The sequence below is a fragment of the Balaenoptera ricei genome, chromosome 13 (assembly GCF_028023285.1).
Source record: "Balaenoptera ricei isolate mBalRic1 chromosome 13, mBalRic1.hap2, whole genome shotgun sequence".
Classification (NCBI taxonomy): domain Eukaryota; kingdom Metazoa; phylum Chordata; class Mammalia; order Artiodactyla; family Balaenopteridae; genus Balaenoptera; species Balaenoptera ricei.
In genome coordinates, this window is record NC_082651.1 from 15736993 (window position 1) to 15858194 (window position 121202).

At 47.9% G+C, this 121202-nt stretch overlaps 7 protein-coding genes across 22 annotated transcripts; 3 read left to right on the forward strand and 4 right to left on the reverse strand.

The window, feature by feature from the left end:
- Positions 1-28933: 28933 nt before the first annotated feature.
- SFTPB (surfactant protein B) lies at positions 28934-37838 on the forward strand. 4 transcript variants are annotated; one of them, XM_059942471.1, is made up of 11 exons: positions 28934-29154; positions 29501-29631; positions 29948-30019; positions 30381-30506; positions 31096-31248; positions 31460-31555; positions 34609-34792; positions 34950-35110; positions 35953-36033; positions 36571-36655; positions 36782-37838. In XM_059942471.1, exons 1-10 carry the CDS (start codon positions 29091-29093, stop codon positions 36631-36633), a joined length of 1131 nt encoding a protein of 376 aa, XP_059798454.1. In that variant the 5' UTR covers positions 28934-29090; the 3' UTR covers positions 36634-36655; positions 36782-37838. The 4 variants fall into 4 exon arrangements, with proteins under 4 accessions (XP_059798454.1, XP_059798456.1, XP_059798455.1 ...); XM_059942473.1 differs by having other exon boundaries at positions 34678-34792; XM_059942472.1 differs by having other exon boundaries at positions 29504-29631.
- Positions 37839-53647: 15809 nt separating this feature from the next.
- On the reverse strand, positions 53648-83237 carry USP39 (ubiquitin specific peptidase 39). 9 transcript variants are annotated; one of them, XM_059942786.1, is made up of 13 exons: positions 82927-83237; positions 79955-80024; positions 78590-78684; positions 77249-77385; positions 75868-76020; positions 71104-71329; positions 69404-69481; positions 68444-68511; positions 67134-67322; positions 61649-61791; positions 55955-56090; positions 55003-55089; positions 53648-54156 (listed from the first exon to the last, which is right to left on the reverse strand). In XM_059942786.1, the coding sequence occupies exons 1-13, from the start codon at positions 83192-83194 to the stop codon at positions 54109-54111; spliced, it is 1698 nt and encodes a 565-aa protein (XP_059798769.1). In that variant the 5' UTR covers positions 83195-83237; the 3' UTR covers positions 53648-54108. The 9 variants fall into 9 exon arrangements, with proteins under 9 accessions (XP_059798769.1, XP_059798772.1, XP_059798775.1 ...); XM_059942789.1 differs by having other exon boundaries at positions 82934-83021; XM_059942792.1 differs by lacking the exon at positions 78590-78684 and adding an exon at positions 82442-82493 and having other exon boundaries at positions 82934-83008.
- A 1709-nt stretch (positions 83238-84946) lies between these two features.
- Positions 84947-90522, forward strand: C13H2orf68 (chromosome 13 C2orf68 homolog). The gene is made up of 4 exons (XM_059893504.1): positions 84947-85100; positions 85184-85302; positions 86194-86345; positions 86712-90522. The coding sequence occupies exons 1-4, from the start codon at positions 84994-84996 to the stop codon at positions 86832-86834; spliced, it is 501 nt and encodes a 166-aa protein (XP_059749487.1). The 5' UTR covers positions 84947-84993; the 3' UTR covers positions 86835-90522.
- Positions 90523-93462: 2940 nt separating this feature from the next.
- On the forward strand, positions 93463-97698 carry TMEM150A (transmembrane protein 150A). Of its 3 annotated transcripts, XM_059893502.1 has the most exons (8): positions 93463-93568; positions 94092-94271; positions 94713-94760; positions 95101-95187; positions 95827-95894; positions 96174-96301; positions 96518-96695; positions 96918-97698. In XM_059893502.1, exons 2-8 carry the CDS (start codon positions 94105-94107, stop codon positions 97157-97159), a joined length of 918 nt encoding a protein of 305 aa, XP_059749485.1. In that variant the 5' UTR covers positions 93463-93568; positions 94092-94104; the 3' UTR covers positions 97160-97698. The 3 variants fall into 3 exon arrangements, with proteins under 3 accessions (XP_059749485.1, XP_059749486.1, XP_059749484.1); XM_059893503.1 differs by lacking the exon at positions 94713-94760; XM_059893501.1 differs by lacking the exons at positions 93463-93568; positions 94092-94271; positions 94713-94760 and having other exon boundaries at positions 94763-95187.
- A 686-nt stretch (positions 97699-98384) lies between these two features.
- On the reverse strand, positions 98385-100603 carry RNF181 (ring finger protein 181). Of its 2 annotated transcripts, XM_059893507.1 has the most exons (5): positions 100462-100602; positions 99345-99475; positions 99052-99161; positions 98796-98870; positions 98385-98527 (listed from the first exon to the last, which is right to left on the reverse strand). In XM_059893507.1, exons 1-5 carry the CDS (start codon positions 100545-100547, stop codon positions 98468-98470), a joined length of 462 nt encoding a protein of 153 aa, XP_059749490.1. In that variant the 5' UTR covers positions 100548-100602; the 3' UTR covers positions 98385-98467. The 2 variants fall into 2 exon arrangements, with proteins under 2 accessions (XP_059749490.1, XP_059749491.1); XM_059893508.1 differs by lacking the exon at positions 98796-98870 and having other exon boundaries at positions 100462-100603.
- Positions 100604-102519: 1916 nt separating this feature from the next.
- On the reverse strand, positions 102520-109519 carry VAMP5 (vesicle associated membrane protein 5). Its single transcript, XM_059893510.1, has 3 exons — positions 109283-109519; positions 103443-103580; positions 102520-102966 (listed from the first exon to the last, which is right to left on the reverse strand). Exons 1-3 carry the CDS (start codon positions 109283-109285, stop codon positions 102757-102759), a joined length of 351 nt encoding a protein of 116 aa, XP_059749493.1. The 5' UTR covers positions 109286-109519; the 3' UTR covers positions 102520-102756.
- Positions 109520-111470: 1951 nt separating this feature from the next.
- Positions 111471-115620, reverse strand: VAMP8 (vesicle associated membrane protein 8). Of its 2 annotated transcripts, none has more exons than XM_059893505.1 (3): positions 115428-115620; positions 113192-113350; positions 111471-111922 (listed from the first exon to the last, which is right to left on the reverse strand). In XM_059893505.1, exons 1-3 carry the CDS (start codon positions 115590-115592, stop codon positions 111782-111784), a joined length of 465 nt encoding a protein of 154 aa, XP_059749488.1. In that variant the 5' UTR covers positions 115593-115620; the 3' UTR covers positions 111471-111781. The 2 variants fall into 2 exon arrangements, with proteins under 2 accessions (XP_059749488.1, XP_059749489.1); XM_059893506.1 differs by lacking the exon at positions 115428-115620 and adding an exon at positions 114673-114786.
- Between the last annotated feature and the right edge of the window lie 5582 nt (positions 115621-121202).

Genomic DNA, 121202 nt, shown 5'->3' on the forward strand with positions numbered 1-121202 from the left:
TAACGGCTGGTTGTAGAGTATGATTTATTATAGTTGTATACTATGATTTATTAAATTAGTCCTCTATTTTTAGACATCTAGGTTATATAAATTTTCTGCTATTAGAAACCATGTGGTAAATACTCTTACATGTGCATTTTCATGTGTTTTTAAGATTTTAAAAGACTACTTGTCCCTAAAGTTCTCTAGTTATCTGTTTCAAGGGGAAAAAACATACATACTGACTATTCCATGTGGATATTATATTTCTTGAAGTTTTCCTCTATTTCCTGCATTGACTTTATTTCCCTTTGTAGGCCTGTTCTGCTTTTGTTTGCCTTGGTTTTTCTTTCGTATTCATACAGAGCATTTCCTCAATCACTAGCTGATCTTTGGCTGTTCATGTATAAACGGGTGATATTAGAAAGCTGATTGGAAGCTTCCAGGTTAAGAGACCAGGTTAAGCACACACACGCACTGTTTCTCCCTCCTGAACCCCACCAACATTATAGTAAAGAGATTAAAGGGGGTGGGAGAGAGAGACATCAAAACGCATAGAAAACAGGAGAGGGGACCACGGCAGCCAAACTTTGGAAGTTGGAAACCAAATGGGTAAGGAGGGATTGATCAGACAGAGCACAGGAGGAGCTGATGCCAGAGGTGGGGAAAACTAAGAACCACTGCATCTCGGCTACGAGATTTTCAAGAAATCAGGAGATGGCAGCCCCCAGAAACTCTCGGATGGAGGGCTCAGGGGCCTGAACTGAGGAGGATGAGGGGGAAGTTGTGTGAGAGTCAGCTGCTCCTTCCTCCCCTCCCCTGCAACACTGGGCACCTCCTTCCCCTACCCGTTCAAGCCCGAAAGTGTCTTCTCTGGAAAGGGGGATACTGAGGGTCTCAGGCCAGACAGAGGTCACTGGCACAGGCGAGGGTGTGAGCTGCAGGAGAGAAAAAAGTGGGTTTGCTGTGTGCTGAAAGCTGAGGCCCCCTGGCTCTCCTTCCCCACCGGCCCCGAGAACAACCCAGCTAGATCTTTACCTCCAGGCGAGAGATTTGAGAAGACTTCTCCAGGGAATCTGAGATCCCACAAGGAAAGACCCAAAGCCCTTCACACACACACACACACACACACAGAACAGTAAACAGCCCAGGAACAGACAATATGTGTGTGTGTCAAGAGAGGACTATTACTAATGTTAATATAGTAACATCTTTGGAGAGTTGAGAAAAGCTACTGTATCCATCGAATATTCTATCAATAGGAACAGGATGTTTTTTTTTTCAAAGTGCATTAAGAGAATTTTTTTAAAGCTTTTAAAGGTGAAAATTGATAGCAGCATTGAAAAACTCAACAGAAAGAAAAAAACTGAGGAAATTTCCCAGAAGTAGAGCAAAAAGAGAAAATTGGAGAACCCAGAATAGGAAGTCCAACATCCAAATCACTCTGAGTTCCAGAAGGAGAGATCAGGAAAAAACAAAAGGAAGGAACCAACAAAGAAACAAATTAAGAAAATTACTCAGAACTAAAGGATGTACATTTCCAGATTGAAAGGGCTGGTATATACCCAGACAAACAGATTAAAATGGACCTACACCAAGGTATACTGTTGTGACATTTGAGAGCACGGGGGAATGAGGGGAGATCTGACAAGTTTCAGAGAGAAAAAACAGAACATGTGAAAAAGGCTCAGAATCAGAATGGCTTCTGACTGCTTCATAGCTACCTTAAAAGCAAGAATACATTGAAGCAATTTTACAAGGAAAATTATTTCCAATCTAGATGTTTAAACCTAGAAGAATCTCAGTCAAGTAGGGAGAGGAAAAAAGACATTTTCAGACATGGAAAGTCCCAAAAAATTTACCTAGAATACAGCCTTTCTCCAAAAGCTTCTGGAGGATATGCTGGACCACAGCAAGAAAGTCCAGAAGGAAGGAGGCAGGAAACCAGGAAACAAGTGTTCAAGGCAGGAGGAGGAAGGCACCCAGGATGACTCGAAGGGAGAGCGGGGAGGGAGCTGGGCACTTGATGTGGAGGGTGATGGGCACCAATGGGAGACGGGCACAGTGAAGGCTGCCATCCCCAAGGTGCCCACTTCCTTACACCATCTGAGGACAGAAGGATGCCCAGGGAGTCTGGCCCAGGCTCAGCTGCTCATCTGGACTTGGCTGATGAAGTAAGTTCCTGTTCTCCACTCCAGGAGGGAGGTTCAGCTTCACCGCACAGGTGTTCTGCTCTGACCTGCTCCTGAGAGCGGGGGATGTGAGCGGCTGTCCTCTGACCGCATCTCTGCTGGAGATCCACCCTGGCCCACACGAAGGCCCAGCCAAATCCCCCGCTCTGTGATGGCCCTGATCTTTCAAGGTTCACTTGTGACCTCACCCAATGACTTCTGCAAAGGGTCTCTGGGAAACTCCCAGGGAGGCTGAAGACAGACTTTGTTCAGCTTCTCCTCTCCTAGAAGCTTGTGGTGCAAACTGCGCTTTCCTCACACAGAGAGCTCTGAGCTTGTCACTCTGCGATTCATAACTAAACAATACACTGCTTAGATAGGAAGAGATTTACTGGGGGTAAAACTATAGAGAAACGCAAGAGGATGATCAAGACAAAGGTCCAGATAGTGGTAGGGGGTGAGGGGATGGGATGCCACACCAAGGGGACCAGGGGTCTCGCAGGTACCGGGTAATGTTCTATCCTTCTACCTGCTGCTGGGTCCCTGGTAGACTGGTGGTGCATCTTATTGTCACTCTTTTTTTTTTTTTTGGCCGAGCGGCTTGCGGGATCTCAGTTCCCCGACCAGAGACTGAACCCAGGCCACGGCAGTGAAAGCCTGGAATCCTAACCACTAGGCCACCAGGGAACTCTTGTCACTCTTGAAACTGTACCTATACATTTTGTGCTCTCCTCTGTATATATGACATGTGACAATTTTAACAATTTAAAGCCAGCTGGAAGCTCTGTGTAGGGCAGCAGAGCTTGTCGACGCCACACTTCATTCCAGGGTTATTCAGCGGGACTCAGCCATTTCCTTCATTAATTTAATCATCCCGCTTTCAAGTTCTTGCCTCGCCCCTGCCTCTGCTGTGCCCGGTGTCCTCAAGTCCAGTATCCCTTGGCTCAGTTTCTCCAGAGAAGAAATGCCTTGCCTTCTGCTGGCGTCAGTACAGGGGTCTGCAGGATCAAATACAGACTTTTAGCCAATCCACTTGTATTCAGCCCTACCCCTGCCCCAACCCTACTTTTCACATTTAGAAAACCCAGGGCCTCTGATCCCTGAACTAGTCAGCAGCTCTATGGAGTGAATCAGCTTGCTTTTTTTTAAATTGAAGTATAATTGACATATAATATTGTGTAAGTTTAAGATGCACAAATGTTAAGGTGATACACATATATTGCAGTATGGTTACCTCCTGCGGTGTTAGCTAACACCTCTAGCACCTTACAAAAGTATTATTTCTTTTTTGTGGTGGGAACAACTATGATCTAGTGTCTTAGCAATTTTGAAGTTTATAATACAGTATTGTTGACTATAATCACTATTCTGGGCAATAGAATTCATCTGTTCTTCCTCTGAAGGCAGTTGGGTTTTTGCATTCCCCCATCACTGAGTTTTGTTTCATCCATCAACACCCCATCTTCTGAATTTGCTGACATCTCTCACCTATGTTGTCTTTGCCTGTCTTCTCTTTGGCCGGCCGCTCATCCTCCCCCAACCTCATGGCGACAGAGTTCCCGGGCTCATCCCCGCACCCTCTTATTTGTCTATAGCTGTTCCTGAGGTAAGCCCATCTCTCCCAAGGTATTAATCTGTCCCCATGGGGACCTGATACAAGCTGAGTCCATCAGATTCTCCTTCCAAGAATTTGGAATACTGACCTGAGTGGCAAAGACTGGGGATCCTTGGAAGTAAATGTGTTTTAGCAGCTCTCTAGAGCAAGCAGTGATACCCAAAGTATTGTCTCAGGCCAGAGGAGGTCTGTCCATTGTTCTCAGGCCTCAACAAGGTAAGCACAGAAACTGAGTAAGCATTGAAAAACTTTTATGGCAATTTAACAAAGTAACTTTATGTGTGTTAAATCCAAGAATTTAAAATGGGGTTAGTATTATGTATATCTTTTAAAATTTCATTTTTCTAGTCATTTGTTTTTATTGCGTTTTCAAAAGCATTGGAACGTGACGTTTGGAATTTTTAAAAACATGATCCTTCAACCACAGAGAGTTTGAGCAATCCTTTTCTAAAAGGAAAGTTCGCAAACCCATTGCTAGCCATCCTGGACCTGGCTTTATCTGGCCTTGCCTGAGGTCAAGTGCTCCAGCTCTGCCCAGAAGCCCTGAGCCACTCCCAGTCTAACGAGTAAATTACCTATCAACTTAAGCTAACCAGAGGCAATTCTGATATTTGCTGCAAAAAGAGACTGTAATTAGTACAATCATTATCCCACTCTGCAGATATGAAAAACAAGTCTCAGAGATGTTAAATAACTCACCCACAGGCCCCAAACTAGTAACTAGCAGAAGCTAGGATTCCAACTGAAGTCAGCCTGCTTCCAAGACTCAGCCTTTCCACTGCTACACTGAAACTTTGAAAGAGCCACAAGGATTCAGATACATTTGGTATTGGTGAGAGATGGGGAAGCAGGAGTCCTAAGTATCAATGGTGAAAATGTCGACTGGTAAAAAGAAAAAAAATTTTGGAAGGGAATCCTGGCAACCCCTATGAAAATTTTAAATGCACATACTCTTTGACTTTTTGAAGGAATTTATCCTACATACATACTTGCACTTGTCTGCAAAGGCACCTGATCTAGGATAATCATTACAGGTTTGTTTTTCCAGCACAGAATTGGAAACAACCAATTTAATAGAGAACCAGTTAAAATAAATTATTGTACATTCATACAATAAAGTAATGCGGCCATTAAATACAATAAGGCAACTATATTTGTACTGAGATCGAACAATCACCAAGTAATATTAAGTAGAAACAAACAAGTACTGTACAGAACAGTATATATAGAATACACTCATTTTGTTAAAAAAAAATAGACAGAGAGAGGCAGGGGACATGCACTAAAAATGAGGAGCGGGCAGCCAGTCCCAGCAGGGAAGCAGCCAGCTGCTGCCGTCATAGAGAGCATTGGCCTGGCCAGCTCTCTAGAAATTGCCAAGGTCAAGGTCGGGTGCTTCCATCCGCTACAGATTGAGAAATCTGGGGACAGGCCAGTCCAGTATTTCTTTCCACCCCACTACTGGGATCACTGACCCTGGTCTGGAGCTCCCCGATTTCCAGCCACCCAACCCATAGGCCCCTCCATGCATCACTGCTTTCAAAGGACCCTTAGGCCTCCAAACCCCTCTCCTCCCAACACATTTCTGAGTTGGGCAGGGCGGGCCTTATCCTGTGTCAAAGACAAGGGCACTGTGGCTCAGGAAGTCAAGGGTCTCTTCCAATTCAGCATGTGAGTTGACCAATGAAGTGGATGCCAACGTAGAGCCCCATCCCAGAGTCAGTGCCTTATCCCAGTGGAACCTTCCTCACGAGCGACATACTTGGCAGGGTCCATAGCCTCTGCCCTGGCATTGATCACATCTAAGTGTCAATTGCTCTCGGGGACCCTTTGCCCTGTGAACTCTGACCTCGTTCCCTGGTGTTGGGAGCAATTTAGCCTCTTCAGCTGATTTCCCTGGGACCCAGCTCTTTCCTGCCTGAATCCATGGAGGTCATTTTCACGTCGGGTCTTGGATACGCTCCCTGCAGGTCCAGCTCACTCACCAGACCTCACAGATGGCCTGACCAAGCAAACCACTGTCCTCACACCCACAAAACACCCCTCGTCCTCCAACAAGGAAGGCTGAGGTCCTGGGGGGTCCAGCCACAAGCTTCATCAGCCACTTGTGGCAAGCAGGGCTCCAGATTCCCTTCTCTTAGAGGTTCCCACAGGCCTGGGATAGAATGGGGAGGTACCTCAGGGAGACCAGAAGGACGGTCTGGAGCAGATGCAGGAAGGGGGGCTGCCCGAGGAGCCTGGGCAGGGCCGGTGACGGGGGGAGGGTGGGGAGGAGTCCACAGAGGGGGTGGCTCTTCCCTTTGAATAGGACAGGACAAGGTGGGCACCTGGTAGGTTTCTGCTAATTAGATTACAGCAGGCAGAGGAGACTCAGGAAGTAGGAGAGAATGAAAGCTGGGATCTTCTTTTTTTTTTTTTTTTGAGAAATACAACATTTGTTTTTAAAGGACATTCAATAGGTGCAAGTGAAAGCTGGCAGAATGTCCTTTGAAACCTGAACGACCTGTACCTGTGAGCACACCAGGGTACCATGTGCAAAGGCCCAGCAAGTGCACTGCACAACCCTAGGGCCCCCTTCACATTGCACTGATTGTGAACCTGAATACTTACTACAGTTCTCTGGCAGGTAGCAGTCAGGTGTCTTAAGGAAGGAAAGAAGGGCGCCTTTTCTGATCCTCTAAGGCTAGTCGTAGGGCTTCAAGTAAGTACTTCCAGGAGGCTTGAAATGAACTTTTCCTCTTCAGAGGTTAAAATCTCTCTAGTGTAAACGTGCCTACTCTACTCATTTGCATGACAGCCCTTTCTTCCTGGAGTATGCAAAGGTAGCAATTAATTAGCATCCATTCTTAATTACAGAGGCCCGAATTCAGGAAGACAGATTTTTTCTTACATGCTTTGGGGGTGTGGGGGTCGGGTAGGGAGCGTATTCAACAACTTTGTGCGGTCAATAGCGCCAATAATTCCTAGGCCTTATTTTAGGCAATACTTGAATTTGGGAATTATATGACAATTCACATTTTTGCATGCCTTCACATGGAGAGTGTTCACAAACTTTTCTGGAGTTGTTTTCTTAATTTATTTGTGTATTTATTTATTTTTGGCTGCCTTTGGTCTTCGTCGCTGCGCACGGGCTTTCTCTAGTTGTGTCGAGCGGGGGCTACTATTCGTTGCGGTGTGCTGGCTTCTCATTGCGGTGGCTTCTCTCGTTGCGGAGCACGGGCTCTAGAGCACAGGCTCAGTAGTTGTGGCGCACGGGCTTAGTTGCTCCGCGGCATGTGGGATCTTCCCAGACCAGGGCTCGAACTTGTGTCCCCTGCATTGGCAGGCAGATTCTTAACCACTGCGCCACCAGGGAAGTCCCTGGAGTTGTTTTCTTCACTGGCTGCCCTCAGGAATCTTTATTCCCGTTCTCCACACATTCCAAACCAGCATCCCTATTTCTCCAATTTAATGGAGCATTGACTACTCAGACCCCGTTCGCATCTAACACCACAGGCCATTAACAGACACGCTCTGAAAAGAGTGTTCTCAGAGTCATGAATACACTTGTGTGCTCTGAGAATCACCAAAAGCAGACCTAGCAGGCAATGTTTCCCCAACAAAGATAAGGGTCTCCAATGAGCTGAAGAGACGCTTTCCACATAGACCAGACATCAAAGCATTAAATGAAGACATGATCGAGGAAGAATTGTGGGCAGAGGCCAGTTGTCTACAGGCTGTCACCAGGGAGCCCTGTGTCACCAGCCACGGTGACCATCCACTTATTTCCTGAGCAACAGTTTCTGGTCGACATAAAGACCTCTCTCTGGATATTTCTTGAAGATAACATTTGGCAAGTAAATAGCAAATAGGACTGTTTGCTTTCTTTATACTAAGTAAGAGGGAACATCCCCCGGTGACCCAGCCCTCAGTGGTAGCTCCCCAAGGGCTTGTCCATTGGGAAGTCCAGTGCTGACCCCAATGTGTCACCTCGTCACCTGGGCTGGAAGCTGCTTCCCACAGTCCCCTTCCTCGTGTGCTCCCAGGTTAGACTTTGTCGATGAGGGACTCTTGCCCTGGACTTAGAATGCAGGAGTGAAGCAGAAACCATTTTTCTCAGAGGCTTGGTCAGATGCAAGTGCATCACAGAACTTCAAGAGCTCCCACTTCCTGCCACTTTCTCCCCTCACACTCCAGGGCTGCAAGCTGAGGTCCCCAAGACGCAGACGGCTTCTGTTTTCCTGATGGCCTGACCGATGCCATGGCCCTCAAGATCTCTCTGCTCCCTGGCTCAACCGTCAGCTTCACGCGGGCCCTCTCCTGACTCCCTTCCCACCCCTGCTCAGCACTGACCCATGCAGAGAGCTCAGAGCCCTTCCTCAAGCTCCTGGGGCCTCTGTGTGTGCAGCGAACCTCACAGGACGCTTAGAGTTTACCTCACATCAGCACCAACGATACGATGAAATGTCAGACACCATGATTCTTATAAGTTGCTCCATCCTTTTTTTCCACCCCTATGCAGTTTCAGGCCTGCTTCGTAAGCCCTGTTAAAACAGAAGTCACCAACTCTAGGTTGTAAGCTTCAACAGACTGAAGAGCTGCCAGACACCTTGAGGCTTCCACCTTTCCTTTCTCCAGCCTCTATCAATAGAAAGGATGAGTATACAGAGTGATTTTCCTACCACCCCAACCTCATCTTCCCTTAGAAGGAAAATGTTGCTATACTTCCTGTTCCTTTCATTCATTTTCTCCTACTGCACTAGAGTTCATCCTCAAAATTGGATATTACTGACTCTGAAAGATTATATTTTAGGTTGGTGTGTGTGTTTGCTATAATTGCTGTGTAACAAATAACCCCAAAACTTAGCTGCTTAAAACTTTTATTATCTCACCATTTCTGTGGGTCAGGAGTTAAGGAGTGGCTTAGTTGGATGGTTCTGCCTCAGCGATTCCCAGGAGGTGGCAGACAAAAGGTCAGTCAGGACCCCAGTCACCTGAGAGCTTGCCTGGAGCCAGAGGGTCTGCTTCCAAGATGGCACCTGCACAAAGCTGTTGGCAGGAGGCTTCAGATCTTCAACACATGGCCTTTTCATAAGGCTGCTTGAGTGTCTTCATGGGCATGTCAGCTAACTTTCCGCAGAGCCAGTGATCCAAGAGATAGAGCTTTCACAATCTAGTCTCAAAAGTCACAAACCATCAGTTCCTCCATATTCTGTTCATTAGAAATGAGTTACTAAGTCAGCCCACACTCAAAGGGAAGGGAATTAAGCTTCACTTTTTTTTTTAAACATCTTTATTGGAGTATAATTGCTTCACAATGGTGTGCTAGTTTCTGCTCTATAACAAAGTGAATGAGCTATACATGCACATATATCCCCATATCCCCTCCTTCTTGTGTCTCCCTCCCACCCTCCCTATCCCACCCCTCTAGGTGGTCACAAAGCACCGAGCTGATCTCCCTGTGCTATGCGGCTGCTTCCCACTAGCTATCTATTTTACATTTGGTAGCGTATATATGTCTAAGCTTCACTTTTCAAAGAGCAGAATTTCAAGGAATTTGTGGGCATATCTTAAAACCACCAAAGTGTGAAAAGAATACAAGGATAAGGCGTTAAAATACCTATGTTCTAATTTTACATCTAATTGCTAAATGACTTGGACACATCCCTTCATCTCTCTAGATCTAGTTCCCCAAAATGAGAAGACTGACTTCAATGACTGCTAAGGTTTTGTTTCCGGTTAGTCTGTGTCTCAGTGTTCCAGCACTCAAGACCCTAGGCCTTGAACCCAGACCTCAGGCAACCTCCTCCTCCCCTGCCCCTCTCTTGCCGCAAGCTCTTGGCCCCAGGTGGAGCCTCCACTCATCGGCACCCAGGCCGAGTTCATCAGCATTTCTGGGTGGTACCCAAGCATCAGTAGGTTTTAGGGCTCCCCAGTGGTTCCAGCGTGCTGCCATGATTGGGGAAGCACCCCTCTAACTCTCAGTGGGAACCCCTACATAGGTATCTTTTCAACAAATAAAATAACACTGCATGTGACAAATTACTGATTTGTCTTTTTCTTTTGGTGTACATGTACAGGTATTCAATGTCCAGTTAATTACTCTTGGGGTCTGATTTTTCTAAGAGAACATTTTGCTCCATGTTACCTCAGAGAAATACTTACAAAAGTTTTAGAAAATTAAAGAAGTTTTGTTCAGGGCCGGGATAGAACTTTTTATAGAAGTTTTCCTTGCTCAGGGTTTCTCATCATGGTACTGCTTCTGTGGGAAAATTGATCCAATTTTTATCTTTTTGACTTACACCACCTTTTCCTAGAATATAAACTGCTATAAGTTTAAACAATGCCTTCCTTTTTTTTTTTTTTTTTGCTTGTGTATGTGCACGTGTGAGAAAAGTCAACATTCTCCAAGACGGCAGAGCCCGGTGCTGGGCTTTTCTGACGCTGAATTAGTATCTTTCCCAAGTGTGCTCCATCTCAGTAAGTCACTGGGCCAGCTTGCCCAGGCCTGAGGCGTTTCCTGGGATGCAGGACTTTCAGTGTTAAAACTGAGAAAGTTCCAGAAAACTGTTAAAACTGAGAAAGTTCCAGAAAACTAAGACAGTCAGCCCCCCTACAAGTGTTGGGGTCTTTAAGCACTGTCTCTATCTTTCAATAGTTCTAGAAACTTCTCATGGACAGGATGTTTACAGCCTCCTGAGCGTGGTGAATGCCCGCTGACTGCCTGAACACCTTGTGGAGAAGGAATCAGAGCTGCCTTGCTAAGAGGCAGGGCAGGGGCAGGGGCTTCGCTGACAGAAACAGGGGTATCAAAAGCACCCTTCTGCACCATGAGGCTCTTAGAGGTCAGCTGGCAGAGCCCAAGGCCTAGGAAATGGAGCGAGCTGACTTCTATCAGCCATCTCCAAATATCTGGGTGCCTATCATGGAGAAAAGGAGCATGACCTGTTGTCTGTCCGAGACCAGCGAATGACACCCCTGGGTGCACATGGGAAACACAGGGGGGACTCAACATCCTGCCTCCCAGAGATTCTGATTGCCTTGGTCTGGGGTGGGGCTCAGATTTGCACACACATATACATTTCTTGACCTTTCCCCTTTCTAGGCAGGAAATTTGTCCCCTGGCTATAAAAAAATTTGTGTCTTCTAAACTCCTCTACTTCTCTCTCTGAGGTTACCTTGAGCAAAAATGACCTCGATAAATCAGACCCTTTGGCTGTATCAGTGGCAATCAGGTTATAGATTATCTTCATAGGAGGTTCTAACACAAAAAGTTCAAACCACTCTTAATATCCTGGGATAAACCATAATGGAAAAGAATATTAAAAAAAAAAAAGAATGTCTCTATGCGTATAACTGAGTCACTGTGCTGTACAGCAGAGATGGGCACAGCACCGTAAATCAACTCTCCTTCAATTAAAAAAAATACATTAAAAAAAAAGTTCAAACCACTCTTCACCATCTGTGAATACATTGTCCGGGTCACGGATGTGGAAGCATGTCCTGGATTCCCCTGCCCTCCCAGCTCTCTCCTGGGCTTCTCCTCACCTGGAGCCCTAGCGTCAGGAGGTTTTCTTGGCTCCACTCCCGGCCTCCTGGTCCCTCTCCCCCCCTTGTTTCTGTCATTTCTGGGATGCAAGAATTTCCCACACACACACCTAAGCCGAAGTGGAGGCTCCCACGCTATCCTTGTGGACCTGCCTCACCTGGCAAGCCCATTAGACGGCAGTGAATCCTGGCCAGGCTGGGCTGATCATTCTCTCTCCCTCTCTCTCTCTCAAATCTAGGGCTCAGCCCCAGGGCCTCTGGTCAGTTGTATCTGGAAGGTTACAAATCTCAAGGCCTGTGGTTGCCATGTAGGGAAAGACCATTTGAGGCCACGAGCAACAATGGTCCAACTGGGAGACCAAGTCTGCGGACGGATAACCAAGACAGGTGACCAGGCAGCCCGGGGGCGGGGGGCTGAGACAGTGACTTAGCCCCCACTCTGTTCCACAAGCTTCCCGGTGCCTGATCTCATCCCCCCGCTACCCTCAGGTCCTGCGGGATCCTTGCCCTAATTTCCTCTTTAGCTGAGCCAGCTTCACAGGTGTCTGTCGCTTGCCACCCACCAACCCCTGGGAGAGTCACCAACGTCCATTGCCCCCCACAGGTCCCTTCTTGGAACATAAATCTGGGCCTTTCCTGCTCCAACAAGATCCCCTGAGCCCGTTTTTTTTCCGGCTCGCTTTCAACTCCGAAGAGGGCCTGCACCCCGTTCCCCGTGGGTCTGCTCCCCGGGAGTTAGAGGAGAGGTGGCCTCCTCGCTGTGGCTTCTGCAGAGCCCAGGGTCCTCGCCCACATCTCCGCTTCCTGGAGCTCGGGCCTCGCCCCCCTCATCGTCCTCCCCCAGAGACATTTTAGAACACATTTTGGTGGAACACTTGAAAAGAGTAAACAGTGGTTTCCTCGCATTTCTGTCAGGCTTTGTTTCTCGAGACTGAAGAGTCTTGAATCGGAGTGCTGCCCACTCCCCACGCAGCAATCCCTGGCTCCGGCCTGAACCTTTGCGGGTGGGCTGAGGACTGCTCAGGGTTGCTGGGCTTGGACAGCAGTTTCATGTCGTCCATTACTAGGCTTTCAGTGTCCACGTCCATCGTCCCCTCTCAAACCCCCTCTGGCCCTGGAGTGAGAACCCAAGTCCAGCAACAGGGCAGGGCACTCAGCACTCAGGCCCGGGCAGCCTTGACCACTGCACCGCCCTGCCTCGTCCTGGCCGCAGTCCCAGATGGCCCCCCTGGACCTCATCCTCAGCAATGCCTCGGCTTTGTCCCAAACTTGTTAGGGCCCAGGGACCTGGCTTCTCCTCTTCTAGGATGTGGTGTGGGCCTCAGGGGAGACTGAGAACAATGCTGGGCCCTTATCAACAGCTAATCCCATCCTGGCTGGCTCCTGGACTTCCCTTCTCAGAAATGCCAACTCTTATTTTAACACATGGCGTGTTCCCTTCTGAGTCACCTCAGCCCTAATTGTGTGCGGCCAGAGCAGCGACAGTCCCTCCCTAACTAACACCTCGGCCAAGCTCTTCTGCAAGAGCACAGAGCAAACACCTTCGAGTCCATCCGGAACAGGCCTGGCTTCCTCCTGCCCTGTCACGAGCTCCTGGCGCCACAAAACGCAGGAGCTGGAAGAGACCCTAGAAATCACCAGATCCCACCCCCTCATTTGCAGCTAAGTTCACCAAAGCCCAGAGAGGGCAGGACTCTACTCAAGGTCACACAGCAAGGTCAGGATTCCTGGTCCAGACCCTTGCTTTCTATGTATGTTACTTCTCAGAGGACATGACGTGGCGGGAGAAAAACTGGGGGGGAGTTTGTGGCTGTTCAGGTTTGTTCCTATTTAGGTTTCCATCCTGCACTGGCCCAGAAGGGGTGCTTGTCCTACCTCAGGGGTCAGCACTGGGGCTTCATTCAGCAGCAGGAACAGTCTCAGGCACCCCAAGTATCAGAAAGGACTTTGACAAGAAGGGGGAGTATCAGGAACCCCCATGAATCAGAACGTCCAAGCATCCCGACTGTGGTACTTAACAGGAGAAAGTGCTAAGTGGTCGGGTAAACAGCTAATAATACAAGAGTTGGTGTCATGGGGAAGTCCACACACCAGCCCTTTGCAGGCACATCCACAGCTCTGGCAAATGAGAGCGGGTCCAGGACGACCTCCCAGAGGCCCTGCCGGTGCTTTACCATCACTGATCCCGTTCTGTTCTGACACTCAGTGAGAAGGAGTTCTATCAAAGCCAAAAGGGGTTGGGGGCTAACGCCCAGTTACCTTGCATTCAGCCCTGCGCCCCCTTCTAACGCATCAGCATGTGGGCTCTGGAGGCGCTCTGCCTGGGCTCAGATCCTGGCTCCACCAGCTACTGGCTGTGCATGAAAGAGAAAAGGACCCTGGTCAAGTCCGTCACCCTCTCCCTATAGTGTGTATAGTAATTGACCCTTCCTCCCAGGGTTGGTTTAAGCATTAAAGCATTTGGATCACTGCCTGGCATGTGGATCACTGCCTGGCATCATCATTATTATTATTTTAAGCCTCAGCAGATATGATCTCTTTGCTTTAGCCCCCTTACGTGTGTCACCCAAGGGCCAAGAAATGTAAGTCCTGGGAAAGCAAGAAATGTAAGTCCTGGGAGACCTCTCTGGCGGTCCTGTGGGTGAGACTCCACGATTCCACTGCAGAGGGCATGGGTTCGATCCCTGCTTGGGGTACTAAGATCCTGCTGCGTGCAGCTCTGGGGATGTCTGTGAAACATAGGAACATAAACCAGAAGCTGCAGTCAGAACATTCCAAAACTGGAATAGAGGATTTGGTCAATCTGATGTGTGTTCTACAATTCAACTAAAACCTCTCAGGAACATTTACGTGTGTCTTGCTCAATATGTGCCCAAATACTTCCCTTCTTTCTACTTCTGTGTTGTGATAAACGTAGAGGTTTTTCTCCGACAGGTGAAGAGACCGAAGACCAAAGAGTTTGGACTCTGGCCTGGGGGAGGTTTCAAATTTTGGATAATCAGAAACCTGATACATTTTGCAATACCCTTTTTTTTTTAACTGCAGTATAGTTGATTTACAATGTTGTGTTAATTTCTGCTGTTCAGAAAAGTGATTCAGTTATACACATATATACATTTTTTTATATTCTTTTCCATTATGGTTTAGCACAGGACAGTGAATATAGTTCCCTGTGCTATAGAGTAGGACCTTGCTGTTTATCCACTCTATCTAAAATAGTTTGTGTAATGCCTTTCTAAAAGCATTGTTTACCTACGTATATTTCATTACAAGCTTGTTTTTAATTTGTTTACTTTTCATTTTGAAATAATTTTAGACGTAAGAAACATTGCAAAAATAGTAGAAAAAAATTTCTGAGTCCCCTTCACCTAGCTTTCCCAAATGTTAACATTTTCTATAACCTCAGCATAATTATCAAGACCAGGAGATGAACACTGATACAACACTACTAACTTATCTCCAGACGTTATTCCAACTTTGTCAATTGCCCCACTGGGGTTCTCCTTCTGCCCAGGGTCCAATGCAGCCTCACACACGGCACTGAGTGGTCACATCCCCTTAATCTCCTCCAGTCTGGAACAGTTCCCTCAAGCTTTGTCTTTCCTGATCATAACATTTTGGAAGAGCAGTGGCCAGTTGTTTTGTAGAATGTTTCTCACTCTGGGCGTGCCTGGTGCTTTCCCACGATTAGACTGAGCTTCTGCGTTTTTGGCACAAACACCACAGAGGAGATGTTGTGTCCTTCCCAGCGCATCACACCAGGAGCCACGTGAAGCTGATACATCTCATTCCTGCTAATAGGAACTTTCACCCCTTGGATGTGGTGGTGCCTATCAGATTTATCCACTGGAAAGTTACTCTCTTTCCCTTTGTAATTTATAAGTATTTTGTGGGGACATATCTTGAGACTATGACCGTAAGTCTGGTTTCTCATTATACTTTCCCCCACTAATTTTAGCATTCATCGATGATTCTTTGTTATTTTTATTTTTATTTTTTAATTTTTTATAGAAGTATAGTTGACTCACAATGTTGTGTTAGTTTCAGGTGTACAGCACAGTGAATATATATATGTATGTATATATATATATTCTTTTTCAGCTTCTTTTCCCTTATAGGTTATTACAAAATATTGAATATAGTTTCCTGTGCTATACAGTAGGTCCTTGTTGGTTATCTATTTTATATATAGTAGTGTGTACATGTTAATCCCATCCTCCTAAATTATCCCTCCCCCCTCTTCCCCTTCAGTAATCATAAGATTGTTTTCTGTGTCTGTGGGTCTATTCATCAATGATTCTTGCCTGCAACAATTACTGTGTTGTTAGCCGAATGGTGATTTCCTATTTCCATCATTCCTTCTGCATTTATTCATTGGAATTCTTTTGTAAGGAAGAGCTTTCTCTTCTTCTTCATTTATTTATTTATGCAATTATTTATATCGATGTGGAGTCATGGATATTTGCTTTATTCTAGGAGTTATAATATATTACTATCATTATTTTGTTACTAAAATTGTCTCAGGGCTTCCCTGGTGGCGCAGTGGTTGGGAATCCGCCTGCCAATGCAGCGGACACGGGTTCGTGCCCCGGTCTGGGAAGATCCCACATGCCGCGGAGCGGCTAGGCCTGTGAGCCACAACTACTGAGCCTGCGCGTCTGGAGCCTGTGCTCCGCAACGGGAGAGGCCGCGGCGGTGAGAGGCCCGCGCACCGCGATGAAGAGTGGCCCCCGCTTGCCACAGCTAGAGAAAGCCCTCGCACAGAAACGAAGACCCAACACAGCCAAAAATAAAAATAAATAAATTAAAAAAAAAAAATTGTCTCAGATATGGCCATTGGGAGCCCCTTCAATGTGGCCCCTACGTCCTTTAGTAATAGCCTCATCATTTCTGAGCACTTTTTCTAGCACAGCAAAATCCTCCAAGTTCATTTATAGTTTCCCTGCTCCAGCCCTAGAATCAGCCATTTCTTCAAGGATCCCTGAATTTTTTTTTTTTTCTCATTAGTGAATGGTACTTGGAAACCAAGATCTAGAGGCCAGTATATGCATAGCTACTGTGGTATCATTATTGTTAGTCCCTTCCAGAGGACAAACTTAGGGAATATACGTCTGTATGCACCCACACATACATATACACCTACATCTATTTCTATTTCTATATCTAACCATCTATGTGTATAAAAGCGTGAGTTCACACCAATTCCCCTGATTCCAATCCAACACCACAGGGTGCATTCTAACCCTCCCCCTTTCCATTTTTGTTACTCCTCTTTCAACAGTAAAAGACCTGGTTCTCACTATCTATAATATATTTACTTATTTTCTTAATCATGGAATACACTTGAAATATTTTCAGGATTTGTGATGCTTTTTGTTTAAGTTTGTGTGATTTTAGTCAAATAATGAAATGCTAGTGCTACACTGTTACTGTTAAAGGTGAGGCAAGACAGCCCAGTGTTTAATTGGGTGGACTCTGGAAGCAAGCAGTCATTTAGTGTTTCCAAATCTCACCTTCCTTATATATAAAACAGGGATAATAACAATATCTAGCTCATAGGATTGTGGTGAGAATAACAGAGATAATGCATGTAAAGTGCTCAGCACATAGGAAATCCTGGATAAACAGCACACATTTTTATTAGCTATTTATTAGGAAATAGAGGAAATTTTTCTATTGGAATCTAATTGTTTTTATGAAAAGTTGACCCAGAATAGTTAGAGTTAATCTGCGGAAAATAAGAAAGAGGTTGGGAGCTTTGAGGCTTGTGCAAAATTTTGTCATAAAGTTGTGATGAAACTGTTAATTTTCGTCCAGTAGGTGGCAGCACTTGTGCCCTCGCCTTTGAGTGGGTTCCTAATGTGTCTAGATAATAGTGTCATCATAGCAGATCACCCAAGACTGCTGGAGACAGGAAGCAATTTCAGGATTAATATACTCATACGAACCACAACTTTAAAAAAGAAAAGAAAAAAAAAAAGCTCACATCTAAGCAAGTCTGGTAAAGGAATTCAAGCAAGTCCCCCCAAACCCTGCCCAGGCCATAGGGCATCTGCTCCCCCTAGGTGGGCACAGCTCAGGTCCCCCAGCCTCAGACCATCATCCCTGGGTGAGACTGGGGGTGGAGGGCAAGCTGGACCAGACTTATTGAAGGTCCCAGCAAGGAGCTGGAGCAGGTTCTCAGGGCCCTGCCCCTTCATACTCTAGGCTCCCCAGAGACTTATAAAGGGACGTGAATCCTCATGTGCACCCTCACTGCCTCGGGTTACAGGTTAGAGTCTCCCTCTGAGGCAAGAAACAGAGACGCAGTCGACATGGTTAAAGAAGAGTTGAAGGAAGAGGATGGGGCCCCACGGGGGAATCCTGTGGCAATCCAACCACAGATCAAGACATTGACTCAGGGGACTTCCCTGGTGGCGCAGTGGTTAAGAATCCTCCTGCCAATGCAGGGGAAACGGGTTCGAGCCCTGGTCTGGGAAGATCCTACATGCCTTGGAGTAACAAAGCCCGTGCGTCACAACTACTGAGCCCACGCGACACAACTACTGAAGCCCGCATGCTCTAGAGCCCATGCTCCGCAACAAGAGACGCCACCCCAATGAGAAGCCCACGCACCGCAACGAAGAGTAGCCCCCGCTCACTGCAACTAGAGAAAGCCCACGCACAGCAACAAAGACCCAACGCAGCCAAAAATAAATAAAATTTTTAAAAAAGACATTGCCTCAGGAAATCAAGGTGGCTACACAGAGTCGCTGTCTCCCTTCACCGCCATAGGGCTACCAGTTCTGCTCCCTGGAGTGGCAGGAGAGGGCAAGAGGTGGCCTGGGCTCTAATCCCAGATCTGCCACCTCCTAGGTGTAGGCCTTGACCAAGTTATTTACCCTTTCTGAACTTTAATTTCCCCATCTGGAAATTCCGTATGGCTTTGGAGTTTTCATGAGGACTGCGCGAGATTATACTATAAAGTACTTAGAACTGAGCTGGGCATAAAGAAAATGCTCAACAAAACTTAGCTTTTATTTTTATTACCACAAATATTATTATTGTTATTTAATTTTCAAAATGAAAATGAAATGAAGAGAAATCATGAACTGCTTCATTATGCTTTCTGGTCCCCCTGTTTGCAGCCACTAGAGCTGCCCAAGACTGTAACCTTCACCAGCCTCCTCCCTCCCGGTGTGTTAGTTCTAATTCTAGATCGAGGCCTCTGATTGGCCCAGCGCATCTCTGTGCACCAGGCCATAGGCTAGGCTCCACCCCTATGGACATCTCCTTGGTCCAATCAGATTAGGCTGGTGGGGATGGAGGTCGAAAGACCACTGAGGGCAGCCAGCACCTTGGAAAGACATTCCTTCCAAAAGGTGGACAGCCAAAAATAGACGGGTAAAAGTCAACCCACACGTAAAACATTTTTCAAAGATATGCACATGCTGTTGTGAACAAAATATAAATGTATTTAAAGGTGTCATTGAACATAGTAACTTTCTTAATTTTTCATATTATTAATAATAGCATTATATGTATATATTATTATATTAATATTTTATATTAATATATATTAATGATCATCATTAACTTTCTCAGTCAATATAACTTAAGGTTCAAATTTTACCATGTTGGTTTCTGTAAAATGTCTTGATGGTAAAGTGTCTTCATCCTCAAAAATTTGGGATACAAACCCTCAGTACTACATTGGGCTGCTTCATCAGGTCCACCTTCAAAGTAGCTGACTGAAACTTAAATCTCTGGACCAGCCCTCACTCCTACCTGGTCCCCTCACCTGGGGCTGCACAGAGGCGCTGGGGTCCCACTGGCCTGGGACCCATGCCCCTCCCCACCCTAGGTCTCTGCCCGTGAGCGTGCAGCCTGCAGTGCCTGGGTCCTGTGATTTTTAAGAGCACCTACAGGTGCTCTCCAGATCATCATCCCCACTCCCAGAAAAACATCTCCTTGGGTGGGAATGACCTGGGCAGTAAGGGAGGGGCATCCAACAACGATTCTGAGGATACAGTGATTCTCTGGTCCTCAGCAGGACACTAAGGAGGGATTGTAGCATCTAAGACAGAAACATAAGGCAGGCGTGTGGGATGTGTCTTGTGCCTCAGGATAGGAGCCCACCTCCAGGCTCCGGGTTCCAGGGATGGGGCAGCTGCCCAACTGCTGGAACAGGGGCTGAGTCTGCAGCAAGGCAAGTTGATGACTCCAACTTCTCCCTAGGGTACAGCCTGCAGAGGAGAATTATCTCATTAACTATGGACAACTGCAATTCTGATCACCTCATCCTCTCCCTAAAATGTTTCACTGGCTCCCCAGCGCCTTCCAGGTAACTCCCCCAACCTCTCAGCACAGCTTACACCATGCTAGGCACACACATGAGTTAGCTTAACAAACATTGCAGGAGTCTTGCAAGTATTTTTGGTCCCATGTCAGATAAGGAAACCAAAGAGGCAAAGCGGCGGCCAAGATCAACTTCATCTGAATGAAACCCATGCCTGTCTGGGCCCCTGGCCTGTGCCCACAGGCAGTACTCTGGAAGTCTGTTGAGTAAACGCCAAGGTTCTCAGCCTGAGTATATGGGAAAGCACATCCTACTTTGGGTCAGGCAAGCCCCTAGAACCAGGAATCCACAGTTCCTGATTCCCATCAGAGAAATGTCCTCATATTCTGAAGTACCTCAGAGACAGTACTTACCATCATTACAAGCTGGGTTGGATGTTTGACATTGTTTGGCCACACAGCATCTCCTCCTTCCTAATAATCACTCTAATTTCCTTTGGGGAATGATCTGACAGCTACTGTGTACAGTCTTGGTGGACAGTAATCCATCCAGGAATCCACCCTCCACTTCATAAGCCAAAAGAGTCACCCAAGTCTCCTGGGGCCAGACTTCCCTCTCACCATCTTAGAATAACCAAAGGCAAGCATCTGATCTAAGCTTGGCCAGTTGAACTTGCTTTCCTAGGAATCTGGCTTTGAAGCAAGAGACACAAAGACAGAGGAATGGTGGAAGTTCATTCATCCCAGTGACTGCACCTGGGCCAGACTGAAGTGCCATCCCTGCTTCGAAGACCCTCTGAGCTGCCTGGTTCCTGTCCAAGCTCTGTTCTAGGTCTTCCCTTCCACCCTGAGGCATCCATGGACATCCAATCACTTCCCTTTTCTTACTTTAGCCTGAGTCAGTTTCTGTTGCTTGCCATCAGTGAATCTGGCTGATACACTAGCTCATGCTAAGGAAGAAAGAATTCCCCATTTCCCTACCACATTTGGGATCCAAAGGCCAAATGTGACCCTTGTACCCCTGGGTAATGAACTTCCTGAGATTCTTAACCAAAAAAGGAAAGAAGTTTATAAAATTTGCTAGCCCTAACCATCCACCAACTGGCAACTTCTGATCAGAACATAGTAAACTTGAGTTCACTTGACAAATTAGGTCACCTGGATGAAAAGGGAAGGGGGTTGGAATTTCAAGTGTTTATTCAACTCACAGGAAAAGCCCAGTGATTACCTACTCTCTATTGCAACATTCCTCAGATTTGTGATGGGAACGTAGCAGGGTCAAGCTCACTGAATCATAGGATGGAGGAAATGGTCAACATGGTCAATTTATTTGTTTCCCTATCCCTAACCATTTCCAGTTTTATGCAGAGCATTCTGTCCCTGCAGTACCTCAGGGACGTGTGCCCAGGTTATTTACTATGATGGACATTTATCCCAAGTTATAAGGGAACCCAAACCTCCAACCCTTGGAGAAAGGCAGCATTTGGAAAAGAAGAAGTAAAACTGTCACTCTTTGCACATGACATGATACTGTACATAGAGAATCCTAAAGATGCCAACAGAAAACTACTAGAGCTAATCAATGAATTTGGTAAAGTTGCAGGATACAAAATTAATGCACAGAAATCTCTTGCATTCCTATACACTAATGATGAAAAATCTGAAAGAGAAATTATGGAAACAACCCCATTTACCATTGCAACAAAAAGAATAAAATACCTAGGAATAAACCTACCTAGGGAGACAAAAAACCTGTATGCAGAAAACTACAAGGCACTGATGAAAGAAATTAAAGATGATACAAACAGATGGAGAGATATACCATATTCTTGGATTGGAAGAATCAATATTGTGAAAATGACTATACTATCCAAAGCAATCTACAGATTCAGTGCAATCCCTATCAAATTACCAATGGCATTTTTTACAGAACTAGAACAAATCATCTTAAAATTTGTATGGAGGGGGCTTCCCTGGTGGCACAGTGGTTGAGAGTCTGCCTGCCAATGCAGGGGACACGGGTTCGAGCCCTGGTCTGGGAAGATCCCACATGCTGCGGAGCAGCTGGGCCCGTGAGCCACAATTACTGAGCCTGCGCGTCTGGAGCCTGTGCTCCGCAACAAGAGAGGCCGCGATAGTGAGAGGCCCGCGCACCGCAATGAAGAGTGGCCCCCACTTGCTACAACTAGAGGAAGCCCTCGCACAGAAATGAAGACCCAACACAGCCATAAATTAATTAATTAATTAATTAATTAATTAAAAAAAAAATTTGTATGGAGACACAAAAGACCCCGAATAGCCAAAGCAGTCTTGAGGGAAAAAAACGGAGCTGGAGGAATCAGACTCCCTGACTTCAAACTATACTACAAAGCTACAGTAATCAAGACAATAAGGTACTGGCACAAAAACAGAAACATAGATCAATGGAACAAGACAGAAAACCCAGAGATAAACCCACGCATAGATTAGTCTGTCAACTAACCTATGACAAAGTAGGCAAAGATATACAATGGAGAAAAGACAGTCTCTTTCTCCATTGTATATCTTTGTATATAAGTGGTGCTGGGAAAACTGGACAGCTACATGTAAAAGAATGAAATTAGAACACTCCCTAACACCATACCCAAAAATAAACTCAAAATGAATTCGAGACCTAAATGTAAGACCGGACACTATAAAACTCTTAGAGGAAAACATAGGAAGAACACTCTTTGACATAAATCACAGCAAGAACTTTTTTGATCCACCTCCTAGAGTAATGGAAATAAAAACAAAAGTAAACAAATGGGACCTAATGAAACTTAAAAGTTTTTGCACAGCAAAGGAACCATAAACAAGATGAAAAGACAACCCTCAGAATGGGAGAAAATACTTGCAAACGAATCAACGGACAAAGGATTAATCTCCAAAATATATAAACAGCTCATGCAGCTCAATATCAAGGAAACAAACAACCCAATCCAAAAATAGGCAGAAGACCTAAATAGACATTTCTCCAAAGAAGACATACAGATGGCCAAGAAGCACATGAAAAGCTGCTCAACATCACTAACTATTAGAGAAATGCAAATCAAAACTACAATGAGGTATCACCTAACACCAGTTAGAATAGGCATCATCAGAAAATCTACAAACAACAAATGCTGGAGAGGGTGCGGAGAAAAGGGAACCCTCTTGCACTGTTGGTGGGAATGTAAATTGATACAGCCACTATGAAGAACAGTAAGGAGGTTCCTTAAAAAACTAAAAATAGAATTACCATATGCTCCAGCATTCCCACTACTGGGCATATACCCAGAGAAAACCATAGTTTAAAAAGACACATGCACCCCAATGTTCATTGCAGCACTATTTACAATAGCCAGGTCATGGAAGCAACCTAAATGCCCATCGACAGACGAATGGCTAAAGAAGTTGTGGTACATATATACAATGGAATATTACTCGGCCATAAAAAGGAACGAAATTGAGTCATTTGCTGAGACATGGATGGATCTAGAGACTGTCATACAGAGTGAAGTAAGTGGATGGATCTAGAGACTGTCATACAGAGTGAAGTAAGTCAGAAAGAGAAAAACAAATATCGTATATTAACGCATGTATGTGGAACCTAGAAAAATGGTACAGATGAACTGGTTTGCAGGGCAGAAGTTGAGACACAGATGTAGAGAACAAACGTATGGACACCAAGGGGGGAAAACCACCGTGGCATGGGGATGGTGGTGTGCTGAATTGGGCGATTGGGATTGACATGTATACACTGATGTGTATAAAATTGATGACTAATAAGAACCTGCAGTATAAAACAAACAAGCAAACAAAAAAAACAACTAATACTAAACTTTCTTTGGGTTATTTGTATGGAAATATGTTAATATAAATGTTTCAGACATTACATGAAATTTCTAAAAATCTTATATGTTCTGGTATAATGTTATAAGTCATAATTCTAGTTATTACTTTAAAATGTATATCTCAGAAATAACTAAATTTCCTTGTCAATTGCATTATTATGAACTTTCATCAAATCTTTAACCGTGGTCATTTTTCAGTCTTTTGTCATTTACAGACAGTTCTGGGTGTACTCTGATGCTTTTGCAAATATGTTCCTATAAAAGGGTTTCATCTTCAAGGAATTCATGGAAAAGACTCTGACAAGTACACGTTTCTGGTAACTGACTATACTGCTGAACTGAATCAATAAGCATTTTCAGAACTCTAATGGAAAACTGATGAATTCATAAAAGTGCTAACAAAAGATCAAGATAAAAAAAAAATTAATTACATGGGACTGAGTGAACTGATGAGGATGATTATAATTTTTGTGACTTTCTGTTTGAATAGAAAAAAAAATCCCACAAGGACTCAGAGGCAAAAAATATACAAATCAATTTTCACTGCAAAGTAAAGGAGCTGTTACAGTGGAGGATTATTGGACTGAATGTCAATATTATGACATAGTATGAGTGTTTCGTGTTTGGTAATTGCAATCGTTGTTGCTTTTGTTGTGGTCATCCATTTACAATGCTTGGTGTCAGTTTATTTATCTCTTGTAAAAATAAAATACAGTGTGTGTGTGTGTGTGTGAAAAAAAAAAAAAAAAGGCCTGTGATTTTAGTTCCTCCTTTGCCCTCAGATATTTCTAGTTCCTGGATATAACAAAAGTGCCATGTTGGGAGAGGTTCACGTGTTAAGCTGTTAACATCCTGAGCAGGATTAATCCATAAGGACCACTCCATTCAGGAAGTATGTTTGCGCACCCACTGTGGATAAAGCCCCATCAAGGGTGCTGTGAAAGCACAGATAAGAATTAGATGAGATTCCTGTTCCCAGGGCCCATGGTTCAATGAGAGAGACACAGATACCTGGCTCCCTAAACAGCACCCATGAGGAGGAAAGCTCCCTGAAGGCAAGACCATTATTGAGTTTGTTCAATGCTGCATCTCCAGTGCCTGGAATAGTGCCTGGCACATTGCCAATTTTATATATATATATATATATATATTTCTTAATTGAGTGAAATAAATAGAGCCATTATTTCTTCAAGTCATCCCAACACGGGCTTAAAAATGTAATCAATGCCAGAATAATAACTTGAACTTCCCAGGGTCCCTCCCTTCCAGCTACCGCAAGAATCTCAGCCCTTACAAAGTCTCCTCCACTCCCAATGTCTCCGGGAGTTCCTGGGCTCATCCTGGTGTCCACGAAGGCTGTGAGCACTGTGGTCCCAGCTCCCACATCATTAACTGCTATTTGGTCAAATGAATGAATGAGTGAAAGTTGTTTCTAAATTCTAAGTTGCCCTCCCTCCTCCTCCCCCAAATAAATTCCTTTGCAGTGTGGCATGCAGGATCTTAGTTCCCCGACCAGGGATGGAACCCATGCCCCCTGAAGTGGAAGCGCAGAACCCTAACCACTGGACCGCCAGGGAAGTCCCTAAATTCCTTCTTTTGAAAGAAAGTAAAACGTAAGAAAGGACTGTGCTGGGAAAGGTGGTATTTGCCTTGTTTTCCTCATGGGTTCTACCCCAAACTCCGAAGCTATATTCAAATACACTCCAATAAAAGAGTGGGGGTGGGAGAGGGGAGGAAAGTCACAGGCCCTGATGAGTCAGTCTCAGAGCACTGTCAGGGAAATGCAGCCCCAAACAAGAGGAATTAATAGGAATTCTGCTCTTCACTTTCATTTCCCAAAGGATATAAACGTGGTTTTAATATACAACCTGTAACAACATTTTGCTGAACCCTTTGGGTCTCAGCCCCCAGTTCTCTCAAGTCCCACACTTTGGAACCTCACGTTTCCCACAATCAAAAGAAAAACAAACTTTCTTTCACTTCCAGCTTCACTTCTCTCTCTCTCTCTTCTCGCCTGCCCACCCCGCTTCTTTTAACTTGTGGTAAAACATACATAACATTAATTTACCATGTTAACAATCTTAAGTGTATAGTTCAGTGGCATTAAGTACATTCACGATATTGTATAACCATCACCACCATCCACCTCTAGTACTTTCTCATCTAGCAAAACTGAAACTGTGTCCCCATTAAACACTAACTCCCCATTCCTCCTCTGCCCAGCCCCTGGCAACCACCATTCTACTCTCTGTCTCTATGAATTTGACTGCTCTAGGGACCTCATATAAATAGAATCATGCAGTATTTGTCCTTTTGTGTCTGACTTGTTTCACTGAGCATCATGTTTTTAAGGTTCATCTATGTTGTAGCATATGTCAGAATTTCATTCCTTTTTTATGGCCACGTAATATTCCACTGTGTAGATATGCCGCATTTTGTTTACCCATTCATCAGTTGATGGCACTTGGGTTGTTTCCACCTTTTGGCTGGTATGAGTAATGCTGCTATGAACATGGGCGTGCAAGTATCTGTTGCAGTCCCTGCTTTCCATTCTCTTGGACATACACTTAGGAGTGGACTTGCTGGGTCATAAGGTAATTAATTCTACGTTCAACGTTTTGAAGAACTGTTTTGCAGAACTATTTTGCACAAACCGCTTTCCACAGCAACTACACCCTTTTACACTGCCATCAGTAATGCACTAGGTTTCCAGTCTCTCCAGATACTCATCAACTTGTTATAGTCGACCTTCAGTATCTGCAAGGGATTGGTTCTAGGACCCGTCACTGATACCAAAATCCTAGGATGCTCAGGTTCCATAGCCAGCCCTCCATGTCGTGTAGGATCCAAGGTTGGTTGAATGTATGGATTCAGAACCTGCAGACACAGAGGCCCAGCTATATTTTCTGTTTTTTAATAATAGCCATGCTAGGAAGTGTAAAGTGCGGTTTTGATTTGCTCCAGGCCACTTTACAGTAAGTAGTCAAGGACGCTCTTTTAATCCACCATTAATGTGGCTTTGGCTCTTCACACATTTGCTTCTCTCCTGTCTCACTACCAACTGACTCACCTCTTATCTCCCAGTTCAAAATCCAGTTGGCTCAGCCAGGCCAATGGATTGATTCTCTTTGGGTCAGGTGTCTACTCCCGGCCCAAAAGACTCCAGACAGGGGGATGGAGGGAAGGGGTCCATGGGGCTTCCCTTTCCAGAAGTGTGGTGAGGGCACTTTCTAGACAGGGTGACTGGGGACAGGCAAGAGTAGGCTTGTGCAGTGTAGACTGTGGTGGGCTGTGGGCACGGTACTAGGCAGGAAGCGTGAACTGTGTAGCTTGGTCACCAGGAACTGGCCCTCAGAAATGTCAAATTGTCCACAAGCCAGGAGGGGACCCACTTCTTATTGACAAACTCAAGTTAATAAACTCTCAGATCTTGGGGTGGCTAACAGAATGTTTCTTTTTCTTTCTCTTCAGGATTATTCTTTATTCATTTACAGTGGGAAATAGATGGGTCAGGAGGACAGCTGGCTGTACAACAAATCTGTGCAGGCTCTCTCTGTAGCTATGCCCCGTGACAAGAGCCAAATTTTATTGTCTTTCTTTTCCTTTTTTTTAAATGTATTTTTTATTGAAGTATAGTTGATTTACTATGTTTTGTAAATTTCTGCTGTACTGTAAAGTGACTCAGTTATACACATATATACATTCTTTTTTATATTTTTTCCCTTATCGTTTATCCCAGGATATTGAATATATTTCCCTATTCTATACAGTAGGACCTTGTTGTTTATCCATCCTATATGTAATAGTTTGCATCTACTAACCCCAAACTGCCTGTCCATCTTTCTCCCACCTCACTAAGAAGCCAAATTTTAATCAGAGAATGTGGTGCCACTCACGTCAGAACAAGAAGAACCAGGGACCCATCCCAGGGACCACGAGGCACACATCCTCATCCCTGCCCCAGGCCAGGGCAGCTTGGTCAACGGCTGGCTTTTTGTGTTTTCTTTATTTTTTCCTCTTGGATGGCAGCTCTCAAGGGTGTGGAGACACTGACCCCTCTTTGAGGATTTGATAGGAGCCATGGACCCATTATCCAGAAAACCCCACGGAACACACAGTTTTGTGTTCAGTGTGGTGGATCTGAGACAATGCCATGTGTCCAACTCCATGTCGCTTTCCCCTGGGCACACGGGCACATGATGTCCCCCAGCCCTCGCGTGGTTAAGTGGGACAGTGTGATGGAATCCTGGCCCAAAAACTGGAGGCAGAAATGAAGGCCACTCCCAGGCCTGACCCCCAACTCTCCCCTCCTTATCTCCCCCTCTTTCTCTCTGTGCCCTGCTGGCCAGATGCAGAGCGTCCAGGGGAGGACCCCGAGCCCTGGGGGACAGAAGAGCAGGCAGAGGGAGGGGACTGGGCTCCTGAGTGACAGCGCGGACCAGAGCCTCACCTCCTGAACCAGCCTGCTCTGCGCTGTGAGAAGGAAGCAGGGGCCGTGGGAAGCCCCCGTGACAGCAGTTAGACACCCTGACCGACACCCCCAGAGGCAGCCATCCCCAGACCCCGCCCCCTGCAGCTCGGGCAGCCCTGAGTGTGCCCTGCGCGGCTCCTTTGTTTAACACTCACTAAACTACAAGCACCTCCTGTCCCACCTTCTTGGGCGGAATACAAGTCATGGGGTCCCCATCTTTGTCACACGTTTACACACCACACTCTTGGTCATACCAGCGAGGGCTTGAGGCCAACAGAAACTGCCCGAGTCCTTGTGTGACCTTGAGGGAGTCACTGGACCATCCCGAGTCCATTGGCGCTGATTCCCGCCCTGCCCGCGCCCGTGAGCTTCCGCTGGAGAGGGCGCCCCAGGCCTCAGCCACGCTGGTGGCCACGAGCCAACGCCCGACTGCCTGCTCTCGCCCCTCGTGTCCGCCCCTCGGGGGTGGTGAGCTTGTCCTTGGGTGTGCGCTGCCTCGGGGGGGCCTGACCTGGCAGCTGCAGAGGTTTCTTCCTCCTGAATAAGCTGTGCCCCTTGGCTCAGACTCTTGGGGCACTTCGGCTTTTTTTCTTTGGTTCATGTAAATGCTCTTCTGACTAATGCCAGCCGTGTTCTCATAGAACCAGAGGAGTTTTCTGGAGGAAAGGATAGGGAGGGAGTGGGGCGGGGTAGGTGGCCTTGGAGGGTTCCCAGTCTGCCCCTCCGGTGCTTGCCCTGGGTCAAGAGCCAGGCAGGAAGCTCTTAAGAGCAATTGCTCAAGAGCAGAGGAGGGCTGAGAGGCCTGGGGTAGAGATGGGAGTTGGGGGGAGTCACTCTGGCTGCCCCGGTCCTGCCTCAGTTTCGCTTCCATAACCCAGAGAGATGGGACCCGATGTGAAGGCTCAAGAGCCCCCTGGTTAGAGGGAGTCCAGGCCCATGAGGAATAGGATGTGGCTGTGCAGGGGTTGGGGGACCAGGGGAGCAGGATGGGCATCAGGCAGGAGCTGGGGGGGGGCGGCTGGCAGGAGTGTCACTGCTGGGAAGAGGAGGGGATCAAATCAAAGCACCTGGAGGGCCCTCCAGGGCAAAGGCAAACACTGAGGTCACGGCTGCTCCCGCAGAGCTCTGCTCCCACACCCCAGCCCCCAGCTATAAGGGCACCACCCCAGGCAGGGCGTCCAGGCTGTGGAGGAGTCATGGCCAAGTCACACCTGCTGCCGTGGCTGCTCCTGCTGGCCGCACTCTGTGGTCCAGGCACTGGTGAGTCTCCCCAGCCTCTCCTCACCCCACTCGCCACCCCGGGGCCAGGTGTGGAGGGGGCATCACGACCTCCTCCACCCCTTACCGAGCCCTGGCTCTGTCCCAGGCATTATCCTCAGGCTGTACCTTGTCCTCGTTTTAAAGATGAGGGAGTTTTGACTCAGAGAAACTCCAGGGCTTGTCCAAGGTCGCATAGCTGGCGGGCACTATAGCAGGTAGAACCAAGAGCCGTCCGACTCCAGCATGTTTAACGGTCACGCGTCCCAGTAAAATTGGGTTTGGAGGTTGGGTGAGGCCAGGGTGCCAGGTGTGGCTTGGACCCCAAGGTTGCTCTGGCCCCAAACAGCAGCTGTCTTGACCACCCCATCCCTGGCCTGCGCCCAGGGCCCCGAGTTCTGGTGCCAAAGCCTGGAACAAGCATTGCAGTGCAGAGCCCTAGGGCACTGCCTGAAGGAAGTCTGGGGACATGTGGAAGCTGTGAGTACCACCCAAGGATGCACCGAGACCAAAGGTCTTGGGATAGAGGGTCCTGGGTAGGCTCTGGATGGGCCTGAGGGATTGGAGCCCCTGTAGGGGATGGGATGGGATGGGATAGGATGGGATGTGATGGGATGGGTTGGGGTGGAAGGGATGGGATTGATGGGATGGGTTGGGATGGGATGGGAGGGATGGGATGGGATGGGATGGGATCGTGGGCAGTTGCCAGTGTCTTGGAGCACCCTATCAGCCTCAGCCACCTGAGCTGGGAGCATGGCCTCCACTCATGTGCCCCAAACTGGGGCCCTCTCTTCAGGATGACCTGTGCCAGGAATGTGAGGACATCACCTACGTTCTCACCAAGATGGCCAAGGAGGTCATTTCCCAGGTAATGAGGCCCAGACCCTGGACTGAAGCTTGGGGATTAAGAGATAGGGAAGAGGTTAGCCCCTTAAAGGAGCCAGCTCCAGCTCGGGGGTGATGCCTGGGTTCCCCCGGGGGACTCCAGGCGCCTCCCGGCCGGGAGAGGGCTCTGGAAGCGAGCTCAGTGGCACAGCCAGAGACGGTCTTTCCTGAGGGGAGCAGTCACCCCTGTGCCCAAGTATGTGGCGCCTTAGCACCCTCCCAACTCCAGGGCCCTGGGTGAAGGTGGCCAGTCAGGTGGGCAATGGCCTCATGTCCAGGGGCTCAGGCAGGGGCAGACCTCAGAGAGGCCAGGCTGACGGCCCCGTCTCCCGCCTGCCTCCCAGGGCACGATACGGGAATTGCTGGAGCACGAGTGCGACATCTTCCCGCTGAAGCTGCTGGGGTCCCAGTGCCACCGCATGCTGGACACCTACTTCCCACTGGTCATCCACCACTTCCAGAACCAGATGGTGAGGCCCTCTTGCCTCGCCTGCACCCTGCCTCCTGCACGGCCTTCACGCCCACCCTCTCCCTGAGTTACCCCCCCACCGTGGCAGCCCACCCCCTGCCCACACGGGGTGCAGGAAACTCAGTGCCCCTCGGCCTGTACCCAGGTGACAGCGGCCCCCACTCAGCCGTACACGGTGGGCCTGCGCGCTCTCAGGCACCGGCACGCACCCTCACACCCTTCGCACAGACAAACGCTCAGTCACACACTCACTGCGCACAGTCTCACGCGACACCTACGCCGTCTACACGCTCACACGACGAACACACTCTCACATACTTACACTCACTCATTCTCACAAACATCCGCGTTCACACTCGTTCACACACATTCCCAGACACGTGCCCCAAAGTCCCCACTTGACCCCCTCTCTACCTTTGGTCTCCTCTCCCACCCCGACAGAGTCCTAAACCACAGCCCCAAACCAGCCTGCTCCCCGCATTCCAGGCCTAAAGGCAGTGGCCTGGTGCCTGAGTCCTTGAGCCAGACGGAGGGGGAGTGGGGTCCCCTCCCCCGCCCCAATCACCTTCTCACCCTGCGTTGTGCCCTAGAGCCCAAAGGCCACCTGCGAGCACTTGGGCCTGTGCAAACGCACGCATCCAGAGCCACGGCAGGAGCCAGAGCCGTCAGGCCCCCTGCAGGACAAGCTGGTCCTCTCCGTGCTGCCTGGGGCCCTCCAGGCGAGGCCCGGGCCGCAGACACAGGTGAGATGGAGATCCAGAGAGCGAGGGCCATGGCCGAGGCCCTGGATCACTTGGCCTGGGAGGGGCAGCGTTGGGAAGGGGACCAGCAGCTCCAGACAGGGCCTACGGCAGGAGCAGGAGGAGGGGACACGGAAGTGGAGGCGAGTCGGGCGAGGCAGAGCCCGGAGGAGCCTTCTGTCCAGCTTGCCTCCAGCGCGATTCTCTCCCCCAGGATCTCTCCGAGCAGCGGTTCCCCCTCCCCATCCCCCTCCCTGTCTGCTGGCTCTGCAGGACTTTGATCAAGCGGATCCAAGCTGTGATTCCCAAGGTGAGGCGTCCAGGGCCACGAGGCCGCCCACACCTCCACTTCCCCCCACCTCTCCCCATACGCCCACCAGGGGCCAGCTGGCTGCATTGTCCCCACCCAAGGGACCCTGGCACTCAGGCTGGGCCTGGTAGGTGCCAGACCTAGAGCCTGTTCAACGACTGTGGGGAATTCCTTGGCGGTCCAGTGGTTAGGACTCGGCACTTTCACTGCCGTGACCCAGGTTCAATCCCTGGTCCGGGAAACTAAGCTCCCTCAAGCCATGGGGGAGAAAAAAACAAACAGAAACAAAACCACTGTGAAGCCCCGACTGTGTGCCAGGCACTATGCCAGGTGTCAAAGTACAGAAAAAAATCTCAGTCGTCTTTGTAGAAAAGGTTCTTTCATTTCACAAAAGGAGAATTTCCGCAGATGGACACTCCATCCCTGCCTGCCCCAAACGTGGGGTCTTCCAGACCTGTAGTGACCATCACCCAACGGCCCTGCCCTGAAATGGGGCCCAAGTGAGGACAGGCCCTGCCCCGTCGGCCCTTCCAGATGAGGGCCTGCACGGCCGCCTGGTCACTGAGGGCGTCCCCACCTTCCTGAGTTTGCATTGTGGTGGGAGAGATTTTTTTCAGGTAGTGGTTACTTCAGAGCAGAGAATGAAAACAGATAAGGGGAGGGACAGTGATGGGGGAGGGGGGTTAGGATGGTCGTCAGGAGGCGTCTCTGAGGAGGTGATGGCTGAGCTGAGGCCTGGAGGATGACAAAGCAGAACGAGCTTGGTCAGCTGTGTGGCTGACTCAGGTGGGCTCGGGGAGGGTGGTCGGGGAGGGGGCAGAGCGTAGGTCGGCGGGCCCGGGAGAAACACCGGAGCCAAGCGAGAGAACGCTGGGCCTTCTTCTGCACGCAGTTCACAGCTGTGGAAGGGTTTCAGGCAGGGGGAGGCCATGACTGGATTTACACTTCAGCAAGATCGAGCTCCTGCGGTTTGAAGAATGAATTGGGCAGATGGGAGAGAAAAAATGAGAGCAAGGAGATGATTGCAGAAATGGGGGGTGGAGCTAGGAGGGGGACTGGGGACGTGTCTGGGACGGGGGCTCTGCAGGACTCAGCGATGGACGGGACCTGGGGAGTGGGGACGAGAGAGGAATCGGCAATGACTCCACGGACTTTGGCTTGAGCAATGGGTTCTCTGGAATGCCCCCAGCTGAGGTGAGTAGATTTGAGAAGAAACAGGTCTGGGCAGAAAAATCATGAGTTCTCTCCTGGCCATGCTGAGTTCAAGACTCTTGTGCAACATGCAAGAGGAGGCGACAAGCAGGCAGCCGGATCCCCCAGCCAGGTCCAGAGACATCAGTCTGAGAGTCGAGGCTACAGACAAGATTTAAATCCCAGGGAACGGTTGGGATCATCCAGGGACGTGGTGTGGACCAGGTCGAGGAGAAGGAGGCCCGGTCCAAGCAAAGGGAAACACCAGCGAAAGAACCTGAGGAGGGACAGCCAGGGAGGTGGGGACACCACGGCATGAGGGTCACAGAGGCTGAGAGAAGAAGGCATTTGAGCAAGGAGGGAGCAGTCATCAGGCCCCAAAGCTGCTGAGGGATCGACAACACATGTCCAGGGGGATGCTGTGACCTTGAGAGCTGTTTTGGAGGAGTTACGGGGACCAAAGCGTAGCATTAAGTACTGACAACTCTTTCATGAAGTTTTTCTGGGAAGGGGAGTGGAGATGGGTGAGGCTCTTTTAAAAAAATATTAATTAATTAATTAATTAATTAACTAATTTGGCTGCTCTGGGTCTTAGTTGCGGCTCACGGGATCTTCGTTGCCGCATGCAGGATCTTCGTTGCGGTATGCAGGAAATTTAGTTGTGGCATGCGAACTCTTAGTTGCAGCACGTGGGATCTAGTTCCCTGACCAGGGATGGAACCCAGGTCCCCTGCATTGGGAGCACGGAGTCTTAGCCACTGGGCCACCAGGGAAGTCCCGGGGTGAGGCTTTTTAATGAGAGAAGCTATTTTAACGTGTTCACATGCTAAGAGACCAATGGGCAGGAGGGAATAGCAATGAGGCAGGACAGAGAGGGGGATGCAGAGGTGAAGCACGTGTGCAGGTGGGGGCAGGGTGGACCCAATGCACAAGGAGATGGGCCAGCTTTTGACAGAGCAGGGATACCTCATCATAGCAGGAGAGGAGGCCGAGTGTGGGATCTGTTGCGAGCAAATGGGTACATTTGGTGAGATGTACCATTTGGAATGTGTTACATCCCAGAGAGGTACACGTCCCTCTGCCCTACTGCTTCCTCGGCCTTTCTGGTGCTAGGGGACAGGGGAGGGTTGCAAGCAGGAGCAGGGCCCAGGCCAGCCTGCCGCATATAGGTTCTTTTTTTTTTAATTGAAGTATAGTTGATGTACAGTATTATATGTTACAGGTGTACAGTATAGTGATTCACAAAACTTTGAAAGGTTATATGCCATTTATAGTTATTATAAAATATTGGCTATATTCCCTGTGATGTGCAATATGTCCTTGTAGCTTATTTCATGCATGTAAGTTCTTGGCTGAATGAATAAAGGAGCGGAGGGATGAGCGTGCCTGCCGCCTCTCTCCTTGCCCCTCAGCTGGGAGGTTGTGTTTGGAATCAAGGGTGGGGTGGGGAAACTCCTGGCTTTCCCCAGGGACTCCCGAAACCGCAGGCTCTGGAGCACAGACAGGAGCGGGAAAGCACAGCACGCCCGGGTCAGGAGGGAGAAGACTCAGGTCTGGTTCTGCCTCTGCCCCAGGCTGCCATGTGGCCTTGGCAATGACCACTTCTCTGGGCAACTCTGAAATTTCAGCAATTCCAGACTCTTTGAAGTCAAAGGTGGGTCCATGGCCTGATTCTTGCACCAGTTCAGTGATTCTGGGCAAGTCCCCTGGACTCTGTGATGCTCAGGGTCCTTATCTGTAAACAGTATAATAATTCTCCAAGGGAACAAAGTAAGGTCTACAAAGTACCCAGCTAGTGCTAGGCACTGACTAGGTCTTTCAAGAGAAGGTCCGACCCTGCCCTCTCTCGGCCCCCGCCCCAGGGTACGCTGGCCACGACTGTGGCCCAAGTGTGCCACGTGGTACCCCTGGTGGTGGGCGGCATCTGCCAGTGCCTTGCCGAGCGCTACGTCTCCATCCTGCTAAACACACTGCTGGACCACATGCTGCCCCAGCTGGTCTGCGGCCTCATCCTCCGGTGCTCCAGCGAGGACGGCGCTGGCCCAGGTGAGCCTGCAGTCCCAGCCCCTGCCCATCGCCCACTCTCATCCCTCCCCACCCCGGCCCTGCACGACCCTCTCCTTCCCAGGTGCCCCTGCACTGCGCCAGTGAGGACAGGAACTGAATACTCTGCAGGGCATCTTTGACTGTTTTTTCTCTCTAGCCCTCACCGCTCTGGGGTCCCTGCCAGGAGAATGGCTACCGCAAGACACTGAGTGCCAGCTCTGCGTGTCTGTGACCACCCAGGCAGGGAAGAGCAGCGAGCAGGCCATGCCACAGGCAATGCGCCAGGCCTGCCTGGGCTCCTGGCTGGATAGGCAAAAGGTGAGGGGCAGGCACAGCAGAGGCTTGGGACCCAGGGGCTGCCGGTGGTGGAGGGTGGAGCCCAGGAGAGACTTCCCAGCCAGAGATACACTGAGATACTTCCCCCCCACCGCCGTTAAGGAGCTCAGACAGGCAGACAGGATGTGGGCCAAACAGTGGTGGTGCTGTAACTTAGGGCAAACCCCGCTAAGGTCAGGAGTCGTCTCTGGACAAAGGGCGTGGGCTCTGGAGGACCAGCAGGCCTCTCTCATGGACCAGGAGGGAGGCCCAGTCATCTACCAGGAGATGAGTAATGTCAGGGCCGGCTGGAGCCCGAGAGGGCCTGGCCATCTCTCCAGGGTCCCAGTCCTGTCCCAGCGCCAACCCTCCTTCCGGTGCGACTCAGTGGGGACCAACCCCCCTGCAGGAGAGGGCTGGGCCTGAAGTCCTGGGGTCCCTGTACTCAGAGTGGGCGACAAGCCCGCTGACTCCCGTCCCAGGAGGCTGCTTTCCACATGGTACTCCCTACTGCCCATCACATCAGGTTTCCAAGACCAGATGAGCTTTAAGATGCCTTCCAGAACTGAAATTTAGGGGGAGGGGGAAAAGGGGGATGAGATTCTGCCCCTGTGCCTCCACCTCCAATGTCCCTGGCTTTCCTGGCAGAAAACCCCATTTCAGCCCACGGCGGCTTGCTCAGAGTGTTACAGCCGGAGCTGCTCAGTGGGGACTGAGGGCTGGACCTACACGAGGTCCGGGGGAGCCCTGGAGTGATCCATCTAAGTGGGGAGGCCTGCAGCCAGGCAGGAGAGCCCTGCCCTGGGCCTGGGCCCACCCCACCCTGTGTCTGTCTCCTTCCTCAGTGTGAGCAGTTTGTGACGCAGCACGCACCCCAGCTGCAGACCCTAGTGTCCGGGGGCTGGGACGCCCACACCGCCTGCCAGGTACACCCACGCTTCCCAGCTGATCCGGGACTTTCCTCAGCTCCCAGGACCCCCACCCTCTCCGGTCCACGGTCCTCAAGGGCCCCATTCCCCCGGGGTGCAGGGCGGCCCCAGGAGCGCAGGCCCCCAACTGGGACATGCCCTCGCATGTTTTACGATAGAAAAGGCAGTCTCAGAGAAGTCAAGAGAAAGCCACGACAGAATGAAAAAGAGGAGTATGGGAAGGGAGAGGGCAGCTTTAAGGAGTGTGGTTTGAGGTGCATTCTGGGATGGGGGGGTGTTCACTGAGCAGTGTGTGCTTGATGGGGGGCTACAAAGTGAGAGTCTTGGGGCGAGCATCCCACCTCCTCCAGCTCTAAACCCAGAAGGCCTGTGGCTCAGGGAGTGGCCCAAGGAGTCCACGAGGTCACCTCAAGAGCTCCCACCAGGTGGCAGGTGGAGTGAGAGCCGCCCCTTCTAGGAGGAGATTCCCTAACATCCTCAGAGTTGGGAATGGGGGGTGCAAGGCCTCAGGCCCTAATGCTATCCGTGTGGCAGGCCCTGGGGATGTGCATGACCCCGTTCAGTCCTCTTCAGCGCGTCCACAGACCCCACTTCTGATGAGAACTCAACGTCATGCCAGGTGAGTCCAGGCCCCCAACTGACGGGAGTGTGGGCAGGTCCTCCTCCCATCAGGAGGGGAGCCCCTCTGTCCCCAAGCAGGAGAAGACAGCCACTGATTCTGGCTGCTCCATCCTCTTCTTCACAGGCCAAACTCGAGGCTCCTGAGGGCCCCTGGCAGCACCTTCACCAGAATGACCTCTCTCGAACCCGCTCACCCCTCTGCCCAGGATCCCTGTGGCGCTCAGTGCCAGGCCCAGCTCCCAGCTCCCTTGCTCTGGCCCAGCCCTCAGGGGAGCTTCTGCGCCTGCCTGAGGCTTCCCCCTTACAGCTCACCCTCTGCACTCTTCAGTCTTGGACGTGTTTAGACCAAGGCCAGCCTTTCCTGAAACTCAGGGGAAATCAGACTTTGCTGCCCGAAGATGACACCCCCTCAGAGGCCAGGAACTCCGCCATCACCTGTCTCCCCACTCCTGAGACACATCCCTCTCTCCCTCCCTGTCATTCGGTCAGAGGCCGCACCTTAGGATGGAGGGGTGGGTCAGATGCAGCCTCTGTGCCAGGTGCCTCCGGGCAGGGAAGTGCCCCTGAGAACAAACCTGGTCAACTTTACAATTCTCCCCAGAGCAAGACCCCAACACAAAGGTCATTTATTCATTTCTTCGCTCATTTTTTAAAAATGCAGTGAGTGCCTGTGGCCAGGCCACATTCTAGGGGCAAGGGCCAGAGCTGGGAATAAAAGAGTGAGCCCGCTGCCCTCCTGGAGCTCACACCCCGGGGCCAGCCTCTTCCATCTGCAGGTCAGGGGGAAGCCCGGCCTGCTCCCCAAATCCTCAGCCTGGTCTGTCCTATCTCTAACCACAGCCTGAAACCAGAGCCACTTCCGTCCACTCTGGGTGTGAGGCACAGCCAAGCTGCATCTTCTGGAGGGGGTCTGCAGAGGAGGTTTCTGGGCCGGGGCCACCTTCACACACTACCTGAGCCATCCCTGCTCTCACAGGGTAGAGATCTCCCCAGGGCTGGGCCGAGGGGATCTCGTTGTGGGCCCTCAGTGCTTCTCCAAGTCCTGGCTGCAAGAGGACAGCAGGGGAAAAGCTGGGCCCTGCCTCACTCCGATCTGCACGTGCACAAGATCCTAGCTTTTATAATTATTCTGCTAACACTTTCACAATATTCAAGATTCAGAAGAATAAAAAATGGGAACATAAAGTACCAGAAAAAATAGACATGTGAAATCCTTAAACTTTTTTTAAACATCAGGAAACCCCTGGCGTGGTCAAAGGTGAGCACGGCAGTGCTCTAAGCCTGGCGGAAGGTGATTGGGCACTTTCAATATTTGAACGTTTTCCTGCTTAAGAGCTGTTGTTGCTTTTTGTAAGGTTGAACTCCCAACTTTTGTTTGAAATGCCAGGGTGACTCGATTCCTGCTGTGATGTATCTCCTCAAAGTTCACTTGGGGCTGGTCACGCTGGGGATCAGTTCCCAGGTAATGCAGCAACCATAAGGATACTAACAAAGTGCCATCTCCTTGTCCTAAAAGAAAAGACACTGCCCTTTAAGATGCTGCAGAAGCTGCAGCCTCACCCTGAAGGTAGCCGGGCGGGGGCAGGGAGGCCTGCCCCACCCTCCTTCATGATGGAGAAATATACGCCTATGTCACCTCTCCCTCCTGTAACTGCTTCCAGGCTGGCCCCCACCTGTTACCCTCCCCCCTCCCAAAGAGCCCACCCACTGTGATGAAGTGAGGTCGTCAGGGTACCCCAAACTCAAAATATACCAAAAAAAAAAAAACAACCAACCAAATTAATTAACCTTTAGCATTAAAGACCTAAATGCCTGGAAGTGTCCCTTCACTTCATAAAAGAACTTTTATTATGTTTCCTATTATAAAAGAAATACATGTTTATTATAGAAAATTCAGAAATTGCAGACCAAGAAACAGTTGAAATCACCCACAATCCTACCAATCCCAGGAGAGAGCTATATTGGATGTAGACTCTGACCCTGAACTAGACTTTTTCAATCCATTTGCCCACCCTTTGGCTCCACCCTGAATGGTTCCACCATTCAAGCACCAGGAAGAGCTTTTTATACAACCTGCGCTTGGGGTAGGGAAGATTGACACAAACCCTTGGCCTCTGAATTTGAACTTTTAAGTAAATCTTTTTGTAAATCTATAGCAGACTATTGTCTTGAAAGCCATTATTTCAATTACAAGACTAAGGTCCCTGAGAGAAAAGAGTGTTTTACATTTTGAAAAAAAGCTTGGTTGGGAAGATGAAGCGCATGGACAGCCTGAAGGACGGGAGGCATTAACAGTTTATCCCAAAAGCAAGCGTGGGAATGAGCTCCTGATAATGGAAGAGGAGGCTTCACTCAAAAGGTCAGGAGTCAACCAGCTATGGAAGGAGAGAAGTGGCTACAGCTGAGACTCAGGGTGGGGGTCCCTGAGACATTCCCAGCACCCTGCACCCCAGAGGAAGGTAAGAAGGAAAAGCCCCAAGAGGGGTTAGTGTCCCAGAGCAGTAGAGGGGCTCGTTCTTCAGTTGCCAGGGTGCAGCCTGGGGAGGACACATCAGAAAGAGTGAAGAGAATGGCCTCAGGGAGGGGCCTGGGGACTGCCCCAGGGGGAGCCCACCCACATGTTGCAGGAGAGCAAGCACACCTCACAGCCCAGAGGCCATCAGGATGGGCTCTGGACAAGATGGTGGGCCCACAAGAGCCCATGGTTGGCGACAAAGCAGTGACAGTTGCATGGACCTTGAGAGGATGAGAAGTCAGACATGTGTAGCCAACACAAGATGGTGAAGATCAGGCAAGATGAGTGACGCTTGGGTGGAGACCTGGAGTGCCCGGGAGAGCACAGTCACCAACATCTCTCCTCACAACAGGGTAATGTGTAAATCAATCCCAGGGGTAAGGGAAGGAGGGTTCAGTGGTTAGTTGCCCAAGATGGGCTGGCTGTGCATTAAACAAGAAGGGACTGAGTTATTTTCAGATGGAAATATTAAGTATGGGGGGCTTATGAGCCAAAATGAGTTCAGTTATAGACAAATACAATTATATTTATGTCCCGCAATTAATGACTGAAGTTTTAAATCCACTACACAATCAATATAACATTTATAACATATATAACATTATTCCAAACCTTCCTCTGCACGTGTACAAAAATAGATATAACAGATTTACAAAAATGGGAACACCCTATACATGCTGTTTCGTAAACTGCTTTGTTCATTTAAAATAATCTTTCCTATAAAATAGATAAACAAGAACCTACTATATAGCACAGGGAACTATACTCAGTATCTTGTAATAACCTATAATGGAAAAGAAACTGAAAAAGAATATTTATATATATATAAATAACTATATATATTTATATATGTATATAACTGAATCACTTTGCTGTACACCTGAAACTAACACAACATTGTAAATCAACTATACATCAACCAAGGAAAGAAAAAATTAAAAAAAACTTTTTTTAACTTTTCCATGTCAATAAATATAGATACCTATCATCACTGCTAATTGCCGCATGCTTTTTTTCTTGATAAAAACTCTTTACTTTTTTTTTTAAAGATTGACTGATGGGTTGATTGATTTTGGCTGCACTGGGTCCTAGTTGCAGCATGCGGGATCTTCGTTGCAGCATGTGGGATCTTTTAGTTGCAGTATGCAGACTCCTAGTTGCAGCATGTGAACTCTTAGTTGCAGCATGCGTGTGAGATCTAGTTCCCCGACGAGGGATCGAACCCAGGCCCCCTGCATTGGGAGCGTGGAGTCTTACCCACTGACAACCAGGGAAGTCCCAGAACTCTTTACTTTTTAAAACAACTATTATCAACAATGTTGTGAAGAATAAAAATCCTGGCAGTAACATCTTTGCTTACTAGTCTGATTATTTCCTTAGAATCAATTCTAAGACACGAAATTTTGGGGACAAAAACCATGTACATCTTTACTTCTAACATAGTCTGTATTATCAAACTGGCCCTCTACCAGCCGTACCAATTTCTATCTCAGTAGTAAACAAGTGCCTCTTTTTCACTCTCTCCAACCCTGGATATTCGCAATGTTTCAAATCTTTGCTAAACTATAAAATGACCTCCGGTTATTCTCATTTGCATTTCTTTGGTTACTAAGTAAACTTTTTTTAACATGTTTATTGGCCATTTATATTTCATTTTTCATGAAATGCCTATTTGGGTTTTTTGCCTGATTATCCGCTGGGGTGTGCTTTTTATTGTCTTACCAGTAAAAATATATCAGGTATATTTATTTATTTACTGTCCTATATGGTGCAGATTTTCCCCTAGCATAAGTCTCTCAAATTTAGGATATGTTTTCCACATATCTATCTTTTCCTTTGTGACATCCAGCTAAGAAAGCATGAATTTCACTTCTTTCCCATCTGTGATTCAGACTGGCCAGAGCCTGATGTCTCCAAAGAGAAAGCATATGCTGGAATCACAGCTGTAAAGACACGTGGGCCAGGCCCCCAGCTCAGACAGCAGTGGTGGAAGCCACCCACATGTCACCCACAAAGGACCTCAAGCTACACACACAGGACATGACAGTCAGCCTGAGCAGTGGTCCCCAACCTTTGGTGGAAGCCACCCACATGTCACCCACAAAGGACCTCAAGCTACACACACAGGACATAACAGTCAGCCTGAGCAGTGGTCCCCAACCTTTCAGGCAACTGCATCTATCGTCAACACCTTGGGAGGGTGTAAGGAGACAAAGTCATCTCTGCAAAAGAAGGATACAGAGAACACAGACTCAGCACTATGCCATTTGCTTAACGAACATTATTAGTCACTGACTCCTAAGTGCCAAGCATTTCCCTAGGGCTGGGCACAAAAGAAACAGTTGCTGTCTGCCCTTCTGGAACTTAGAGTCTAGTTGAGAAGATGGACATTAATCAGAGAATCACAGAAAAAAATGGCATACTTCAGGTGGGGTAAGTGCCATCAATTAGACCAATGCATGGTGCTGACTGAGCAGATACGAGAGTCAGAGAGGTGAAAGAAGAGCAAGGTAAAAGAAAAAGAGCACCCCAAGGAAAGGAAGTGGATGGCACAAAGGCCAGGTGCCTTGTGGCATATTTGAGCAACAGAATAAAAGCCAGTGAGTCTGGAAATCAGGATCAGTAGAAACATCGCGAGAGGTGAGACTAGAGAGGCTAATTTCAGGCTTTATTCTAAGAGCCAATGAAGGGTCTTAAGCGGGAGATCAGGGTGTGGGGGAGAAATGATTTGGTTAGATTTGTGCCTTAAAAGATTACTCTGGCTGGGACTTCCTTGGTGGTCCAGTGGTTAAGACTCCACCCTCCTGCCTCCCATCAGGAAGCTTGCACAAGCCTCTTAGATAGCCTCATCCACCAGCAAGAACTACAGTTCTGCAGCCTGTGGAAGGAAAACCACATTCACAGAAAGATAGACAAAATGAAAAGGCAGAGGACTTTGTACCAGATGAAGGAACAAGATAAAACCCCAGAAAAACAACTGAATGAAGTGGAGATAGGCAACCTTCCAGAAAAAGAATTCAGAATAATGATAGTGAAGATGATCCAGGACCTCGGAAAACGAATGGAGGCAAAGAACGAGAAGATGCAAGAATTGTTTAACAAAGACCTAGAAGAATTAAAGAACAAACACCTAGAAGAATTAAAGAACAAACAAACAGAGATGAACAATACAGTAACTGAAATGAAAAATACACTAGAAGGAATCAATAGCAGAATAACTGAGACAGAAGAACGGATAAGTGACCTGGAAGACAGAATGGTGGAATTCACTGCCACCAAACAGAATAAAGAAAAAAGAATGAAAAGAAATGAAGACAGCCTAAGAGACCTCTGGGACAACATTAAACGCAACAACATTTGCATTATAGGGGTCCCAGAAGGAGAAGAGAGAAAGGACCCGAGAAAGTATTTGAAGAGATTATAGTCGAAAACTTCCCTAACATGGGAAAGGAAATAGCCATCCAAGTTCAGGAAGCACAGAGAGTCCCAGGCAGGATAAACCAAAGGAGAAACATGCCAAGACACATAGTAATCAAATTGACAAAAATTAAAGACAAAGAAAAATTATTGAAAGCAGCAAGGGAAAAATGACAAATAACATACAAGGGAACTTCCATAAGGTTAACAGCTGATTTCTCAGCAGAAACTCTACAAGCCAGAGGGAGTGGCACAATATATTTAAAGTGATGAAAGGGAAGAACCTACAACCAAGATTACTCTACCTGGCAAGGATCTCATTCAGATTCGACGGAGAAATCAAAAGTTTTACAGACAAGCAAAAGCTAAGAGAATTCAGCACCACCAAACCAGCTCTACAACAAATGCTAAAGGAACTTCTCTAAGTGGGAAACACAAGAGAAGAAAAGAACCTACAAAAACAAACCCATAACAATTAAGAAAATGGTCATAGGAACATACATATCGATAATTACCTTAAACGTGAATGGATTAAATGCTCCAACCAAAAGACACAGGCTGGCTGAATGGATACAAAAACAAGACCCATATATATGCTGTCTACAAGAGACCCACTTCAGACCTAGGGACACACACAGACTGAAAGTGAGGGGATAGAAAAAGATATTCCATGCAAATGGAAATCAAAAGAAAGCTGGAGTAGCAATACTCATAGCAGATAAAATAGACTTTAAAATAAAGAATGTTACAAGAGACAAGGAAGGACAGTAGATAATGATCAAGGGATCAATCCAAGAAGAAGATATAACAATTATAAATATATATGCACCCAACATAGGAGCACCTCAATACATAAGGCAACTGCTAAGAGCTATAAAAGAGGAAATCGACAGTAACACAGTAATAGTGGGGGACCTTAACACCTCACTTACACCAATGGACAGATCATCCAGACAGAAAATTAATAAGGAAACACAAGCTTTAAATGACACAATAGACCAGATAGATTTAATTGATATTTATAGGACATTCCATCCAAAAACAGCAGATTACACTTTCTTCCCAAGTGCACATGGAACATTCTCCAGGATACATCACATCTTGGGTCACAAATCAAGGCTCAGTAAACTTAAGAAAATTGAAATCATATCAAGTATCTTTTCCGACCACAACGCTATGAGATTAGAAATGAATTACAGGGAAAAAAACGTAAAAAACACAAATACATGGAGGCTAAACAATACGTTACTAAATAACCAAGAAATCACTGAAGAAATCAGAGAGGAAATCAAAAAATACCTAGAGACAAATGACAATGAAAACATGACGATCCAAAACCTATGGGATGCAGCAAAAGCAGTTCTAAGAGGGAAGTTTATAGCTATACAAACCTACCTCAAGAAACAAGAAAAATCTCAAATAAACGATCCAACCTTACACCTAAATGAACTAGAGAAAGAAGAAAAAACAAAACCCTAAGTTAGTAGAAGGAAAGAAATCATAAAGACTAGAGCAGAAAAAAATGAAATGGAAACAAAGAAAACATAGCAAAGATCAATAAAAACTAAAAACTGGTTCTTTGAGAAGATAAACAAAATTGATAAACCTTTACCCAGACTCATCAAGAAAAAGAGGGAGAGGACTCAAATCAATAAAATTAGAAATGAAAAAGGAGAAGTTACAACAGACACTGCAGAAATACAAAGCATCATAAGACACTACTACAAGCAACTCTATGCCAATAAAATGGACAACCTGGAAGAAATGGACAAATTCTTAGAAAGGTATAACCTTCCAAGACTGAACCAGAAAGAAATAGAAAATATGAACAGACCAATCACAAAGTAATGAAACTTAAACTGTGATTAAAAATCTTCCAACAAACGAAAATCCAGGACCCAGTGGCTTCACGGGTGAATTCTATCAAACATTTAGAGAAGTACTAACACCCATCCTTCTCAAACCCTTCCAAAAAATTGCAGAGGAAGGAACACTCCCAAACTCATTCTATGAGGCCACCATCACCCTGATACCAAAACCAGACAAAGATACTACAAAAAAAGAAAATTACAGACCAATATCACTGATGAATATAGATACAAAAATCTTCAACAAAATACTAGCAAACAGAATCCAACAGCACATTAAAAGGATCATACACCATGATCCAGTGGGGTTTATCCCAGGGATGTAAGGATTCTTCCATATATGCAAATCAATCAATGTGATACACCATATTAACAAATAGAAGAATAAAAACCCTTTGATCATCTCAATAGATGCAGAAAAAGCTTTGGACAAAATTCAACACCCATTTATAATAAAAACTCTCCAGAAAGTGGGCATACAGGGAAACTACCTCAACATAATAAAGGCCATATATGACAAACCCACAGCAAACATCATTCTCAATGGTGAAAAACTAAAAACATTTCCTCTAAGATCAGGAACAAGACAAGGATGTCCACTCTCACCACTATTATTCAACATAATTTTGGAAGTCTTAGCCACGGCAATCAGAGAAGAAAAAGAAAGAAAATGAACACAAATTGGAAAAGAAGAAGTAAAACTGTCACTGTTTGCAGATGACATGATACTATACATAGAGAATCCTAAAGATGCCACCAGAAAACTATGAGAGCTAATCAATGAATTTAGTAAAGTTGCAGGATACAAAATTAATGCACAGAAATCTCTTGCATTCCTATACACTAACAATGAAAGATCAGAAGGAGAAATTAAGGAAACAATCCCATTCACCATTGCAACAAAAAGAATAAAATACCTAGGAATAAACCTACCTAGGGAGACAAAAGACCTGTATGCAGAAAACCATAAGACACTGATGAAAGAAATCAAAGATGTTGCAAACAGATGGAGACATGTACCATTATCTTGGATTGGAAGAATCAATATTGTGAAAATGACTATACTACCCAAAGCAATTTACAGATTCAATGCAATCCCTATCAAATTACCAATGCCATTTTTTACAGAACTAGAACAAAAAATCTTAAAATTTGTATGGAGACAAAAAAGACCTCGAATAGCCAAAGCAATCTTTAGGGAAAAAAACAGAGCTGGAGGAATCAGGCTCCCTGACTTCAGACTATACTACAAAGCTACAGTAATCAAGACAATATGGTACTGGCACAAAAACACAAATACAGATCAATGGAACAGGATAGAAAGCCCAGAGATAAACCCATGCACCTATGGTCAACTAATCTCTGACAAAGGAGGCAAGGATATACAATGGAGAAAAGACAGTCTCTTCAATAAGTGGTGCTGGAAAAACTGGACAGCTACATGTAAAAGAATGAAATTAGAACTCTCCCTAACACCATACACAAAAATAAACTGAAAATGGATTAGAGACCTAAATGTAAGACTGGACACCATAAAACTCTTAGAGGAAAACATAGGAAGAACCCTCTTTGACATAAATCACAGCAAGATCTTTTTTGATCCACCTCCTAGAGTAATGGAAATAAAAGCAAAAATAAACAAATGGGACCTAATGAAACTTAAAGCTTTTGCAAAGCAAAGGAAACTACAAACAAGATGAAAAGACAACCCTCAGAATGGGAGAAAATATTTGCAAATGAATCAACGGACAAAGGATTAATCTCCAAAATATATAAACAGCTCATGCAGCTCAATATTAGAAAAACAAACAACCCAATCAAAAAATGGGCAGAAGTCCTAAATAGACATTTCTCTAAAGAAGACATACAGATGGCCAAGAAGCACATGAAAAGCTGCTCAACATCCCTAATTATTAGAGAAATGCAAATCAAAACTACAATGAGGTATCACCTCACACCAGTTAAAATAGGCATCATCAGAAAATCTGCAAACAACAAATGCTGGAGAGGGTGCGGAGAAAAGGGAACCCTCTTTCACTGTTGGTGGGAATGTAAATTGATACAGTCACTATGGAGAACAGTAGGGAGGGTCCTTAAAAAACTAAAAATAGAATTGCCATATGCTCCAGCAATCCTACTACTGGGCACATACCCAGAGAAAACCATAGTTCAAAAAGACACATGCACCCCAATGTTCATTGCAGCACTATTTACAATAGCCAGGTCATGGAAGCAACCTAAATGCCCATCAACAGACGAATGGCTAAAGAAGTTGTGGTACATATATACAATGGAATATTACTCAGCCATAAAAAGGACCGAAATTGAGTCATTTGCTGAGATGTGGATGGATCTAGAGACTGTCATACAGAGTGAAGTAAGTCAGAAAGAGAAAAACAAATATCGTATATTAATGCATATATGTGGAACGTAGAAGACTGGTACAGATGAACCGGTTTGCAGGGCAGAAATAGAGACACAGATGTAGAGAACAAAAGTATGGACACCAAGGGGGGAAAGTGGCAGGGGGAGTGGTGGTGGTGTGATGAATTGGGAGATTGGGATTGACATGTATACACTGATGTGTATAAAATTGATGACTAATAAGGACCTGCTGTATAAAAAAATAAATAAAATAAAATTCAAAAATTCAAAAAAAAGACTCTGGCCTCCCAATGCAGGGGGCCCAGGTTCAATCCCTGGTCAGGGAACTAGATCGCGCATGCCACAACTAAAAGACCCCGCACACCACAACAAAGATCCCGCACGCAGCAACGAAGATCCCACGTGCTGCAACTAAGACCTGGTGCAGCCAAATAAATAAATATTAAAAAAAAAAAAAAAAGATTACTCTGGCTAAAGTGTGAATGAATTGGGGGGAGGGGACAAGGGAATGTGGGGATAAACTGTCAGTAGCGTAGACTAGAATGACAGTGGCAGAGGGCCTGTGCAGAAGTCACATGGATCTTGGAGAGTGACTTCAGACAATCATAAACTTAGATGCTGACTCCGATGGAAGCTGTTGTCCCAGTCGTAGCATCTTTACTGATACAGCACAGCCTCTGGCACTTTGTATGCCTCGTTCTCCACGCCAATTTATAAAGGTCACCAGAAGTCGTTTGCTTTTACCTGGCAGGGCCAACAGTATACCTTCACATTTTTGCATGAAGACAACGTCAATTCTTCCACTCTCTACCGTCACAGTCCACAGCCATCTTGATCATCTTGACATTCCACAAAACATAACAGTAGTCCTCTATATTGATGACACTGGATGTCATCAATGTCCAATAAGCAGGGAGTACCAAGTATTTTAAATGTCTTAGTAAGACATACACAAACAAGAGGGTGGGATTTAACCCCAATACAATTCAGGGGCCAGTCACCTCAGTGAAGTTTCTCAGGGTCAATGGTCGAAAGTATGTCAAAGCATCGCTGCCAAGTTGCTGTACCTCATGTCACCACACACACACACACACACACACACACACAGAGCCAGTACAATAGGCTTTTTTGACTTTTTAAGACAACATAGATCACATTTGAGTGTGCTATTTTGACCTATCTAGAGAGTCACTTACAGTTGTATAACTACTAGTTTTATGGAGACCAGAATAAGAGAAGATTCTGCAGCGAGTTTAGGTTGCACAACGGACTGTTCTACTACTTGGGCCTTATGCTCCAGGAGAGCCAACGATATTTCGAAGTGACCAGGGCAAACGGGAATGCTGTATGGAGCCTCCAGCAAGGACCAGTGGGAGAATCACAGTGCAGAACTCCAGGATTTTCGAGCAAGGCTATGCCCTCTTCTGCAAATACCTATTCTCCTTTTTTTTTTTTTATAAATTTATTTATTTATTTATTTATTTATTTATTTATTTATTTATTTATTTATTTATTTTTGGCTGTGTTGGGTCTTCGTTTCTGTGCAAGGGCTTTCTCTAGTTGCGGCAAGCGGGGGCCACTCTTCATTGCGGTGTGCGGGCTTCTCACTGTCACGGCCTCTCTGTTGCGGAGCACAGGCTCCAGACGCGCAGGCTCAGTAGTTGCGGCTCACGGGCCTAGTTGCTCCGCGGCATGTGGGATCTTCCCAGACCAGGGCTCAAACCCGTGTCCCCTGCATTGGCAGGCAGATTCTCAACCACTGCGCCACCAGGGAAGCCCCCTATTCTCCTTTTGAGAAACAGCTTGTGGCTAGCTATGGGGCCACGGCAGAGACAGAGCACCTAACAATGGGACATCAGGTGATCATGCAGCCTGATCCTGCTCTCATGAACTGGTTGTCGTCTGACACCTTGCCATGTTGGGCAGGTACAGCTGCAACCTACCATTAAATGGAATGCCAAGCTCAGGCAGGTCCAAAAGGCACAAGTTAACATGAGCAGATTCCTTTGACACAACTCCTGTTGCATTGCCTCCTGGGGTGTTCCTTCAGACCAGCTGACCAAAAAAGACAAAACTCAAGCCCAGTTTATAGATGGATTTGTATAATATGCTGGCACCACCAGCAAGTGGACAGTTGCACTTCATCCCCACTCAGGGTGACACTGAAAGACAGAAGTAAAGGAAAATCCTCTAGTGGCCACAGCTTCAAGCAGTATTATTTGGTTGTTCACCATTTGGAGTGTGAGATGGCCAGAAGTACAGATCTAGACTAATTCAGGGGCAGTTGCCAATCATTTGACTGGATGGTTAGGGGCTCAGGAGGAACAGGATTGTAACATTGGTGAAAAAGAAGTTTGGGGAAGAGGTATGTGGGTGGACAACTTGAATAAGACTATACTATGAAAATAGTTGTGCTCCATATGAATGCCCACCAAAAGGTATCCACCGCATTAGAGACCCTTAATAGTCAGGGGTACACAAACGACATGCTCTGTGGATGTAGTCAGCAGCCTCTTCCTCCAGCCTCCCCCAGCGCTTGCTCAATGAGCTCATGAGCCATGGTGGCAGGGATGGAGGTTATGCACGGGCTCAACAACAGACTTCCCCTGACCTGAGTAGTACTTCTGCTGACTTATCTAATTTGCAAATGCAGGGATTTACATTGAGTCCCCAGTATGGACACTATTCCTTGTGGGGGTTGGCCAGCCACCTAGTGCCAGGCTGATTACTTTCTTCTGTTATGGAAGGAACATAGATCCAACCTCAGAGGACTAGAAACGTGTTCTGGATATGGATTTGCCTTCCCTGCCCACAATGTTTCTACCAGCACCACCATCCATGGACTCTCAGAATGCCTTATCAATCATCACGACATTCCACACAGCATTGCATCTGATCAAGGAATTCTTCACAGCAAAGCAAGTGCAGCAATGGGCTCATGCCCATAGGATGAACTGGACTTACCACATACACACACCATCATCTGGAAGTGGGTAGCCTAACTGAAAGGTGGAATGGCTTACTGAAAACACAGTTACAGGGAAGTCCCTGGCGGTCCAGTGGTTAGGACTCGGTGCATTCACTGCCGAGGGTCTGGGTTCAATCCCTGGTCAGGGACCTAAGATCCCGCAAGCTGCGCAGCACAGCCAATTATAAATAAATAAGTACATGTGTCTTAAAACAAACAAACAAAAAAACAGTTGCAGTACCATTTGGTGCTCTTGTTTTACAGGATGTAGTACATGCTTTGAATCAGAGACCATTGTATGGTGCTCTCTTCAAAATATATGGGTCTAGATAACAGGTGGATGTCAGAGTGACTCCCCTATTACTAATAGACTTCTCGCAGAATTTTTGCTTCCCGTCCCAGCAATTTTAAGCCCTGCTGGTTTGGAGACTTTAGTTCCCAAAGAAGGAATGCTTCCACCAAAGCACACAACAATGGTTCCACTAAATTGTAAGATGAGACAGCCACCTGGACATTTTGGGCTCCTTATGCTAGTGAACCAACAGGTGTGGAGGAGGGCAGTATGGTGGAGGAGTGTAATGTATTATACGTGCCTGAGTGACTGATCCTGACTACCAAAGGCCAATTGGGTTGGCTTCTACACAACGGAGGCAAGTATGTCCAATAGCAAAGGTTAATGAAAAACTACAGCAACCAAAAAAGGGGGGGGTGGGGGCAGGATGATTAAGGAGCCAGGGTCGGGCTTCCCTGGTGGCGCAGTGGTTAAGAATCTGCCTGCCAATGCAGGGGACACCGGTTCGAGCCCTGGTCTGGGAAGATCCCACATGCCACGGAGCAGCTGGGCCCGTGAGCCACAGTCACTGAGCCTGCGCGTCTGGAGCCTGTGCTCCGCGACAAGAGAGGCCGCGATAGTGAGAGGCCTGCGCACTGCGATGAAGAGTGGCCCCCACTTGCCACAAATGGAGAGAGCCCTTGCACAGAGACGAAGACCCAAGACAGCCATAAATGGATAAATAAATAAAATTTAAAAAAAAAAAAAAAAAAAAAATCCCTTTAAAAAAAAAAAAAAAAAAAAAAAAAGGAGCCAGGGTCTTAGAGACTGAAGATTTGGGTCACTGTACCAGGTAAAGAACCCCGAACAGCTGTGGTTTGAGCTAAGGGCAGAGAACACAGGGAGGGGTAGCAGAAGAAACAAGCACAGGTATCAATCACAGTATGGTGACCAGTTACAGAAATGAGGACTCTTAAGTAGCTTTGCTCATATTTTCTATTTGCTTGTTACATGTACATGATAATTTGTCTATGCTAACCATTTTTTCTTCTTCCCATTTTTAGGTTAACTTGTTGGAAGTTAACCTTGCAACCTAATCTTTTTAGGTAACATAATATTCAGTGTGGCTATGACTGGATTTGAGGAGTAATACATATAACTATCAGAGGATACATGACTCTTGGGACTGCATCTCATTTTGAGAAAGGTTGAAAACTTGTTTTCTCGTAGGAAGGGCAGCTGTTTCTGTTAGGCATAAGGAGTTGTCTTCTTCGTTGTGGTGGCCGCTGTATGGGAGTCTGTGTGTGTGAAACAGCACATAAGGCATGGGATTTCCCTGGCGGTCCAGGGGTTAAGACTTCACCTTCCAGTGCAGGGGGTGCAGGTTCGATCCCTGGTCCGGGAGCTAAGATCGCACATGCCTCTTGGCCAAAAAACCAAAACATAAAACAAAAGCAATACTGTAACAAATTCAAAAGACATTAAAAAAAAAAAAAAAAAAAAAGAGCACACAGGGCAGCTGAGTCATCAAAGGGGTGGACTGGGCAGGTTATCAATTTAGTGCCCCTCAGCTCCAAATTCAGCCCTTTTGCCTGTTCTCTGAATGGATTGGAGCCCTTTAGATTTTTCCTGCCAGCTGCCACTGAGGCTTGGCAGAAGAGGGTGCTGGAGACACACCACAGGGAGAAAGGGCTTTGCTTCCCGGTTCCCGGGGGCTCCCTTGAAGGCAACGTGTGCAGCTTTCTCAGCATCAGGCTCTTGCCGCGCCCGAAGATTCTGCAGCGCACGGCCTCCAGCAGCAGCCAGCAGCTTCACCAGGCACTTCCCGCCTCCCCAGGCAGTCTCGTAGCAGAGTGAGAAGCCTCCCCGTAAACAGCTTTCCTTAGTGCACTAGAGAGCAGATTTCTGACAGGTTCCAGCGGGACAGATTTTCAGCAAGGTCTAGACTTCAGCCTTGGACACTCTATGTCACCCCAAGGAGCAGTGGCTGCTCCTTCTAGCTGCTATTCTCACACTCTCTCATTACTAGCCATTTCCTCATTACTCCAGTCCTATTACAGCTATTAATTCCTGAAGTTAAACTTTCCCCGATCATATTTTTGTATGGTTTCTCTCTCCTGATTGGACCTGGATTAAGCTGGCACTAGCGTAGACTAGACAGTGGCAGAGAACAAAAGGAAGTGGGGACATTCAAAAGACACAAAGTAAAAGACAGGACTTGGTAACAGATTAGACAAGGGAAGTAGGGGTGAGGGGAGGATGACACCTGGAAAACTGTCCAGTCTATATAACTAGATGAACAGGGGAACCCTTCACCTACACAGAAACTTCCAGAAAGGGGTCACGATTGAGGAGAAAACTCACAAGCTCAGTTTTGAACAATGTTGAGCTTGAGTTGACTTTAAGACACCCAAACCATATCGAGTGGGCAGTTGGCTCTAAAGTTCAAGAATTTAGAGGAGTCTGGGATTAAGACTGGAGTCATCTCCCTTAAACTGGTAAGTAAAGCCACAGGCATAGTTGAAATGGCCTAGGGAAAAAGTAAACAGTGAGAAGACAGTGCCTGGCACTGAGTCTTGAGGGATCCCAACTCTTAATGGCTGGATAGAGGAAGATGAGCCCGCAAAGGAATGCTGAAGCTGTAAGAGAGGCAGAGGAAAATAAGGACAGTATGGTCAGCCCTCCACATCTGCAGGTTTTGCAACCACAGATTCAACCAACCTCAGATTGAAAATATTCCGGAAAAAAAATTCCAGAAAATTCCAAAAAGCAAAACTTGAACTTGCCACATGGCTGGCGACTATTTACATAGCATTTACATTGTATTAGGCATCGTAAGTAATCTAGAGATGATTTAAAGTATATGCGAGGATGTGTGTAGGTTACATGCAAACACTATGCCATTTTATATAAGGGACTTGAGCCTCCTCAGAATTTGGTGTCCACGGGGGTCCTGGAACCAATCCCCTGAGGATACCGAGGGATGACTGTATTGTGTCCCAGAAGGAAAGGGTGGCAGCCAGAGGTGCACAGCTCCTACCTCCCATTAAGAGAACTCGCTTCAGCTGACTGACGGCCACCAATGGCTGTATCTTCAGATCTCCCACATCTCCAGGTCTGCCACAGTGCCCAGGCCAAAGCCACCCTTCCTCCAGGCAGCTCCTAATCAATGAGCTCGCCGAAAACCACTTCTGCTCGATTCTTCCGTGCTCCAGGCTTCCCACCGGCCTGGCTGAGAGGTTCTCAGAATTGCACTGCAGTCAGATGCTCTTCCTACCTCCTCCCCTCCCTCTTTCCTCACACAGCCCTGCACCGCAGGTTGAAACCACCCACCTCCAGACTTCTAGTTAAGCCCAATAATAATTTATCTCTTTCAGTCAGATATTTTGTTACTTAGAGATAAATGCATCCTAAACTGACACACCACCCACAGGCTGACAGGAAGAGACAAGCATGATGTCCACCGGATGACAGACTATAAGGTAGACAGTTTGTGAGGATTTTTTTTTTTTTAAATCCTCCCCTTAGGCAGCAGCCTAAGGGAAGGATATGAAACAAGAGGCTGGTTTAAAAACAGGAAAATATTTAATCCATACCAAAATGCACACCAAGAAATGAAGAGAACTATAAGAAAACTATCTACCTATGATGGAAGAAGGGTGTTACTGGTTGCAAGCTCTAATTCCTATAATCTTGAGGCTTTGATGCTTAGAAGAAAACTATCTTGTCCTTCAGCTACTCCCAGCTATTCAGAAATAAATTACATACATCTGTAAAAGAGTCCTGGCCTGCTAGAAGGGAGACAGACAGGAAGGAGAAAGGAGCATCCATCTACAATAAATTGATCAAAGACCAGCTGAGTGACAGCACAGAGCCATCCTAGGCAGAAGGACCGGGGATGCTCTGGTGTGAACCAGGACACATAAAACCTGGGCTGGCTCAGGGGCTGGGCCATCAGCCTGTGCTCAGTATTCGTATTTCCATCTTCAGCCAAAGCCCCCTGGGAGCAAAGCTCTAGATGCCTGCTTCAAGCCCCCTGCTGGTTGGTTTCATCGTTATCTCGCCTCTTCCAAATCTGTAAGAAATGAATACAATAGATATTTAGGAGCCGGCATTCAGTCCACAAATATTTATCAAGTACCTAAATCTGCGCTAGGCAATGGACAAACTATCACCCCACTTGTGTATTTGCTAAGTCCCCTGAAACTAACTCATAATCTTTCAGAAAATTCCCTTTCATTCAACTGTCACTTTTCTACCCATCCTTCTCTTCCCATTCCAAACTCCTTTGCTAAAAAGTGACTCATAGTCAGACCTGCAACTTTAGACAAAGTCCCCAAGGAAAGAGTGATCTCTGGAACGAGCAGTGTCTCCCTCCTTTTTTACAAAGCTATAGCATCTTCTTAGCCTCAGTCTTCCTTCTCTGCAGGTACTAGGACAGTTAGAAAAAGAAGACAGAGATACTCTACTCCACGACCTCCCAACCCAGCGGAGAGGACAGTTAAACCAGTCCAGCTGGTGCTCCACGAAGACAGGAGACAGTGCGGTGGGGTCACGAAGAGTGCTGACTTTGCCCGGGGGGCTGGGGAAGCTTCAGAGACAACTCCTAGCTGGCGGCCCGGATGGTTCTGGGCTCTTCCTCCTTGAAACCAGACCCCACACTTGCAAAACTAACCTGGCTCACCGTAAGCAGAACCTCCTTGCTCACTCATCACTCTTCCATGCTTCTCCACCCTTCTCTTCCCTGAAGATCACTCCTGGGCTTTAAGGGCCATATAATCTGGTCCCACCACACTCCCCGGTGCACGTCAAAAGGCGCCCAACCTAACTCAATCCCATTCCGTGCCTTCGCCCAAATCATTGCTCTCACTGGACCTACACTCTATATCCTCCGTGCTCGTGGTGTCTGCGGCCAACCCACCTGAATGTAAGCCTCCGACAGTGTGATCATCTGCGGAAGGATGTCAGTCACCTGGAGGTCTTGTAATTCATACCATTTGCCTGTCCCCTGCAGAGAGTACGAAGGGCTGGGTTAGTCTGCTCTCTGAAACTGAAAGGGTATAAGAGGGAAGGGATCACAGCTGAAAGCTAGAAAAATCAGAATAGTCACTAGACCATCACCCAGCAAGAGCTGAACGTAAAAGGGTGCATGGCCTCTGCTGGGCATCATTCAATTTAAAGACTTTTTAGGATGTTCACCTTGGCAAACTCAATTCCTGCTGAGGACTCCTTGAAGTACAACGGAGTCTCAAACACTGTTCGCCTTTTAAGGACAATAAAGAGAAAGAAGAGGAAGTCCTCTACTCCTCACCTAAGATGTATCCCTGCTGCTCAGAAGTGACGGAATAGACACACTGACTTAGGAGGTGCAGTGTTAACCACAAGTGGACATTCCCACCCCCCGTCCCAGAGGACACAGCAAGTTAGTCAAGAAAAAGTGTCCTTGGTGGACACTGTCCACCATACTAACCTGTTTCCTTTGGCCTAAAAAAACAGTGCTACAAATACGCAAAACCTACCTTACTTCATGCTTCCATAAACAAGGGGGAAAAGAGGTTTCTGGATTATGGCAGAGGCACTTCTGGAAACTCACCAGCCTCACCCATCCAAACTTCTAAGAAATGCCAAAGACAGATATATTCCAGATATTCTGGATATTCCAGTAGTTTAGAGTCTAAAATCTGCCCACAGGGGAGTCCCATGTGCAGCCAGAATTGAGAACCATTGCCTTAAACTGACCACTGTCAGCTCTATTACTTGCAGAATCCCAAAGTCAAGGATAAGAAGAGCAAACTGAAAGGAGCGCCCTCTGAAATGCCAAAGGAACCCCACCTGCTCCTGCCACTGCACCATGAGAAGTCAGCCCCACTCACATGATGAAGCACATGAATCCGGTAGGAGCCCTCAGAGGGCTTGCCGTCGTGTACAATGTTGGCGATGAGGTCGTAGGTGGTATTCTTGTGCACTGCCTGTACTTCTTCAGACAAGTACTCTCTCAGATCCACATTTCTGATGATGATGAAAATAAAGTGAAGATCAGACAAAGCCTACTAGGTTAGCCCTGTAGAGGTTAACTGTCTTACCCAAATGGGCCGTGAAGCTGTGGAACCCTGTTTCAGGACCCTGGATCTAGGTGGGCTTGAAGAGCCATGGGAGCCCAGGTTTGTGGAAATTCATATAATCTGCCATAAAAATGAGTCAAACTGGAAAGACTGGCTCTATGGGAAAAGCACACTTTAAAAGCATGCTTAGGACAGGGAGATCAGCTCGGTGCTTTGTGACCACCTAGAAGGGTGGGATAGGGAGGGTGGGAGGGAGATGCAAGAGGGAGGAGATATGCGGATATATGTATGTGTACAGCTGATTCACTTTGTTGTAAGGCAGAAACTAACACACCATTGTAAAGCAATCATACTCCAATAAAGATGTTAAAAAAATAAATAAATAAAAAGTAAAACATAAAAGCATGCTTAGGGACTTCTCTGGTGGTCCAGTGGGAAAGACTCCATGCTCCCAATGCAGGGGGCCTGGGTTTGATCCCTGGTTGGGGAACTAGATCCTGCATGCATGCTGCAACTAAGAGTCCACATGGGGCTTCCCTGATAGTGCAGTGGTTAAGAATCCGCCTGCCAATGCAGGGGACACGGGTTCGAGCCCTGGTCCGGGAAGATCCCACATGCCACAGAGCAACTAAGCCTGTGCACCACAACTACTGAGCCTGCACTCTAGAGCCCGTGAGCCACAACTACTAAGCCCGTGCGCCACAACTACTGAGACTGCGCTCTAGAGCCCACGAGCCACAACTACTAAGCCTGTGTGCCACAACTACTGAAGCCCGTGCGCCTAGAGCCTGAGCTCCACAACAAGAGAAGCCACCGCAATGAGAAGCCCACGCACCGCAACAAAGAGTAGCCCCCGCTCGCCGCAACTAGAGAAAGCCCGCGTGCAGCAATGAAGACCCAGCGCAGCCATAAATAAATAAATAAATAAATTTTAAAAAGGAAAAAAAAATAAAAAAGAGTCCGCACGCAGCAAAAAAGATCCCATGTGCCGCAATTAAGACCCGGCGCAGCCAAAATAAATAAATAAACCAATCAATAAATAATAAATGGGCTTCCCTGGTGGCGCAGTGGTTGAGAATCTGCCTGCCAATGCAGGGGACACGGGTTCGAGCCCTGGTCTGGGAAGATCCCACATGCCGCGGAGCAACTGGGCCCATGAGCCACAATTACTGAGCCTGCGCGTCTGGAGCTTGTGCTCCGCAACAAGAGAGGCCGCGATAGTGAGAGGCCCGCGCACCGTGATGAAGAGTGGCCCCCGCTTGCCACAACTAGAGAAAGCCCTCGCACAGAAACGAAGACCCAACACAGCCATAAATAAAATAAATAAATAAATTTTTTTAAAAAAATAAATAAAATAAATAAATAAATAATAAATTTTTTAAAAATCTAAAAAAAAGCATTCCTAGCCGTCAAAAGTGCAGGGCCTGGAGTCATTCAGATCTGATCTGGAATCGGGGCTCTGCCACCTCAGAGCTGTGTTTGAGTTTAAAGCAGGTGACATAACCTAGGGCTCCTCTATGAGAATGAGAGTCACCTTCTCCTCTGAGATGAGAACAAGTGTAACCGCCTCACCCTCTGCCCTATCTGGGAATCAGCTGTAGCTGCAGTGTCAAGGGGACACCTGGTCTCTGGCCTTAGGCTATGAAAGTCTGATCACATGATCATGTGGGCTGTCACTGTATATAATCACTGTAACAATTTCAATATGGCAAATCAGGCAGATCAATCCGATTTATTTTTTTCTTTGATCTTCTGGAACCTTGCTTCTTTATTTGATTGTTTTTCTTTTAGTTAAATAAGCAAAAGGTTACAAGTAACAAAAATCCACCCTAGGTAGCTTAAGCACAAAAGGGGTATTAATTCAAGGGTTTCAGACTAGGAAATGCAGCTGAAACCACGCACTGGAGAGGCAGCAAGATCCGAGAGCTACCTGCCCTCTTTTCTGCTTTGACATCAGCTTTACTCTTTTCCCACCCAGCTTTCTTTCTTTATGGAACCCACACAGGCTACCCCACAGCTTCCAAATTTCTCAGTTCTGGTTGCCAAAAGAAACTACTGACTAGGTTCCTTCAACTGGGACTTAGAAATATAAAATTTATTTTTAATACCTGGACATTCATTTTTTAAAATATAGAGAAGCATTCTTGATGTACTTAGAATAAAACCTGCTTTTGTGTTTTATTTGTTGAATTCTGTCAGTTGAAGTATATACATGTACACCAGTTATTACGAAGTCAAGAGCTATATAATAAATGCTTACTGTGAAGACTACATGACAATTACTAAGATCTTTCAAATAGCTAAATAGGGAAGTAGATTGACAGTTAACATGAATATTAAGAGAATGCTAACTATACTATTTTCAGGAAAAATACAACCTTCTGTAGCCTACAAATATTTATAAAAATTTAAATACAATGTAGAATAAGAGAGATTATATCCTATTTCTAATCTCTGTAGAACTGTCTGATGTGCTACCACTCAAAACACAAAACACAGTAATGTCATCTCTAGAAGGATTTACAATAAATGCTAATAGTGGTCACATCCAGTGGTCACTTCCAGATATGTATCTCCTTTTGAATTTTAGACTATGAATATATTATCTCTCCAAAAATACAAAAAGTTTTCAATGCAAACCATGTATTAATAAACAACTTTGTTCTAACTATATTATGTAACTTTCTGTGTGTTCAAGATAGCTATTTATTTCTACAGACTGACAGTGTCCCATACAGATCAAACATTCGTTGTTGCTTTTTGTTGGATGTTTTGTTTTGTTTTGGCAGCCGCGCCACGCAGCTTGAGGGGATGCTGGCTCCCCCACCAGGGGTCAAACCCGGACCCTGGCAGTGAGAGCGCTGAGTCCTAACCACTGGACCACCACGGAATTCCCTAAACAGTCACTGATAAAAGAAAATTTAGATATGAGTCCGAGGAAACCCATGTGAGCTCTATAAATGCCTCCTGGCTGCCAAAAACTGACTTCTTGTATTGTCTTCTCAGCTTTAACAACGGCTGTTCAGACTTCTCTGAATGAGTCCTAGAGAAATCTTCAGAAGTATTTATACTCAAGTTTCCATGACTGAACCGAAACTGTTTAAGTGACAAAAGGGAATAAATACATGTTAAATCATTTTGTTTTAGAAAACAGTCAACGGAGCAAACCATACTCATCCGCCAATCAAAACAGTCCTATTTTGAGACCACCTAACTGGCTGGAAGTGAAACTTGAAACCTGTGCTCCAGAAATCCTATCTCCAAATGAGCAAAGGGTCCCTAATCCCTGCAAGTCTGATCAATCTCTGGTAAAAAGAAGATGTGTTATGAATAAAACACAGGAGAAGAATTAGGTCTGATAAGGGTCCTCTTCAAGAAGCAGGGACCTTGGCTAACCTAGAACCGTATTAGTCTAAAAGTAATGACAGTGCACAAAGTAATTAAAGTACAGGTTTCCAGAATCAGTCGCACAGTTTGATGTTCTCTAAAAGGCTGACTGGTTGAGATGTAATCTTTTTCTCAACTTCTCCAAAGCTTTCTGAAAGACAAACTACCGAAGTCACAGTTACCAAAAATCCAAATGCAACTGGTGGCAAAATAAACATACTCCAGGTCCAATATAAAAGAAACTGCCGGAGTAAGGAAATTTCTGTGGTGACTGAGCAGGAACTACCACCAACACATAGTTCTTCCTCTGGAGCTGCCCTGGAGTCAAGGGCGCTCCTTCCTTCCAGGAACAAACTGGTGACTGTGGCAATTCACAAAAGCCCAGTTCTGAACTAAAACTCTGATCCACAGACTTTCAAGGAAAGCCTCTCTGTGGTCCTACGCAAGTTGGCAGAGAGCTGGCCTTCATGTCCCCCGATTTCATTCTACTTGTCACACAAACACGATACTAGAGAAGAACAGGATGAAAAGTGTGTGAAAAGAGAAAAAGAAGTTCTCCTGTAATCCTAACTACAAAGCTTTTCTCTCCTCACCTCTCACTGTTCTCAGAGTCCTGGTGATGATGGAACCAGAAACAATAAAATGTTACACCTGGAAGGACCCCTAGGGCTCATCTAGTCCAAGCTTCTCATTTAATCCAGGAGAGAATATGCAAATGACCTGCCCAAGGCCACATGGCTAGGACGGCACAGAACTCAGACTTCTTTAATTTTAGTTGCTACCCTCTTAAACACTACACAGAATTAAGAACCGGTACTGGGACTTCGCTAGTGGCGCAATGGTTAAGAATCCGCCTGTCAATGAAGGGGACACGGGTTCGATCCCTGGTCCGGGAAGATTCCACATGCCGCGGAGCAACTAAGCCCAAGCACCACAACTACTGAAGCCTGCGCACCTAGAGACCATACTCCACAACAAGAGAAGCCACTGCAATGAGAAGCCCGCGACCGCAAAGAAGAATAGCCCCTGCTCACTGCAACTGGAGAAAGCCTGCGCGCAGCAACGAAGACCCAAGGCAGCCAAAAATAAATAAATAAAATAAATAAATTTATTAAAAAAAAAAAAAACCGGTACTATTTTCAAAGGAGAACACTGGCAGTCCTGGAACAGTCTGGGCATCTGGAAAATGGAGGCGATGGAGGTAGAAAGACAAGAGAAGAAGATGAACATTTGCCCATTACAGCTCCCAAACTACTTTCTAAGGTTTAAAAACACCACACTCCTGAGCTATTACAGCATGGTAATCCTATCATCCAGCCATCCAAATCGTTCTCAGTAAGAAACCACCTTAGTGCTCCGCTCTTACCTTATCTAAACGCCCACACACAGACCCACATTTCTCCCTGCCAGCCCTGCCACCAGGCTTCTCCGGGTTCTCAGAGAGATCATCTTCAGAGTGTGAAAAACCATGTCTCTTGAGAACTGGAAACCAACTGTCTACCCCCAACAGGGTCTTGCAGGAGGCTTCTGCGACTCCTCCAAGTTTCCCATTAGAACACTCATAAATGTTTGCAAAAGGACAACTGCATGGTCAATTAAAAATAAGACTATACATCAAAATGTATACCTTCCTCATCAATAGGGAGAAACTGAACACATTTCAGACTTTATCCTCTAGGGAAGAAATAAGGTAGTAGGGCCCCAAGAAAGCAAGCCAAATCTAGTCATCCCCACTGTCCCTCCTTAACTACAGCATACAAGATGCAATGACCAGCAAACAGATGGACTAACTAACTGCTCAGGATTATCTTCAAAGCCAGGAGAATCCTACCTGTCCTACCCTACTTTTACCAACTGTTCTTCCCTTTACTGAAAGACTACAATTCCCAGCAAGCAACAGGAGAGAAGATAAAAGAGGAATTGCCTCCAGGGAAACATCCATCTTTGAGGCCCCTGAAATATCTCTATCCTTCCAATAAAAACCCTTAACTTATGTAGTGTAGGTAGGTGCCTTGCAATCTCCAACTAAGACAGTCCAAAACTAAGAGTGGCACAAAGATATAAAAAGAAATTCAAGCTCATGCCCCCTAAGAGGAAGTGAAGGAGGGGAACACTCACGTAATAGGGAAGTTGACAATAGTCGGATTCTTCTCCACAAAGAAATTGTTCTTAGTGAATCGCTTAATACAAAAGATTAAATATGGAGGCAGCTTGGTGAGCTGGAAGCGCTTCAGAAAGTTCTCCTTGTAAGTCTTATATTCCTAGAGAGAGAAAAGAAAATTATCAAATTAGAGCAGGGACATGAGTTTTGTCTTGGCTTGTTTGGGGTTTTTTAATATAATTTTGCCTTACATGTAGAATTCAGAAGACACCTGATCCCAGAAACCACCTACAAGGCTGAGGAATAGCTGTTTAGCTACGGCTAAAATACCTCAACTGTGGGCCGCATTTCAGCCAGCACACAATCATACTGTTGAACTCCAACCATAGTAACATGGATATTCCTTTCTATAAGGAAAACAAAAATGTCAAGTGAAAAAGAGGGTTTGCTAAAAGCTCAGAATTTAAAAACCATGAGAGTCTCACTTAATTCAAAATAAAGGAGAGCTTCCTGACCATTAGACGCATGCACTGTGGAACAGGCACTTATGAGGCGGCGAGGAGCCCCTCATCACTGAGGGTTTTCCAGCACAGCTGTCAACTGACATCCCACGTTCCTTCCTCCTCAAAGGCCCCGAGACTGGTGGGTCAGGTGCGATCTGGTGGGCAACACTTACTGAGTGAGGCCTCACTCAGCACGTTTGAGGGGATGGAGTGGTGGGGGCCCAGGACATTCTCCTCAGCCCAAGAGGCTTAAAAGCTAGTGAACATATATTTACTTTTCCTTAACACAAACACAATGTAGCACAGTAAAAACTAAGAGATAGGAATGAAAGACTAATCATAATCAGAGAGGAAATACCAATGACACCATCACTCTCTGGAGCGTCACATCACAAAAAAAGACAACTATAGATCAATATTTCTATGAATATGGATGCCAAAATCCTCAACAAAATACTAGCAAACCAATTCCAACATAAACAACAGAGAATTATACACCAATTATACATGACCAAGTATGATTTATCCAGGAATACAAAGGTAGCTTAACATCCAAAAATCAATTAATGTAATGTACCATTTCATATTAATAAAATAATAAGGCAATAAATAGCAATAACCGAAAACTATACAATCATCTCATTAGACACAAAAAAGCATTTGACAAAATCCAACACCTTATCATGAGAAAAACACTCAGTAAACTACAGATAGAAAGAACTTCCTCAACCTGATAAAGGGTATCTATGAAAAATCCACAGCTAACATCATACTTGCTGGTGAAAGCCTGGGTGTGCTCCCTTAAGATCAGGTACGACATAAGGATGTCTGCATTTACCACTTCTATTCAACACCGTACTAGAGGTTCCAGCCAGAGCAATTAGGCAATAAAACTTAAATAAGCAAATAAGAAGCATCCAGATTGGAAAGGAAGAAATAAAACTATCTCTGTTTGCAGATGACATGATCTTGTATGTGGAAGATCCTAAGAAATCCACTTTAAAAGTTTGGCAAGGTTGTAGGTTACAAAATAATATACAAAAATCAACTGTATCTCTACACACATGCAATTAACAATCCAAAACTAAACTTAAGAAAACAACTCCATTTACAATGGCATCAAAAAGAATAAAATATTTAGGAATAAACTTAAAAGAAGTTCAAAACATACTCTGAAAATTATAAAACATTGTTGAAAGAAATTAAAGAAGATAAATAAATAGAAAAACATCCCATGTTTATGAATCAGAAGACTTCTATTATTAAGATGGCAATAATCGCCAAACTAATCTACAGATTCAACACAATCCCTGTCAGAATACCAGCTAGTTTCTTTGTAGAAATCCAGAAGCTGATCCTCAAATTTGAACGTGCAAGGAATTGCAAGGAACCCAAAATAGCCAGAACTATCTTGAAAAAGAACAAAGTCGGAGGATTCAGTTTCTGATTTCAAAACTAACTACAAAGCAGTAATAACCAAGACTGTGGTCTTGACATATACGTCAATGGAATAGAATTGAGAGTCCGGAAATAAACCCATGTGTCTATGGTCAAATGATTTTTCAACAAGGGTGCCAATACCATTCAATGCGAAAAGAATAGTCTTTTCAACAAATAGTACTAGGACAACCAGACAGTCAGTCATATGCAAAAGAATAAAGTTGTACCTTGTACTTTATACCATATACTAAAATTTACTTTAAATGAATTAAAGGCCTGAAATGTAAGAGCTAAAACTACAAAAGTCTTAGATGAAAACACAAGAGTAAATCTTCATGACCTAGGATTTAACAATGGATTCTTACATATGACAACAAAAGCACACGCTATAAAGGAAAAACTAGACAGTATTTCAACAAAATTAAAACTTTTATGCCTCAAATGATACTATCAAGAGGGTGAAAATGCAAGCCACAGAATGGGAGAAAATATTTGCAAATCATACATTTGATAAGGGACTGGTATCTAGATTATATACAGAATTCTTACAACTCAATAATAATAAATAGATAAATAACCTAATCTTAAAAATGCACAAAGTATCTAAATAAACATTTCTCCAAAGATGATATGCAAATGTCCAATGAGCACATGAAAAAATGGTTAACATCATTAGTCATCATGGAAATACAAATCAAAACCATACTGAGATACCACTTCACACCTACTAGGATTCCTATAATCTAGAAGATGAACAATAACGAACATTGGTGAAGATGTAGAGAAACTGGAACACTCATACACTGGTGGTAGGAATATAACATAGTGCAGCCACTTTGGAAAACAGTCTGGCAGTTCTTCAAATGGCTAACCATAAGAGTTACCATATGACTTAGCAATTCCACTCCCCAATACCCACCCAAGAGAAATGAAAACATGTCCACACAAAAACTTGTAGACTGGTATTTATAGTAGCATTATTCATAACAGCAGAAAGGTGAAAACAACTCCAAATGTCCATCAGCTGATGAATGAATAAACAAAATGTGGTGTATTCATACAATAGGATATTATTTGGCTGCAAGAAGGAATGAAGTACTGATAGATGCTACAACATGAATGAACCCTGAAAACGCTATACTAAGTGAAAGAAGCAAATCACAAAAGACCACATATTATATGAAATGTCCAGAAGAGGTAAATCTATAAAGGCAGAAAGTAGATTAGCAGTTGTCTAGGGCTGGGGGAGACAAGAGGGTTGGAATGATAACTAAAGGGCGATAAAAAACATCGATGATGAAAATGTTCTAAAGCTGACTCTGGTGGTGGCTGCAAAGATCTGTGAATGTAGGAAAAAACCACTGAACTGTAAACTTTAAATAGCTTAATTATATGGTGCTGTGAACTGTATCTCCATAGAACTGCTACTTTTTGTGTGTGTGGTTTTTTTTTTGTTTTTTTTTTTTAATTTTTGGCTGTGTTGGGTCTTCGTTTCTGTGCGAGGGCTTTCTCTAGTTGCGGCAAGCGGGGGCCACTCTTCATCGCGGTGCGCGGGCCTCTCACTATCGCGGCCTCTCTTCTTGCGGAGCACAGGTTCCAGACGCGCAGGCTCAGTAGTTGTGGCTCATGGGCCTAGTTGCGCCGTGGCATGTGGGATCTTCCCAGACCAGGGCTTGAACCCGTGTCCCCTGCATTGGCAGGCAGATTCTTAACCACTGTGCCACCAGGGAAGCCCAGAACTGCTACTTTTTAAAAAACTAAGTTCCCTTGCCATATGATGAGTAACCTGACAGCGCTGGAGAAATAAAAACTTTCCAGCTCTAGCACACATACCACAGCCACACCTTCTTTTAAGTAAACTTCTGATCATTTAAGGGTATAAGCACTATTGGAAAAAAATGTCTTTTTGGTGATATGAAGTAACTCATCTCTGCGTGACTGAAATAAAATACTGTGCTAAAAGCAAAGAAAAATTTTTAATCAAGTAAATGCCAAGAGATTTCACTGCCCACATCTGTGTCTATGAACAAGTTGACATCAAGAGGCACTATTTTTAATTATCTCAGAGTAGTGAAGGATAGACAGATTTAACACCTAAATGATGTCATAGCCTAACTTGAAAAGGTTTCTCTGGAATTTATGAGAAAATACTGGGGGGAAGGATTTCACCCTGGACATCAGTACCACATTCACACAGCAAGGTTTTAGCTAAACTCACATTACAAGAGCACTATTAACCAATTGTATTGGTTTCAAAGTTTTGTTTGTATAAAAGTTTGTTATAATTTAATACGTGCCTAAAAGCTGTAGGTATAAAAAGCTTATACCAACATTGATGTTTATACTAATTTAAGTAATATTATAATAACAATAAACTTAAATCAATACTGAAGGTCCACGGGAATCTTAATATTACTTAAATTTGAACACACAGTAATAATAGGGACCATGCGGCATAGTTGAAAAAGTCAGATGAAAAAATCCCCAGCTCTGTCATTTAAAACCAATATAAACTAAAACCAAATAAAATAAACTGAACTAGATGAGCCCCAAGGTCTCTTGCCTCCCCAAAATGAAATGAGCCTAAGAAACAGGCTAGAGGGCTTCCCTGGTGGCGCAGTGGTTGGGAGTCTGCCTGCCAGTGCAGGGGACACGGGTTCGAGCCCTGGTCTGGGAGGATCCCACATGCCGCGGAGCAACTGGGCCCGTGAGCCACAACTACTGAGCCTGCGCATCTGGAGCTTGTGCTCTGCAACAAGAGAGGCCGTGACAGTGAGAGGTCCACGCACCGTGATGAAGAGTGGACCCCGCTTGCTGCAACTGGAGAAAGCCCTCGCACAGAAACAAAGACCCAACACAGCCAAAAATAAATAAATAAATAAATAAATTTATAAAAAAAAAAAGAAAGAAAGAAACAGGCTAGATATTTTAGGTTACCTATCTCTATGCGTGTGCGTGTGCGTGTGTGAGAGAGAGCGAGAGGAGGGGATGGGAGTGGGGGGGAGAAATGGGCATTTACTATCTGAAAACCAATGAACCTTAACTAAAAAAGAGAGCAGAAAGGGTTTGGAATGAGGCATCAAGTTAAAAAAAAAGAACCAAAGTTAAAAAGTTTAGAAGAATCAAAAAGGATTAAATTTGTCTAGGATGAAGAAGGGAATTAAACCAAGAAACAGTTAACTCAGCAGATAAAAAGAAACCTTTAACTTGATGCAGAGCGATGGTAGAATAAGAATAAATTTTTTCATTGTATCTGTATTTTAGTTCTGTTCTTTTTCCACTTTAATACTGATGTCCTGTTTTTTAAAAGACGGGAGTCTTTTGTACTTTCGTGAGTTTCTACTATCCTAAATACCCCCTTCCTTTCTCCATACTACCCAGAGGCACTGTAACTCAAGTTAAGAGGTGGAGGTGAACACCAGGAAGTCTGGGAGGCTCAATAAACACAATACACTTTAAAATAAACGCATTACATACATGTGGCAATTTCCAAGTATAAAAAGAAAAACGTCAAGAGAGAGAAAGGGGTATCAGCAGGGCAGGTGTGCTAATGGGCTACCTTCTCAGTGATGCCGTTGAACTTGGCCAAGATGTTGAAGAGCGGCACCTGGGGGATAATCAGCTGTTCCTTCTCGTCCTTGTAGAGCGGGGCAGTAGGAAGGTCCAGCGTCAGGTACATAAACGTGGACTCCACCATCGTCTCTTGGTATTCATCATTATGGAGCAGCTGCTCTTTTTCTTCTGCTGGCTAGCAGTGAGGGAGAAGGAAAAGGGGGGAAGGAGTGTGAGCAGAGTGGAGAACACCACAGGTAGAAAGAAACGATGTTTCTGTTACATTTACTTCATTTAATATTGAAGTGAACCAAGAGGGGTGCCCAATAGACTGGGCACTTTCACGTGCAGTTGTACCTGTTTAGATTAATACAAAAACCGGGCTTCCATCTTCAGAGAGATTTTATTTAAATACCAGACTCTTTACCAGACTCTTTTAAAAACTCATCTAGTTTTGGGCTTCCCTGGTGGCGCAGTGGTTGAGAATCTGCCTGCCAATGCAGGGAACACGGGTTCGAGCCCTGGTCTGGGAAGATCCCACATGCCACGGAGCAACTGGGCCCGTGAGCCACAACTACTGAGCCTGCGCGTCTGGAGCCTGTGCTCCGCAACAAGAGAGGCCGCGACAGTGAGAGGCCCGCGCACTGCGATGAAGAGTGGCCCCCACTCGCCGCAACTAGAGAAAGCCCTCGCACAGAAACGAAGACCCAACACAGCAAAAATAAATTAATTAATTAAAAAAAAAAAAAAAAAAAAAACTACCGAGTTTGAATTTCCCTCTACTGTTTAAAAAAAAAAAAAAAAAAAAAAAAAAACTCATCTAGTTTTTAGATGATCTAGAAAGCTTATCTGAGCTTTCTGGAAAAAACACGCCAGCACCACCCAGTGGCCAGAACACTGAAATCAGTCATCCCTCGGTATCTATGGTTGGTTCCAGGAGCTGCCTTGGATACCAAAATCCACGGATGCTCAAGTCCTATAGTTGGCCCTCCATATCCACAGATTCCACATCCTCGGATTCAACCAACTGCTAAACGTAAATGTAGTAGTTTTATGTATTGAAAAAAATCCATGTATAAGTGAACCAGTGCAGTTCAAACCTGTGTTGTTCAAAGGTCAACTGTATATCCAACCACTACCTCCCAAACTTAAGCACACTGGTGCAACAGGAACCTAGGGGAAGTGCCACTTGGCAGGTGTACTGTAGAACCTCTTCCTGGAGCAAAAGGCTGTACCAATTATCTAAGCATCTCTCTGTCAACCCTAAATCCCCTCAGGTGATATAAATCGGTCCAAAACTCGGTTCAAGCCACTCACCAAATCAGGATGAGGAAGCTTTTTAGTGAAGATCCTCATGGAACCCTGGAAAACATCAGTCACAATAGCTGTACAAACAGAAATCAAAATGCAAATTCTGTCAGTTTGGAAAGCATTTCCAAAATACAGTCCTAACTCCTAAATTTCTGAAATAAACCAGCATCTTCCAGCATAAGACCCAAAGCTCTCACTAAGCACAGAAGAACCTTTGTAACATATACCACTAAATTATACCTTTATAAGTATTTGTGTAAATAATTATTTTAGGTCTATCTTCTTCCCAAGAGAGATGGGGCACACAGGCTGAAGATACCTGAAGAGGTGGCAGGGCTATGTGATAGAAAAAGCAGGAGGCCACAATCCCGCATGAAGAAACCAACACCATCAGAACACAGAAAGAAGAAAACTGCATTAGGTCTCCAAAATTATTCACCTGGTTCAGCAGTCTCTAAGCTAAGAGTTATTTTTGGCATTCATGAAAAATGTCTAGCTAGTGCTAAGCCAACCTGGATGCTAAGAAACACAGAGACTCAAGGTCTGCGAATCTATAGAGCGGCCAGCCTCATCTCCCCAAGTACATGCTCAGGGCGAGGGACGAGCTTTTAGTTTGTTCCACCAAATTACAAGCCAGGCAATCTGCCCACCAAGCCCTCACTCTGGCACCACTAGCATGTCTACAACATGCTGCCCGGCCCCCCAGTTTGAAACTGGGTCAGGATTTCTAGAGCACAATTATATAGCCATTTCCACTTATTAAAAATGCCATGAGATATAACCATATTCTAATAAAGAAAAATGGAGAGGAAACCATTCAGGAACAAGATTTAGCCCATATATACAGAGACACTACCCTAACACAAAAAGATAAACAGGTAAGAAGAAAAGGATGGGAAGCTGCAAAGCGTTCTTTAAAAGAAGCAAACAAAAAAGTGCTCCCTTTCACAAAATAACATGACTTACTCTTTTTTCTCTTCTTTGTGCCCCCCAGAGCTGAGTGTAGAGCATTCAAAAACCAGGAGAGAAAGTCGACTCCATCCCCTGGAAAAGAAAGAAAGATGGTACGTCAAAGCTGGGAGACAGTACGATAGTCCAAACCACACGCGGGTTGGCATGACTCCACATTCTCAGTGTTTCTCCTTCCTCTCCGGCCACGCCACCCGTCCCCTGGGCGTCCTCCTCTACCTGGCCACTACACGCTGGCACTCCAGCCTTCTGATCTTTACTCTTCCCCTTGGCTCTCTGGTTCAACCAAAATCTTCGATCATCATCTCTATTCCAAACCTGAGTCTCATCACCCATCAAGAGCCATGACTGGGAGTTCCCGGTAGTCTAGTGCAGGGGTCCCCAACCCCTGGGCCGAGGACCACCGTGGGGAAGCGGGCTGCAGAGCGGGGGGCGAGCGGGGGGCGAGCGAGGAAAGTTTCATCCGCTGCTCCCCATCGCTCCCACTACAGCCTGAACCACCACCCACCACCCTCCCGCCCCCCGTCCGTGGAAAAACTGCCTTCCACGAAACCGTTCCCTGGTGCCAAAAAGGTTGGGGACTGACTGCTGGTCTAGTGGTTAGGACTTGACGCTTTCACTGCTGTGGCCCTGGTTCAATCCCTGGTCGGGTAACTGAGATCCCGCAAGCCATGCGGCATGGCCAAATATTAAAAAAAAAAAAAAAAAAAAAATTAAATAAAAAATTTAAAAGCCATTACTGAACTTCCCTTTTAAGTCACTCCTCAGCCAGAATGCTTTCAAAACAAACATGTGAAGGCATATCTTTACTTAAAAGCCTTCACTGACTCCCCACTGTTGTCAGGATGTAATCCAGCCTCCTTATAGTGGCATATAAACCCAACACCTGGTCCACCTCGGCTCTCATCATTGGATCCAAGGGTCCAGCCACATGCAGTCTTCTCTCTGCACCAGGCACCTCCATGCTCCTGTCCAGTGTCTTCCCTACCTGGAATGCCCAACCCCACCCTGTCTCCCCACTACCTAAAACTTAGGTGTCTCTTCCTTCACTCTGACCCCCAGCCCACCTCCCATGTGCTCGACGGGCGTCCTTACTCTTTGCTCCCTCCCATAGCATGTTGTGCTTCCTCTATCCCAGCACTTAACACCCTGTAATCATCTTTCTACGTAACTATCTTCCCCACTAGAATAGGAGCTCCTGGAAGAAAAAACTGTGTTTCTTATCCTGGTAGCATTAAAACCTACTAGCACCATGAGTGAATGGTGAATCAACTGACCTGGATGCTAGAGAATATCATATCAGATACAGGTACTAAGAGCTACTCATGTGGCAATAACTAATTGAGTTTGGAGGGATAAAAATAGTCAAAATAGAATATTCTAGTCTGCAACAGGGCGAAATGAGAACCAAAAGTGGCAGGCGCTTAATATGGGCTGGTGCCTTTCCCAGCCTCCTGGTTTTCCTGAGTCGTAGAGTTTAGGTCACCAAAGCAGACAGACTTTCTATCCAGCTGAAATCACTTGGGACTCCGGGCAGGGCAGGCTGAGGAAGGAAGAGTGAGGAACCTAACCACACTATGCACTGGACACTCGCTCCGGCTACTGTCAGGTTCACAGCAAATAAATGGAAGTAAATGTGCTCATCAAACTAGTTGTGTTGCCCTAAAGTCAGAAAATATGAATTACTCCTTCCTTACCTTGCTTGGTGATCTGAAAAGTCTTCTTGCTGCAAAGGACGACAGCTTGAAGCATCTCATGGGGAGAGACATGTGCCTTGAAATTTCGAGGGTTCCAGAGCTTTCTCATCAGCTCTCCGAAACGCTGGACCAACAAGAACATGATATCCCCGGGAGGACGCTTGATGTTCTTATAATTGTCTTCTTCCAGGAAGTAGTTCCGGAGAGGAGGAACGTTAGACAGAGCCTGGAAATCAAACAAACACTCTGATTAATCCACAGCCCTTCTTCAGGACCCCTGGGAGCCAAGCTCGTCCACCTAAAGTTCTTCTAATAGAACTGTGCCTGTGATGCCTTAAAGAATCAGAAGCAAATGCACTCCCAGAGAATCCCCCCCAGAGTTCACATTAGAGAAACATCCTTTATAGTGAGTTTCATAGAAAGTTCAGTTCTGCAGACACTCTGCTAACGTGGGTATAACAAAGGAGTTTTAAAATAAAGGTATTCAAATCCCTATCTGCTGACCAACTTCATTAATAATTTCCTCTGTTTACTCTAATTAGACCTGTGACTATGTTCGGATTCACAGGAACTGAAGGCTAGAAACTCAAATACTCTTTCTTCACCATGTATTTGGCTGGGGCAGAGAGAACTATCTGGAGACCACAGTTCCCCCATCTCTCAACTGTACATTAAAACAATATGAAAAACATCTTAGTAAAACCTGGTGTCTTCCCCAAATGCGGTATTGAGAGGGTGGTAATAAAACGATACAGAGACTTCCCTGGTGGTCCAGTGGTTAAGACTCTGCACTTCCACTGTAGGGGGCACAGGTCTGATCCCTGGTTGGGAAACTAAGATCCCGCATGTTGTGTGGCACGGCCAAAGAAAAAAGAAAACAAAACAAAACGATACAACTGTATATAAAAATGAATGTACTCTGTTATGATGGAAAATAGTCAAAAGGTTTAAGAGAACAAAAATTAATTTTATCTCATTAAGCAAAAAGATAAAGACCAGCCATGTTAGTTCAAGAAAAAACACATGCTTATTAGTGTGAGTTATGAAACTGGGAAGGAGACCATGGAACAGACCCTAAATAAATGCATAGTCTCCCCATAGGTCCCTCCTGATGGGTTCATGAATCCTCGTCAGTGCTATGCTTACCATGAGCACAACTTTCTTTGACAAGGTAATTCCTTTAGCAAGGATAGGAGGATGCTGTTAAACACAATAAACCCAGGTGTCTCTGGGGAAGACCCACATGTCTGGGGAAGATAACTCAGGATGCAAGTCAGGATAACGACAGAGGTGATCAGGAAAGCCCCTACAAGCTTAGCTCAGCTGAAGAAACAAGGATTTCCTGCTTAGAGTTACTCTCAAAGACAGAGAAGCATATGGATAGTTTATACTAATTCTTGGTTATCCATGCTGTGGAGAGAGGTTGCTCTCTGGTTTCAGCAACAATACAAGCAGTAGGTGTCCTTGGTGAGAAATTATTCAGCCTCCAGATGGAGTACTTGGTCCATTCAATCCCATTTTAGTGGAAACATCACAAAGGATTTGTGCATCTCCTTGTTTATATAAATAGAAGTCCAATGCACTATCCATTGCGCTACAGAGCCAGGTGATCTACTTATTTGTATATATAAAGAGAACTTCCTATGGGGACTGAAACCCATCACAAAGCCAAAACTAACTGCCCTGCCCATATTCAAATCCTATCTGTCCATCCTGTAAGTCTTCACAAAGCCACGAGAGGCTGTAAGAGAAACAGTCCGCAAAGTCTCTCTCCACCTAAGAATTTGACCTCTCCAGGGACCAGGCATGACACCAATGGCAGACACCAAAATTCACAGATATACTTTTACAATTTTTTACCAAATTCTTCATGCAAAAATACCACAAACAAAGTGTAAAGGCCAAAAAAGAACTAGAACAAATTATGTGCAACATATGCAAAAAAAAAGGCCAACATATATATGTATACTTTTAATCCTCAATAAAATGGACCACTAATAGAAAAATGAGCACATAAGGCCCAAAAACTCATGAAAAAATATAAGAATCAACTTTAGAAGTGAATTTTGAAAAAGTAAATTAAAATGGAGATACCTATCAAAATGGAAAAAGTTGGACTTTCCTGGTGGCGCAGTGGTTAAGAATCCGCCTGCCAACGCGGGGGACATGGGTTCGAGCCCTGGTCCGGGAGGATCCCACATGCCGCGGAGCAACTAAGCCTGTGTGCCACAACTACTAAGCCTGTGCTCTAGAGCCCGTGAGCTGCAACTGCTGAAGCCCATGTGCCACAACTACTGAAGCCCACGTGCCTAGAGCCCGTGCTCCGCAACAAGAGAAGCCACCACAATGAGAAGCCCACGCACCACAACGAAGAGTAGCCCCCGCTCACCGCAACTAGAGAAAGTCCACACACAGCAACGAAGACCCAATACAGCCAAAACTCAATAAATAAAATACATTTTAAAAAAAATGGAAAAAGTTTTTTTCCGTGGTAACAGTGACAATGCAAGATGAAGAACACCCTTTTGGGAACCCTCCTACACTGTTAGTAGGAATGTAAATTGGTGCAGTGACTATGGAGAACAGTATGGCGGTTCCTTAAAAAGCTAAAAATAGAGCTACTGTATGATCCAGCAATACCTCTCCTAGGCATATATCTGGAGATAACTATAATTCGAAAAAACACATGCACCCCAATATTCATAGAAGCACTATTTACAACAGCCAAGACATGGAAACAAGCTAAATGTTCACCAACAGATGAATGGATAAAGAAGATGTGGTACATATATACAATGGAATATTACTCAGCCATAAAAAAGAATGAAATAATGTCTTTTACAGAAACATGGATGGACCTAAAGATTATCATACTAAGTGAAGTAAGCCAGAAAGAGAAAGACAAATACCGTATGATATCACTTACATGTGGAATCTAAAACACAACACAAATGAACTTATCCATGAAACAGAAACAGACTCACAGACATAGAAAACTTACGGTTACCAAAGGGAAAAGAGTGGGGGAGGGGATAAATTAGGAGTCTGGGATTAGCAGACACAAACCACTACATATAAAATAGATAAGGGCTTCCCTGGTGGCGCAGTGGTGAAGAATCTGACTGCCAATGCAGGGGACACGGGTTCAAGCCCTGGTCCGGGAAGCTCCCATGTGCTGCAGAGCAACTAAGCTTGTGCGCCACAACTACTGAGCCTGTGCTCTAGAGCCTGCGAGCCACAACTACTGAGCCTGCGTGCCACAACTACTGAAGCCTGCGCACCTAGAGCCTGTGCTCCGCAACAAGAGAAGCCACCGCGATGAGAAGCCCGCGCACAATGAAGAGTAGCCCCCGCTCGACGCAACTAGAGAAAGCCCATGCGCAGCAATGAAGACCCAACACAGCCAAAAATAAATAAATAAATAAAAATAAATAAATCTATAAAAAAATAAAATAAAATAAAATAGATAAATAGGGTCCTACTGTATAGCACAGGAAACTATATTCAATATCCTGTAATAAACCATGATGGAAAAGAGTATGAAAAAGAATAGATATATATATATGTATGCATAACCGAATCACTTTGCTGTATACCAGAAACTAACACAACACTGTAAATCAGCTATACTTCAATTTAAAGAAAAAGAAAAAGAAAAACACCCTTTTGTGTTGCTGGTGGGTTTGTAAATTGCTACAAACCCCCTACAGCCTAGAATCTAGGCCCAAGGTGCATTAATACAAGAAGAGAAGGTTAAATAAATTAAATTCAACAAAATGGATTGACATGTAATCATTAAGGATGCTGCACAAGAATATTTATTGATTTCATAATATGCTTTTCAGTTAAAATAGAGATACATATACATACTACATTACTTTATAGATTAAACAATACGAGCATTTTTCAAGTCTAGAAAAGAAATATAACAAATGTAACAGTGTCACAAAAAATGCAAGACTATATATATAGATACTCACTGCAACACTGGTAACAGAAATAAAAATGTAAGACAAGTGAAATTTTATGTATCAACTGGGAAATAACAAAATAAACCATAATACTACCACATGACAGGATATAATGCATGTGTGTACATGCGTTTAGAATAAAGTTCTGGAGGTCTCTATACTGCTAACTATCCCAGGACAGAGTACTAGAGAAAGAAAGGAATGAAGCTTTTGTTTTATACTTTCTATATCTTCCCCCTACACAAGTGCTTGTTTATAGTTTTTCTTAACCAATTTTTTTTGAGTGAAGTAGGATGATTATTTATTTTCTTATGCTTACCAACATTTTCTAATTTTTCTACAATATGCGCATATTACTTATGTAATTTTTTAAAAAAGCAAAACAATTGCAAACAGGACAACTTTGGCTTTCTGCCTTATCCATTGCAGGACTTCAGCACAGGGGCAGGACAGAGACATCACAGAGCCAACACAATGAACATCTGCACCATGAAAAGAAAAAGCATCATCTAGCTCACATGTCTCTTACTTGGTACTGCAGGCCCCACGCAGCTCCATCCCCCATTCCCTGGAAGCTCCAGAGGCTAGAACAGGCCCACCTTTTGGTGGCAGCCCCTCAAGCAGACAGGAATGTTCTGCTTGGTGCAGAACAAACACCCAAGAAGAGTCCTTGCCAAGACTCGGGGTCTGAGGACCACCTGACTGCACTCAACCAGAAGGCAGCTGTTTCTTAGCCAAGCTTCACAGTGTTCCCGGGTTACCCCCTCCCTCATGGTTCCCACCTCCAACCTACCTGAAGGACGGCATTGGCGTAGTCATTGGCCTTTATGTTATTCAGGCCCACGATACCGGGCAGGTAAGTGGTGCCATCATATGCCCGGGACAACTTGGCTTGCTTGTCCAAGTTAGCGATCTGTTGCTTTGTGAAAGTGGGCTTCAACACATACTGCAAAGCAAAAGAAAATCCTAGGCTGTTTTAGGGCAGTCTACAGAGTTCACAAGATATATCCGCAACAGCAATTTCTGTCAAAAGAAAAGATACTTTGGTCGTGAACATCTCACCACCACCCAAAGGGCTTCCAACATTAGGTCTAAGGACTGAGGTAACGTGGAATGGGCCCGCTCCACGTTGCTCATCTAGAAGGTGATCTCTGTGTTTAACCCAAAGTCACTGAACCCCAGGCCTTTCCTCAGACCGCAGGTCCAGCCAAACCCATGACAAACAACAGGGAGAAGCTGCAGGACACTCAAGTCTGCAGGAGGCAGGAGTCTGAGTCCCAGGTGGGACCTCACACAGAGCCAGCACATGGGCCCGGTGCGGGAGCAGGAGTGTCACCTCCTATTTGTGCAGGACTGAGATCTCAGGACTCCCTGTGGCTGCAGGGGCAGGATCAGAACCTTCCCTGTCCTAGAGCTATGAGGGTCATCATGTCACACACTGGTCAGGGGTCGCCACTAACTCACTTTGAAAGCTTGAATTCCTTTCAGCTTCTCCGTCTATAAATACTGTCCTTAACCACTTTAACTTCAACTTTAATAGAATGTTATAAAACTTATGAAGTGGAGTAAATAGTGTTTCAAATACTCTGAACACCAAGCTTTCCTTAATAAATTGAGCATTCAACTCTATTGAACATGCAGCCACTGCTGAAAAGGAAAGCAATCATCAACAGTTCCAACAGTAATCAAAGCCCAAGAGGACTTTCCATACTCCCCACTTAAGTGCAGTGACTCTTGGCACAGGTCACAAACCAGAGCCCACAGATGGACATGTTGGCCATTCTGGCAGCATCATGTCAAAAGTAGCCGGAAGCTGGTATACCTCTTGGTATCCACTGTCCTACAGCAGGCCCAATTCACATCCCTACTCCAAAATATGGAAGGATAATTTATTTCACAAAAATGCTTTCACCCTAACTGAAAAGTAGCAATATTTCTTCAGTCCTAACCCTCAACATTAAAAGCAGAAATGAGAGCTAGACTGTAGACCACGGGCCAAAATTATGAATTGTGACCTCCTTACTCTGTTTCCCTGGTTCCTCCCAAGGCGAAAGGAGCCTCTTGAAGCCCAAGGGACTGAGACTCTTCCCTGACCTTGGGTGGGGCAGATCCTCAGGAGCCCTGGGGAGGCTCCCAGGATAACTAGTTCCAAACCAACCCTCTTGGACACGCACTGTGATATCCTCCAGCGAGGAATCGATGATCTCATAGTTGTCTGGGAGGCAGTAAAACTTGAGGGTGTGGAGGTTGAGGAAGACATGGTGACTAAACTGGACACTGTGAATGTAGGCGTGAGACTTCAAACCCCGGCCTGTAGGGAAGAGTGAAAGGCTATGAGAGAAGGGCAGACTCCATAAGCACACAGATGAGGGGTAACTTTCCTTTCATTATTTCGTACCAGAACATGTTAATATCAGCAAAAACAAAGTACTACGCCATCCACGAAAGGAATCTCCCACATGAACTCCTCTCATCACAAAAATTAGCAAGAAAGAATAGCACGTTATCTTTATTCCCTAGATGGCACAAGACATAAGGGAACTAATTTCATATACATGAACACAGAAAATATGTGTGGGTGTATTTGTGCGTGTGTGTGTATATGTGTGTGAGTGTTTGTGTGTATATATGCATGTGTTTATGTATATGAACTAGTTTCATGTATTAGAAACTAGGAATATCCACATATATTTATATACAGTACATGTACGTGCATGCATACGCAGATTTGCACATACACACGTACATATCTGTGACGGTCCATCATCACTTAGTCCTGATTTTTCAACTGTCCACATTCACGACAATCCTGTACCTACATACTTTTGTTCACGTTGCCACTCCTTTCTAGAGCATCTCACCCTTAACCTATTCAAACTCTACGTCCTGCATACAGAGTACAAGTTCCACCTCCTCCGTGAACTCTACACAAACACTGCAGCTAACAATGGTCTTTGCATATTTCAACTCCTATCATCCCTATTTATACTCAGCGCCACACAGGCCAGCCGTAATCTTTATGGTCTTAAGAGAGTTTGCTGATTGTTTTACGTGTTAACCTTGACAGTTTATAAGATCCTTATTAGAGCAAAGAATGTAGTTTATATTTCTTTTGAATCCTCCACTATACTGTGTACAAAACATTTGCTTGCTCTGAATGGACTGAAATAATAAATTTCCAGAAAAGAACAGAATGAAAAAGTCCTTAGAGTAAAAGGATTCTCAGAAAAAGACATAAGTATAGAAAACATCAGTGATTCAAAAACCCAGAGTCTCTGATACTTCCTACATAGTCTCTCATATGGCTAGTTCTTTCTCGCTTTCACATGTATTCAGGTTCTGACCAATCAGAGAACCCCCTGTGGATTTTCTAAGAGTATTCCAACTTCCTGGGAACAAAGATAGGGCTTATTAGACACGACTCCTAACAGCAGCTTACTTACTTTAAAAAAAAAAAAAATCCCTGAATAGAACTGTGGCTAGTGCTGAAAATGTGATGCAAAACATTTATTTACCCTGAAAGTACTTGCCACACACCAGACAGGCATATGCATTGATATGCGAGAGGGAGATGGAACACAGTTTCTCAAAGTCAAAGTCCAGCACACTCCTAAGAGAACCAAAACAAAACAGAAACAATTAACAGGGACGGCTGCCTAGGTGAGCACTTGAGCGAAGCAGTGCCGCTGGCTCCCTGTTCTGCAGTCACGCAGCCGCCTTCGGAGAACAGTTCAACAGTCACATACAAACCGTGGGGAACATTAACTCTTCCTTACCTGGGCATTTAATATAGCACCGCCACCCACCAAGCCCCAAAGCAGTGCAAAGGTATCTCCACCAACGACCCTCTTTCTTTTGAGTATTCACAACCAGTTGAGAATCTTCCATTACTTTCTCTGGAGGAAAAGCCACAAGTAGGACTAAAGTAACAGGGCCCCAACAGCATTCCAAATTAAAAGACATTAAAGGAAGGACATAAAAAGAGTGAATAAACCCTTTCACAAAAGAAAATTTTATTTTTGTCCATAAAAATAAATGGGAAGCCTGAAGAACTTTAGGGGAATACCTACCAACAGATCTACCTATTCAAGTGCAAAGTAATGATATATGAGTACTGGGCGGGTTAAGTGACAAAAGAAAATTTACCTCCACTGAATTCACAGGTGGCAAGGGGATTCATTCTCAAGCATTAACTCTAATTAACTGGTAATGGTCCCAGGAAAGCTGCACTGTCAGTCAAAGGGGCCACTAGCCACACACGGCTATTGGTGTTTAAAAGTAAAATAATTAAAATTAAATAAAATTTAAAATTCAGTTCCTCAAGCCACATTTCAAGCACTCAATATCCACAAGTAGCTTGTGCCTCCCACAGTGGACAGCCCTTAGAGAGCAATTCCATTGTTGCAAAAAAGCCCATTAGACAGTGCCACCCTAGAGCATAAATGAAAAACCATCCTAAAATGCATCTGGGATCAAAGAATACCAAGATGGGGTAAACACCTCTGCTTTAGGATATATTTTTGTCTGTTTTTCCTGTGCTGAATCCCAGGCACCTAGAGTAGTACCTAGCACACAGTCAGTGCTCAATAATATTTAAATTTGCTGTTGTCATCGACACCACATATCCCTTTATTTCCACATACAAATTCAAAATGAGCAAAAAGCTCTTTCTGCATGTGCCCACCCTAAAACAACATGCTCTCTGACACTTTAAATTGGAGGGCAAAGATTAAAAAACACAGCAAGAAGCACAGTTTTCTGGGCAGAAAGCTTTAAAAGAGATAAAGTTTTTGAACGTATTGTTTAACGTACAGTCCAAAGAACTTTCTGCATAGACCCCGTTGTTCTGCTGCTGCCCTAGGCATTCCTGTGCTACCGACCTGTTAATGGTATCCAGGTAGGGGCAGTGGCGGCTCCTCCGATCCTCAGAATCCATGCGGCCATTCTTTGCTGAAAGGAGAAGCATCAAAAGCTGTGAAAATGGGAAACCCATACTCAGGGTCAACTACCAGTACAAACAAACACAGAAATGGGAAAAATTAATCAGGATGAGCTCCTGTACAGGTAGCCAGACAACACCAAAAAAGCCCACTTAACGGAACAGGCCACAAACTGAGAGAATATACTTGAAATACGTATAACCAACAAAGGAATTGCTTGCAATTACATAAAGAAATCTGGTGAAGAGATTAACAACAACAACAAAAAAAGACAACCCAAAAGAAAATGAGGAAGACAGCCCTCAAACTTATGAAAAAATGCTGGGAATCCCCTGGCCGTCCAATGGTTAGGACTCTGTGCTTCCACTGCAGGGGGCTGGGGTTCGTCCCTGGTTGGGAAACTAAGATCCTGCAAGCTTCACAGCATGGCCAAAAAAAAAAAAAACAAAAAACAAAGAAAAGAAAAGAAAAGATGCTCAACCTCACCAGTAATCAAGAACATGCAAATTTCCTTGCACAATGATATACCACTTCACACCTACCAGAGAGGAAAAAATAAAATCAGGCAATTCCAAGTGTTGGCGAATATGAAGAACAATGAGAATGCTCATGTAACTGCTGGTGGGAGTATAAACTGTTACAACCTCTTAGAAAATAGTACAGCAAGATCAAAGCTGAAAATACACAGACCTTTTGGCCCAGCAATCTCTCTTCTACTTATATACCCTAGAGAACTTTTGCACATGTGCCATCAGGAATGCTTTACTAAAAAATATTTATAGCAGCAATATTTGAAAGAGACCAAACTGGAAACAACCCAAATGTCTACAACATATAAAAATGGGAGGAATATGTTTTGGTATATCATCAATAGAACACTGTGTTGCCATGAACATCTACCCAGATAAACCTCAACAATATGGCTAGCAAAAAAAAAAAGGCAAAACAGAAGACAACATATAGTATGATTCCATTTATAACAAACACAAAATAAAATACAGTTCTACTTAGGGACGTATATGTGAGTTAAAACTGTAAATAATAAAATAATAAAAGTAGAAATGATTAGAAAAAATTCAGTGATTACCCAAGCAAGCAAGGAAGGCAGATGAAACTGGGAAGGGGCCTATGGGAGCTTCTAAGGTACTGGTTAAGTACCACTTCTTAAGCTGAACAGCGTCGGGAGGCAACTCTCCATGGGTCTCTCGAATTTCTGCACATATTGTGACCAGAGGCACTGACTGCCTCCAGACTATCTTGTCAAAGTTGTTTGTATAGTGAAGTTTGTTTCTATAGCTTTGGAAGTAGGAGACAGTGTGTCCCTACAGAGCAAAGGGGAGGCAAGCTCACAGCCCATTATAGAAGATCTGGGTTCTCTAAGCTCAGAGTTCTCGTCCTGTGAGGACCCCCACTGTGTGTATGGGTTCTCATCGTGTTGCGCTGTGGGAACTGACTCAGGGAAGTGACAATGCTATATTCTGGCTACTGTTATTGCTGCAATAAGCTGTCTCAAGCCCAATAGCTCCATGTCTTCCATCAGCATCCGTGAAACCACAGCAGGCTAACTTGGTAGCGTACAAAAAGGGTAAAATCTCAGACCCTTCACAATTCTTGACAAGTGGTAGATTTAAGGTATATCTCCACCCTCTTCTTTAAACTATACATGTGCATGACATTTAGCTCATCTTAATACCTATAATCTATTTCATGAAAAAAATAAAAGGGGAAAAAAAAAAACCAGCAGTAACCTCAACTGGGATCCTAGTGTGTCCCAGAGAAAACAATCTCCTTACCATAACTACACAAAATATCTAAGAAACAATTTCTCTTCCAAAGAAAGGGAAACGTGAGGCTGACAGAATATTTAAGTAAAGGAAATCAAAGAATACCTTGAAATTATTAACTAGATTATTCAAAGAACATTTATCAAGCACTTACCACAAGCAAGGTGCTATTCTGGACCCTGAGGGTAATATAAAAACATGTCAAACACAGGACCCTGAGCTAGAAATTTAAGAGTTAACATAAGAGTATAATCTTATATAGATTACCAGGTGCAGAGACAGAATTATAAAATCCTGGAGAATGAAGACCACCCCCCCCGCCAATGAACACTGTCCCTAACATGTAGCCTTGTGATATGTTCACCTGCTAACCTACCAGAAAACAAGTACATAGGAACATATTCAAGGCAGAAGTTCCAAGTTCAGAGAAGGAAAAGATGTAATTGAGGTAAACAGGAAAAGCTTCAGAAACGATGGAAACCTACTTAATGATTGGTAAGATATCAAAAGTTGGAAAAGAGTGTACACACTACAGAGTACCATGGCTTGGCCAAGAGGTCTCCAGAAATTACTAAGAGAAGCAGAATGAGTCCAGCAGAAAGAGGCAGAGGGTACAGTCATGGATGGGAACTGACAGACTCACTGGCTTATTAAGGCTTTCAAAGGTCATGGGTTCCAGGACTCCTTCCGTTAACCTAGAGAGGGACAGACAGGTGAAAATCACTTGCCCAAACCACCGTGACTCAGTCTCAGAGGCAGGACTAGAATCCATATCTCCTGGCTGCTACGGCCCTGGGTAACAGGGCAGTGTGGTCCAAATGCACAGCGTTCAGGCTCTCCGCTCAGAAATTACAGCAGGACTCACTCCTCAGGTATTTTGTAAAAAACTAAAAGGAAGGAACACCTGTAAAACAATTAGCACAGCGCCTGGCCCGCATTAGACATCCGATAAAGGAAAGCTGCTATTCTTATTACTGTTAGAAATGCTATAGCTACGATCCTGATCAAGACTAGTACTATCCTCATTAAAACGGAGTCGGGTCGCGAGTGGAGTGTGACTTCCCCGTGGGGAGAGAAGGCTGGAAAAAGAAGAACGCGAGAGTGGAACCCGCGCCCGGCCCCGCGCACCTCGCACCTCCCGCTCAGGCTCCGAGTCCTCCTCGGCCTCGCGCTCCCGCTTCACCCGCACCGCCGGGACCACGGGCGCCAGGGCCTCGCGCGCGCTCGCCGGCTCGATCTCTCGCTTCACGCGCACCGGACTGCCCCGGGAGCTCGGAGCCTCGGTCTCCCGCTCCCGATCTCGCTCCCGTCTGACACGAGCCGAGCTGCTCCGCGACTCGGACTCGCGCTTCCCGCGGGTGGAACCACGAGACTCCCGCTTGGACCGGCCGGACATCGCCACTACCAGCCGAGTCGCCCGGCACAGACTCCAGGGAAGACCGAGCACGCGGCAATCAGCCAATCAGAAGCGGCGCTGTTATCGAGCCCAAGGTTTTCTACGAGTCGCCGATGGGGACAAATCACGCCGCAGAGAACTTCTGGGAAGTACTACGCCTCTGGGGGGGGGGGCGGGTCTTTGCGGGTGCGCGCGCACCTGAGACCGATAGGCGGGCCTACTGCCACTTTACCCATTATTACCAGCTTAAAGAGACAGGAACCTTTCACTGGCTGCGGAATTTCTGGATAAGAAAAGCTGGCATTGGGCCCCAGGTGTCTTCAAGATACTGTGTGTCCCGAAACCAGAATTGGCAGGTCGTCTCCAGTTTCCGCGCCTCGGAGACCGACGGCCCTGCACAGAACTAGGCGACATCCCCAAGTCATCGCCTTCGTGGAGCAATCCGACGGCTCTAATTCCACATTTAGAGGATTGTTCTTGGTATCACAGAAAAATGCGAACGACGAGCAGAAGGAGACTAGTGACGCTAATAAAGCTCAAGCTTCAGGGTCTGTGACTTTCACGACCCCTTCCACAACCCTGAACTATTCAATACTTTGTACAGTTCTACTGAGGTGTGATTGACATACAATAAAATGCACGTTTAAAGTGTGCAATTTGCTGAATACTGATGGAGGTATGTATACACTCTGAAACCACCACCACGATCAAGATAATGAACCTAACCACCATCCACCAAAAGTGTTCCCCTCTCCCGACCATTGATCTGCTTTCTGTCGCTAGAGATCAGTGTCACTTTCTAGAGTCTTATATAAATGGAAGCACCCAGAGAGTCCTCTTTTTATCCCCGGCCTCTTTCACTCGGCGTATTTGTTTTGAGATTCATCCAACTTGTTGAGTGCTCGTTCCTTTTGATTGCTCAGCGGCATCCCACTGTGTGGATGTACCAGTCTGTCCCTGTTCTAATCACGGATTCCTAGTTTTGTCTCTTTTTAAAGAGGATTCAAAAATGGCACAGGCTCAGACGCCTGAAAAGCCCTGGGTCCTCCCACGCCGAGAGTTAAGACATCGGTCCGGTGGGCGCCGAGACGAGCTGGGCGGCGGGAAAGTCCGCAGAGCTCGGGTGCTGGGAGGGCTGGAAGGAGCGTCCCCGCCGGCGGCGGCGCGGAACCCCGGGCGGGCCGCTGGCTGGGCTGGGCTGGGCGGCCGGGGCGCCGCTGTGTGCCCTGCCCTGGCACTCGCCTCCTCACGATCTCTTTGGAGGTAGGTGATCTCAGTGCCCCCATTTGCAAATGAGTAAACTGAGACACAGCAGGGTTCAACAGTCAGCCAAGGTCACGCAGCTGGTGATGGAATTACACAGCATCCAAGCACAGGAAAAAGGACGGGAAGGCGCCACACCGAACGCTGAGTGCTGTGATGGGTGCTTTGTGTTTTTCTGGATTTTCTGATGTAGCAGCACTAAGCCTAAATCCTGGTTTCCTACTGATAATGTCACAACGAAAGAAAAGCCCCGCCCGGGAATGGAAGTTGCGCATGCCCCATTGCCCCCCGCCCCGCCCCGCCCCGCCCCTCCCGCTCCGGGAACTCCGCGCGCTGGGACATTCGGCCCGGCTGGCCATTTCCCGACCGGCGTCAGGGCGCGAGGTCGAAAGTCGAGTGAGGAGGGGCGCGGAGCTCTCGGGGCAGGAGGGTGGCAGTTGGGGCAGTTGAGGAGGTGGTGGCGGCGGCGGCGGCGGCGGCGGCGGCGGCGGCGGCGGCGGCGGTGGTGGCCGCGGCTCCGCGCACAGGGGCTCCAGATGGAAGCGGCGCCGGGTCCCGGGCCCGGGCTCTGCTGCAAGCCTGGCGGGCGGCTGGACATGAGCCACGGCTTCGTGCACCACATCCGACGGAACCAGCTCGCCCGGTACCGCCCCGCCCCGCGCCACGGCTGCCAGCCCCAGCCTGGCCTGGCCCGGCCGTCCCTGACTCCCGCTCGGCTCCCCGCAGGGACGACTACGACAAGAAGGTGAAGCAGGCGGCCAAGGAGAAGGCGAGGAGGCGGCACACGCCCGCGCCCACTCGGCCCCGAAAGCCCGACCTGCAGGTGTACCTGCCGCGACATCGAGGTGAGGCCGCCCGCCCCGCGCGGTCTTCTGCCCCCGGGCCCTCTGCCTCCACGCGCTCTTCTTTTCTGTCTGGGAAAAAATTGTCTTACCTCTCAAGGCTCATTTCATCTCCAACGTCTAACTCGACGCTCCCCAATCGCCGCTCAGTGATTCTGCCCGCAGCACAGGGAGAGCTCAAGTCCCGCAGTTAAGCATCACTATTACCGGACGTCCCTGAGAGTCGGCAAGTTGTCCGCCGCTTTGCCCCCAGCGTACTATATTTTCGCACTCCCACCAGCTAACAGGAAAAAAGTTAGGCACAGCTCTAGGCGACCAGGACATAATTGTGGAATGAAGCCCAAACCCAGTTAATGGGTTTTTTTTCCCCAGCTTACTTGTGATCTAGAGATTACGGTAGTTAACGTATGATGCTAAATTTGCTGAGCTCCCCTTAAGAGTGTTTTTAGAGGTTATGTGCAGTCATTCACTTAGCTTTTAGAGGACCCGGTAAGATGGGAACTATTATCATTTCTGTTTCACAGTCAGGGAAACGGGCAGAGAGAGGTTTCGTAACTTGTTGGAGATCTCAGAGAAATAAATGGCAGAGCCTGGATTTGAACCCAGGCAGAGCCCTATCCACCTCTCCACTACCTTCCAACCGTGTAGACAGATGTGCATTGTATACCCACTGCGTGGTAGGACTGTGCTGGTCCTGGGGCAGGGATACAAAGGTGAATAAAATTCCTGATAGGTGGCTGATTTCACACACACACACACACACACACACACACGTACGTACATTCTAGGTCCATGAGAAGATTGGGGCTTTACAGTATGTTTTCCTGTATCATCTCTGGGCAGGGGTTCCAGCAGCCTTCCTCTGTTCCCTCTCACTCTGGTTCATCCTTCCAGATGGCTCTACCCACCCAAGCAACCCAGACTGTGAGGAGTCTGGTGAAAGCAGCACTAGTGGCAGCTCTGAGCCAGAGCCCCCTGGCCATCAGCTCTTCTGCTTAGAATATGAGGCGGACAGCGGAGACGTCACTTCAGTTATCGTGTATCAGGTACGCCTGATGGAAACAGCTGCAGCCTGAAGGTCCTGGGCCGTGATGGAAATCACTGCCGGACCTGGAGCCACTGTTTTCCTCAGGGCCAGTGGGAAGTGTTTGTTCCACATGAGAGCACAGACTGCTGGGCGATGCTTTTGAGCACAAGTCACTGCCGTCACACAGTGATTCTCAGCGGGCAACAGGGAGGGCTCATGGCCCCCAGTTGAGAGTCACTATTACAGGGGACACCTGGGAAATGACAGGCACTGGCAAGAAGTTGTGAGTCAAGCAGAGTTCTGTGAGAGAGTTTTCTAGGGACAGGGCAGGTCACCTCTTCAGAAGAGGCCAGGCCCTGAGCTTCCTGACTCTTCCTCCACGTAGGATGATGATCCAGGAAGGGTGAGCGAGGAGGTGTCGGCACACACACCTCTGGAGCCACCCATGCGAGAGGCCCTCAAGTTGCGCATCCAGGAGGAGATTGCAAAGCGCCAGAACCGACACTGACCAGACTGGAGTCGCTGTCCAGGGAGCCGCCCCTAGTTTGGGGGTGCCAGGACCAGTCTGAGCTGATCTTGAGGACCAGCCCCCCTGCCCCAGAGCTGCCACATCCACAGGAAAAGGGTGTCACAGGGATTACGCCTGGCCACCTCCCTTGTAGCCATTCTTTCTCGTATATTGGCCCATTTGACCAGCCTAACGTTCTGGACGTTTTTGAGAATTTTGTTTGGTTAGCTTGGTGTTCTGGAAGCAAAGATTCCAGGGAGAGATGAGGCTTATGAGACCTTCTGCCAACGTGCTGCTTTCTCACCAAGGTCACGTGCCCCAGGGCATCTGACCACGCTGCTCCGCCCAGCTCCATAAGCCCCGTTTGTTATTTTATGGTTCCTTTCTTCTGTGTTTCTGTTCACTTCCATCCGTGCTTTCCTAGATCATCTTTTCAGCTCTGTTTCTTTGTTCTTTTCTTTCCTTCATCTTTTTTGTCTCTCAATCCATCAGTTCCACCCCGCCCCCCACCTCCCAGTGTGACTGCGCACCTACGGATGCTCAGGACTTTGGAGATGGGGTTCTGGGGTCTGCCTTTCTGACCAGCTCTCCCAGTAATTCTGATGCTAGTCAAGAGAGATGATCTTCTTTGACGCCTACTTGTGAGCATGTCTTCCTCCCCTTCCATGGTTTTTGCAGGTTTCTCCCATGCTCCACCACTTCACACAGTCTAGGTAAGGAGATCTAGAAAGATGACGCCAGAACTAAACTGTGAGGATTTCTTGCAGCAAAACCTGCCAGGGTTCGGACTACAGAATTCCAGCTTCCAACCTCATCCCTAGCTGTGAACAGACCATCCTCTGCTCAGGCTAAAAGGGAATTATCAAAACAAGCCTGAAACCGTGTTTCCAATTGTGATTTAACAGCCTTGAATGTACATACAAAGGGAAATTCAACACTAGCAATAATTACCTGTTTCAAGCCCTAGTTGGGAAAAAGAAAAAAAAAAAGCCTGAAGAGAGCCCTAGAGGGAGCGAAACAAGCCTCTTTCATCTGCCCTTCCCCTGCTCTGTGCTTTCTCCTTTTCTACCTCCCAAGAGTATAGAGTATATAAAACTCCCAACAGATCCTGAGAATAAAGATCCCAGGAATATCACTGCTTTCACCTAAGTGAACATTTTTCCTAATGCAGGTTTGGGCTACAGTCTGAGAAATCCACAAGCAATCCCATGCACTGCAGTTCCAAGCCACTTCAGTTTTCCAGCAAATGGGCCTAACCTCAGTGACTTGAAGTATGGGGTTTAAGTGAGCCCGTGAGCACTGAGACTTCTTCAAACCAAAGCCCCCTGCCCCAGAGGTTTTTCTTCATCAGGGTCTCAAGATCAGTCTGGCTGGTCCCTCTCAGCAGCTTTTCTCTTAAAGGACACCTGAGCGCACTTTTGGTTCATGCCCTACACCCCTGAAAATCTACCCCCTCTGAAATGGGGCAAGGCAGCTACTTCGACTCCATCGTTAAAGTGCAGCCAGTCACAGCTCGCTGGGAAGGTGAGTGAGGTGGATATATTAGCAGGGCCTGTGGAGGCAGCCAGGGACCAGCATGCTCCTGACCCCCAGAGCTGGCCCAAGGTTAAATGCCTTAAACTTGCCAGTCCTGGGCTCAGTTCTGCTTTCAAAGGAGAAAGTCTGTCCTCGTTCAGCCAGGCTGGAAGTGCCTTTTGACTTTTAACGTTAACTACCCTCCAGAGCCTCCTGGGTCAAGGAGACTATGCCATACTCTATCCCCAGCCTTCCTGCAGCTCAGAGCACCAGTCATTTTCATCTTCCAGCTCTTCAGCTGATCTTCTGACTTGGACATAGGATTTCACTGGAACTTTTAGGCTTCCTAGTTTGGAAATATTTTGAGGTTCGTCTTCTCATGGCTAGATGGCCCATTTCCTGGATTTATTGTAGAATTGAGAAACAAGTCCAGAAGAGGAGGTTGGGGGCATGGCGCCTGAAATTTTAGCCTCCGTTCCTGTGAGAATTGTGTACCTATCCTGTCCTTCTGTGTGTTTATCGTGTAATCCTAACACTCTCAGGTAAGAGAATGATGGGAATATCTTGCTTGTAAGCTTTTTCTTGAGGCCCTTTGCTTTTATCAAGTGCATATAAAATATTTTCCACCCAAGAAAACGTTCTAATTTGTAGCTAATTTGTGCCACGAGACTATGTAAAGCGCTAAGCCTGGTACTTAAATGAGGCATTGTCCTTCAGAGCAGGCCTGTTGGTGGTGATGGTGCCATCACTCCAGGGGTGCCTGAGATGCTTCTCTGGTGATGGCCCTCAGCCCACTGACAGCCTTACAGCTCCGCTCATTGCTTCTGCCACACCTCATCCCAGTCCAAGGTAGTACTATCCAGTATGGTTACCGGACTTGCCTCTCGATGTCTTCCAGCTGTTTTCAAATATCAGTGCTTTGCCATCAAGGAGCATGTTCCAGAGCATTTCCCAGAGGCTCTAGAGATGTCCCAAAGAGGACTGTCCCGTGCCGTTTGGTGCAGTGGCAATAGCATTAGACTAGCTGGGGCTTTCCGGCAGACTGCTTCAGAATCAGCACTCATTTAACTAGATATATTCTCAGCCGCCTAATAAAAGAAAGTCTTGTAGCCTGACAAGCATATCTCACATTAATCCAAAGTGAAGTGATCTTCACTTACTAAGGCTAAGCCTTGGATTTTAAGGCTTTGTGTTTCCTGGGCCACCGTGGGTGATTACTAATAGAAGGAAGCTGGGGCCTGCAGGGGCTTTGGGCTGTGCGAGAGTAAACACTAAAGCTTGAGTTCCAGCCAGCTGGCAAGTATGGAAGTCTTTGAAGAAGGTAACGCAAGAAGGGAAAAGGAGAATGCAAAGCTTTTTGTACTGAGTGAGAGTAGGAGCCCGGCCAGCCAGTAAGACCAACGTGGACAATAAGAAATGCTTGTCCTGGGACTTCCCTGGCAGTCCAGTGGTTAAGACTCTGTGCTTCCAATGCAGGGGACGCGGGTTTGATTCCTGGTCGGGGAACTAAGATCCCACATGCCTCACGACGTGGCCAAAAAAAATGCTTCTCCCTGTGGATGAGCCTCTGAAAGGGACATTCCGTCTCCATTGTTCCACTCTGAGGGGCACTGCCATCTAGAGATTAGCCCACGAAACTGGAAGAAACCCTTTGGGGTGGTGGGTATCCAGTTTGCTGTGCATCTGGCAGGATCTGTGGATGGTAGGGTAGGGGTCCCCCAGCTGGTCCCAAATATAAATGAGGCATATAGAAAGAAAACTAAGGACAGATTACTTTCCTACCTCTGAGCCTTCTTTGGGAAGAAGCACCATGGAATGGTGACAATTATCTGAAACATTTTAAGCTCCCTCCTTGAACTCCTGTCCCTGAGGAATCAAATGACCAAGAAGCCACAGGAACCCACCCCAGATTTCCCCAGGAGGTTGAGTGATGCCAGAAGGGAAGAGAGTGAATGGCCCCTCGGCCCTCCCAGAGCCACCAGAATGAGACTGGTTGCACTGGCTCTGTCGTGTTAAGTGTGTAAAAAGCTATACATTCTTCTCTTTTCTCATTTCCCATGTTTATGCGTATGGATGAATAAAGTGACGTGGAAATTATTTGAAAATCCTGGAAGGAAGGTACTCGTCAAATACAGTATTTTTTTCAACCAATAAACTTACTATTTTTATAGCACTGTTTTTGCCAAGAGTTGTGAAATCACTTGTGTACATAAGGAAGTGAAGATTACATGCTGCCCTGAAGTCATTCAGCAGCACAGAATCAGCACTTGAAATCTCATCTCTTGTTCTGCCTATTTTAAGAACTGTCCTGGTTGGAGCATAACAAGTAGACTCACGTGGCATTAGAGCTGGAAGGGCCTTTTAAAGACATCTGGTCCTACTTTTTACCTGATATGCAACTCTTCCCTACCGACTACCCATGAAGAGCCCTTCTGTCTTGGGCTACTTCTCTATTTTAGGGATGACTCCGATTGTCATATTAAACCAAAATCTGCCTCCTTGTCAAGGCTCTGGAGTGCTTGCCTTACCCCCACTTTAAGATAGAATAGCCAGTTTAGAACCTGAGTAGCCCTCTCAGGCCTTCCCCATGATTGTGGTTGGAGAGGAACTGAAACCCAGCTCAACAGGGGATAGTAAATGTTGATTAAGAATTGCAAAGCTGGGGCTTCCCTGGTGGTGCAGTGGTTGAGAATCTGCCTGCCAATGCAGGGGACACGGGTTCGAGCCCTGGTCTGGGAAGATCCCACATGCCGTGGAGCAACTAGGCCCATGAGCCACAATTACTGAGCCTGCACGTCTGGAGCCTGTGCTCCGCAACAAGAGAGGCTGCGATAGTGAGAGGCCCGCGCACCGCGATGAAGAGTGGCCCCCGCTTGCCGCAATTAGAGAAAGCCCTCGCACAGAAACGAAGACCCAACACAGCCATAAATAAATAAATAAATAAATAAATAATACAATTAAAGTGAACTAAAATTAAATAAAAAAAAAAAAAAAGAATTGCAAAGCTTCCAGGGGCCTTCTCTGGTGGTCCAGTGGTTAAGACTTTGCCTTCCAATGCAGGGGGTGCAGGTTCCATTCTTGGTCAGGGATCTAAGATCCCACATGCTTCCCCGCCAAAAAACCAAAGCATAAAAAACAGAAGCAATATTGTAACAAATTCAATAAAGACTTCAAAAATGGGCCACATCAAAAAAAGAAAATATTAAAAAAAAAAAAATTGCAAAGCTTCCAAAGCAGTAGGAAATGCTGAGGGTTCACAGCACCATTGGGCAGATGAGAAAAAGGTGCCTGCTCCAAGGAGAACACCCCTGGGCAGGAAGATGGTGCTTCTTGGTAAATTAGAAAGAGGCACTCCCTTGTCCTGGGGCACAGCATGGCCAGCAGACGGACTGGATTTTACCATCCCCCACCCCCACCCCCATCCTTCAGCCAGGTATTCTTGTAGAGTGATTGATGTGCACTGCCATACTTCTTGACCCTGATTTAACTACTTGTGCTGATGCAGTTTGGAAGAGGGCCCTCCAACAGGTTTCCTGTTTCCATTTTTACCTTACACTAGGTCCAAAAAGGTTTCTCCTTTCTCAAGCTGTTGTCCAGTTAGTTTATCTTCTCCATTTCCCCCATCGTACAGGGCCCTGTTTCTGCCTATTACGTTTGCTTCACCAGTGCTGCCGAACTTAAGCTCCCTGGTTCCCAGCAGCCTGGGCCCATGCTCCCTTCAGGTAAAGGTCTGTCGGCCCCAGTGTTGTCTCACAAGGGCTCCAACAGATGCTGGGCTGCCATTTAGAGTGCCAGGTACACTTCCGGTGTGTGAAAGGAAAATTTCCTGCCCTTTTAATCATGAAAAGAATGTCTAGGAGGGCACCCTTGGCCTGTTAAGTGTGGGCGAAGAATGTCTCCTGCCATATCAGGAAAAAAAGGATGTGACCGTCAAGCCTGCAGCCACCCCCAACTGCACCCTGAGGGGATTCAGGGTGGATGGAGAAAAGCAGGATATTGGCCCTAGATAGTTAAGGTGCATATCAAGGGAATGATTTCAAAGAGCCCAGACTCTTGTATCTTCCCATACATAGAAAAGCACTAATTCATTAACTTGAGGTGTCTGTTTACTGGTCTTTAATTAACAGTAAGCTTTTGATATTACAAATACCTGGGTTTTGCAAAAACTCCCATCCTGGCTTCTCCCGTGCTGCTTTGGAGCAGTCCCTCAGAGGTATCCGAGAGAGGATGCCTCCAGGGCTTGAGTCCTCAGAAAGTCTACCGAATAAAACAATTCTCAACTTTTAGGTTGTGCATTTTTTTCATTCAACATAAATTTTGGTGAAGCTGTTGGGTAATTTATCCTCACAGTATCCTGTTTGCTTTTTCCCAGATTGCTCTGGGTCTCCTGCCTTCCTCTCCTCTCCTTTGCCTCCCAACACCTGGCCAAGTGTGTCTACTTAGAATGGATATTGTTTCAAGTGAGTGCTCAGCAGTCAGGAAACACATTTTGGACACTGACTTCTGGACAGTACACCGTGTACTTGTACCCTTGAAAATAAAATGTATCTGATGAAAGTAGACCTCCTCCAGAGTTTGCTGAGCTGAGGGAAGCAAAAGCCAAATCCAGGGCGCTAGAGTTTCCTAAGGAACAGCCAAGGCTTTGTACTTGCTTCTCTGCAGACCCGCCTCGCCTTGGACAGCGGCAGGCACGGGGTGCCACATGGAGGGAGGCTGCCCGAAGTCACTGTCGGCCAGTCCAGGCTGCAAAATGTGCGCGGCGGCTGAGGGAGGCTTCCTCCAGCCACGTGCGCGGTGACAATCACACGTGCAGCAGGAAGGCGGTGCACACTCGGAGCTCCCCGCCTCCCGAAGCTTACCCCGCAGGAGCAGGGTAGACGGGGCTATCCTTTTGGCTTCGGTGTCAGAGCCTCCGCTGGGGTCCCACGCCACCGCCCTCGGCGTCCAGGTCCCCAGAAGTCAGGGCACCGCCCACCCTTCCAGCGTGACGCGGGCGCGGGGGCTCGGGAGTTGTAGTTCCCGGCTGGGCGCGAGCGCCAGGGCTGGGGCGGCGCGGACTCCACGTCCCGGCGGGCGGCGCGGCTCGGCCCGGGGCGCCGGGGGAGGGGCTGCTCGGCCCTTTAAATCATTCAGGGCAGCTCCGAGGGCCGCAGCCGGGGACGGCGCCACGCGGGGGCCGAGCAGACGCGGTGGCGGCGGCGGCGGGGCGCTCCGGGGAGGTGCGTATTGGGCCCCTTCGTCCCCCGGACCTGCGGAGGCGCGGGTCCCCGGATCCCGGGGCCTCGCGGACCTTGGGCTCCGGGCGCCCACGCGGGCGGGAGCGGGCCGGGCTGAGCTTCCCGCGTGAACCCGCCCCTTCCCCGCGGCGCTGGTGGTCAGGTGGCTGCCTGCCCCCGGCCGCCTCTCCACCCAGCCCCGGATCCCCTCCCAGGCTTTCCTTGGCGTGGCCCCCTGGACTGTCCTGACTCCAGCCCCTCTCCCAGCCCGGGACCCTCAGGCCAGGGAGAGTGGCTCCCTTTCTGGATGTTAGGGCCCCGCGGCGTTTCTGAACATCTGGGTGGAACGCGGAGGCCCCCGGTGGATGCCGGAGGGTGTCCACGTTGCGGCGGGGGCTCAGCCCGAAGTGTGGGCGCTCAGAGCCGCAGCGGGAGCCCTGCCTCTGGTGTTGACCACCTTCCTCTCCCCCGCACCGGCTTTGGCCAGTCACTAGACCCTGGACTTTGACCTGTCTCTCTCCACCAGGCCCGGGCAGCTGATGGTTTTGGCGAAGTACCTTAAGGTAGCTGGGTCCACCCCCTCTTCCCCACCTACCTCTTGTCCTCCCCCCACACCACCACCACCCTGGCTCCCCTCCCTCATGACCGCCTGGATCCTCCTTCCTGTCAGCCTGTCAGCATTCTCCATCACTGGCCTATGGACTGTGTGAGTAAAGAGGGGGATGGGGGTAGGCAACTAGGGGACAAAGTGGACCCAGGCTGAGGAGGGACAGGACCCAACAGGAGCCTGATGGCACACACAAAGTCCCTTGTCCTGTTGCAGGCTCCAGGGTGGTACCCTGGGTCACTCTGGCTGTCTGCAAAGCCTGGCCTGGTGCCTGGGCACACAGCCCCTTGGGACAAGCTGGCACCACTGCTGTCCAGCAGGGTGGCCCTGACAGACACACTTCTAGCCAGGGCAACTTCCAGAGGTCCTCTAGCTTGGGACTAGGCTGTGGGTTCTAGAGTAGTGTCAAGCTGCAGGGCCACCCCAACTTGAGTCCCCGGAAAGGACAATGAGGCTGAATGGGGGCAGAATCAAAGGAAAAGAGTCAGTGGGAGAAAGCTGGGTGCACCATGGGGCGGGGTGACCGTTGTGCTCCCGCAGGTATGCCATGGCCGTGATGAACCACCACGTGTGCCCCGTGGAGAACTGGTATGGCGCACTCTGCAGACAGCCTCACTCTAAAGCTCCCTTCATCTCTGTTCCCTCTGGGGCCGGGGCTGCCTCGAGCCAGATGGAGACACTGGGCCTCACTGCTCTTCTCTGACATTGGCAGCGCCTGCCCCTCCCCAGGCATGGCTTCGTGCCCACCTACCTGCTTCCCACCGTCATTCGCCCCTTTGGCTTCTGTCCTAGGGGGGCCCTGGGAAGTGGGCTCTTCTGCCCCTGCCAAGGGAGGTCTGGGAGGGTGGTCTCCGAGAGGCCTGAGGCTACAGGCCAAGGGCCTGGGGGAACCCCTTTCCCCCAGGCTACTCTCTGTCCTGCCTGCCAGGTCCTACAACGAATCCTGCTCTCCTGACCCCACTGAGCAAGGGGGCCCCAAGACCTGCTGCACCCTGGACGATGTCCCCCTCATCAGGTAAGGCCTAGAAACCGCGCAGGTCACAGAGACCCAAGGCCCTGCTAGACTCCCAACTAAGCCCCCCCCAGCAAAGGCCTGTCCTTGGGTCTCAGGAATAATAATTCCACTAAGAGCACTTAATTACAATATTACTTACCAATTACTATGTACCGGACCCTGTGCTGAATGCTTTACATGCGTAGCGGCATTTAATTCTTCTAGCACTAAGGCAGCTGTCGTTTTCACCATTTTATAGGCAAGGAAAGTGAGACAGAGCTATGTCATCCATCCAGGTCTCTCAGCTAGTAAGTGGAGGCACCTGGATTTAAGTTCAAGCTCTGTTTGCCCAGCCCAAGTTCTGGCTTAAGGGAAGCCAGACCCCCTGCAGGCCTTGACAGTCTCAGGGCGTCCAAGAGCCTCGGGGTCTGCTGAGCAATCCTGGGCATCGCCTACCCCAGCACGCACACCAGCTCTGCCCTGGGGGGAGGTGCGGCCAGCCTAGGGCCAAATGTTTGTGAGGGGCACGGGCCCTTCTCATCATTCGGGCTTGCCTGCTAAGGAACAGGCACAGATAAGGCAAGGGAGAGCGGGCGGGCCAGAATGGGGCCTTCCGGTGCTCCTGCCACCCCTCACTCTGTCCTCGCCCCCTCCTCTCAGCAAGTGTGGCACATACCCCCCAGAGAGCTGCCTCTTCAGCCTCATTGGCAACGTGGGTGCTTTCATGGGTGAGTTGTGCCCTCGGCCTGACCACCGCCCCGCTCAGTCCCGCCTGCCCTCACACCCGCTCCCCACAGAGGCCCAGGAAGCCCTGGCCTCGAGCCGCCTACTTCCCTTCCGTTCCTCGAAGGCCCAAGGCTGACTCGTACACAGCCACGCTGGTAGGGCACACCACCCGCCTGTCCGTTCACTTCCTGCCCTCAGAGTATCTGGGGGAAGCTGGTGGGCTCGCTGGGCTGGGCTGGGCCAGGGCCAGAGCTGGCACCACCTGTGCCCTCCTCCCCCAGTGGCCCTGATCTGCCTCCTGCGCTACGGGCAGCTCCTGGAGCAGAGCCGTCATTCCTGGGTCAACACCACAACGCTCATCACAGGCTGCACCAACGCTGCGGGCCTGGTGGTGGTGGGCAACTTCCAGGTGCGCCCGCCTGCCCACCTCTTGAACTTCCCCGAAGGGGGCCAGGCTTTCGGCAGGGGCCCTCAGTTTCCCGAGGGTGGACCCAGGCTGCGGGGTCTGCCCCTCAAGGTTGGGGGTGGGAAGAACAGGGCCCGGGAGGGGAAAAGCCCGGGAGGGAGGGACGGAGGGGGGTGGAGGGGGGCTGCTTCACGGGTCAGCCCCTCTCTCCGGGCCCAGGTGGATCACGCTAAGTCTCTGCACTACGTCGGAACCGGCGTGGCCTTCACTGCCGGGCTGCTCTTTGTCTGCCTGCACTGTGCCCTCTCCTACCACGGGGCCACTGCCCCCCAGGACCTGGCTGTGGCCTACCTGCGGATCGTGCTGGCAGCCATCGCCTTTATCTCTCTGATCCTCAGTATCCTTCCAGGACAGGGCGGCCAGGAGCTCCTCCTGTAGCCCAGGCCCTATCCCACCCAAGATGGGGATCCGCCCCCACCCAGGGTGGTCTTCTGCCCCCCTCTCCCCGAGAGGTGAGGCCTGGTCCTCTGCCCCAGCCTAGCCGCATATCCGGGAAGGCAGAAAGGGTGTCGCGAGGCTCCCGCCCATCCTACTGAACGTCTCCTTAGCCCCATCCCAGGCGGGGTCTTCTTCATCCACGAGAGCTCTCAGCTGCAGCACGGGGCAGCCCTGTGCGAGTGGGTGTTTGTCATCGACATCCTCGTCTTCTACGGCACCTTCAGCTATGAGTTCGGGGCAGTGTCCTCGGAGACGCTGGTGGCCGCGCTGCAGCCTGCCCCCGGCCGGGCCTGCAAGTCGTCCGGAAGCAGCAGCACCTCCACACACCTCAACTGTGCCCCTGAGAGCGTCGCCATGATCTGAGGCCTGGGGAGGGTGGCTGGCCCGGCCTCCGCAGCTCCCCACCGCGTATCTCCTTTGCGTTTATTTTGTACCAAAAAACGATTTTGAGAAAGTATTGTGTTGGAACAGAGGCTTCCTCGCTCCTGGGGGAGTGGCCATCCCACACCCACCTGTGCCATACAGGAGCGGGCCCTGGCAGCTGCCCAAGCTGCGCACAGCCTGCTCCCCACACCACAGTGTTATTTTTATGTTTTAAAGGTCACGTATCCTCATTCACCCAGCCAGCCCTTCAGGTGCCTTCTACTCCCCCGGTGCCAAGGCCAGACCACTGGGGTTTCCTGCTGCAGGAATTGGGGGCTGGGAACAGCAAGAGGGACAGCAGTCTGGGGGCGGGGGTGAGCACTCCTTAGTCTGTGGGAAGGCCTACTTCTGGGCCCGCTGAGCTGCACTGGGATTCTTCACTCTGTCCCTTTCTTTAGGGCAAATAACACAGCAGAACCACGTCGGTATTTTAGTACTTTTTTTTATATATATATCTATTAAAAGAATTCTAATTTGCATGTTTGTAGTCTGTTCTGGAGAGTCGGAGAGGGCCTGATCCTGGCTTTCCCTAGGCAAAGGATGGGAGAAAGCCTCTGCCCCCAGGGAGGGTCCTGAGCGCCCGCTGCTCTTTGAGAGCAGGACTGCCAAAAACAAAGGATGCCAAGCGCTATCCAAATACCCGGCAAGGGCTTGAAGGCCCTTTCTGGGCCTTTAAACAGTCTAAAGAGCCGACTCGATCATTTCACACTTCCTGTCCTGCTCAGAGTCTGGTTTGAAGTTTGATTCCACACTCAGGGATATGAGGAAGGGAGGATACAGAGAATAACTTGAAAATGTTTGTTAGAAGCAATCTTTGCAGTGAAGCTAAAGAAAGCCCCTGGGATTCTAAGGTTGACTAAAGATTGCAGGGGGAGGGAGAGAGATGGGCTAGTTTTTCTTTACCATTTTTAAGTAACTACTGGGTGCCAGACCCTGACGCATTTTGCTTTCCAACCACAGACACAGAGGCCCAAGCCCTGGCTGGTCCGGTTGGTGGCCAGGTTCTTGACCTGGGCCCTACTGCCCTGAGGCCAGCAGGCTTTGGCAAAGAGGGATACACAGCCTGGTACCTTCTACGGTTCAGGACCACCTTCCCCCATAGCAGCAGAGACCCACTAGAGGGTACAGAGTCCCTGCCCAGGCCTGTGAGCAATGGAGCGGCAAGATGGGTAAAGAAACCTTTAATGAGAATTCGAGGCAGAAGAGGAAGGTGTGGAGGAGGAGGGCTGGCGTGCGGTCCCAGCCACCTCATGTGTACATGGCTCCATGGAGGTTCTCGAGTCGGTGCTTCTGCTGCTGCTTGCGAGCCTGAAGAAAAGAGGGCACGCTGGGCAGGGGCCGTACCCCGAGGCCTGTGGGTGAAGGGACAGAGCAGCCACCGTGGGGCTGGCTCACTGTTTTCGGGCCCTGGGCACCTGCGATGCCAAGCCTCTTGCCCCTCGCTAAGATCACTGGGAAGGCCGCCAGAGTCAGGGACCATGAGGCCTACTCAGGCCTGCTGAGGTGGGGAACGAGAGCTTCAAGGACGGACTCAGGGAGCCCCGTTACCACCCACTCCACTTACCCAGCCCCCTACCTTATCTCGTCTATACTCCTCATAAGTGTCATCATCAGTGGGCAGCTCGTGGCGGCACAGGGGGCAGGAATTTGTCTGGGAAAAGCAGTGCAGTGTACGAGCCCAGGTCTGGTCTTGATAAGCTAAAAACCGTCTCCAGCTCCCAAATCCCACCCCTACCCCTCTCCCGTCTCTGATCCCCCCAGTAGTCCATAAACAAAGCGGCTTGAGAACTGGGCCCAGGGCAGGGTGAGGGCTGGGAAAAAGGAAGCAGTACCTTGCTCAGCCAGGGCAGAATGCAGTTGGAGTGGAAGAGGTGATGGCAAGGCATCTCAATGGCAGTCTCCTCCTCCTCAAATTCCAAAAGACACACGGGGCACTTGAGCTCTTGAGGAGGGAGTGCTAATCAGGAGAGCTGCTATCGGCCCTACCTCCCAGCTCCCACTCCTGAAGGACACTTCTTGCCCCAACCTGGCCTGGAAAACTGAAGGGCCAGACCATAGTCTGGCTTCCAGAGGGGGTGGGTCTGGCAGACCTGACCCAAATCGTGGAAAGAATTAGTGTTCTCACCAGCCTGAGAGCCCCTGATGACTGTCCTGGGGAGGTTCTCAACTGCAGTCTTGGCAGCAGGTGGAGGCAGGTGGTGATCCCAATCTACTACCAACCCCAAGTCTTCGAAGTCCATCCTATTGAAAAGGGACCTGGGAAGAAGAATCCAAGGTTAGAACCAAAGAAAAATCATACTTTTGGGGCTTCCCTGGTGGTCCAGCGGTTAAGAATCCACCTGCCTATGCAGGGGACACGGGTTTGATCCCTGGTCCAGGAAGATCCCACATGCTGAAGGGGAACTAAGCCTGTGCACCACAACTACTGAGCCCGCGCTCTAGAGCCCGCGTGCCACAACTACTAAGCCTGCGTGCTGCAAACTACTGAAGCCCTCGCACCTAGAGCCCATGCTCCGCAACAAGAGAAGCCATTGCAATGAGAAGCCCACACACCGCAACGAAGAGTAGCCCCCGCTCGCTGCAGCTAGAGAAAGCCCGTGTGAAGCAACGAAGACCCAGCACAACCAAAACACAAAAAACAAAAAAACCCATATTTTCTCATTGCCCCCACAGTCCACTAAGCATTAACAGATAAATACTCTGCCCAGCTACTAGTACTAATAGCTACCCCTCAGTAGTGCTCACTACATAAAAAGCACAGTGGGAAATGGCTTACAGCTGCCATCAGACAACCCCAAGCACGCAGGCTGTTTATTCGCATTTTACACATGAGGCAGCAGCTCAGAGAAGTTACCCAGGCCACGCAGGAATGACCTGGTAAAGCCAGATTCCAAGTGGCAGTGTGGCTTCCATGCTTGGGGTTCCTAACGAATATGCCTACTCACAGCCACAGGGCCCCTACCCCGCCCCCATGACCCGCCTACTCCAGTACCTCCTAGAGCCCACTGCCCTCCGGCCCCGACTCCCCCGACTCTCCAGCTCGTCTTTTCCAGAACCCCCTTGCCCGGGCCCCTCCAAGGACGATCCAAATTATCGACTTCCCCCGAATCTCACTGTGGAACTAACTCTCCTGATTATCCGTCCTCCTCTGAATCTACTGCCCCAGATAATCCGCCTTCTCCAGCCAGCTTCAGCCCAGAAACCTGCTGCGTGAGCCCTACCTCCCAGCCCCGCGCACCCACCTTGCGAGCTCCAGCAGCATGTTGGTTCGGGCATCCTGCTCGGGGTGCAACGGCTCGCAGTCGTGTTCATCGAAATAAGACGCCATGGCAGCGGGCCTGACACAGCCCTCAGACCCCGCTAGACCTCAGCCTAGCGGTGCTGGCCAATAAGCTGGCGAGTTGAGGGAGGGTGACCAATCATAGCATCCGAAAGGCGGGCACAGTGGCTCTTTCGCCTCAGGGAAAGCGGAAGTATTGATTTTATCACCTTTCATTGGCTCGATTAAGTCAGGTGACCAAAGGCTGAAGCCAATGGCAGGGGCCGGGGCTGGTCAGAAAACTTTCGATTTGCAGTCCCGGCCTAGGGTAGGTTCATGGGAGTGACGTGTGGATCGCGTCCCTAGAGCCCTGAAAAACCAAGGGTCTGGGCTGTAGGGGTCCTCCATCCGCTCTGTGGCTCAGAGAGTCTCGGCAGGACAGATGTCAGAGGTGTCTCTGAGAGAGAGAGGGAGGCCCTGGCCCAGGGATCATGGTTCTGCGAGCCTAGGGAGGCCTGGTGTCAGGGTGCTTCCCGCTGCTCTGTCGCGGCCTCGCCGGGCACTTCTGCACGTTAGTTTGTTCAGGACTTGGCGCTTCACTCCTCCACGACTCCCGCAAAACAAACAAAAATTTCCTGCTCATTTCTTCTGTGTTAGGCACAATAATAAAGGCTGGGGCAGCCTCCCCAACCGAGAGGAAGACGATCCCTGCAGGGGAATCTGGGGCCTTACCAGCTCATGGAACTATGTGTGTGACCTTTAGCCCATTGCTCAACTTCTCCCCTAGCTTCTGTAAAACCAGTGGCTTGAATTAAATAAGTGGTTTGCATCCCCGGCTACCCATGAATCTCCTGGAGAGAGACGAAGAGGAGGGGTTGCAGCTTTAGGGAAAAAAACAAAAAAACCGTGTCTGATACTTAGCCTCAAAGATTCTGATTTAACTGATCTAGGCCTGGGAGTGGTACTTTTTTAATAAGTTCTACCGGTGATTCTGATGTGAGGCAAGGTTGAGAACGACTGCACTAAATGATTTGGATGATAGCTAGCATTTAGTTGGCATCTAGAACCATTACATTGAGAGATATTGTACATAGGGTATAAATACTCTTCACAATCATCCTGGGAACTAGTATCATTATCCCCTGTTACATATGTAAAGCCCAAGTCCACATTCACAGGGCCTCTTAGTGGTGTTGCACACCTAAGTGCAGCACCGGGTGCTTGCCTCCATCTTCCCCAGGAAAGGCAGATGGTGGTGAGCCTAGCAAAAGTAACACGCTCTGTGCGGGTACAGCTCCACACAACTCGATGGTTTGTTCTTGTTTCTCCGTCAGTAGCCCTCACTCCACCTAACAAGGAACTGTTTCTGTTGCACACTTGACCCTGAATTCCCCTTCCCACCCACTTTGACATGCAGTTAAGGAGTTCAGGCAGCGGCTGCCCTGTTTCCCAGGTCTTGGTAGGGCCTTTCCTTCTTCCCCAGCCTTTACCCAACCATCTTACTTGGTGCCCTGAAGGCACTGCCTCCCTGGCCCTTTGAAAAGCCCCAATTCTTTCCCACAGGGCAAACTTTGTGACTCTGCATTACAGCACCATAGAAGGAAGCCCTTTCCCTTTCCTGCCACCTACCCCACCTGTGATCTGGCGTAAAGCTTGAGGGAGAAATTGGAGCAGAGGTGCTCAAGGGGAGAAGTCTCTCTGAAGGTGAGAACCTTGTGATATAAAGATCTTGGAAGTGCTTTCCTCTTTGTCATCCTATCTGGAGTCCCATGGGTCCTCTGAACATCGCAAGACTCAGAAAAATAACAGATTTCATTCTCAGGGAAACAGACTTGGAGGGCACTGGTTGAAGGGTCTGGTTTGGGGGCTGTTGTGTCTTTACACCTGCACCCCAGAAGGATCTGTCTGTAGGGTTGGATCAAGTTGAGAAGGGGGAAGGGCCACCTCCCAAGGCTGGAGTCCTTTGGGACTTTTTTCTGTTTTCTGAAGACCTTCAAACACACACATACACACATACACCAGTTTTTAACCAAACAGCAGCTTTTAACCCAACAGCAGCTTTTACTAAGCTCCACGTGGGGCTGCCCTGGCATGGCCAGCGCAGCAGGTTGCCCTCAAGGGCCAGTCTCTGGTGTGATAGGAAGTAACAAAGGTGCACAAATTGGTGCTGCCCTTCCACGCTCACTGGGGTGGCTCAGAAGGGAGCAAACTCCAGGGTTCTCTGAAGACCAGAACCGACCAGTGTGGCTATTCGGCCTCTTTTCCAGGCCCAACTGTGTCATTCCCCAGGCCCTGAGGCAGCGCCTGCATCCTGGGCCTGTGGGGCACTGCTGCCCTTGCTGCTTTGTGGGAGAAACATGGCCAGCAACACAATCAGGAGGATGAGCAGACCACCGCCTACTACCAGCCCCAAGTAGATCCGGCAACGGACATTCTCCCAGCGCTTCTTCTGGGCCAGAGTCTTGGTTGTCTTGCTGAAGGCGGAGCTCTGTGGACACCCCCAGACACAGGGTAGGAGTTAGTGGTTTCCCCAGAGCCCTGGACCAGCTCCTTCCAACCCAGCCCCGGCAAGGCCTAGTATCCTCCCGCAGCCTCCCCATCCTGTCAGCTCCCTTTCTCTACGCAGCCTGCCCTGGGATCCTCCCAGCCTGACTCCTGGTCTCCCACACTGGTGTAGCCCTTGACTCACAGCCCTACAGGCTCACCCCAAGTTAACAATGCCAGTCTTCAACCTGTAGGAAGATCCACAGCTTCAAACCAAGGCCTTCGTACTTCATGAGACCTCCCCACCCACTGCATAGCTAAGCTAGGGATGCTTCAAGAAACCCACGGTCCCCACACCGGCCCTTGGGTGAGCCTCAGGCCCTACTAATGGCCAGGAGACCCTGAGCACAGCCTGAGAGCTCCCCCTGAGGGCCCCTCCTAGCCTCTCCCTCCCCCTCCCTGCTTCTGCAGGCCTCACACCATGTCCAGGAGTTGGTCTGAACGCTGTTCCAGCTCCGCCAGCTTCCCGTCGCGCTCCAGGACCTTGTCGAAGTTGTTGAGCATGATTTCTGTCACCTCATCCGCCTGCCGCTGGCACCGCTCCAGCTCTTTCCCTGCCTGGACACCAAGCCCAAGGTCAGGGCTACACGAGGCCCCCACCTGACCCTCATCTGGTCCTGAGACCTAGAGGCCTCCTTGCCCCACTGCACAAGCACACGCGTGTGTGCATCTGCGCGCGCATGCACTTGTATGAGTAAGGGGAACAGCGCCTTTCATGCAAGGGTCTGATATGTGCGGAGGGAAGGGCTGGCCTCTTGGGTGTGTACGGCTCACCTTTGGCTCCTCCCTTTGCCCATCAAGGCAGGTCCTAGGTCGGCCTTGACTTCCAGCATCTCAGCTTCCTCTAAGATGCCTGAGGATGGGACCTTCCCAGGACCCACCCTCCCACAAAGCAGACGCTTGGCTCACCTGCTCCAGGATGGCCTCAACCTACTGTGCACCTGCCTGTGGCTTCCCACTGGCCTAAGGAGGCAGCAAAGAACACAGAACCAAGCTGCTTGGCCAGAGCCAGACAGGGAGGAGATCCAGCCCACGGAGCTAGAGGGATAATTTTGGACCACCACACGTTATAGCCTCTGCCTAACCCCACAGACACACACACACACACACACACACACACACACACACACACACAAACTGAGATCAGATCTCGCTCCCCTCCCTCCTCCAGCCTCTGACTGGTCAGGCCAGTTCTGCCTCCTGGCCTGACCCTGCTCCCACATCAATGCTCAAAGTCGATTCGCTGTCTGCCTGGGAGCCTCGGCCTTCCTGGCCTCTGGCCTCCAGCTTTCCAGCTAGCCAGGATCTTCACTGGGATCCAACTCACACAGGAGAGACCAGCTCTTGGATTTCCCAGCCTGGGCAGCAGCCTCACCTGACAAAAGAACCCAGCTCATTTCAGAGGACTGGGAAGGGAGATGCAGGGTCCAAGCTGGGGGAGAGGCCAGGAAGAGGAAGAACACAGGGATCACAAGCAAGAAAGAAACTGGGCTTTGGATACATGCAACTGGGAGAGACCCAGGGCAGGAGGCCCTGGTAAGAGCTGGAGGTCCAGGGACATGTCAGGAGATGAATCCCAGCGGATTAACAAACCACAGGAACTCCCTCCCCCAGCCCTGTCCCCCAGAGCCCAACCCTGTTCTCATCTCCTCCTCACAGAGCATGGGCCAAGCTCCCTTTCCTGCCAGACTATATTGCCCATTGTCTGCAGCAGACATTTTGGCACTTGACTGAATTCCACTTAAAACCAGAGAAAGGGAAGGGATCTGGTGGTCACAGAGGGCCACCTCCTACTCAGCCAAGAATCCCCGTTCTGGATCCCTGCAGCTGCCTTGCATGTAACCTCCAAGCATTCCCAGTATATGAATCCTATCTCCCCAACTGGACCATAAGCTCCCAGGGGGAGGGCAGGGGCCAGTGCCCTGCCTTTGTCTGCCACCAGCCTGGAGGCCCAGGAGGCCACCACAATGCTGACCATCCGCAAGGACTCAATGAGTGAGCCAATCGCATTATAACTTATCCAAATGCAACTGTCATTCTCAAGTTTGTTATCCCAGTGTGTTTATCTAGCCCAGCTGGAGTTTCAAGGGGCAGGCATCTGAAACCCAAGTAGGTCAATATTTACTCATGAGCTAGAAAAGCAACCCATTTCCAGAGGGGGCCGGCAAACCACGACAGGGCGGTACACTCATGGGCTGGGGGAAGCAGTAGCTGGGGAACAAGGAAGCATTATGAAGAAAGCAGGGAATTTGTACTCATCTCTTGAATTTTCCTGAGTCAACCACCATCACCACTATTATTATGACTAAATTATTCAACAAGTCTCCATTACTTGGAGTCTCTCACATTCAAACAGTCCAAGGCAAAAACCTGGGAATGGACCAAGATTCAAAAATGAGAATCACTGCTAGAGATTGGTGGGATGTTACATATCATTTTTTCTAATCTAAATGCTACAGCTGTTGTTATCTTATTCTCCAACATGGGGTGATGTTGGGTCACATTCTTCAGGACAGCTGGCTGTGCCTCCCACTGCAAGCTGTAGCCTCCTTCCCCCACTGCGAAGCCAGGCCTGTCCGGAGCCCAGATGGGCCCAGGCCTAAAAGAACACATTCGCACCAGGGAACACAGAGGGCTGAGGCTCAAGTCTCTAGCCCTCCTCAACCAGAGGAAAAAGGACACTGTATGCACGGGTCTCTGCTGGCACGGTGATTCAAATAAAGAACTGCGGGGTGTGGAAGGAGGTAAAAGACCGGAGGGCGGCCACGCTGCATCCTGCCACATAGAACTCAACATAGTGCCTGGCACACCGTGAACGCGTGGAAAATATTTTCTGAATGAGTTGGGCCGGTTCTTGAAAAGATCGCTATAGGCTGGGGGAAAGAGGTGTGTATGATACAGTTACAGAAGAGTAATGAGTTTACCCCATGAGATACAAATAGCGAGTGTTGAGCCGCCCACAGACAGGTGATTCCTGAGAACCGAGATGGACGGGGCGGGGGGGAAGGGGGGGGGGCGGTGGCGGCATGTGGTGGAGACTACTGCCACAGGCAAACAGAGACACACTCTGGACAGTGACGGATCTGGCAGAGGGTAAAAGTCAAGAAGAGGAAGCTCCCGTGGAGGGAGGGATGGATCAAGAGTTTGTGTAGGTTTCTGAGCCTGGAGGGGCTTCAGGAGACTTTCTCTGTTGGTGGTAGACTGGCATGAACGAAAGTGAGATAACTCAGGCCAGAGGACACCAGAAGGCATGTAGAAGTGCTATCAGCAAGGGTATGTGAAGAGGTCCCCAGGCTGGGGGGCCGGGAGGAACGGAGGGCAAGAGAGGAAGGGTGGGTGAGAGAGGAAGGGAGGGTGAGAAGCACTTCCGAGCTTGGGTAGGGGCAGCATTTTTGGCAGACGGAGGGTGGTAGTTACACAGGAAATTGACAGACTGTTACCCGGTGCGCAGAATATGCCTCCTTCAATTCTCGAATCTCTCCTCGGGTTTTTCCAGGCCAAATACAGCTGGTTCCTCTGAAAAGAAAGCTCTCAAAAACCTCCCTGTCCAAACTCTGCTGTCTCCCCTCTTTCCTGATTAGTGCCTACGAAACCCTATCCCAGCTGTCACTGTTGTCATCTTCAGAGGGACCCGGGCAGCGACCTGGTGTATCACCTCCTTCCTGGGTCAGCGCTCGCCTGAGCTCAGAGCCTAAGAGCCGGGCTCTGCGTTACAGCCCTGGGTTCCTTCAAATCCTGCCTCTGCCACTCACCAGCTGAGTGACTAAAGACTGGGGATATGACCTTTCTGACCCCTCCGCTTCCTCATCTATAAAGTGGTGACAATAATATCTCCCATAACATTAGCTAAGGCATGTGGCATGTTATAAATAAAGTGCTTAGCACAAGTCCTGACACATACTAAAATGCTCAATAAATAATAGCTATTATTGCGGTAGCCCAAGTTTCCCTAGGTTTTTTTTTAGCTGTCAGATCCCAGGAACCACACCTGTGGTCAATAAAACCTCTTAAATATTTTTACGAAATACACAGCCAAGCAAGCTCTTCCCTGTTGCCACCTTGTGCACTTAATCGTTTCTAACCTAAATATAAAACTTGACATGGGCCTTTGATAACCTATATCTAGTTTATTTCCATCAGGCGCTGCAGGCTGTTGAGAAGGTTTTACCTCTTGACAGTAATAATAGCTCCCACTCAATGGGCACATACTCTGAGCTGAGAACTGTGCTGCTAGCTCTTTGTTCACTTTATCTCATTTAAGCCTCACTACAATCCACTGAGGAAAGTACTCTCATCCCAGTTTTATAAGAAACTGAGGCTCGGAGGGGTTAAATCACCCATCCAAGGTCACAGAGCCAGTGAGTAGAAGATCTGGGAGTTGAACAAACTTAGTCTCCAAGGATCACACTCTTAACCCCTGTGTTAAACTGGATGCGGGTAAAGGGAAGTCAAATGCTTTAGCTGGCTGGCTAAAGACTCACCAAGTTTGATGCTGCCAGCTCAACTTGTGTGCATATGAGGGAGGCCTGTGGCTCAAAACCCAAATTCTTTGCACAGAGCATGAGTGAGGACCATCTACAAGATGAATGAATTCATTACCCATTCAATTTCTATCTTTCCCATCACTATTTTGTTCCTACTCTATCCCCTATACCAGTCACCATGACTGGCACAAAGGAAATGCCCAAGAAACACTTGTTAACTGAATGAATCAGAAAAGAGGAGAAAAGAAGGGAAAGCAAGAAGGACCAGGTAGGGAAGGCGGATGGGAAGAAGGAAGGGAAAGCGCTAGGGGTGGACAAAGGGGCAGCAATAAGAGAAAAAACAGAGGGAAGGGGCTAGGAGATGGTTGGGAGAGAGAGATCAATCCCCAGGCTCAGATCCACTATTTGCCTCAGATGAACCTGTGAGAGTCCCAGAGTTTCCCAGCACCCCCCAGTAAATTATCACAGCCTCAGCCTTCATTTCAAGAGTTTCCTCTTCTCACCAAGTGCTAAGGGCCAGCCACAAGCCCAACCTAACCCTGCCTGATTCCTTGCTCTGCCCGCTGGGAAGTGGGCTCTGGGCTCCATCCCATTCCCTGGGCCTCCCTCAGTTTCCTGGCCTGGCCTTAGAGCTCAGTGCTACCTTCCTGCCCCGCTTCCTCTTCCTGCCTCCAGTTCCCTGGAGATGAGGCCATCCAGGCATCTCGACCCCCAGCCAGGCCACATCCACATCCATCACACCTCTGCTGGCTTCTCCATGGCGGAATCTTTTTTTTTTTTTTGGCAGTATCTTTTTTTTTTTTCTCTTTTTGGCTGTGCCATGTGGGATCTTAGTTCCCTGACCAAGGATCGAACCTGTGCCCCCTGCATTGGCAGGGCAGAGTTTTAACCACTGGATCCCCAGGAAAGTCCCTCCATGGCAGAATCTTAAAGCACCGAGCCTGCTTCCTGCCGGGCACAACTTCCCAGGAGTTCCAGGGGAGAGGAGAAGCGACTGGCACCAACTGCTCCTGACACCTTTGCCTTGGAAATGACAAGTGGGGACAGAGGCCAGAGTCTACAGCAGGAGTGGGGGATGACTCAACTCAAGAATGTGTCGCTAGGTACGGGTTAGAAGGCAGTCAGGCTATGCCACACTGATAACTTCAGTGGAACTTTTATAGTAAACATCTTTCTTTCTCTGTCCCCAGGGGAAGGAGTTTGCCCTCCAACACCCTGCCACAGGGCTGGCCTCTACCACCCCATCGGCTCAGGTTTCCAACCCCTGGGCCAGACTTGGCTCCTCACAGCTCCAGGAAGGGCTGAAGAGGTCACCATATTACCCACCACTTCTCAGGAGCAGGTTTTGAGGGCCAGGCAGGTCTCTGCCATTGTATCTCCTCTAACCTCCTAAGGACCCAGCAAGGCGGGTATCGCTGACCCCACTTCACGATGCGGAAAAAGAGGCTCAGGGAAGCTAAGTGACTTGCCCGGGGTCACAGAGCGGGTAAGTGGCCACCACCAGGATCTCAGCCCGGAGTCTGACTCCGAAGCCGGTGCTCGTAACCGCTTGGCCCCGGCAAGTGGGAAGCCGGAGTCCCGCTCACTCGGCGCGGGGCAGCCGGGACCCTCGCACAGGCGCCCTTTCCCTCCCGCGATGCGCGCGGCGAGCCGAGGGTCCGGCCCCGGTCCTGCTCCCGGGCGCCGTTCCGAAGGACGCCCCCGCCCTTGGACTTCGGACTCCCGCCTCGCACCTCCCCCCACCCACGCCCTCTGCCCCCCGCCCCGGGCCCTCACCATCGCCGCCGCCGCTGCCTCGCCGCTCCGGTTCCTCTGCCCGAGCGGCCCCAGTGCCAGGGAGCTGGGAGGAAGCGGAGGGCGGGGCGGGGCCTGCCTGGCGGGGGCGGGGGGCGCGCCTTCTGGGAGCGGCGACCGAAACCAAGTCAAATCAGTCAAGTCGGAAGCGGCCGGCGATGGCTCCCGGGATCCCGGTTCGGCACCTCTCCCCGGGCCGCCGGCGCCCGGCTCGGGATGACTGCCCAGCCTGGTGAAGTGGGACCTCCGCCCAATCAGCCTGGTGCCTGGTCTACAGCTCGGGACCCCAGTCTCTGAAATGGTCCCAGTGGAGTGGGCTCTGGAACGGGCTCAGGGAATCCTCTCTGGAACGGCATCCAAGCTCAGGTAGACCGGGTTGATCTGGGGAGGAATCATTTATTCATTCAACAAGCTCCTGTAGGAGCGCCATTGTCCTGCACTGTGCTAGGCGCAGGAAACGCAGTGAACAGCTGGACAGGGTCTTTGCCACCTGGGTGAGTGCAACTCACCCATAATCAAAAACCGACCACACCAAAGTTCTGAAACTAAATAAAGTTTATTCACAATAAATATCATGAGTGCACTACCTGCCACTGGAGGGTACATTTTAAAACGGTCAATTGTATGTTTTGTGAATTTTACCTCAATTAAAAGAGAAAACAGACCCCCGTGGAGAAGGTGCTAGCTCTAGCTTTTTCTTTCTTTCCCCTTCACCACGTGGGCAAGTGCAGGCCTGTCCTGATATGACCCCCTTCCTCAGCTGGAGGATTAGGGAGGCTGGTGTGTCTAACCTTCTGTCCAGAGCCTCCCTGAGCTGAATCTATCCATCCTCAGCCTGCCCTTTCACTGCTACAGAGAAGCCACCAGCCACCTGTTCTCTACCCCACCCCATACCATCCCAACATCTCAAAGGTGGCCCCTCTGGGGGAAGGGGGTTGGGGGCTTCCCTCTCCCACGTTGACCCCCATGTGAGCACAGACCCCACCCCCAGCCTGGACAGACTAGGTCCCAATCACCCCAGTTGCTTGGACCTCGAGTCTAGGAGTGGACTGAGAAGAGAGAGGATGGACAGGATCCTGACAAAGTCTGCCCCCAGGGTCTCTTCTGTGCTTTCCTCCCTTCCTAGTTTTCAGGGCATGGTTCTATTTTTTTTTTTTTGGCTGCGCTGCACGGCATGTGGGATCCTAATTCCTCAACCAGGGATCAAACCCACGTCCCCTGCATTGGAAGTGTGGAGTCTTAACCACTGGACCACCAGGGAAGTCCCCGGAGCATGATTCTAGAACCTGACTTGCCAGTACTAGTCCCCAGTCCTGTTTCCCAACCCGGCCCCTTCCAGACTCCCTCCCCAAATCAGGTTCTTTTCAATTCTGGAAAGCCTATGGGGGAAATAGGGACAGAGATGACGTGAACCCTTCCCCCAAACCAAGGCGCACTGGGCACTGGAAAGATTGACAATGATGGTGGAACCTGGTGGAGAGGAGGGAGGCTCAAAGACAGAGAGGTCCATTGTCCATGGAGAGGAAGGAAGGCCATAGGCCCTGTCCTGTGACACTGACTGTGCCCAGCCACGAGATACGGGTGAGAGATGCTCAGCCCCTCAGGACAGCTGAGACCCAGAGGCCCTGCTAAGTTCCAGAAGGACAGGGGCAGACAAAAGACAAATAGAACTCGCAGAACCACAAGAGAAGGAAAAGCAGTTCAGTTCCTCTAACCCCCTCACTCTAAGACTACAACAGGGCCACCAAAGAGAAACGGCAATGATGGGAGGGGTGGGAGGCCCTTAACCAGATTCCTAAATGCTCTGCCCAGGTAGGCTTCATGTCTCGGCTAACACTTCCAGCAGAAAACTAATAAAGGAAATGGCAAGACCCAGAGGGGATACTTGAGAGTCTTACATACTACCCTAAAATGCTGGGAAGGTTTTGAATTTTCCATACACCAAGACTTCCAGAAAATTCCTGTTCTTGAGACCGGTGACAATGATGGAACAAGGGGAGATAAAGACAGAGAGTTTCCATCTTTTTTCTCCAAACATATGCTCTCCACCCCTCCAACAGCTTGGGCCTCCAATGGGAGGATCTCTGCCAGAGGGCATCCTTGGGGAGAAAAGAAATGGAAGGGCCAAAGGCAAAATGGAAAGGGAGAAAGTACCTCACATGCACAGGGATACTGAAAGGTCTTTATTGCCCACTGGCCACCCTCAGTTCCATCAGTTTCCCAGCCATGTGCTGGCCCTTCTGGGTCTCTCCAACCAACTCTGAGAACACCTGAAACACAGCCACAGTCCAGCTCTCTCCTTCTGGGGACCAAGGTGCTCCCTGGGGCAGACAGTGTGGTAGAGGGGCCTCAGAGTGAGGGGCGGGAGGATGGAGCAGCGTTCCCTGTGGAGAAGGACAGGAGGGAGGGCCCCTCTTGGCACCCACTATGGAAGGTTGCCCCCGAAGAAGAGGGCAGGGTGGGAGGGGTTCCCTAAGTTACTTAAGGGATGGCACCCGTGGCAAAGAGCACGATGAAGAGGACGATGATAAAAACTATCACGCAGATGAGGACGATCATCTTCACATTCTTCCACCAGAACTTCCGAGCCACCTTCTGCGATGTGGTCTTGAAGTGCTCGGACTGTTGGGGATAAGGCAGAGTCACCCAGTGCCTCCTGCCACTGGAATGAGCATACCGAGACCCACATTCCATACATCTAAACATTTAAGTGCTAAGTTGAGGTAACAGACTGCTAAATAAAATAGTTAGTTCTGTCCTACCTTGACAAATGTACCTTCACAACCATCTGGTGAACCAATTCAAATTTAGAATTCTTGGGCTCCCTCTGGTCCCCTGCCTGCCCCCTTCTCTTCTTACCCCTGCACTGCCATGCACACTGAGGGGCCTCTGACGCGTGCCCACACCCAGGGTTGTGACACTGGCAGCACAACCCACCCTTGGGAGGGCAGACACTGGGGCTGAGGGGTACAGGCTCCAGGTGGACACATTTCCCTGGTTCCATAACTCCTGGCCACATGAGGACTGCTGAAGCTGGAGGAGGGGCCAGGGCAGTATCGGGGTTGGAACTGAGGGAAAATGCTCTTCCTCTCCCAACCTGAATTGCAGAAATTGTTTCCCTGCGCCATGCTTCCCAGATTGGGCTGTGGAAAGAAACACTAAGTCCCAGGGAGTCAAATGAGCTATGTTCAAGATTACACACAGGACTCAGAAAGCCATGGCCAGTCTCTCACCATGGACATGGAATCTTAGTCTCCAGTCCTCTGTTGAACTTTAGAGTTACTCCCTCCCTGAACAGCTGGCTTCAGCCTCTGGCTGGAGGGGGAGAAGAATGAGATCTAACAAGATGTGTGGGAGATATTATTCCAGCATTCAGCCAGCAGAGGATCCTGGGATCAAAGACTTTTACTCCTCTTCCCAGCTTCTTTTTAAAGCTGGCTCAGCAAGACTCTAACAGTTTTCCACCCCCTGCCTAATAACTCCTGGGGAAGGCCAAAGGCCCTAAGAGGATTTTCTGGAGCCAATATTTTTGTCCTGGGGAGGCCAGGTCCAAATGATTGTCAAGGGCAGCCTTCAAAGGGAAAGTTGATTTCATAGGAGAGAAGCCTAAGAAAGCACAGGCTGACTGAGCCATCTATCTGTCTCACAAAATGTCTCCGTGGGTCCACCCCCACATCCCCAGCCCCAGTCCCTGAACCCATTCCCTGGACTCCAGTACCAATCAGTGGAGTAGAGCAGAATCAGAAGTGGGGATTCAGCTCACATCAATTCCCAACGCAGGTAAAAAGGCAGACTTCCCTCCTGATCATTCTGCCACCAAGACCACCAAGCCCCCAATAATCCTCCTTCCCCCTCTTCCCCTGGCCCCCACTGGGCTCCCCATCATCTCACTGTGGCTTCCAGATCCTCTGTCTTGTTACGGAGATGGTCCAAGTTTTCTCCCCGGGCCAGGATCCGCTCCACATTCTGGGTCATAATATTCTTGACTCCCTCCACTTCACTCCGCAGGTTTCGCACACGGTCATCTCCTCCACCACCACTGGCCTCCTCCTGGGCAGCCACACAGGGGTTAATTAGGCCGAGGGCCGGAGGGACTGAGACTCAGCCTCAGAGGCCAGAGGAGGGGGAGGCCTAAGGTGGACTTTAGCTTTTTGTAATGCTCGAACTGTTTGCAAAGAGAATGTTTTCCTGTAGTACTTGTGTAATCAAAAACAAATGCATTTTTAAGCCCCAGATGGTGAGAGTCATGCTAGGAGACAGACTGGATCCAACTTCTTTGTGGGTTCTCAGGGCACGTGAGAGGACGAGAAGCACGCTCCCAAAGCCCTCTCCACTGCTTCCTTGTTCCTCAGAGAGGGTCAGAGGAGACCGCTGAGCCAGCACCTCACAAGGCACAGCCCCACCGTTACCTATGAATTCCCAGATCCCACCGGTCCTCATTAAAAATGCCTGTGCCCCGCTCCCCCGCAGATCACCCTCCCCTAGCCTAACCCGCCCTCTCTTCAAGACAGCAGCTGGAGAGCTGCTCCGGCCTCCTGGGCAGCCTGAGCCCCGGCAACCAGGCTCCAAGTCCCTCACAAGGCCCCACGAGAGACAGCCGTTGGGCCACAAACTTCTGCTTTCCCCACCACTAAGCACCGCGCGAAGGCACCACGCCATTGCCTGCTTAAGCAAGTATGAAATATACAAACAGCAGCCTGGGTGTTGGGGGTAATGGAGGGCAAGTCCTCCCTGGCTGATGCCTCATCCTCAGGCTTTCTGATAAGGTTTTTGAACAGGGAGGGAAAAACACGGCTAAGCTCCTCCCTCCCTGACCCACTGGACTTCCAGACACAAGCCAGGGGCATGGGTCCAAACTAGATTATCACAGAGAACCAACTTCTGACTTTTTTTTTTTTACAAACCCTCAGCTCTCTTCCTCATGTTTATGGAGAGGGGGCAGATTCCTTGGACTCGACGGAGAGACAAATTCTTTGGGTTTCTGTACAGGGATAAAGTGAGAGGCAGAGCGGGATTCCTGCCGCTGGGCTGGAATCTGCGCCGGGAACAGCAGCGGCACTGCCCAGGAATGTCACAGCACCCGAAGGGCCGGAGGGCTGGATGAGGAGATGAATTAGGATCTCCCACTCCCACCGCAGCTCCACTCCAGGCCAGCTCAGGGCTCAGGGGAGGGAGGGAGCAGAGAAGGAGCAGGAACACCCGCCCAGGCAGCTTAGACCTATTTGCAGCCCAGCTGTCAAAGAACAGAGGTCACAGTCAGCGCTGGCCCAGCCCTCAGATTTTGCCACCAGCTTTCCTTTGCTGATCCCCAGCCCCCAGCCCCCTCTGGCTGCTCGTGAAATCAGCCCCTTCTTAGTTTCCAGCTCTCTCACCATGTTTCCGAGCGGCTCGGGCCTGTCAGCAGCAGGACTCTCGCCTAGTCTGTTTCCTCTCGGGCAGCCGTCGGTTCACTTCCTGCTTGTCCAACTTTCAGCCCGCCCCCGCCCACCTCGCTTCCAGAGCCTCTGTGGCCACACCTCGCGCAGGTTCCCCAGGTAGGCGGGCACTCTCCACTGCTCTCCCAAGTCTCCTGGGAAACCAGGGCTTAGGTTTAAAGCGACAGGGCCCCCCGGCACCACATTCCTTCTAACTTGTCAGGAACAAGAAAAGAAAGATCAAGCAGTCCTCCTAGGTTTCCTGATATAGAAAGGGCAGCCGACTCCTTTTTTAAATTTTTATTATTATTATTATTATGTTTTTTTGGCTGCACCACGCGGCATGCCGGGGGTCTTAGTTCCCTGACCAGAGATGGAACCCATGGCCCCTGCAGTGGAAGCGCGTAGACTTAACCACTGGACCGCCAGGGAAGTCCCCCATCTCCTTTTTTTATGTTCTGAGTATCTCACCCCCAATTCTTAGAGACTGAAATCAACCCTAAGCACCCTGCCAGACCTTGTTCACATGGAAACAGAACGCACGTATGAACACTTCTTGCTGGACAACCCTTGTTCCCATGTCCGTTTTAGTGGAGAAAGCATTGAAACCCCCAAAGTCTGGAATGCTGTAATCCTGGGCTCTGGTGTTGGAAAGCTGCACACCCTGAGTGAACTTTTTCACCTGCCTGGGTTTTGCCGGTGCTGATGCTTACCTCATAGGGTGGTGGTGAGGAGTAAAAGGATAGCACATGCCATGTGCCTAGCACAGTGCCTGGAACGAAGGGCTGCCCACTGCTCAAATCAGGGAATGATGGCTCACCAACCCTCCTTTCCTTCCAGAGTTCAACAATCCTGCACGTCCCTTCCGAGGCCACCATGTCGGTTGGTGAGCCCCATCAGAAAGGGTCATGCGACTGCCCTATGGACAAGAGAGAGGGCCCAGGGCAAAGGATTTTTCCACCAACCTGGCTCCAGGCCAGAGAAAATCCACTCTTCCTGGACAGTGTTTATGGAGATAGAAGAACAATGGCAGGGACGTGCAGAAGGGAACAAACATTCCTGTCCCATCCCAGAAGAAGTAACAGTTCCAAGAGGGAAATGTCAGCGTCTCTGACAAATGCTTTTTTAAAGAGTCTAATAAATTTCGGACCACTGTAGCATTTGGAGACCCTTTATTCTCATTTATAATGAAATCTTACTCCCAATTGGATGATTATTATCTTTTTTAGGCCTGAATTTTGGGGGATAGGATCAGCCTGCTTTCACAGAGAATGTGGCTGCCCGTCTCCTCACCATCCTTAGAAAGGCGACAATGAAGCCAAGTGGAGGTGGCTCAGAATCCTTGATCTATACTTTCATTGTTCAGTACAGTAGCCACTGACCACAAAAGGCCGTTGAACATTTGATATGTGGCTAGTCTAAACTGAGATGAGATGTAAGAGTAAAACACACAGCAGATTTCAAAGGCTTATTATGAGAGAAAGACTATAAATATCTCTTTAGTAATTTTATATATTGATGACACATTGGAATAATGTTTTGGATCTTTTTTTTCCCTTTTTAAAAAATAATGTGTAACGTGCTTTATTTTATTTATTTTTTCGGCCACACGGCATGCGGGGATCTTAGTTCCCCCCCCCCCCCAAGGGATCGAATCCGTGCCCCCTGCTGTGGAAGCGCGGAGCCCTAACCACTGGACTGCCAGGGAATTCCCAAGTGCCTTATTTTTTTATTGAGTTATAGTTGATGTACAATATTATATAAGTTACAGGTGTACACTATAGTGATTCACAATTTTTAAAGGTTATACTCCATTTATAGCTATTATAAAATACTGGCTATATTCCCTGGGTTGTATGATATATCCTTTTAGCTTATTTTATGCATAGTAGCTTGCGCCTCTTAATCCCCTACCCCTAAATTGCCACTCCCCCTCGCTCTCCCCACTGGTAACCACAAGTTCGTCCTCTATATCTGTGAGTCTGCTTCTTTTTTGTTATATTCAGTACTTTGTTGTATTTTTTAGATTCCACAAGTAAGTGATATCATACAGCAGGGGACCCCAACCTTTTTGGCACCAGGGACGGGTTTCGTGGAAGACAATTTTTCAACGGACAGGGGTTGGGGGGTGGGAGGGATGGTTCAGGTGGTGATGCGAGCGATGGGGAGCGGCAGATGAAGCTTCACTCGCTTGTCTGCCGCTCACCTCCTGCGGTGCACCCCGGTTCCTAACAGGATGTGGACTGGTACCGGTCCAAGGCCCGGGGGTTGGGGACCCCTGTCATACAGTATTTGTCTTCCTCTGTCTGACTTATTTCACTAAGCATAATACCCTTGAGGTCCACTCATGTTGTTGCAAATGGCAAAATTTCACTCTATTTTATGGCTGAGTAGTATTCCATTGTATATATGTATATACCACGTCTTCTTTATCCATTAGTCTGTTGATAGACACTTAGGATATATTGTTAAATTAAAAAAAAAAATGTTGATAAAATTAATTTCACCTGTTTCTTTTCTCTTTTAATTTGGCTAATAGAAAATTTTAATTACCAACGTGGCTCAAATTACATTTCTATTAGATATGCTGATCTGTACCTGAATATTTATGTGACGTTGGACAGATTTACGTAACATCTCTAAGCCTCAGTTACCTCCATTGTCTATGCCTGGTACTTTAAAAACCCTCAGTAAATGGTGGCTTTTGTGATTACTATTACTAAGGATTCCAGATGCTAAGTGAATTGGTGGTTAAGGGAACATGAGGGGTGCCAAGAAACAAAGGGTCAGAGTAGGAAGTTTGTGGGGAGCAGGAGGAAATGACAGAGGATTCCCGGGGAGGGAAGGACAGTTACAGCAGTTGAGGAGTTACTGGGGTCTGGTATGCCACTGCAAGCCTTGGACATACACTGGTGTCCCTGAGGGAGATGACCCTTGGCCTAGACCCAGCAACCATCAGGGAGATTCTCAAGTGCCCACAGTTGGGCCTGTGACCTGTCTGTCCTCATCTTCACCATACAGAATTGCCGCAGGCTTGGCCTCACCTGTACAAACATTACAATGTTACCCTTTGTCAGAAGACCATCTGGGAGTTCCCTGTTGGCCTAGTGGTTAGGATTCTGGGCTTTCACTACCGTGGCCCACGTTCAAACTCTGGTCAGGGAACGGAGATCCCACAAGCCACAAGGCGTGGCCAAAAAAAGAAGAAAATGAAGAAGGAAAAAAGACCAGCTGGCTAACACCCTCACAAGGTGAGACATTCAGTAAGGCACCAAACAATACTCGATGAGCAGAAATGGTCAGGGAACAAGAGAACAAAAGTCACTGATTCCTTTACAGTCAAGGAAGGCTCTACCCCAGGAGAAGGGGAGTGTCAGTCACTTTGTAAGGAAAAGACGCTACGTGGTAGGAGTTGCAACCAAAGAAGCAATTGGGGTGTGATGAAGAGTGTTCCCAGTCCCTGCGTGATCAGAAGATTTGGGCACCAGCTCTATGGCTCCCTGGTTGTGCAGTCTTAGGCAAGCTTCCCTCTGGGAGTTTTGGTTTCCTCATCTGCAAAATGGGAATAAGAATGAAAGCTATTTTGCGGGGTTATTATCAGGATTAAATGGTATGGGTATATATTTCTATATTTCTGCTAAAGCACATTACAAATGAGAAAGGAGACTAATAGAACAAATGGAATGAGAAAATAGGGGAAGAGGAATACGAACAGCCTGCAAAGCAACCAGGCAAACTTTGTGGTACACTGGCATATATCCCAGTCTCATTTATGGCCCAAGGGGGCAGTTGACTCCTGTACCTCTCAGGGAAAAGGCTAGCGAACAAGAAGAAAGTACATTCAGGAGGCTCAGTTGGAATTGCTCCCTGAAAGATCATAAAGCTCTCCCCACTGCCAAGGCCTCTTTTGTCTCCAAAACCCTCTTTATAGACTGTTACACCACTGGCCACCCCATCTGTGACACAGTCACCCCCATCTCTCCCAATGTGCTCTTCCTTTCTGACCGTGACCTTAGAACCCAAAGCTTCTGCCCTTGGCCATCTTATGGCTCCGCGATAGAGCAACAGTTCTCTATGGGGTTGATTTTGCCCTCCAGGGGATATTTGACAACGTTTGGAGATATTTTTGTTTGACAGAACTGGTGGCGGAGGTGTGCTACTGGCATCTAGTGGGTAGAGGCCAAGGATGCTAAACTTCCTACAATGCCAAGGACAGCCCCTCCCCCCACCTCACCCACCCCGCAACGACAAAGAATATGCAGACCAAATGTCATACTGCCAAGGTTGAGAAACCCTGCTCTCCCTCTGGAAGTGCAATCAATGCCTTTACAGTTTCAACAGCCATTTATGGACGATCCCCAAATCCGTACATCACTCTCAATTGCCACTGCTTCCTCTCCAATACCCTGGTCAGTCCACAGACACATCCGACAGCCAACCCAAACCCTTTATCTTTTCCCCATGTTCCTCCTCCTGGATAGTACTCCCATTCTATCAGTGTCCCAAGTTAGGAACCCCTAAACCATCCTACACACACAACGGGACATCACTAAGTCTTGGTCATGTCTCTCAAATCCACCCCCTTCTTTCCATATCAGCTCGTGCTTCCTAGGTAATGCCGGGCATTATCTCTTCTCTGAACAATTCCAGCCACCTCCAAACTGACCTTTCTTTTCCCATCCATTCCTCCTGGGGTTACTTGTTATCTTCCCAAAACACTGATTTGAGTATGCTGCACCTCCAGGGTAGAGCCCAAACTCCTTAGCTTGGCATTCCAAGATTGCTGTCAACCTGCTTTTTGAAGCTTATCTCTCATGAGACTCACCTCCCAGCCCCCCAGTCATACGAAATTACCTGCCCTTCCCATAACACACCATCCCCTTTTATACCTTTGCTCAAGTGGACTTGTCTCATGATGAGTGAATATCCTCCTTCATGCATCACTGTCTATGGCAAGTCTATTCATATTTAAGACATTGCTTCCATGAAGTCTTCCAGATTTCCCCACTGAAGTTAACATCTTCCTCTTCTGATCGCCATCACACTGTATCTTTTATAGAGCTTATAATATGCTTTGCCATTAACTACATACACATTTGACTCCTCTGAGACTCTAAGTTCTGTGAAGGCAGGGGCTGTGTTTTTACTTTGGTACCCCTCGTAGAAAATAACATATATCCTGCACATAGTAGGCACTCACTAAATGTTTAGGGTATTGAATTGAGAGATCTGAAAGAGGGCTTCTTTCTCCACAGTACAGACAGAAAGAGAATTTTTATTAGAAAAGAACCATGAAGAAATTCCTTTTGTAAATTTTGGACTATTTTATGGATAAATGAATGTTTGGTGCCATGAGTCTCTATATATTGGTCCTGAAAGGATAAACTGGAAATCAACACCTTGAACAAAAACAAGTTAAAATCATGGGATGGAGAGGTGAAGAGTTAGCACAGCTCATTTACTAGCTGTAGTTCTCTTACACAGAATGCTCTCAGTTCACCCAAGACTACTGAGAACTTTTGATTTCCCTCTCTCCTCTCAAAATTGTACTCATCCTTTAAGGCCCAAGTTTTCAAAAAAACTTTCCTGATTTCTCCAGTCATAATTCATTTCTTCCTCAGTGCTCCCATAGCACTTTGAACCTCACTTAATTCTTATGACTTCCTACATTTTATTATTATTTTATTATTTCTATATATTTTTATTATTATACTTCTATAGGACAGAGGCCACAACTTAATCATTTCTGTTTCCTCCTCTGTAACTTGTCCAGTTCTTGGCACATAACAGACCATCAACACTGAACTTAATGGAACCATCTAACTTTGAGTGATCCTGGAAGATCTAGCCCAAACTTCCCAACCCACACTGTATTCATTTGGACTGGGATTTGACAGTGGATTAAGAGATCCATCCCCCTAAATAGATCTATGGCTTCCAAAGTGACTTGGCCCCCCTTGCCTATTAGGATGACCTAGAAGTGGGCCAGACCCTCAACAGCAGGAACACTTGTTAGCCCAGTGATTCCACCTGCCAAACACAACTGTGCCCAATAATCTCTACTTTTACATCTACCCCTGCCGCTTCTTCCCTTTAGGATAGTGGTTCTCAGCACATGGTCCATGAACCCCTGGAGTCTTTAGGGACAAAACTACTATAATAATACTGAGATGTTATTTGCCTTTTTAACTGTGTTGACATTTGCACTGATGATGCAAAAAGCAATGGTGGGGGCTTCCCTGGTGGCACAGTGGTTAAGAATCCGCCTGCCACTGCAGGGGACACGGGTTCGAGCTCTGGTCCGGGAAGATCCCACATGCCGCGGAGCAGCTAAGCCCGTGAACCACAACTACTGAGCCTGTGCTCTAGAGCCGGTGAGCCACAACTACTGAGCCCGTGTGCCACAACTACTGAAGCCCACGCGCCTAGAGCCTGTGCTTCGCAACAAGAGAAGCCACCGCAGTGAGAAGCCCGCGCACCACAACGAA

What these genes read in the sequence shown, in the direction of transcription:
- USP39 (XM_059942786.1), bottom strand. Translation starts at nt 83,194, where the DNA reads ATGTCCGGCCGGTCCAAGCGGGAGTCTCGTGGTTCCACCCGCGGGAAG. An exon ending in GTGTGGCAAGTACTTTCAGG is followed by an intron (nt 77,386 to 78,589) that starts GTAAATAAATGT and finishes TCTTCCCTACAG; the next exon opens with GCCGGGGTTTGAAGTCTCAC. An exon ending in TGTCGGAGGCTTACATTCAG is followed by an intron (nt 54,157 to 55,002) that starts GTGGGTTGGCCG and finishes CATTTCTTACAG; the next exon opens with ATTTGGAAGAGGCGAGATAA.
- SFTPB (XM_059942471.1), top strand. Translation starts at nt 29,091, where the DNA reads ATGGCCAAGTCACACCTGCTGCCGTGGCTGCTCCTGCTGGCCGCACTC. An exon ending in TCTGGGGACATGTGGAAGCT is followed by an intron (nt 29,632 to 29,947) that starts GTGAGTACCACC and finishes CCCTCTCTTCAG; the next exon opens with GATGACCTGTGCCAGGAATG. An exon ending in CCAAGGAGGTCATTTCCCAG is followed by an intron (nt 30,020 to 30,380) that starts GTAATGAGGCCC and finishes CCTGCCTCCCAG; the next exon opens with GGCACGATACGGGAATTGCT.
- VAMP8 (XM_059893505.1), bottom strand. Translation starts at nt 115,592, where the DNA reads ATGGTGGCCTCGGAAGGGACGTGCAGGATTGTTGAACTCTGGAAGGAA. An exon ending in CCTCACCACCACCCTATGAG is followed by an intron (nt 113,351 to 115,427) that starts GTAAGCATCAGC and finishes GTGGCTGCCCAG; the next exon opens with GAGGAGGCCAGTGGTGGTGG. An exon ending in CAGAGGATCTGGAAGCCACA is followed by an intron (nt 111,923 to 113,191) that starts GTGAGATGATGG and finishes TATCCCCAACAG; the next exon opens with TCCGAGCACTTCAAGACCAC.
- TMEM150A (XM_059893501.1), top strand. Translation starts at nt 94,763, where the DNA reads ATGGCGCACTCTGCAGACAGCCTCACTCTAAAGCTCCCTTCATCTCTG. An exon ending in CAACGTGGGTGCTTTCATGG is followed by an intron (nt 95,895 to 96,173) that starts GTGAGTTGTGCC and finishes CTCCTCCCCCAG; the next exon opens with TGGCCCTGATCTGCCTCCTG. An exon ending in TGGTGGTGGGCAACTTCCAG is followed by an intron (nt 96,302 to 96,517) that starts GTGCGCCCGCCT and finishes CTCCGGGCCCAG; the next exon opens with GTGGATCACGCTAAGTCTCT.
- VAMP5 (XM_059893510.1), bottom strand. An exon ending in CAGACCAACTCCTGGACATG is followed by an intron (nt 102,967 to 103,442) that starts GTGTGAGGCCTG and finishes GGGTGTCCACAG; the next exon opens with AGCTCCGCCTTCAGCAAGAC.
- C13H2orf68 (XM_059893504.1), top strand. Translation starts at nt 84,994, where the DNA reads ATGGAAGCGGCGCCGGGTCCCGGGCCCGGGCTCTGCTGCAAGCCTGGC. An exon ending in GTACCTGCCGCGACATCGAG is followed by an intron (nt 85,303 to 86,193) that starts GTGAGGCCGCCC and finishes TCATCCTTCCAG; the next exon opens with ATGGCTCTACCCACCCAAGC. An exon ending in CTTCAGTTATCGTGTATCAG is followed by an intron (nt 86,346 to 86,711) that starts GTACGCCTGATG and finishes TCCTCCACGTAG; the next exon opens with GATGATGATCCAGGAAGGGT.
- RNF181 (XM_059893507.1), bottom strand. Translation starts at nt 100,547, where the DNA reads ATGGCGTCTTATTTCGATGAACACGACTGCGAGCCGTTGCACCCCGAG. An exon ending in ATGCTGCTGGAGCTCGCAAG is followed by an intron (nt 99,476 to 100,461) that starts GTGGGTGCGCGG and finishes TCTTCTTCCCAG; the next exon opens with GTCCCTTTTCAATAGGATGG. An exon ending in CATCAGGGGCTCTCAGGCTG is followed by an intron (nt 99,162 to 99,344) that starts GTGAGAACACTA and finishes TCCCTCCTCAAG; the next exon opens with AGCTCAAGTGCCCCGTGTGT.